At 46.7% G+C, this 120,390-nt stretch overlaps 1 protein-coding gene across 2 annotated transcripts; it reads left to right on the top strand.

Moving 5' to 3' along the window:
- Positions 1-6,211: 6,211 nt before the first annotated feature.
- Positions 6,212-113,393, top strand: DMRT1 (doublesex and mab-3 related transcription factor 1). 2 transcript variants are annotated; one of them, XM_045065114.1, is made up of 5 exons: positions 6,212-6,752; positions 10,353-10,536; positions 48,904-49,187; positions 69,518-69,665; positions 112,194-113,393. In XM_045065114.1, the coding sequence occupies exons 1-5, from the start codon at positions 6,396-6,398 to the stop codon at positions 112,346-112,348; spliced, it is 1,128 nt and encodes a 375-aa protein (XP_044921049.1). In that variant the 5' UTR covers positions 6,212-6,395; the 3' UTR covers positions 112,349-113,393. The 2 variants fall into 2 exon arrangements, with proteins under 2 accessions (XP_044921049.1, XP_004766261.1); XM_004766204.3 differs by having other exon boundaries at positions 6,215-6,752; positions 69,521-69,665.
- The last annotated feature ends 6,997 nt before the right edge of the window (positions 113,394-120,390 follow it).

Below are 120,390 nucleotides of genomic sequence, written 5' to 3'. Positions count from 1 at the left end.
CTCGATCCCAGGACCCTGGGATCATGACCTGAGCTGAAGGCAGAGGCCTTAACCCACTGAGCCACCCAGATGCCCCTACAATAAGTATTCTTAACTGAATTTCTTCTTGAAATTTTAGGCAGTTGATCCTACAAAAAAACTTATGATGGCAAACTATTTCTTTTTCTTTAGGTTAATATAAAAGAGTCAGTATGCTGCTGACAGTCTCAAAACAGCAGTTAATACTGAAGCGTCAACTGCTATTATCTTCAGAATACATTTTTTATTTTCTCTGGAGACCAAGTGCGTTTTCTCCCAATCACTTCATTTGACTTTCAGGTCCAGTGATTTTTCTTTTTTCTAGATAACTTAAGGTTTCCCTTTAAACATCATAATGTTTACATTTTAACAATTCTTCCTGGGAAAAATGACAAAATATTTATATCCTTTTCTTAAAGGGTAAGGAATAGAACCTGATTTAAACTTCTGTTGCTAACTCATGAGGGGCATTACTTGTGAAAGTCAATCATTGCACAACCTTAGAAACAGGGATGACCCCAGGGTCCCCTGCAGGCAATAAGCATCTGCCTCTAGTGACACAGAGCCCCGCCTCCCTGGGTGCTGACTCCTCCCACCCATGGGCTCCCACACGTGCCACTCAGCCTGCTTGGTGCTTTTGACGGGCCACCTTACTGTATCTGTATCCTTCAGTCTCCCTCAGGGCCTGAGACTGGCCCCAAGTGCTCAGATAGTGTGGGGACAGTATGCTTTGTGATTGATGTTTGCTACTCAGAGTTTCTGTCCCTCATCTCCAAGTTCCAGGCTAGGCTCCTAATTACTGACCTTGCCGGGAACAGACTCAAGAAGAATGAGCCAACTGCTCAGATCCTAGAACCTGCCTCAGTTCCCCTCACCTTCCACTGGTGGCTCGATTCCTCCTCTAGGATTCTGAACCCCTCACACTAAGATCATGCTTAATCTCTTGCACACATGGATCGAAGCCCTTTACATATGTTCATAATTGCATTATGACAATTGTCAGGTCCTTTCCAATTTCCAGATAAAGAAAGGGAGGCCTGGAAGGGGTGAGTGACTTGCCCCGAGCAGTACGTCGCTGGTAAGTGGTAAAGCCAGGCCTCTAACACAGGCAGCCTGCGTCCCTATACCCACGCTCTGCCTTCCGCCCTCCTCCATCTGTGTGTGGCAGGCATGGGGCTGGGCATCTTGCAAATAACTTTGATCCCTCTGATATTGTCCTCTCCTCATAAGGACCAGAGAGGTTAAGTGGCTTGTTCAAATCACCCAGCAACTGGCAGACCTACCACTTTCATTCCTCAAACACCTCAAGGATGAAAACCTTTATCCTTCTCCATTTGTCTAAAGGATAGAAGCCAAACTCCTCACTGGCAGGCAAGGTACCACCTTATCTTTCCAACCTTATCTCCTGCTAGGCTCCAGCTTGACTCCTCTGTTCCAAACTGGCAGACCTGGGCCCTCTCCCCCAACCCACAGGATCACTCCCAGTGTCCAGCCTTCCATCAGTCGTTCCCACGACCTAGAAGGTCCCGTTTTCCCCTTCTCGGATCCTGCGAGACTGTGGCCATAGATTCTTCCTCCTACATGCAGGGCCTGAGGCTCTACCGTGCTCCCTCCTCCCTAAATTCCTACTGCTCATACCGCCGGCCATTGCCTCCACACAGCTGTGCACTGAGTCTCTAGTTCAGGCCAGCGAACTCAGGGCTTCACACTTGACCCTAGTATGTAGCTTCATGTAGAGGGTCAGAAGCACCAGAGAATTTTCCCCATGACCTGTGGCACCAAGACTCGGGGCAATGGACAAAATGCAAAGTAGATGAAATTGATCATTGATGTTTTCTAATAAAGCTCCCTACGCCCCTCCAATAAATTATACTAACATGTGGAAGGTTATATGTATATGTACCCTGCTTTCGCCCACTCATTTTTTCTTTACAATATGGAAATAATAATGACAACAACTGACTTGTTGCTGGGTGTCAGATACTTGTCTAATCACTCGATGAGTGTTAACTGATTTTAGTCTTTCTAACAATCCTTTGAGGCAGATATTATTACTACCCTCCTACTACAGATGAACAGACTGAGTCACAGAGAGGTTAAGAAATCATCTAAGCTCACAAAGCTGGGATTCAAACCCAGGCATTTAAATATAGTGCTATATTGACTCACTAATAAATTAGTGTATTTGGTTTTTTACTGATGGTAGAAGTAATGCCTGCCAAATGTTTTTAAAAATCAGATAGTAAGTATAAGCATCACAGAACTATGACAACTGGAAAGCACAACATGTAATAATTTTTTGTACAATGAGCTTGGTTTCCAAATTCTGGTGCTGAGAATGCTGGAAAGCTGAGGCTGACCACAGGGCTGAGGCTGGGTGGACTCGGCCCAACCCGGATGTCAGCTCTTCCCACACAGCCATGGGGAGAGAGAGAGAATGGGAGGGGGGTGCCAGAACTTGGATCCACTTTGCAAAAACATAAAATAAAAACAAAGTATAAGGAGATTATCCCTCATAATCCGGTAACCCAGAGAAGCTAAATAGCCTATCCAGCTATAAACTCACATTAGTTCTTATTTCAGAGATGGAATCGCATTGTAGATCGTGGTGCTTTTTTGTTTATTTACTTGCTTGTTGAGGCAAAATTTTTAAAAATTTTATTCATTTGAGGGAGAGAGAGAAAGAGATGTGTGAACAGAGAGAGGGGCAGAGGCAGAGGGAGAAGCAGAGTCCCTGCTGAGCAGTGAGCCCAAAGCAGGGCTCAGTCCCAGGACCCTGGGATCATGACCTGAGCCGAAGGCAGACACTTAACGGAGTCCCCCAGATGTCCCAAGGCATAATTTATATACCATAAAATTCTCTTACTTTAGTTATACCAATAAGTTTAATAAATTTGCTGAATTTTGCAGCCATAAGCACAATACAATTTTAGACCATGGCATCACCCCCAGGAAGATCCCATATACCCATTTGCATTTCCTCTCCATTCCTAGCCAGGCCCTGGCAATCTTCTCTGTAATGATTTGCCTCTCCTGGACATTTGATATAAATGGGAATGTACAATATTATGAATCTGGCTTCTTTTCCTTAGCGTACCGTTTTCAAGTTTTATTCTGGCTATGAGTGCAGCCCTAGCTCATCCCTTTTGATGACTGGAGAGTCCATGGTATGTATATGCCGTATTTTGTATATACATACGTACCTACCTTCATTCAAGCATTGAAGAATTTGGATTATTTCACGTGGGTGATGCTGCCACGGATATTCGTATTCAAGTGCTTGTGTGGACAGATGTTTTCATTTCTTTGGGGTGGCTATCTAGGAGTGAATTATTTAGTTGTATGGTAAAATTTTCCCAAATGGCTGTGTTATTTTACATTCCCACCAGCAGTAGCTAAGAATTCTAGTGTCTCTATGTCCTAGCCAATACTTTCCACTCATCTCTGTCTTTTTATTTTTTTTAAAATTAATTAATTTATTTATTTGACAGACAGAGATCACTAGTAGGCAGAGAAGCAGGCAGAGAGAGAGGGGGAAGCAGGCTTCCTGCAGAGCAGAGAGCCCGATTTGGGGCTCAATCCCAGGATCCTGGGATCATGACCTGAGCTGAAGGCACAGGCTTAACCCACTGAGCCACCCAGGTGTCCCTGGTCTCTGTCTTTGATCACAGCCATCCTCGTGGGTGTACTGTAATTCTTCACTGTTGTTCAGACATAACATTTCCCTAATGGTTGATGACAGCAAGCATCTTCCCATGTGCTTATTGGCCATTCAAATATTTTCTTCAGTCCAATGTCCATTCAGAATGCTGCCCATTGTTTTGGTTGTTGTCTGTTTTTTATTAAATCACAAGAGTTTTAATATATTCTAGATACAAGTCCTTTATCAGATATATGATTTCCAAATATTTTCTCCCAGTCTGTGGCTTTTCAGATTCTTAATGCTATCCTTAGAAGCATGAACGTTTTTGCATTTTGATAACGCCAGTCTGTCATTTTTTGCTCTTAATGTTTGTGCTTTGGTGTCATATCTGAGAGGTCTTTGCCCAACCCTGCTAAGTTTTGGAACAGACTTCCCTCTGCCCGCACCCCACTCATCAGCATGTCTTGGCCATCTGTCCAACTCAGTGCATACAGAACTGCATCACCAGCCTTCAGAGCTCTGGTTTCTGGAAGGGGGCGGTGAAGAAAGGAGAAAATAGGGCCAGATTGCTCAAAATATCCAGAACCACTCTGCTTGTCCCTGAGGGCTCCTGACTTCTCTTTTGGATCATCTTGTGCCTGATACTTCCTCTGTGGTTTGCAAATAAACTTTATTAGGCTATTAACTTCATCACATTTTATGTTTTTGTACCTTGGTCACACAGCTTCCTAGCCCCAAACTGTCTGTAGCCTTAAGTCTCTCCATCACAGATTCTAGCGATGGGAGGCCCCTAAGAAACATGTGCTCCCCTATAATTTGGGACTCGACAGCTGCTGCTTCCAGCATTGACTTCGTTCTCTTCAACTGGATAGGGCCTTTGGAATAATTCAGCGCTAGCTAATGTATTCAAGTATAAATATATGGGAAAGGATCATTGGTAGGTAACTGCAATTGGTAGGTGTGTTTCAGTAGAAGATTTAGGAGTATTGCTCAACAAAATAGTAGTATCATTTAACAGATTCCAGGATGAGATAAATGGTTGCATCCTGGCTTCCGTCCAGAATAGAGCTTCACTGGGCTTGGTGGTAAGGATACGAGGTATTAGGTCAAGCTAGAAGCTTCTTTAGGAAATGATTTTTGCCCAGAGAATACTAATGGAGAAAATGCAGGCTCAGGGACAAAGCCTGTGAAGGGGGCTTCAGAATAAGAATGCAAAGAGTAGGTTGGAGGATTTCAGAGCTCAGTGAAATGCCAGTAACCACCTTGGTGAGAAGCCAACCAGGGTGACCTCCATCCATTGCGGACCTACCCCCTGGATGGGGGCATGGTATTTGGAACCTGAGAGCTAATACTGGGGAAAAGCAGGGAGAGTCGGGGAGAGATGTTAGGGCAGCCCCCTGGCTGGACAACGGCCATGGCCCATGGCGAGGTTAGGGAAGTGGCACTGAACAAAACTGATAAAGGGCCAACAGTGAGTGCTTCCAAGCTTATTGGAAACTCTGTGAGGCTGACTGAGAAAGGCCGGGTGGGGGGCGGGGGAGGGATCACTGAAGTCCTTTAAAACACAGCCTTGGCTCTTTAACTTTTGCTTTTCACAAGGAGAACAACACCAGGCCATTGCAGGGGCCAGCTGCTATTTTATGTGAAATATACTGAAGATTAAGAAACAGGGAGCCCCTTTGGAAGCTACTGCAGATCCAGACATGGGAAGGGCTGGTGTTGTAGGGACATTGTGGGTGTGTAGGAAAAATGATCTGATCAGCAGGCTTTAGGTTCGGATTTGCCCTGTAAGTGAACAGAAGCTCAGAGGGGTGTTGTCCGGGTGTGGGTGGAAGGCTGTAAGACCACGACGGTGTTTAGAGGTGTAATTACACACAACAAATGCACAGATCTTAAATGCGGGATGAATTTTGGATAGATGTCTACATCTGTTAAGTACGACCCCTCTCCCACCCCAGTGCGGTTTTTTAAAGGCTGAGTGCACAGAAAGACCCAATTTTGGGTGCGCTACAGCCCCACAGTGAGGGTCTTATATGCTGATTTAAGGGCAGAGACTTTTCTTCTCTCAGGGCTCCAATCTCCTCCTTCTCTTAAGAAACCGCTTTTCGAATTGGCTTCTGGCAACCTCTGCCCTACGGAGCTAACGTGGAGAATGGGGGAAGGGAGCTAAAGGATCCCACAGGGTGGTCTGCACCTCCTCCAAGCGGCGTGCACGACGAAGGTGCACAGCAACGTTCCCGGTCCAGGAGCTCAGCTCCCTCCCTGTGCAGCGTGCTCCCGGCAGCGGGGCCGCGGTGCCTGGGGGAGCGCGGAGATCACGCTGTCCCCGGTGGCTCTGCACCTCGAGGTGCGTTGCAGCCACCTGCAGCCACGCCCTCGGTGTTTGCAGCCAGTGCAAGCTGGCTCCCGGCGGGAACGCAGTGGCTGGAGTTGGGGGGCGGTGGGCGTGGCCGCATTCCCTCGCGCCCTCTCCCGCCCAGGCAGTCCCGGGAACGTTCTGAAAAGTATCTAAAAGTTCTGCGCGGCGCGCGCGCCAAAAGAAAGGGCACAACCCCCCACCAGTCTAGGCGTTGCGTGCCCAGACCGCGCCACTCCGGCTGCACCTCGGGCTGCAGCGCACACGGCTTCTGGGCCTTCCCCGCGGGAGCCTCGCCGTTGCCGGTGCTCTCCGCTCGCAGCCGTGTCCAGACCCGAGAGGGGCCCGGCGGGTCCTCGCACTTCTCGCTAGGGCACCATGCCCAACGACGACGCGTTCAGCAAGCCGTCTGCCCCTTCGGAGGCCCCACACGCCGCCGGGGCACCCCCGCAGGGCAAGGCCGGGGGCTTTGGCAAAGCGGCTGGGGCGCTGCTCGGGAGCAGTGGTGGCGCGAGCGCCGGGGGCAGCGGCGGAGGCGGCGGCTCCTCGGGCTCCGGGGCGTCGGGCATGGGCTCCGGGAGCAAGAAGTCCCCGCGGCTGCCCAAGTGCGCGCGATGCAGGAACCACGGCTACGCGTCGCCGCTCAAGGGCCACAAGCGCTTCTGCATGTGGCGGGACTGCCAGTGCAAGAAGTGCAACCTGATCGCCGAGAGACAGCGCGTGATGGCCGCGCAGGTGAGTGCGGGCGGCCGGGAACCGAGCGTCCGCCCCCAGCTTAAAGGCCCACGGGCCGGGCGGGCGCCACGCGGTGCCGGGTTCCGGAGACCGGCGGGGGAGCTCGCCCACGGCCGCGGCTGCCAGCTGGGATCCCAGTCCTCTGGGATCCGGCCCGCGGAGCAGGGAGGTTGCGGGGTTTCGCTCGGCCTCCGAGGGATCCCTGACCCCGACCTTCGACAGAGTGGCGGCGTCGGCCGCTTGAGTTTCCCCAGGACCTCTGATGCCTCTCTCAGAGCAGAGTTGCGGGGCTCGCTCTGTCGGGAGTCCCGGGATCCCTGACCCCGCCCTCCAGCGGAGAGTTGGGGGGGTCACCCCGTCGGAGGCCCCGCGAATCCCTCCCCAGGGTCTCCGCTCCTGCTTCCGGAGCAGTAAGTTGCGGGGTTCGCTCTGTTCGGGAGTCCCTGGTCCCTCCCTCCGGCAGAATCGCGGGGTTCGCACCCTCGGAGGTCCCCACCATTGCTGGGCTCTCCGGTCGCTTTCTCAGAGCGCAGAGTTGCAGGGTTCGCGCCTTCCGAGCGCCCCGGGACCTCAGCTCTCGCTTTCAGAGCGGAGAGTTGCCGGTTCGCCCCGCCGCGCGCGCGGGGAGCTGGGGGGGGGCGGGCCTCTCGTGGACCCCGGACCTCGCTCTCGGAGCGGAGAGTTGGGGCGCCCCCCCTGCCTCGGGAGGCCCTGGGACCCCGGCCCCCGAGCCGAGACCGGCGCTCCCACTGCAGAGGGTGCGGGAGGGCGCCCGCTCCGGCGACTGGCGGGAACGGCGGCCGCCGCTCTTCCGGGTACCGCGCGGAGCAGCGCGTGGTGCTTCTGGAAAAGTCGCGGCAGCGCGCGCGGAGGCCGCGTGGCCCCCGCCGAGCTCCCGGCGCCGGCTCCGAGCTCGCCGCCCGCCGGTCCGCGCCGCGCGCCGCAGCCATTTTGAGCGCGACGGGAACAGCGTTCGCTCTGCGGCTCCCGCTCCTCGGCCCGACGCCTCAGGTACCGGTTACTCGGCGTGAGTTCACACCCGCCGGACGAGCTCAGAAAGGGAAGCGCGAGGGGGAAAATGGCACGGCTTTGAGGGCGTGTCTGTCGTGGTTTTTTTTTAAAAAAAGAAAGAAAGAAAGAAACGTCCTGAGGAAGACAGGCACGTAGCGTCTTAAGCCGAAATTCCCCAAGTCGTCTGGCGTCCTGAAACGATTTTTTTTAAAGTTTTCTTTTTTTTTTTTTTTTTTAACTGAAAGGATTTTTTAGGAGAGAATAATACACATTCTTCCCAGCTAAAACCTGTTTCATCCTTTTCAGGCAGTTTATGTAAGATGAAAAGATACCAGAGAGGGGTTTGCTACGGACGTGCAGCTTTGGACTGGGGACGTGTGCCTTTTCTCCGTGGAAAATAATTCCTAGGAGAGTGTTTTAACAAAGACTGAGTAAATGCTTGACGATTATGCTTTTTCTGTGCGTCTCATTTTTTTTTACCAATGTGTCTGAAATTGGATGTATGTGGGCTTCGCAGATTGCGAGAGCGGCCGGCGCGTACAGCTGCTTTTTCTTGGGTTTGCGGCGTCCTCCGTCGTGGGTGGGAGTTTTCCCCGATGTAGCGTTAAAATGCGTTACAGTGAGTTTAACTGAAAAAGCCTTAGGGACCCCGAAGCTGTATTTGTAGCTAGAAAAATCTTCTGAACACCGAGTTGTTTTAAATATCGAGTGCAGACTAGGTATGCTTGGGAGGGGACTTTTCCTTAAAATGTAATAAAAACAGGGGTTGAAGTAGGGCCATTCATTTTGTATAAGCTTCATTAGTTGGGGCACCAATTTCCCAAAAGCCCGTTTGCTATGTTAAAAACAAAAACGACTCAGGATTACTTCAATAATAGGAAAATTCAGCGTTTTCTACGCTGGACGTCTTGTGTGGCGCTAGAGGAAATCCTGAAAAATTCTGTCTACCGGCTGTTTTTTTCTTTCTAAACTACTGTGAAATTGATCTTCGATATGACCCTAAAATTACCGCATTTTAATCAGTTGCCCCCACCTTCCCTTATTGAATATCTTTCCTTTAAAATCCTTGAGAGACCTTTATAAAAGTGTCCTTAGTTATGGCTCATATAATAAATACCCTGTGCATTTTGTGCATGGAATTTGTGTGAATCAGGACATAAGCATGCATTGATATACTTCAGAGATTTGTGGGGGTTTTTTGTTGGTATTTTTTGATCAAATCCTTAATATTCTGTTTCTAAACTTGGTTAGTAATAAAAAAAAAAAATCCAAGAGCGGTGCTTAATCGTTTAATGTTAATTGATTATTTAATAAGGATGCTCTTTTAAGTTGAAAACTCTTGTTATGAGAAAAATCCAGTTGTAAGTGAATCAGCTTGCTAAGTTTGGACTACAATTTTCCTAAAACAGTAAATAGTCCTTGTGTTTCTAGTTTACCATTTTGATTTCAACTTTTGGCTTCTGTTTTGGCCTCTGAGGTACAGATGTTTTACTTTCTCATTTCAGGATCACTAATAGTCAAGTTTCAATAGAAAGTCTCCTTTTTTGTTACATGTGGTAAACCAAAGTACAATTTCTTTTTTTTTTTTTTTTTTTTTTTTTTTTTTTTTTTCTTTGCAACCTTTAACAATGTTATTTAAAAGCAGATAAGTTGAAGAGCGACCACGAGGAGTCTCTTAGGTGGTTTAAGTCCCTTATACCCTCACTTCTGGCTCCTTCCATCCTGCTGGCATAGAGGAAGGACCTGTCCTCTGACTTTCTTTCTACCTGCAGCCTCTTCCTTCTCCAGGGTCTTCAACACCTTATTCCAAGCTTTCCCCCATGACCGCTCTACATGCTCCCCTCATTCCGGAGAGCCTGGCCCTGCCGGGTTTTCTCAGCAGCCCTTGCTTTGCCTGCCCGCCCTGCTCCCTTGTTCTGGATTGGGTTCCTTCATTCTTGCCTGTGTGCTTGTTACTCAATCTGTTCTTCAAGGCTGAAGAACAGTACCTTTTCTGGCTGATTCTTACCCTTAAAACCATTTTTGCCTCCAGAGTCCTGCTGTGAGACTGCTGTGTCCCTCTCCCATGGTTTTTGCCGCATTTTGTGTTGAGTTGCCTTCGCATGTGTGCCTGCCTCCTCTTCCTGCTTTTAAACAGTGACTACCTTAGGATCTAATCTAATTTTACTCTATCTTGCTGGTCACTGGCCCCAGTACAGTAGCCTTTGACAAATGTGTGGCCAGAAAGAGCGAGACATTCTCCTTCGTTCCTAATCTGTCAATGCTGACTTCCCTTCAGATGGAACTCCTCTGCTTGACCGACTCTACAGCTTTTCTGGATCCTCTGCAGCCAGCCTTATTCCCTGCTCTGCATACTCATTAGTGTAACGGACATTTTTTGATCTACTGTGGGCTTGACGCCATTTCTCAGCTTTGGCTGCACATCCTGGTGACTTGGGTAGCATTCAAAAGGAGTGAGAGAATCCTAGACCTTACTCCTGGAGCTCAGGGATCGTGATATCTTGGGTGACTGGGACTCCACGGGGTTTTGGGAAAGCCGTGCAAGAGATTCTGGTTATGGGGGGCTGACCTGCTGCCCTGTGCTTCCAGGTGGCCCTGAGAAGGCAGCAGGCCCAGGAGGAAGAATTGGGGATCAGCCACCCCATCCCGCTGCCCAGCGCTGCTGAGCTGCTTGTCAAGAGAGAGAGCAATGGCAGCAACCCGTGCCTGATGACCGAGAGCAGCAGCCCCTCGCAGCCTGCGCCGGCCAGCACCCCCACCACTGCAGCGTCAGGTAAGGTGCCTGGGGTTCACCCAGGTGGTCGCCTTGGCCACAAAAAAACGGTCTCAGACTGTCCAGAACCATGCCTCACATTCAGGACTTAAGAGAGTTTTCTTTTTCTTTTCTTCTTTTTTTTAAATAAAGATTTTATTTATTTATTTGAGAGAGAGAGAGATGAGAGTGAGCCTCGGTCCCAGGACTCTAGGATCATGACCTGAGCCGAAGGCAGTAGCTTAACCAGCTGAGCCAACCAGGTGCCTGTTACAGAGTTTTCCTAAAGGGTTCTCCCTCTGCAGGTTTGTTTCTGGGGGCTTCCTGAAGGAGATGGCCAGGAGTTCTAGATTTGGAAGTTTGGTAGCTTCACTTTCTTGTTGGTTATTAGCTAAGTCTGAATCTGGATAGAGTCAGACTCCTTGATGATCAGAGGGCTGAGATTACAGATTTCATATCTGCCCACCCTCCATCTTGGGGTTCTTTTGGTGGGAGCTAACGATCCTTGTTTCTTAGAACTGAAAGTCCATTTCTCTGGAAAGGACTGCAGTCTATTTGGGGAAAGTGTCTGAAAAGGCCAACTCCTAGGTGTCTAGTTTTGGTGGGAACTGGGAAATGAGGAGAGGCATGTCCCATTAGCTTCGATTCTCTCCTGTGTGCTTAGACTGTACCAGGGGCTACATGCATACTGATTCATTTCATTTCATTCTTAGAGCATTCTGGATGTACAACCCCCGTTTTACACATGTAAAGACTGAGGTACGGGATGTGTAAGTGACTGTTAGGTCCACAGAACTAGAAAGTATCTGACTGGTCTGTTGGCATCCAGAGCTCCTTGTGCGTACTGCTCTGGGTGTTGAAATCACCCTAAGAATCAGTGTGGTCTAGAGCTGCACTGTCTAGTATTGCAGCCCCTAGCCATATATGGCCATTTGAGTTTAATCTCATTACAGTGAAATGAAATGAAAACATCAAATCAAAGAAGGTCTATGGTTAGTATTACTGATCACAAGAGAAATGCAGATCAGCACTACAGTGAAATACCACTTCACACTCATTAGGATGGCTGCTATCAAACAAACAAACAAAACCCCAGACATTAGTAGTATTGACAAGGATGGGGAGAAATCAGAACCTTTGCGCATTCTTGGTGGAAACTTAAAATGGCACAGTTGCTTTAGGAAACAACATTGCGCTTCCTCAAAACCTTAAATACAGAATTACCAGACCACTCAGCAATTCCACTTCTGGGTGTTTACCCAAGACAGTTGAAAGCAGGGTCTCAGAGATACTTGTACAGCCGTGTCAATAGTAGCATTCACAATAGCTAAAATGTGGGAGCCACCCAAGGGTCCACTGACCTCCAAATGGATAAGCAAAATGTGGTCTCTACATAGAGTGGAATATTATTCAGCCTTCAAAAGGAAGGAAATCCTGCTACATGCTGCAGCTTGGATCAGCTTGAGAGTATTCTGCTGAGTGAAGTAAGCTGCTCACAGAAAGGCAGATACTGAGACGCCTGGGTGGCTCAGTGGTTAAGCCACTGCCTTCAGCTCAGGTCATGATCCCAGGGTCCTGGGATCGAGTCCCGCATCAGGCTCCTTGCTCAGCAGAGAGCCTGCTTCTCTTTCCACCTCTGCCTGCCACTCTGCCTGCTTGTGTGCTCTTTCTCTCTGACAAATAAATAAATAAATAAAATCTTAAAAAAAAAAAAGAAAAATGCAAATACTATATGGTTGTACCTACTTACTTAAGGTCATCAAGATCATAGGGACAGAAAGTACAATGGTGGTTGCCAGGGTTTGGGGGGCAGGTGGAGGGAAAGGAGAGTTACCTTTTCTTGGGGGTAGAGTCTCAGTTTACAAGATGAAAAGAGCTGTGGAGATGGATGATGTGATGATGGTCGCACTCGAACAACAGTGCGAATGTGCTCATTATCGCCGAAGGGTGTATTTAAAAATGGTAAGTTGGTAAATTTTATGTTCCATGTATTTTGCCACTGTGAAATATGTTGAAAAATTTAAAACCTTCAGCTCCTCAGTTGCACAAGCCACATTTCAAGAGCCCTGTAGGCACAGCTAGCTCAGGTTTTAATTATTTAAATTACTGGAAAGTGTGTGTTTCTGTTTTTCACAGAGTTCCATTTAATGGCACTGGTCTTAGAGCACAGGAGTTCTAAGAAATGCACCAAATATCTGTGAAATCCTGTTGGCAAATAAATATTCACACTGTTTACCCTTGAACAACACCCCCACCCCACACAGTCAGAAATGCACCTGCTAACTTTTGACTCTCCAAAAACTTAACTGCCAATAGCCTACTTTTGACTAGAAGCCTTAGGAATAACAGGAAACAGCCAATTAATGGATATTCTGTATGTTACCTGTATTATACACTGAATTCTTACAACCAGGTAAGCTAGAGAGAAGAAAATGTTATGAAAATCATAAGGGGGAGAAAATACATTAACACTACTGCCATATTTATCGAAAAAATCATCATGGAGTAGACCCTTGCAGTTCAGGTCTGTGTTGTTCAGTAGTCCTCTGTGTGTCATCCTAAAAACACATGCGGAGAGTCGCAGAATATCTTCAGAGTCTGGTGAGGATGAAATACAGCCTTGCCGTGTGCTTCCTCTTAACCAAGCTTTTCACGAGTTACTCCCTTCGAGTTTCTCCCTTCGCTGGGCGCACCAGCTGGGTAGCAGTTAATCCGCTGTCTGCGCCTTACACCCTGTGCAACTTTGAACAAGTCACTTTAGCATTCTGGGCCTTTGGTTTTCTCTTATCAAAAATGAGGGAGGTGGTGTTTGAGGGTTTTGAAGACTGAGTCTTGACCATGACAGTGAATGTAAAGGTTAGCAGGCACCAAAGAAAGCCAGTGAGGGATGGAACCCTGGTCCCTGGACAGCAGGTAGGTGTGTGTGTGTGTGTACCTGTCACTCTGTGTGTTGCTGGGGCGATAGGTTCTGTAGTTATCAAGGACAGTCACATTTTTTGTTTGTTTGTTTCATTGCTTATAACATAGGCTTACAAGGCTTTCCAAACTTCCCTTTTGATAGAAAGGGTGGAGTATATCTATCAGAAATAGGATCTTTACACTCCAAGATTATACACTGTGTTTAAGGTTGATTACCAAATAACACCAGGTCCCAGCTGGTCTGGTGGGTTTAGCTGGAGGGCTGAAATGGGAAAGGGGTGTGTCCAAGGAATAAAGAGGGGAGCGACTCACTGCATTTTTACAAATGAGGTAGGAACTATTCCCATTTGCAGATAAGGAAACCAGTGGTAAGGAAGGTGCCCAGAATAAAGCTGAGTTGAGCTGGGGTTCAGTCCAGGGCTGTGTGGTCCCAAAGCCCCTGGATCTTCCATTTTACCTGCCTGTGGAGAGAGACTAGGAGCAGTTGCCCTGTTTCCTTAGGTAATGGACAATTAAAATCAGAGGCTGTGGTTTAATCCTCAGAAGAGCTTTAGGGCCACCTGGCAAATAAGAACATTAGGGGCAAAAGTCCCTCCCATTCACTGTTGTCCTAGAAGGCTGCAGCCACTGAGCTTGGGGAGGAATACGGGGAATGAACCCCCAGTGATGGATAAACGTCCAGGCTGGGTAGTGTGGGGGGCCTCTTGGGGAAACCTGGTTTAGCCTTCTGTCTTGCGTTCCGCCTCAGGGGAAGGGATGCCACAGTTTCATCATCTCCCCCAAGCTAGGAGCTTTAGAGCAGGATTGGGATCTCAGGCTAGATGGAGTTCAGCCTGACAAAGGCCTCGGGGGGCAGAGTATTTCAGAGCGGCACCAGGGAAAGCAACAGAGAGCAGCAGCAGGGGAGCAAGATAGAAGGTTCAGGGTCAAGGAGGATGTGACCAGATTCCCGTCCTTGCCTCTGGAGCTGGTAGACTGTAGAGTCATTTTGGAATCTTGAATCAGCACTCAAAGGGAGGGGAACGTGGAAGCCAGCTCTGTGCTGGGCTCCCGGGCTCTGGAGGCTTTGCCTGTCTCGGGCAGGGGGCTCTCCCCTTGTCAGCCCACCGCCACGGGGCAGGAGCCCCAGACACATGGTCTCACTCCCAGGACTTGCGCCAAGCCTTTTGAGTTGAGATCAAGAATTCCAGATTGGGCCAATAGAATAAACTACATAAATGGGGGGGGGGGGGAAAAGAAAGGGAAAGGGAGGTGGTGGTAAAGTGGAGAGGTAGAAAAGACAGACAGACTGAAGTGTGTCCTTCAAGTTTCATGCAGCACATGGGGCCCAACTTCTGGAAATAGTTTGCTGCTAACGGGTAAATCTTGTATTTCCAGAGAGTGGGATTATTAAAATAACACATCATGTGAAATGGGATTGTCCTTCCAGTTCCAGCCTGCAAGTCCCTTCTGTCTGGCATTTCGGGATTACTAGCTCCCTGGACAGGCTCATGTGTTTGTCGCTTTTGCAGATATGTATATTATTTATGTATTGAACATAACGGCAGTGTACTGTTCCCACTGGTGTGTAAGTAGGGGTTTTTCGTTCACTTACAAGAGCTTGAAATTTTATAATGGGCTAATACTCCATTATATGGATGTGAAAGGCTAGGCCTTGAGATTATTTAGGAGGGGTGAAAGCTGTGGTGGGACCAGACGATGGGGCCCTACCCACCTGGCAAATACAGGGCAGGCTGCTTCCCTTCTCTTTCTAATCGTTAATGTTAAGTGTCCACAAGGGCAGTAGCTTAGTGAAATTCAGTAGATTTTTATGTCCTTGAAGTTTCTTTGTTATCTCCTTTTGGCTCCCAAAAGTGCCCAAGTAGAGTGGAAAGTGCCCAAGAATTCTTGCTGAGGTTATTGGCTGAATGCGGAGGACACTGTGAAGGAAATTGGGTTTATTACCAGGCTATCATTTCATTTATTGGAGAACGGACTTCCTCAGAGTAGGGTAAAGTACCTAACATCTCTACCATCCTTAACCAGCGATTGACTAAAATCAAAGCACTGACCAAAGATTCGTGGAACAGTGGGTGTGAATGATTCTTATTGTTACTGTCATCTACGACTGTGGGTATCACCGTGGAAGAAATAGTCTTCTGAAGCAGTACCCCGTTCATTGCTATTTCTCACACTAGTAGGATCCAAAAAAAGAAGAAAAAAAGTGAGCTTATTTTATTATAAAATTAAAGCAACATCCACATTATCTCCATGGCTTTACATTTTGAATTTTAGCAAAAGATTGATATATTTTAATTTTCCAAAGTGTCCGCTAACTTTAAAAAGACTCTCACAGACATTCTTCCACTTTGAAACCTAGGTTCCTCTGTTTTGTTTGCTGTTCCCCTTCTTCAACCCCAGCAGCCAGCCGGAGGCGGTTTCACCCGCTGTTCCCACTGAGGTCGGCGTAGCTCCTGGCCTCTCCTGTTCCGCACACCGCTGGCAAAGATGAAGGGTTGCATTGTAGAGCCTTGCTTCTGCCTGTGCGCCCTTTGTAAGTAAGGACCTGAATGTTATCGCCCTTGAGGCCCTCCCTTCTGGAGCACCCTGGACTTCCATACACACTGACATTCACACTCCCTCACATCCAACAGCCTCCTACGGTCTCTGGCCTTCCCCCTGCAGCCAGGCTTCCTGGGGCCAGTGGCCCGGTCTCCCTCGCCTTGCCCCTGTCCGAAGGGTCAGTCAGGTCTGTGTCTGATAGTGACGGGATCTCCCCCTTCGCGTCTCCCCTTTAGCAGTAATTTATCATTTCAGCATACAGACAGCGCACAGGCTGGTCGAGGAATGCACTAGTCTGTGCTTTATGGATATGAAAAGAGGCAGTTTGAAAATTTATGAAGTCCTGTGCCCATACGGTTTTTACTGGTAAGAAAGGTCACTAATGAACAATTAAAAAATACTGAGTTTATAGATTTTTAAAAAGACTTTATTTATTTATTTATTTAAGAGAAAGGGAAAGAGAGAGAGCACAAGCAGGGGGAGAGGCAGAGGGAGAAGGAGAAGCAGACTCCCCGCTGAGCAAAGAGCTTGATGCAGGGCTCGATCCCATGACCCTGAGATCATGCTCTGAGCTGAAGACAGATGTTTAACCCACTAAGCCAGCCAGGTGCTCCAAGTTTATAGATATTTTTTAAAAAGAAAATAAACTTTATTTGGGGCACCTGGGGGGCTCAGTCAGCTAAGTGTCTTGACTCTTGAAATTGGCTCAGGTCATGATCTTGCATCAAGCCCCACATGGGGCTCTGCACTCAGCATGGACTCTGAGGATTCTCTCTCTCTCTCCTCACCCTCTTCCCCGCCCCCATAAAAAATAAATAAATAAATAAATAAATAAATAAATAAATAAATAAATCTTTTTAAAAATAAGCTATTCTTTTTTTTAAAAAAGATTTTACTTATTTTTTTTTTTAAAGATTTTATTTATTTATTTGTCATAGAGAGAGAAGCGAGAGCAAGCACAGGCAGACAGAGTGGCAGGCAGAGGCAGAGGGAGAAGCAGGCTCCCTGCCAAGCAAGGAGCCCGATGTGGGACTGGATCCCAGGACGCTGGGATCATGACCTGAGCCGAAGGCAGCCGCTTAACCGATCCACCCAGGCATCCCTAAGCTATTCTTTTTTTTAAAAATATTTTATTTATTTATTTATTTATTTGACAGAGATCACAAGCAGGCAGAGAGAGGGGGAAGCAGACTCCCTGCTGAGCAGAGAGCCCGACGTGGGGCTCAATCCTAGGACCCTGGGATCATGACCTGAGCCGAAGGCCGAGGTCCCAACCCACTGAGCCACCCAGGCGCCCCAAAAAATAAACTATTCTTTAGAATGGATCTGGATTCACGTCAGAATGTGGAGGGAGCTACAGATATTTCCCATATGCCACCTTCCCCACACAGGCACAGCTTCCCCTGCTATCCACGTCCCCCACCTGAGTGGGATGTCTGGTGCAGATGAACCTGTGTTGACACAGCGTCACCTCTTGACAGCTCTTGTTCACATAAGGATGACGTGTTCTGTGGGTTTGGACAGATCTGTGACAGCTCACATTCACCATCATCGTATTATACAGAGTCATTTCGCTCACCTAAAAATCCTGGGTGGAGTTAGATAAATCTAAAGTAACATTTCAGTTTTTTTCTTCACAGTTTTCCAATATTGTACAAGAGAAGCACTTCATTTAAATGAACGCCCAAAGTATTTTACTAAATCGCTTTGAGAATTCATTTTTGGAGGATTCTGGCCACTAATACATTAGATGACCTCCACTGATTTTTTTTTTTAAGATTTTTTTTAAAGACTTTGTCTATTTATTTGACAGAGATCACAAGTAGGCAGAGAGGCAGGCAGAGAGAGAGAGAGCAAGGGAAACAGGCTCCTTGCTGAGCAGAGAGCCCGATGCGGGCCTGGATTCCAGGACCCTGGGATCATGCCCTGAGCCGAAAGCAGAGGCTTTAACCCACTGAGCCACCCAGGCGCCCTAGGTGTTCGTTTTTAAGAAGACTTTCCATTATTTTCCCAATTTTACTTTCAGAGTCAAGGAGATTTCCAGGTTGTCTAACAAAACAAAACTCCTTACACTGAAGCAACAGTTGGAGACTTGAATAAAAAAACAAACCCTGCAAAACAAACTCCATGCTCAGTGCAGAGTCTACTTGATCATGCTTCTGATCATTTCGTATCTGTTGTTTTAGATAGTATCTCACTCAGTTTTATTGATTTTAAGGGCAGTCTTCACTTCCATGTCAGATAATGGCAATTAATTGGCCTGATGAAAATTCTCTGTAGGTAGTATTTACATACAACAGTTGTAGCAACAGAATACACAGGAAGTAACATTCTGATCTAAATTTGACTAAAAAGAAAATTTGGAAAACATCTAGAGCCACAAAGATAAATATGGGGGACACCTGGGTGGCTCAGTCAGTTAGGCTTCCAACTCTTGATTTAGGCTGAGGTGGTGATCTCAGGGTCCTGGAATCGAGCCCCATGTCGAGCTCTGTGCTCAGCTTGGAGTCTGTCTGAGATTCTCTCTCCCTCTCCTGCCACTCCCCCTGCTCACATTTTCTTTCTCAAAATTATTATTTATTAAATTTCTTTCTTGAATTTATTTATTTCTCAAGTAAATAATAAAATCTTGTTTAAAAAAGATAAATACCAAAAAGTAAGTTAAATTAAGCCAAAAATCAGTTGGGTAACAGCATTTTCAAAAGAAATGAAAATATTTGATAGTTTTACATCTGTATCTCCCTTGTGGACATGCAGTCTTAGGGAGCACATTTTGTTCATCACTGTGTTCACGTGCACAGGACAGTACTCAGCTTTACAGTAAATGGTCAGTATACTTTTGCTGAGTGAGTGGACAGTGATGGTCACATTGGAAGTTGTTTTAAAACATTAGGCCAGTTGTTGTGAGCCCATCTGCAGATAGCCAGAGAGTAAGTTCATCGATGTTCAAGGTCCATTTTTTTAGTTTTGTTTTGTGATTTAAAAAAAAAAAAAAAGTATTCCGGAATTTTCAAGATGCTATAAACTCAAATGTAATTGAACAGTGTAATTTACATAGTATACAATTCATCTATTCAAAATATGCGACTTACTGTTTCTTTGTAAATTCAGAGTTGTGCAACTATCACCAGACTCTAATTGTGGAACATTTTTGTCTCCTAAAAAAAAACCGTGCCCATTAGCAATCACTGTGCACCTCCTCCCCGCACCAACCCCAGGCAGACTCTAATATATTTTCTGTTGCCGTAGATTTGCCCACTCTGGACGTTTCATATATCTGGACCCCTCATATAAATGGAATTGGATATGTGACCTTTTGTATCTGGCTTCTTTGGCTTTTCCTGCTGTTCCATGTTGTAGCATGCATTTATTATTCATTTTTAAAATTAAAACTCAGTAGGGGTATCTGGGTGTCTCAGTCAGCTGTGTCTGAGTCTAGATTTTGGCTCAGGTCATGATCTCAGATTCATAGGATCGAGCCCCCAAATCAGGCTCCATGCTCAGTGCAGAGTCTACGTGAGATTGTCTCTCCCTCTGCCTCCCCCCACCGCTGCTCATGTGCTCTCTCTCTCTCTTTTTTTTCTACCCCCCTCAAATAAATAAAATCTTTAATATTCCATCATATACAGGGGCTCCTGGGTGGCTCAGTCAGTTGAGTGTTCATGAGTTCAGGCCTTGCATTGGGCTCCACACTGGGAATGGAGCCTACTTAAGTTAAGAAAAAAAAAATTCATTATATGCATACCTCCTATTTTTTTTCTTCATCAACTGATGGACGTTTGGGTTGCTTACACTTTTTGGCTATTGAGAGTAATTTTTTTTTTTTTTTCTTTTGAGAGTAATTCTTCTGGGGCACCTGGGTGGCTCAGTCTTTAAGTGTTTGCCTTCAGCTCCGGTCATGATCTCAGGGTACTGGGATCAAGCCCCATACTGGGCTCCCTGCTTAGTGGGAAGCCTGCTTCTCCCTCTCCCACTCCCCCTGCTTGTGTTTCCTTTCTTGCCAACTGTCTGTGTCAAATAAATAAATAAAATATTTTTTAAAAAAGAATAATTCTTTTATCACATTTTTATACCCTTTTTAAAAGATTTTACTTATTAAGTAATTAGTAATAAGTAATAATAATAATAGTTATTATTATTAAGTAGTAATATTTACTTAAGTAAATTACTACTTAATTTAAACTTAAAATTAAGTAAATTACTACTTATTAAGTAATAATAAGGAAGTATAAGTAAATTAATTAAGTAGCAAGTAATACTTATTTACTTATTACTTATTTTACTTACTTACTTATTTAAGGGAGGGGCAGAGGGAGAGGGAGAGTCTTAAGCAGACTCCATGCTGAGCGCACAGCCTCACTTGGGACTCAGTCTCATGACCCTGAGATCACGACCTGAACTAAAACCAAGAGTCAGATGCTCAACCGACTGTGCAGCCCGGGCTCCACTGTATCAGTGTTTGTATGAACCTTCTTTTGGCTATATTATCAAGGAGTCCCAATTGCGGAATCATAGGGTAACTATGTATTTTTAACCTTTGAGGAACTTTTGAGAATGTTTTCCAAAGAGACTGCACTCTTTACATTCCCATAAACAAGGTATAAGGATTCCAGAAAATTCAAACTTCAGTTTTTTTAAAATTAAAAGGTAAGATGCTTTCATCCTAGTAAACATTGCAGATCTAATACCCAGTGAGTCTCTCTGAAGATTAGAAGTTTACATCATGAAGGGTTCTTTAGGTTTGTGTTTTGTTATTCCTGGATATATATCAACATTCAGTCTTTTAAAAAGTTTCCTCTCTTAGGGCACCTGGGGGGCTCAGTGAGTGAAGCATCTGCCTTCAGCTCAAGTCACGATCCCAGGATCCCATGGATTCCCGGCTATCTGCTGATTCAAGGATCCTGTCCATGAACCACCCCCTCACCACTCAGCTGTTCTTCGGGTCTTGTGGATGCCTTTCGGTCCCATCAGCTATTTTATAAACTAACTTTTAAAAGATTTTATTGCATCAGGATGCCAGATTCTTCTGACTCTTAACCTCAGCTCAGGTCTTGATTTCAGGGTTGTGAGTTCAAGTCCCATGCTGGGGTTCACGCTGGGCATGGAGTCTCCTTGAAAAAAAAAAAAAAAAAAATTTTCATCATGTCATAACATCCATAGCATAAACCTGGCCATTTTAACCGCTGGTTGGCATGCCGTTCTGAAGCCGAAGCAGCCGTGCCGTTGTGCAGCCATCAGCACTGTCCTACACCAGGGATTTTCTTCATCTCCCCCAAAGGGAAGCGTGTTCCCCTCCAAGCAGTAACTCGCCATTCTCTCCCTCTCAGGAACTGGCTTTGGACTCAGAACAGCCTGTTTTGCTAGCAGAGCTGTCTCCAAAGCTCTGCAGACTCCCCTGAGATAAGATGATCCCTTTTATCTCCGTCAGCATCCTTCCCTTCCTCTCTTCTTTCCCCAGCTGCTCCAGTTCCGCCTTATTACTGACTTCTCTGTCTGTTTTATATGCGGGTCTAATCTGTAGCGCTAGCGTGATGAGATCTGAAATTTCTCCAAGGATGAGGTTTGTAGAGGGACCCGCAGGGAAGTGCGCCTCCTGCAGGACACTGTAAATTCTGTACCTCTGCCAGGTAGTCTCCCATCAGAGCTTCTTCAAGTGCTGCTCCGTGTGGTGCCCGGATGCAGGGGAAGCAGGGCAGGGATGCCTGTGGCCCCGCAGCTCCAGACACTGTCTTGTGCGGTCTTGACTTGTCACGGTCCCTTCTGTCATTGTCACACTCAATTATTTAAGTACAGATCTGTGTTTCTGTCTCAGCTTCTCTTATTTTTCAACTTACAAAAATATTCAGTGTGACAACCTTTCTGACTCTCCTAAGGAAAATCACATAAATATTGATCCCTGTTGCTGAACCAAGTAACATTTCAAACCCCAGTTTACTCTTATGTCTGCGTGTGGACTTCACCGTCATCACTCTGTTCGTACTGTACGATCCTACTGAACATGCTTTTCAGAAGAAAATGCACAAGAAACTCTAAAGTACAGTAAGTAGCTGGTTAGTTGTCAAAAGAAAATATTGATCCAGTATTATGGCAGATTCTTCTTTCATTTTTTAAAAAGATTTATTTATTTGAGAGAGCGAGTGAATGAGAGAGTGCAAACAGAGGAGTGGCAGAGGGAGAGGGAGAAGCAGGCTCCGCAGAGCTCAGATCCAGAGGATCCCAGAACCCCAGGATCACAACCCAAGCCAAAGGCAGTTGCTTAACTGACTGAGCCACCCAGATGCCACTCAGTATTATAGCAGACTTTTCTGATGTTTCTTGGCAGTAAGAATTCTTATTTTTTTTTAAGATTTTATTTATTTATTTGACAGAGATCACAAGTAGGCAGAGAGGCAGCAGGGAGAGAGAGAGGAGGGACACAGACTCCCTACAGAGCGGAGAGCCCAATGTGGGGCTCGATCCCAGGACCCTGGGATCATGACCTGAGCTGAAGGCAGGGGCCTTAACCCACTGAGCCACCCAGGCGCCCAAGCAGTAAGAATTTTTAAATATTGTTTCAACCATCCAGTGTCAGTTCATTGTATATTAACAAATGACTCTCTGTGGACTTCAACAGTTACAAAACTACTATTTTTGCACCACCCCTTAACTCCAGTCCTGAGTTTTTGGAGTTTATCTAAAACGTAGATTATGAATAAATTCAGGGAAGCAGATTGAATTTATCAAACACCACTGAGTGTTTGTTGAACTGAATTGAATTCATCTTGGTTAGGGAGTCTGCCTTCAGGACAAGATCCACTCCCTCCCTTCTTGCCTTTCTTCCTTCTGCTTTTCTATCTTGTTTTTCGTTCATTCAGCACATGTTCACCATGTGACTTTTGTTTCCGACCCCTTTCCAGGTCTGGGAAATACAGCAGGGCGGGAAACGTGTCTCTTGTGGGTCTTACATCACCAGCAGGGGTGACTGATAAGCAAGTACACCAGCAAATACAAGATATTTTCAGAAAGTGGTCAGAGCTATGAAGAAAGACAAAATGATATGATAGACGTGTCCAAAGGGTCAGCGGCTGTTTGCTAGGGTAGTTAAGGAAAGGGAGCCTCTCAAAGGAGAGTCCTGAGTGACTGTGAGCCCTTGGTGCTCAAGGTCTGGGGCTTCCAGGCTGAATGCACAGTGGAGGGACACCTCACCTGAAAAAGGGAGGAGGCCCGTGTGCTGGGAGCAGGGGCTGACGTCACTGGGGACTGCATCTCGGGGGTCGTTGTAGGATGGGGGAGAGTTTGGGTTTTATTGTAAGTACAATGGGAAGTCAGTGGAGTGTTGAAGCAGTGAATGGCATGATCTGATTACTTTCTCAAAAGGTCTCTCTGCTGAGGCCTGGGGTATAGATTGAAGGGGAGGAGTGGATGAGAGATTAAAGGGAAGACTGTGCGGGTGCCCAGGCAGAGGGAGAGCTGCTTGCCCTGAGCTGGTAGGAGTAGAGGTGGAAAGAAATGGTGGGACGAGAGGCTTCTCTCTGAGGTAAATTTACATGTAACTTCGGGGGATCTCGTCAACAGCACTGCCTGCAGACAGTGGCTGCCCCAGCATTGCCAGGATGAGGCTGCCTTTGGTGCTTCCTGGCCTGAGAGTTGAAGCATTGTATGTTGGGGTGGTCATTAGAATAACGGCCCCCAGAGATGTCTCCACCTCAGTCCCTGGTACCTGCAAAGATGTCCCCATCCATGGCAAATGTGATGAAGTGTCAAGGACCAGGAGATGGGGAGTTGGCCCTGGGTTTTTCAGGTAGGTCTGTCCTCATGGCGTGAATCTATAGAACTGGAAAACCCTTCTCGGCTCTCCCCAGAGATGCCAAGTGGAAGGGGCTGCAGGAGGGTTTTGAAGCAGGAACCTTGACCTATTGCTGCTGGCTTTGAAGGTAGAGGAAGGGGCCCTGAGCCAAAAAGTGCAGGAGGCCTCTAGGAGCTTGGGACAGCCCACAGCTGACAGTCAGCAGGAACGGCTACCTCGGTCCTGTAAGTAACTGCAAGAAACTGAATTCTGCCAGCTCCCTGATTGAGCAAGGACCTGGACCCTCCCCCAGAGCCTCTAGAAGGGAATGCAGCCCTGTTGACGCCACATGTTTTAGAGACTTGTATTAGACTTTAGGCACACAGAATTATATGATAAATTTATATTGTTTTAAGGTGGTGGTAATTGTTGTATAACAATCAAAATAAAGTACGGTTTGTAATCACTCTTTTTTGTTGTTAGTGAAATTGAACATCTCTTTATATGTTTGAGGGCCGTTTCTAATTTTTTTGTGTGTATGTCCTTTACCCATTACTCTTTCGAATCCCCCATACCTAAGAGTTCCTCATGTATTACGGAGATGGGTTTGCTGTGCTATGGGGGGCAGCTCCCACCTCCCGGACTGCCTGGGGTTTCACCCATGGGATTAACTGGGCACAGAGGGCAGAGCAGTGGGGCCTGAGGACTGAGCCCTGGTCACTACACTCTGGAGCTCAGGTGGAGGAGTGGAAGCCTGTGGCTCTTCTGGTTCCCATTAGGAGACCGTTAGCCAAGTGAAAATGGCCATGGCAGAGAGCTAAGTCCGCTGGGTCCTTCCTGTTCTCTCAGCGTCAACTCCTTGTTCTAGTTTAACTTTGGGCAGATCTGAAGCTAAGCTAATAGCCCCAGTGGATTAAACCATTCATGGTTCTGCCCAGTGTTGTGGGCCGGCAGGTTCAGTTTGACTGTTTGGTGGGTGACAGACTGGAATGGCTGTGACTGGGGAGTGGGATTACACCGTCGCGTCAGATATTCTGCTTACTGGAGACTAATCTCGTGATTACCAGAGTTACTTAGTGAAATTACAAAGCACGTTACCCGTTCCATACTTACTGCTTTCTTGGATTGGTGTGGAACGTGCCCAGGGTCCTGCTTCTCCCGGGGGTGAGATGTTAACCACCACATGGCAATGCTGGGTTCCTCCCTGTGAGAAGGGTACGCGGCAGCAGAAGCTTGGTGAGAGGTCTTGGAGATCAAAGACATCTGGAAAGAGTTTTGTTCATATCTCCTAACTTCACACCTGGGGAGGAAGCTCCATGTCATTGAAAGAACCTAAAACCCAGAGTCCAAAGCCTGGCTCGGGTACCTGCCCCTGTTTGAGATTGAGCCGTCCACTTCCCTTTGTTTGCTCATTTGTAAAGTGGAGAAAGTGGCAATGCTTTCCCAGTTTACAGTGCTTGCCTAGAATCCTGCGTGAAAGGTCTTCATCAGCCCTGAGGAAGGCAGAAACATGCTTAGCACTCAAGGCTCAGGTACTGGTTTGGGGGCAGAGGGTGAGCCTCGATACTGTCAGCTCTGGAGCCCTGAGCTGGTTTCTTCTGCACATGAAGCCACGTGGATGGACAGGACAAGGACTATGTCTCTGGGTGAAGATTACGCAGCCCCTCACCTTTCCCTCCACCCCACCTGTACCCCAGGTCCAGGAATCTCAGGAATGCATCTCTACACAAGTTTTTTTTTTTAATTTTTACTCAAGTATAGTTAATGTGGACTGTATATTAGCCTCAGGTATACAGTATAATGACTCAACAGTTCTGTATATTACTCAGTATTCCTCACCGTAAGTGTACTCTTCATCTCCTTCTCCTACTTCCCCCTCCCTTCTGGCAACCACCAGTATGTTCTCTGTAGTTAAGATCTCTTGGTTTGCCTCTCTCTCTCTCTCTTTTTTCCCCTTTACTCATTCGTTTTGTTTCTTAAATTCCATGAGTGAGATTATGTGGTATTTGTCTTTCCTTCTGGTCTGTTGCACTTAGCATTATACTCTCTAGATGCATCCGCGTTGTTACAGATGGCAAGGTTTCATTCTTCTTTATGGTTGAGTAGTACTCTATTGTGTATTTATACCACTTCTTTATGCCTTTATCTATCAAGAGACACTTGGGTTGTCTCTATATCTTGGCTATTATAAATAATGCTGCTGTAAACAAAGGGATTCATATATCCTTTTGAATTACTATATTTGTTTTTGGGGGGTAAATATCCAGGAGCAGAATTATTAGATCATATGGTAATTCTGTTTTTAATTTTTTTTTAAGATTTTATTTATTTATTTGACAGACAGAGACCACAAGTAGGCAGAGAGGCAGGCAGAGAGAGAGAGAGGAGAAAGCAGGCTCCCCACTGAGCGGAGAGCCCAATGCGGGGCTCGATTCCAGGACCCTGGGATCATGACCTGAGCCGAAAGCAGAGGCTTTAACCCACTGAGCCACCCAGGCGCCCCTGTTTTTAATTTTTTGAGGAACCTCCATGCTGTTCTCCAGAGTGGCTGCACCAGTTTGCATTCCCATCGACAGTGCACAGTGGTTCCTGTTTCTGCACATCCTCGCCAATACTTGTTGATTATGTTGTTGATTTTAGCCATTCCAACAGATGTGAGGTGATACCTCGTGTGGGTTTGGTGAGTGAGGTTGAGCATCTTTTCATGTGTGTGTTGTCATCTGGATGTCTTCTTTGGAAAAGTGTCTATTGAAGTCTTCCATCCATTTTAAAATAAGATTATTTGGGTTTTTTTAATGTTAAGCTGTATACATTTTTTTTAAGATTTTATTTATTTATCTGACAGAATGAGATCCCAAGTAGGCAGAGAGGCAAGCAGAGAGAGAGAGAGAGAGAGAGAGGAGGAAGCAGGCTCTCTGCCAAGCAGAGAGCCCAATGCAGGACTCGATCCCAGGACCTTGAGATCATGACCCGAGCTGAAGGCAGAGGCTCAACCCACTGAGCCACCCAGGCGCCCCAAGCTGTATACATTGTTTATGCAATTTGAATATCAACCCCTTATCAGACATATCATTTGCACATACCTTCTCAGGTTGGGTTTTTGTTTTGTTGATGGTTTCCTTTGCTCTGCAGATTCTTTGTTTATTTCAGTGTGTTGCCAGTAGTTGATTTTTGCTTTTGTTTTCCTTGACATCTCCATGAATATATTGCTATAAGTCTGAGATCAGAAAGATTACTGCCTATGTTTTCTTCTAGGATTTTTACGGTTTCAGGTCTTACATTTAGATCTTTAATCCATTTCGAGTTTCTGTGTTTGGTGTAAGGAAGTGGTCCAGTTTTCCCAGCCCCATTTCTGGCTGGAAAGAGGCTCTCTTTTCCCATTGCATGTTCTTTCCTGCTTTGTGGAAGATTGACAGTATAATCATGGGTATATTTCTGGGTTCTTTATTCTGCTCCATTGATCTCCAACCATTTTTGCACCAGTACCATACTGTTTTGAAGTTTGTAGTATAGCTTGAAGTTTGGGGTTGTGATGGATTGTTTTGGCTATTTGGGGTCTTCTGTGGTTCCACAAATTTTAGGGTTATGCTAGTTGCGTGAAAAGTGCTGTTGGTATTCTGAGAGGGCTTACCCTGAATCTGTAGATTTCTTTGGATAGTAGGGACCTCTTGACGATATTGGTTCTTCCAAATAAGGGGTGCACCTTCATGCTTACACACAGTGAATACAAGGTGTCTTCACATTAGAATATGAGTAAGCTTCCCCCTTCTTTTCTTGGCCTTACTTTTCTCTGTTTAATGACTTTTACTGATCTAGGTCTTTCGTGTTAGCCTCTCTTATCCTTCCTAAGGGTGTAGGAATGCTGTGTCGCCACAGAAATACTCAGGAGTCAGAGACAAGGAACTTATCGCCAGCAAAATAGGGAAAGCACCACGGTATCTTATTGCCCTTCACAGTTTGGACAGAAGGCACAACATTTTAGAAACCTTGGGCCATATGTGCTACATGTTAGCGTAAGAAGCAGAGGGCATCAGCACAGACCTGCCGGGGACAAGGGGGAGGAGACACCGGCATCACCACCTTCCAGGTGAAGCGCGAGAAGGCTGAGCTGCGTTGAGTCTATGCGTGTTTAGTTTTAGGAGTTTTTTATTTCATTATTTGAGAGAGAGAGAGCGCGTGCGAGCACATGCATGAGTGAGCAGGTGGGGCGGGGCAGAGGGCGAGGCAGAGAATCCCAAGCAGACTGGGCTCAGCACAGAGCCCGACGCAGGACTGGATCGCAGGACCCTGAGATCTTGACCTGAGCAGAAACCCGAGTCGGATGCTCAACTGACTGAGCCACCAGGCCAAGAAATTTTTATTTTTAAAAACTCCAACAAAACTTGTGTTGAACATAAACAGTTTTCGAAAACAAAATCAACTGTTTGAAAATACAGTGTCAGATGTTTTTGTTAGGGGTAGAACAAAGAAAGCATCAAGGACACTGTTCTGATGTACGAGTGTGGAAGGCAGCGGACGGGGGGGAGCAAGAGCGAATCAAAGCAGGAGCTTACAGCTCCTCATTAGCGAGTGGGAGCCTGACTGAGAGGGCCGCTCAGCATCCCAGCCGGGAGCTGCCACCTCTTAGAGCCCCAGACATCCTCTTGGCGAGGGTGGTGTTCATTTCCCTTATCACACGGTGCCTCAGTGTTTATCTGAGAGATGGAGTTATGAGTTACAGGAGAAAAGGAGTAAGAAGCACATCAAAGAATTTTCTTGTGGCTCTGGAAGAAGGGGCCTTACCGGTGTGGGGTTGTTCACTCTGGCTGTGCTGTTTTCATCATGGAGCACCTGGGGTTTGTTTTTCTCTAAAAGATGTAGATAAACTTGAGAGAATCCAGGGGAAGGACAACAAAAATGATGTATGGCTTGGAGAGGAGGAGAATAACAGTCTATAAATATTTGAAAGGTAATATAAAAGAGGGAGAGAGATTATTTACAGCAGCAGAGAGGAGTTTGACAGGGAACACAAGCTTGCATCTCAGAGCAGAGGGTATTGGGTAGACCCGGAAAGACCACTTGTTATGAGGGTGATTAAGCAGAGAAATGTAATTCTCCCATTAGCCTGTGTTGCCAGGAACCCGAATAGCAGGAATAAGTGAGATTTCTGAAACGGAGGATCCACGCTATTGTGAATAGCGTTTCCTGGATTCTCCCATGAGAAGGGAGGACATTGCTTTTGTTTTTTGCCTTCTGAGTGCGGGGGGTTAACTCCCAGCTTTCTGGCTTTGTGTGCTCAGAGGTGGCAAAGGTGATAATCCTTAAGCTACCACTAGCTTTCAATTACTGAGCTTGGACTCATGCTGGGTGTGGTCTTCGCTGCTTTGTTATTTATATTCTCATTTAATCTCTACAGCAACTCTGTAAAATAGGAACTGTTTCTTCCACTTAGAAGGAAACTGAGGCACAGTAATGTGCTCTGGATCACACGTGTATTCAGTGTTGGGGTCGGGATTCTGACCCAGGTCTAGGACTCAGAGCCCAGGCTCCTGTGCTTGGCTGTGACAGGAGTCGTTTGGGACCCACTGGGGAGACAGGGTGCTCAGCTAGGTAAACAGTTTGTATCCAGGTGTGGGGTGAATAAAGTAATTGATGTCCAGAACTCATTTTTCTTTTCCCTCCCTGTTTTCTTCAGATACATTTTCTCAGTGTCAGTAAGTGCTATGTTATTATTTTACATTTTCTCGTTTTTATAAATTCAGTTACACACAAGCTTTTAATCATCCTTACAGTTCTATGTGACCTGTAGAATTTCACGGTTTTTTTTTTTTTAAGATTTTATTTATTTGACAGATATCCCAAGTAGGCAGAGAAGCAGGCGGAGAAAGAGGGGGGAAGCAGGCTCCCTGCTGAGCAGAGAGCCCATGCAGGACCCTGGGATCATGACCTGAGCCGAAGGCAGAGGCTTTAACCCACTGAGCCACGCAGGCACCCAAGAAAGAGAAACTTTATAAGGCAGGTGTTACTTTTAATCTTGTGTGCTTGTTGTCCTGGGGATCCCTAAGCCATGTTCTGTGCCTCCTTTGGCTTTCCGGCCCTGATGTTTGTAGTATCCAATGTGTTGATGATTGCTAAACAAAACAAAACACACAGAATTAACTACTCAGAACGAGGGCGAAGAACTGGGTGTCAGAATTTTTTCTGTGCTTTTGGGGCAATGGAGGGGTCCACACATGGAATCAGAAGGCTTGGGTTGAATCCCAACTCCAGTGGCTGCTCTATTCCCTGGTGTGCAGGGCCCCTGCTAAGCCGCAGGTGAGTCCTCTTGCCACGGGGCAACCTGGTTCCTGCTCTCTCAGCCCCTCAGGGTCAGTGCAGAGCTCTCGCAGGTAGCAACTGGAAGACTGTATGTAAATTGCTAAATTGGAGGATATTCTAGAAATGAATGCTGATATTGAAGTTAAAAGTTAGCATCATTTGTATTAGCAGCTCTTTTCTTAGTTCTGCTAGTTAAGGGAGAGTTAGTAAGGATTGAGACTTTTCGAGGCAATTGACATTAGTCAGAGAGGGCAGTGTCAGGTTTTCACTGGGGGGCAACACAACAAGTGTCAGATGACTTTCAAGGACGCTGCCCGGCAGATATTACAACATTGCCTCTTCCCTTTGTTCATGCAGACATTGGGTGAAGTTCACGCCCAATTTCCTTGCCAGATGTTGATGCCATAGAAACCCAAAATGTGGCTCACGGTCCTGACATTTTTTACTCATACTTTCCATATTGCCAGTCCTATTCGTTCTATAGAGGAGGTACTTTCCCTTGGAGTCGTGTGTCTTTTTTTAAAGAAAGGGCTTTTTGATTTCTGTCCCCATGCTGTTCACCCAGTAGTGGTCTCCAGTGAATTTCTTTCTCTAAAGTCATTCCTAGATTACTTTTACTGTAAACTGTAATGATTTTACTCTGGTCATATTTCTCCCAAGGTCTCCTATCTCGGTTACTTGTAAGGCTACTCCTCCCTTCTCATGTTCTCTTTGATCTTTTATAATTGGCTTAAAACTCATCATATTTAATCTACAGTGACTTTGTTTCTCCTCCCTACTTTCGGTTTTCCAGTCCCTGAGAATTTAATAATCTGTTGCTTATTACTGCTTTAGTTTTACTTTTACCTAAGGTGTCATATTTTCTGTCGCACTGTTTAATAGTCTTTTCTCCTTGTCTATAGTGTTTGTTTCAGTTGTACAGGCAGGTCAGCATGGTCTGTGTTTTGACTTGCAGTAAAGCAAGCTGCATTGAAGGAAACGAGGAGCGAGTGGGCTTCCTAGTTTCAGGCTGAACCCGAAGGCACCTGCAGGTGCACGTGTAATGTCATGGTAAAGTGACCCTTCCTACCTTGGAGATAAGCAGGTGAGCAGCCAGCTGGTAATGAATGAATGAATGAATGAATGAATGAATGAATTTGAGTTTGGGTGGGGTTTTTGTTTTTCTTTTTAAGAGAGAATGTAGGAGTGGGCAGAGGGCAGGGGCAGAAAGAGAGAGAAAATCCTGCGCAAGCTCCACACCCAGGGCAGAGCCCAACACAGGGCTTGATCTCATGACCCTAAGATCATGACCTGAGCCATAATCAAGAATCGAACACTTAACCAACTCCGCCTTTCAGGCGCCCCGAATGAATCTGAGTTTTGAGAGCTTTTTCTTACAAGTGGACTTACCACTACACTTAAGTGGGACAAATGGCCGGGAGCGCTCAGCTCATACGAAAGAAGAGCTCTCTTTCCTCCTCTCTGGCTGACTCCTTGGCGAATCCTTCCTGTGACAGCATCTGGTCCCAGTGCTGCAGTCTTTTCTCAGGAGAGCAGCCTTCCTGCTGCCTTTCTGGTTGGTGTCTAGTCCAGGATGAAGGAGGATCCCTTTGGGGCTTGAGGCTCTGTCTGTTCTGTCGTTTTTTCCCCTGGGGCTGGAGGACAACTTATTTTTACAACCTGTGTGTTTCTAGGAGTGTGTGCGGTTTTTGTTGCTGTTCAGTTACTTAACCTTGTCTCACTGTTGAATTCAACAACAACATCTTTTCTTGTCAGTCCAGTGATCTCAGAATAAACCTTGAGAGGCCTCGCTGAGGTGGGTGGGTGAGGCAGCCACAGGTGACAGCAGGGGCTGCCCATAGAGTCGGCCGACTCCTTCGCTGCACACAGCCCCTTCTGTGCAGGCCCCCAGGGTTAGAGTGCGTGCGCCCCTCCACTGGACCCCGGGCTATACCCCACTACAGACATGTCCCTAGGGGCTAAGTGTGCTTTCTGTGGCGGCAGCCAGCTCTTGATAGTGGAGACCTTTCTGCGAAGCGGAGTTTCTGAAAGCAAGTTAGATCTCCAGTCCTCCAGACATGAAGGAGTCCTACAACTCGGCCAGGACGGTAAAGATGGATGGGGGCAGATGTGCCTGTAGGTGCGCCGAGCTGGCCAGTTCTGTAGCTCCTGTCCTGCCGTGTCTTAGCTGCCGGATGGCATTCTGGCTAACTCTGCGGAAGGGTTTCCTAGAGTTAAAATTTGCCTTTCTTTGCTGTTAGGATGTTGATTGATACATAGGTACAGATACAGGTGTGCATATGGATCTGTGTGTGTGTACGCATGTGTGTTTATATGTGTGTGCCTGTGTGTCTGAATACACAAGTCCATATCCCACATGGTCTGAGTCTTCAGGGCTTTGCACTTGCTGTCTCTGCTGTTATTACTAAAAGCCAGAAGCCTCTCGCTCCAGCCAGAGAGAAGGAAGGAAGGAAAGGGCACTGTCACAGTGGAAGTCTCATTTGGGCAAGAGGACTGGCAGAGCTTGCTTTCTGTGCATAATGAGGCCTCACTGCACCGAGGCTGGGGGGTGGGGTCCTGGCCCCCATATCGGGGAGGCAGGTGTTGGCCCAAGTACACTGTGCTTTGCCATGACCTTCTGTCCCTATGGTTAGGGACACGTTTGGTGGAGTGCCTAGCTGCGAGGAGGTCACTGCCAGTCTGGGTGACTTGCGTGCACACTTGGAGAACAGCATGGCTGCTGGGTTGGCAGCAGCTGGGAAGTGAGGCTGGTGAGCTGTCTCAGGGAGGAGTCGGAAGAGCCACAAGCTAGGGGCTTCAGACCGGGGTGGTGCCCTCAGACCAGATCCCAGCTCTCAGTCGCTGTCCTGCCCGACCTTCCCAAGTGGGGTGAGATGAGGTTCTGACCAGGTCTCTGTCTTTGGAATCTGAGAACTCTAGACTCTGTGTTTGGTGCATCGCCGTGTCATCACTTAAACCATGAGCAGTCACTTACGTGCTCCCCCAGGAAATTGTCAGGCTTGACTCTTTTTCAGCAGCAACAGATGATTTTTAAACCTGCCACATTCACTGGTGGTGTCTGCATAGCCTCCTTTTCCCCTAACGCTGAGGCCTGTGGCCAAGTGCGGGAGCCTCTGCCTTATCCACCGCTCTTGTGCACACATGCTCAGACTTACCCCTCTTACTTCTCCAGACATCAGAACAAGGGGCAGAATTACAGACATCAGAACAAGGGGCAGAATTACGTCATAGGCTTCCCTGGTGCCCAACTCCGTGAAAACTTGTTCGGCTTCCTTTTCTCAGTTCATCCGACCTGGCTTTGGTAACGAAGAATGTTGAGCAGATGGAGGGGTTTATACTTAGAACTGACTTCTGTTAATTTTAGAGGCGCTTCATTGAAAAGGAAGGAAAGACCGAGGGAGGATAAAGATGGCAAACGCTGAAAGGCCACACATCCAGGAGGTGCTGGTGGACAGCATGGGGGCAGCAGCCGCGAGTGGCCAGGCAGCCGTTGAGTGGTCTCATTTCTAACAGCGTTGCTCTTTCGGGTCTTGGTGTGAACTGGATCCGTGCTTAGAGGCGCGTCTCCCACTGTCAGGCTGGCACTGTGCAGCAGGGCTCCGGAAGGAGGCCGTTGTGGGGAAGCCAAGGAAGTGCCCAGGGATGGCCGCACCCCCAGGCCCCGCGCCACATGCAGCCAGCGTCCTGTCCCTTCCGCCCATTCCCTGCTAACGCTGGAAAGTGGGATGGCTGTAGAGTGACTTGCTGTGGGGGGACCAAATGTCCATTCTAGAAGTAATGTCTTAAGTGCACATGGAATCCCCGAGGTCCGTTGTCATCACTGATTAGAGCACAGCACCTCTTCCTACTCAAAAACCAAACAAACAAAAGCCCCCACTAATTGTGGTAGCATATATATTGAATTTAAGATTTAAAGTTTCGCCCAACCTCACCTCCACCTTCTCCCACTAGCAGTCTTTAAAAAGTGTGATACAACTAAATAGCCAACTTCAAAGAAAAGGGAGTACAAAGGGCTGCAGATGAGTCCCGGTTTGGGTTACCAGCTCCCACACAGTGGAGAGTGGGTTATGCTTCATTTTCCTGTTGTTCGTGGGGAGGTAAGATTCCATGGAGGTGGGAAAGGTGCATCGGGAAGAAATCTGAAACATCGCTGATTCGAGGTAAGCGCGCCTGCGGACGCTTCTGGTGTTGACTTGGAACAGCCCCTTGCAGGTACTACGGGTCAGGAGAGCTGCCTTCACAAATTTGGTGAGATGGAGCATGAGCTGTAACAGCCTGCAGCCCTGGAGGTCACGGACCAGGCTAGGAGAAATAATTATGCATGGTAATGGGCAATTACAGATAATGGGCTTCTGGGGGTGGCAGAAAATACACAGCCCCACAGTCTTGCCTGGAATGAACATTGAATAGCACATTAACTTTATAGCAAGCTAAAAGTTCAGCCTTGGAACAGCAGCGGACCCCCAAATAAATAAAATCCATGACTGACTTAAGGGAAGCGGCACCATCATCGCTGTGCTTCTCAGAAGCAGAACTGAGTACTCCAGGCGGCGGGGATGGGAGACGAGAGTTTGAGGACAGGAAGCAGGGGTCAGCTCTGCCCACCCCTCCATGGCTATATTCACTAAACTGGATCGAGATGGGTTCAGGCCCGTGGCAGGTACACAGGAGGAGTTCGTTTGCTTTCCTGGCTCTAGGTTCGTGTTTGACGTTTAAAATAGCCCTGTCATGATTGCCTTGTGGGAGAAACAGATTGTTCCCGCATTTCCTGATTATGACTTTAGGGAGTGATACCACACTGCCTGTACTCAAGGCTACCGTCTGACCTCAGAAAAGGCCAGGCGCAGAGGATTCTGTTCCTTTCCAAGTTCATTTGCGTTCAGGAAGCCTCTGCCAGGTGCAGCGCAGCCCTTCTGTGGTACCCCAAAGATGAGCATGTGTGGCAGGGATTTTTTTTTTTTTACCCAGAATTATTTGGCGGCTCTCTTGCTTGATGGCAGAGAAGGCCACCACTATGTTGTAACAGCTAACATCTCTGGAGCACTTACCGTGCGTCAGAGCCTTCTGGGCTCTCTTTGGTGTCAGTGGCAGCCTTATCCCCACGGTACCCGGAGACATGGGGCGCAGAGCACAAAGTGCCTGGATCCCGGGTCCTGGGGCAGTAGAGCGTAGATCTGATGGAGCAGTTGGACGTGGGAGCCAGTGCTCTCACCCAGAAGTGCTGCTGCCTGGCCATACGGGGCAGTGCTTAGTGTCCGCTCCACTGAAAAGAGAGTTTCTGGCTTAAGGTCAGAGCCAGTGGTGCCCCCTGGGACTCGTTGCTAACTGCTAACTCTGGCAGCAGTTAGCTTAGGATGGGACCCCGGACTCCATTCGCTCTGAAGTCAGTCCTTCTGGAAGGAGAAGACTCACAAGACCCAGGCCTGCAAACACTTCAGGGGCAAGGATCCCTTCCCGCTCTTAAAAATCATCAAGGACCTCAAGGAGCTCGTAAAGATGTGGATTTTATCTATCAACATTTATGGAATTAAAGCCCAAAACTGAGAAATTAAAAACATATTTGTTAATTCTTTTAATAAATCTGTCACTTGTTAGCAGAAGCAACATATTTTAATGAAAAAAACAAGTATATTTTTCCAAATTAAAACTTAGTAAGGAGATTGCCATTGTTTTGACGTTTTTGCAAACTGTTTTAAGTCTGCCTTAGTGAGACGTGGCTGAGTTCCCATCATCTGCTTCTTCAGCTTGTTGTTTGGATTGAGATACATGAAAATTCGGTTTTACATAGATAAATATTTGGAGAACGGAGAGTAGTGTTTGAATAGCCTCTTGAGACCCTTGTGCCTGTTTTCTGATAGCGGACCAAAACTTGAAACATGATTTATTTGTTTATTTTTAAATATCTTATTTATTTGAGAGAGAAAGAGGGAGAGAGGGTGAGATGGCATAGCGAGAGGAGAGCGAGAACCTGAAGCGGACTCTGCACTGAGCTCAGAGCCTGAGGCCGGGCTGGATCTCACAGCGGCAAGATCATGACCGGAGCGGAAACCAAGAGTCTGAGCCAGCTGAGCCAGCCAGGTGTCCTGGTGATGATTTCTTAAAGATTAGTTGCAGGGTAAAGTCTGAAACCATGCTAACGAGCCTCTTGTTCTTTCCAAATTAAAACCCATCGGTCCATCTTGCACTTTAGTTATTTACTTACTTCAAGATTTACTCATTTTGAGAGTGGTTGTGCACGTGTGTAGGTGAAGGTAGAGGTAGAGGGACAGGAGAGAGACAAAACCCCAAGCAGACTCCCCACTGAGTGCAGAGCCCAACACAGGACTCCTTGTCATGACCCTGAGATCATGACCTGAGCCGAAATTAAGTTTCTGATGCTGAACGGACTGAGCCACCCAGGCACCTGCCATCCTGCACTTTAGATGGACCTTTCACCCATGCATTATTTTATAACATCATTCATTGGTCATTTGGAAAAATACGAGTTCAGATCTTCCAGAGGCCTTATTTCATTGCAAAATATCAGAAAAATCCTATTTGTTAATATCGCTACTGAGCTTGTCAAAACAGTCTTCAAATTTGGGAAGCTGTCAAGTGCATGGTGGCAGACCTAAGTTTCCAAAAATTCTTATTTTTACTTGAAAGCTCGATTTTTGGGCAGTAAATACTGTCAGTTGTTTTCCTTGAAGTGACAGGCTCGCTTTGTTCCTTTTGAAGACCGTGCCAAGCACCCAAGCCCCAGTAGCCAGTTTGTCATCATTCTTTCAAGTATATATGTGTTCCATAAAAAAAGCCGAGCGTCTAGCTCTTCATTCGGACGTTTGGACAAAGTACCTCGTTCAAGGAAACCATCGCCCTCAGGTTGCCGCAGAGAAGTGCTTTATGCATCCCTCCCACCTTGTCACGGGATATTAAAAAGGGACGGGCAAAGGTAGAGATTTCATCGAGGTTTGTTTGTTTTTTTTTTTTTTTTTTTTCCTGCTTCATCAAGGGCATCTTAAGCAAGATGACATAAAATTTTTAAATTCTTTAGTATTTTACAAAATTACAAATGAGGACGGCTGTGAGGGACCCAGTGACCACTGGAGCAGTTTGGTAGGACTGCCTTGATGTCCCCACCACTGCTTCCACATCACCAGCACAACGGTCAACACAGTGGAGAAGGCAGATAACATCTGTATATTACTGTGGAAATTGGTTTGACCTCGTGGACCCCTGACAGGGAGCTGTGGCTGGGAGCCTCTGCATTGGTAGAACTGCTGCGGTCAGACATGAGGTGTGACTTCTTGACACAAACACACCAGCCTGTGCTGGGTTTAGAGCCGGGCTCCGACTCCGACTGCTGGTCCTGGCGTCACCGTGGGTACCCACGGTCGGTCTTCGCAGGAGGCTGCTGTGTACAGGGGCTGTGGTGTGGCCTGGCCCTAAGGCATTCTCCCCTAGACCACCCTTGCCACCAAGGGTGACAGCTGGCTGAGAGGCAGGCTGTGGGGGTTGGGGGCAGGCCTTCTCAGGGATCGGTCCTGAAGACCAGAAGCACAGTGCATGACAGATTCCTCATTGAAGCGACACGGGCACCAGGCAGAACCTCAAGCTGAGCAAAAGCCATGTGAAACAATGTGATGAGAGGAAACTGGTGTTTTATTTCTTCACATTTACTGAGTGTCCACGTCCAAACTCCCCATCACCATCTGAGACCTGAAGGAGCAAAGACAAAAACACCTGTGATCTCCTTGTGTTTATTCTTCAGTAATTTTTTCAAGTTTGAATTCTGGTGAGTTAACAGCACCGTATGGGTTTCTAGAGTAGATTTCAGCGATTCATCACTTCCAGACAACACCCAGTGCTCATTGCAAGTGCCCTCTTTGGGACCCACCATCCATCCTGCCCATCCCTCACCTACCACCCTCTGTGATCTTTTTTTTTAAACAGAGCAGCTCAGGCTCAGGAATACTGGGGGAAGTATTTGTGATTTTAAGATTTTATTTATTTTATTCGACAGAGAGCGAGATCACAAGTAGGCAGAGAGGCAGGCAGAGACAGAGGGGGAAGCAGGCTCCCTGCTGAGCAGAGAGCCCCATGTGGGGCTCGATCCCAGGACCCTGAGATCATGACCTGAGCCGAAGGCAGCGGCTTAATCCACTGAGCCACCCAGGCGCCCCTGTGATCTTATTTTTAAAGAGAAAGTTATGAAGGGATCTAGATCCCAAACCAAAGGATGCTGGCCGGGAGCAAACTTGCAGACACACCCCAGTGCCCGGCATCCTTGTTGGCCAAGCGGGAGAGCCTGACAAAGCCTCTGCATTTGAAGTTGTCTGAACACAGTCCAGAGCAGACACAGATCTGTATTCACAGTCTGTCACAAATGCTCCTAACTTCAAGTTTTCCCAGAGCAAGGGATACAAAAAAGAGGGAGGAAGGGATGCCCTGTAAGGTCTCTTTCAGAAGAGCAGGGGGCATCCCTCCTCTCTTCTCCATCCCCTCCCAAACCCGGGCTGGCTGGGAGACTCTTGGTGGCCCTGCTAGTTGTCAGGCCCACTGGCGATATCAACAGAGACACGTGCTGTCCCTGGCCTCTTGCCAGTGATCCGGAATTCTGTGCTAGCCGAAAAGGGAGAAAACTTTCATGTCATGGGACATTTTCTAGCGAAGTCAGAGAAATGGTATTTTCTCCATATCTCGTTCTCTCTGCCAGCCAGCAGTTTTCCTGGGTGGCCCCCTGAAGTTCTGAGGGACACAGGGAGGGGATGTAGAAGGGGGAACATGCAGGGGGAGGAGGGAAGGGAGAGCGGAAACCCAGGAATGGGAACACAGGTAGATGTGCATGTGTGGGAGGGAACATTGTGCGATGCCATCAGCTGCTCTCTGGGACCACATGGGGAAGCCTGCGCTGTGGGATGCCAGTCTTCTTCAGATCCACTTAGGATTTTCTTCTTGGAGGAGAGCCTGAACTCCATCCTATGCCGGCAGCACCCTCATTCTCCTCCTGCTGGAGGGATATGTGTGTATGAGAGTGTATTTATATATATGTATATGTGTGTGTGTGTGTACATATATGTGTGTTTGTATAGATATGTATTTTTTAAAGACTCTTATGAAAACTGTTTGTGATCCTTTAATTTCTCCTTGGTGCTCTTTCTCACCATAGAGAGAAGCAGCTTGAAGGCAGGGATGGACTGACCAGCACTTGAGCTTGTAGCTGGGGTGTGGAGATGCAGAAGCAGCCAGCTCTGGGGGTCCCACACAGACCAGGATCGACCACTTGGTGCTGTCAAAAATCCTCACTCAGAGAGCCAAGTGGAAGAGAAGCAAGAAGGGCATTTCTTTTAGTGAGGCCAGCACCTGGAAGACAGCAGATGAATGCCTCATAGACTCTCTGAAGTGCCAAAATACTTCCAGGGTTACCAAAGGAAAATGCGGGGCAATAGTAGATGGGTCCCCACAGGTGAGCAGCGAAGGTCAAGTCAAGCATTGTCTTGTGGTCAGTCTCTTGGGGGTCTTGCTCGCTCAGGGCAGCCTGGTTGCTTGAGGGGTTGAGTGTCAGATCCTATTCTGGGGAAGCTTCGCCCACAGGGTCTTTGCCCTGAGTTAAGAGGTCAGCTAGGAAGAAGAACATACTCAAGAGAAAATTTGAGGTCAGGAGGTCCTTGAAGCCCAAGTTCAGGGATTCCCCACACAATGGATGTGTTACTCCCGGGGCTTTTCAATGGCCCCAATGCAGCCTGTTGCAAATTGTGACTAGCTCCCTTGGAAGGCCTTTCTCTCTTTATATTTTCTCCATTTTTCTTGTAGCTGCTGCTTGGTTTCTCTGATGTGGTCATGTTCATCAGTCAGTGTCTTCCTCCTTTTCTCTGTCTCTCCCTCCCTCTGTCTCTCCCTCTCTATGTCTCTTCAGATCCATTTGTATCCCACACTGATACTCTACACACCTTTGAACCAGACCTGCTCCTGGCTTGAAAGACCAACCTCAGATTCGTTTTGTTTTGAAAAGCCTTCACCCTAAGAACACTGAACTTGGCAGTTCCTCCAGGACCAGATTACATTTTTTTAAAAACCCCTTGGGAAAAAAGAGAAATTGGCTCAAGCACATTCCCTGCTTTGTGCACAAGAGTGACGTGAGTGAGCCAGCAGCAGCAGAACACGTACTTGGAAGGCTGGACTTCATCTCTCCCTCCCTTCGCACGCTTTGTGTTTTCCCACAGCCTTGGCCAGTCTGTCCTTCTGTGTGTTTGTCTCACACTGTCCCTGTGAGTCCCGCAGCGCCAGGGACTGCAGCCTTTGTGCCCCGAGGTCCCACACAGGTTGCCTTGTGCACAGTAAGTTTCTTATGTTGAACATGAATTGTGTCTCCATCTGGGGAAGGTGCCAGCAGAGGTGATGGTCCCTTGTTCATCGTCACAGACACCTAGTAGGTACATGGCCCCCCTACATGGTTAGGTCTCCCGCTGTGCCACCCACCCATTCCCTTGTCAGGATGGCAGGCTTGTGTTGGAATTGTGTGTGTGCTTAGAGGTTCCAGCGATCAGCTCACAGGATGTCTGTGACATCCTGTGTCTTTCTCCAGGTTCTCCCCTTGATGGGGAGAGACTGGAAACATCTCTCAGGGTCTGTCCATTATTCCTAGGTCTAGGAAATGCCAGGAGCTGATAATCGACATAGGGGTAGCCCTGCCGACAAGAAAGGTGTTAAAAAAAAAAAAAAAGCCAGTTGCTGAGCAAGTCTTCTTATCCCAGGGAGGTAGCCCCGTTGTCTTCCCAGTTCCCTGACAGGTCATCATTGAACACAGTCTTAAGACCTTAATTTTCCTTTAAAAAAAAAAACAAAAACAAAAACAAAACCCAAGGAAATAGAGAAAATGACTGACACTTTTTCTGTATCCTCCTAATATTCAGCACAACACATTAGATGGGTAATCTTGAGATCTCAGAATTAGCAGTGAACGATTTTGCCTGGTGGGTAACTTAGAACCAGAAGCTAATTAAGTAAGACAGGGACCATGCAAGGCATGGGATCACAAAGAAAAATAAAACCTGCTATATGTAAATGAACAATTCTCAGTAAATTAACTGAGATGACTGAATCATAAATAGTCTTATTATTTGTAAACTGTTAATTCTGGTTTTCTGTGTGATCTTTCATATTGGAAACTGGGGTTTGGTTTTGTCATTGAAAAGGGAGTCTGACTCTTGGTTTGAATGTAAAGGACTCAAAGTGCAACAACTCTGAGAATCTTGACACTAGAGAAGAGTAGGGAAAAAAGCCTTCCACATACCTTAAAATGAATTACTGGTTAACTACTATTAATATGCCATGGGCCCGGAGACCAGCATATAACACTGCAAGATCAATACGGGTATTTATCAAGTGTGGGTATCGATCTTTCATGAAGGAGTGAATCATATTTCACGCTGCATATGTTAGTGCAAAAAAAAAAAAAGTAGCAGAGGCATTGGGAAGCCTTATCAAAGGACTGGCTGGGTGGAAGGTAAATGTACTGAGTTACGAACACGAGCATGGCAATAAAAAGGGATCCAGTCTGCAGGCAATATTTCCGCACACGTCTCTGTTAGACGGATGCCATTGGTCATTTTTCCAGATACATGCTCCTCTAGCTCCTTCTTGCTTTCTGAGTTGTTGAATCCAGTCCTGCTGACCTGTTTTCCTTCTAGCACAAATTAGTACTGTACCAGTAATAAATACCAGCACTGAAAAGGTCTGACTTCATTCTTCCGTTGACATCTTGGCAGAGGACCTAGAGGTTGATAATTTTTAGAAGAGACTGCTGGTTAAGAAAGCTACCACATTGTCTTGGGAAAGCACAAGCTACTGTGTTTTCTCTTATTACTAATCCCATTTTAAATCATCTTGGCCGTGTTTACCCTCGAAAAATAAAGTGAGATCCAGCTTAAGAATTTTCAGCAAACTCAGTAAGATGTTTCCCCTGTCTTTGTGCTTCGTCATCTTGTCCATGCAGTTAAAATGCCCCTATCACAGTGTGTGTCAGGTATGGGGCTGGGCAGGAGGAATTCACAGTGTTTAGATCAAGTCTTTGGAGCCAGCTGCCAATGTTTCCCTTTTTTCCCTCTATGGCTCAGAAAAGTGTTGGGAATAGCCTATTAAGAGTTCGTACGTGGGGAACCACTTTTCTGAGTATATACATACATATACATTTCAAATTGTGCATGGTTAGTTTATATGAGTTTTGTGATTTAGGAGTTAAAATTCTGCCTCTGGGTTTATTGCCAGTCAGTACTGACAATTGGCTCAACCGACCAGCTTTGACGATGACGTCCCAGCGTTCCAGACAAGGTCTCTAGTTACTCTTTTAGGAAGTAGGCTGGAGCGGAGGTAGGAGAGGTGGCATGTTCTGCTTCTGTTCTTACTCTTCCCCAGTCCGGGTGAGAGCTCTGCTCTTCACAGGCTGGAGTGTCACATGATCACCCGGCAGCAGAACAGGGGTCTGACTGCAGAGCTGGGTGGCTTCCCTGGGTGCCAGGGTGGGACTTGGTTGTTTGACGGGAGTGCCCGCAGCACAGACGAGCGGGGATTCTGGGCATTACTGCAGCCTCCCTGTACAAGCTCATCATTACCTCTCCAGGCCCTGACTATTTAAAAAGTGTAGCATAGCCTAACTTCTAGGCCATCTATTCAGAAGAAACGATTCTAGTGTAGTCCATTCTCCTGCCTCCTTATTCTCATAGATCTGTTGTTTGTGCTTGGATCACCTTTCCTAAAACCTTTTTTTTTAAAGCTTTTATTTATTTGATAGAAACGCAGAGGTCTGAGAGGGAACACAAGCAAGGGGAGTGGGAGAGGGAGAAGCAGGCCTCCCGCTGAGCAGGGAGCCTGATGTGGGGCTTCATCCCAGGACCCTGGGATCGTGACCTGAGCTGAAGGCAGAGGCTTAACAACTGAGCCACCCAGGTGCCCCCCTAAAATGTTTTTATGTTGCTCCCTCACTCTGAGAACCTTCATTGACTCGCTATAGCTTGAGAAGAAACCAGAAGTCCTTGGCTGGCCTCCACATCCAAGGCTTTCCATGGTTTTGAGCCAACGCAACTTCCCATTCTCATCACCTGTGGGCCTTTGACATCAACTCTGGACTCCTGCCAGGCTCATCTGAGCACTGTCTCTGCAACATTCCTGTGCTTCTCCTGCTTCATGATCCTGTTGCTGTCATACTCCTTCGAGTGTGTCCGCATGCCATCTTGTCTAAATCCCCATCCTGGCTCCCATCTCCACTACTTTTGCTGATGGTGACATCTGTCTATACTGTTATTGTGGCAATGAGTTGAATGCTTTGTAGATTTCTCAATCTTTGCTTATTTTCCCAAGTAGATGGCGCATTCTTTTTTTTTTTTTTTTAAGATTTTATTTATTTGAGAGAGAGAGAAGGTGAAAGAGAGCACGAGTGGGGGATGGGAAGGGCGGAGGGAGTGGGAGACTCCCGGCTCAGCAGGGAGTCCAACATGGGGCTCCATCCCAGGACCCTGAGATCATGACCTGAGCCGAAGGCAGATGCTTAACTGACTGAACCACCCAAGCATCCCTAGATGGCACATTCTTAAGAAGAAGTGTAACATTTTGAATATTTCTTTTTGCCTTTTACGACTAAAGCAAATCTTTGAACATAGTTCTAGGATAACAAATGAATGAGTCAAATATAAATACAGAAACATAATTTAAGGTCAAGAATAAATGATTTCTAAAAAAAAAAAAAAGAAAGAATAAATGATTTCTATATTAACTGTTCCTCTTGATTTTTCCAGAAGCCCTATGTAGAATATTAAAGTTTTCCAAAGGGGATAGATGCTCAGATCGAGTTAAGCTTTTGTGGTTAGAATACACGAAGAAAGGCTGGGTGTAGGCCAAGAGGATCGGAACCATTTGGCCGCAGCACACACACCACCTGTGATTGGAGCTCTGCAGAGATTTGGTGGGAGTCGTATTGATTTGCTTGCTCTTATTTGGTAGCCAGTAAGGAGTGTCACAATAATGCAGTCAGGGGTCACGTCTTTAGGAATAACTTATGGAGCAGTTGCTTTGAATCTTTAAAATAGATCAGTGATTCTCGATCTTTGAGTGCATTGAAGCCTCCTGAGGGCTTTGTTAAAGCTCAAGATGGCTGGGCCCAACCTTCAGAGTTTCCGATTCAGTGGGTCTCTAGTGGGGTCCGAGAGTTTGCATTTCTGCAAGTGCCCAGGTGGTACGCATGCTGCCAGTGCAAGGAACACACTCTGAGCGCTGCTGGATTAGACACCTGCTATATGATGTTTATTTCAACCTTGGGAAATTTCCATGTACTAGTAGCATGCGCATAAAGGCTGGGAGTCATAAAGCTGTTTTTAACATTGACCGAGAATTTTGATGTGAACTTGAAAATGAAATGTGTGATTTATAAGATATAGCGTTTGGTAATTCCATGTGTCCCTAGAGCTTTTTAAAGTGTCACTTTTTTTTTTGTTTTTTTCTTTAAGAGAGGGGGAGAGAGAGTGGGGGGTGAGGGGCAGAGGGAGAGGGAAAGAGAGAAACCTAAGCAGGCTCCATGCCCATACTCACAACTCTGAGATCATGACCAGAGCCACATCAAGAATTGGATGCTTAACAAACTGAGCCACGAGGCATCCCTGAAATGTCACTTAAGAGTAATTAAACATTTTAGGATTGGAAAATATTAAGGCATCTCTTCTTAAAGAGCTCAAATGATTTTTATTATTTGAATACTGGTATGAAATGAAGCTTTTCCAACATGTATCTTAATTTATTCTATATCTGAAAGAAGAAATAAAATATGGGTGGGTGGGAAGTGATGGCATCAGTAGCTAATGACAGTCTGCTATAGCAAAGCAAATCCTTGCTCTGACCTGACATAGCATGTCATTTGAGGTTCCCTGTGCAGTTTGTTCAGGCCATCCTCTTGTTGCCTTGAGAATTATTACCAGCATCATTTTGTTGCTGGTTAGAGCTGAGACCTGCTGAAAGATCCTGACTGAGTTGTGATGCAGAAATTCATGAACCCGTGTCCGTAGAATGCTAGTGTTCTTGGGGTTCTATTGAACTCTTTATCCACTAAAGTACTTTGTTTTCTGTATTGAGAACCCTTGCTTTTGAAGGGCAGGTCGTAAGGGGTATCCAGGTTTCTCACTGCGGGGACACAGATGAACATCTAAAATGCCTTCCTAAATGTCTGAGACTGTGTATGGATGTCCCATCACTGCTTGTGACAGTGGTTAAGACAATGTCATTCGTGATATATCGGATAAAGGGCTTAGAATCCAAAACCTATAAAGAACTTATCAAACTCAACACCCAAAAAAACAAAAAATCTTGTCAGGAAATGGGCAGAAGACATGAACAGACATTTCTCCAAAGAAGACATACAAATGGCCAACAGACATATGGAAAAACGCTCAGCATCGCTTGGCATTGGGGAAATACAAATCAAAACTGCAACAAGATAATACCTCCCACCAGTCAGAATGGCTAAAATGAACAACTCAGAAACTAACAGATGCAGAGAAAGGGGACTCTCCTCCACTGTTGGTGGGAATGCAAACGGAGGCAGCCATTTTGGAAAAGAGTATGGAAGTTCCTCAGAAAATTAAAAATAAAACTTTCCTCTGTCCCAGTCACTGCACTACTAGGTATTTATTCTTGTATCGCAGAGGATACAAACATAGTGACTCAAAGGGTCATGTGCACCCCAATGTTTATAGAGCAATGTCCATAATAACCAAATTGTGGAAAGAGCCCAGATGTCCCATTAACAGATAAAGAAAATGTGGTATATATACACATATACACACACAAATATGTACGTACGCATGTACGTACATACATACGTACAATGGACTAGTATGCAGCCATCAGAAAGAATGAAATCTTGCCATTTGCAATGACATAGATGGAACTAGAGGGTGTTATGCTAAGCAAAATAAGTCAGAGAAAGACAAATACCATATGATTTCACTCATGTGGAATTTAAGAAACGAAACAGATGAACATGGGGGAAAGGAAGGAAAAATAAGATAAAAATAGAGAGGGAGACTAACCATATGAGACTCTTAACTCTAGGAAACAAACTGAGGATTACTGGAGGGGAGGTATGTGGGGAGGCTGGGGTGACTGGGTGATGGGCATTAAGGAGGGCATGTGATGTAATGGGCTCTGGACGTTATACCCAACTGATAAATCACTAAATTCTGCCCCTGAAACTAATGATAGGCTATATGTTAAGTAAATCTAATTTAAAAAATTTTAAAAAGTATATGTTATTCATTCTCTGATTTAAATACCCATACAACTTGTCATTTTTGTAAAACTTAAATTGCTAATTTAATCAGGAAACCAATGAAGACACAACATTAAACACTTGAATTAGCTACTGAAAACCACCTGTTATGGCATGAGTTTGGTGTTTAAAATAAAAAGTAGGGGAGTTCAGGAGGAGAGAACAGGCATGGGTCTTCTCTCGATGCGGTGTAGAATAACAAAACTGGAATTTCTCATCTCACCATCTGGGAAGAGGAGAGAAGAAAGGGAAGAATTATAATGAAAATTGGATTGACAGAACATTGGCAGGAGCTTAAGGGGATGGATTTGGTGTTCTTTGAGAGAAAAGAGACGTTAGTACTGACTTTGAAATGAGGTTGTAAAACAGAACTTGTACCTTTTTTATATTTTCTTTTTCCCCTTCCACATTTAGCCAGTGGACATCTGAACATCTGCTCTGGGCCATGTGTTGACTCTGGGGAATTTCTGTCTGCTGGCTTCTCCCCACTTATCTATGCTCAACCCTTCTCTGTGGTTTAAAAATGAGATAACAACTTATTAGGAGCTTCTCTGTCTTCCTCACATTTATTTTGATGCCTGGCTACTCGGAAAACCATTACGCCTTGATCCCTTCTGCAAATACTGACCACTGCATGACCTGCAACTGCTAGATACGGGGACGCGCAGGTGAACCCGGAGGCGTGCTGCCTGCTTGCTAGACCAGCACTCTGGTGAAGAGAAGGCTGTCCGTGCTCATGTGGTCTGTCTGTCTCATTGTTTACTTGCTCCTTGATCTCTTGGAAGCTCCTGCTCCTCCCACTGTGCAAAAACCACAAGGCCCTGAAGACTTACCTAGTCCTCGGTTGGTCTTTTCCAGAACTGATTTGCTTGATGTCTTAGCTGCAGTTGACAAGGCATCCTGGCCCCTCCAGGATCCCCATCAACTTTGGCCTGTGTGACATTGTGTTCTTTCTTCCGTTGTCCCAGTTCTACCCCCAGATCCTTTCTCTTCTCCTAGAACACACTGTTTTTTAACAACTCCCTCCTCCTCTCCCCAGAGGCAGCCGGCACCTCCTGGGTGCCTGGATCCCTGCTGTCAGCCTCCTCTCTGCCAGGAGTGCACTTTCTCACCCTCCCCAGTAGCCTGCACGTGCCTCCAGCATCTCCTCTATTCAGCAGAACCCACCATCTCCCTCTCCCTTGCCACACCAGGCTTCTCCCTCTCCCCAGACCGCCCCTCCAGGTCTGCTGAGGTGTCTCCCCATGCATGGCACAGGTCCCTCACTTCAGTTTGCAGACTTCAGGGTTCTCTTTCTGCTTGTCCTAAGACTGCCAGCAGGTAAATCACTCTGCAACACAGATCGGCCATGAGCTCCTGGCTTGGAAATCATCTGAGGACCGGCCGTACCCTGCAGGGTCTGAAGAGGCTTCCCCACCCCTCACTCCAGCTCCACTTTTCCCCATTCCCTGCACCCAGTTCTTCAACCCCACTGCCCTGTCCAGCACTCCCAAGCCCTCCCCCTTTCCTGCTCCTAGTCTTTTGTCCTTGTTGATGCCTCTTTCTGCTCCTCCATTAAAGGGCGGCTGGTGTACAGTTTTCTTCCCCAAGATCTCTGTGATCCTGTCTAGGCTGCAGGTCATCTTCCCAGTCTTTGGGTTTCCATAAAAGTTTCTGGGTCTTCCTGTGTGATCATCCTTGCTGTTATTTGTAATCCCATCACATGTTTCACCCTCGACTGTAGACTCCCTGGGGAGGGGCATCCTGACACCTTGCGGCCATTTCAGGCACGTGGACCCACTCTTTGAACATTCTTTAATGGATGTGCTTTGGAGAGATGACTTAGAAGTCTGCTTGTTTATTGCCATCGACACAATTTAATATCTAGACCCAGGGTTGAGAATCTGTAGCCTTTAGGTTGCTTCGGCCCAATGTCTGTGCTCATGAATAAAGTTTTATTGCAACACAGCCACTCTGCAGCTGAATGGCTCACAAAGCCTGAAATAGTTACGAACTGACCTTTTACAGAAGAAGTTTGTCTACCCCAGTATATACCATTGTCCAGACTCCTGAAGGATACAGTATCCGCTGTGGAAGGAAGTGAAGGAAACAATGTTTGCTTCAACTCTTAGCCTTTCACTTTGGCTCTTTGACATATCAGTGTGACTGCTATAGTTAGGGCAGTGGGATTTTTCTATTTATTTAGAGGGAAGTGCAATTAATTTTGTTGTAGAAATGATACAGACAGCCAAGTTAACTAGAGTTGCTCTCTAATTTCTTGATGTTAGAATAGGGTTCTCTGGGGAGAAGTTAAATCTGGTCAAGCTTTATGTTAGTAAAATGTTTTTGGTATTCTCAGTAAAAAGAACTGACCAGCAAGGGTCGCCCAGCTGTGTTACTCGTTTGGCCAGCCTTAGACACTTATTCTGTATTTCAGCCCTAGGAGGAAGCAGCGTGTTCCAGACCCTTCCCCTACCCCTTTGGAGATGAGGAAGGCCATAGGTGGCCAGGGTTTTGAGTTAAAAGTTTTGTGGACCGCCCCCTCACCCCCGCTCCTGCATTTAATATTGTATGGTCTTTTTGTCTTTCTTTCTAGAGGGACGCATGGTCATCCAGGATATTCCTGCTGTCACCAGCAGAGGGCACGTGGAGAACACACCTGACCTGGTGTCTGACTCCACCTACTACAGCAGCTTCTACCAGCCATCTCTGTTCCCTTACTACAACAATCTGTACAATTACCCGCAGTACTCCATGGCCTTGGCTGCGGATTCCTCTTCTGGGGACGTGGGAAGCCCCCTTGGCGGGTCCCCCGTGAAGAACAGCCTTCGGAGTCTCCCAGCACCTTATGTGCCTGGGCAGACAGGAAACCAGTGGCAGGTAAGGCATTACCCAGAGCGACTGGATGTGTCGAGAGCACACACAGACGTACCCATGACCAGCTCACACATGTGTGTGCACGTTATGCCAATGTTGTGAGGGGTTCACGCTCCCATGATGTCATGTGACCCCAGAGATTGGCTGCAGGAATTGTAAGGGAGTATGCTTGTATTCGTTTGCATTTGAAGTTTTACTTTTTTCATTTTATTTTTCACTATCATTTTACATAAAGACCCCGTTGGGTAGAGTCAGATTCACAAGGGGTTCACTGTGTGAGGTCTCTCCCCCTCCAGGCTCATCATCCTCACTTTCTTTGAGCAGCTTAGAACATGGTGGGTGCAGCCTTCTGGCTGGCAGTAATGTTAGTGATGAATTAGCACCTTGGGAGGGAGAAGGGTTATCATCTGTATGTTTCCGTGGAAGCAAGGTAAGAAAAGGAATTAGATCACTGTCATTCTGGGCCAAATTGTTGGTTTTTGTTTTTGTTTTTGTTTTTTTAAGTTGGAAATGAAGATCATCAGTCATACTCAGTGTACAACCAAGAACTTTTATTTTTTTAAAAATATTTTATTTATTTAATTGATACAGAGAGACAGCTAGAGAGGGAACACAAGCAGGGGAAGTGGGAGAGGGAGAAGCAGGCTTCCCGCTGAGCAGGGAGCCCAATGTGGGGCTTGATCCCAGGACCCTGGGATCATTACCTGAGCCAAAGGCAGACGCTTAACTACTGAGCCACCCAGGTACCCCTAACCAAGAACTTTTAAATTAACATCTCAGGTAAAAGAAAGCGTTTTGCATTGTCAGGAAAGGAGTGTTGTACCAGAAGCTGTCCTGCTTCTTCAGCTTTAACCATTTCAATCCTAGAGTACGTGTGAGGCAGGTGGAGGCAGGGAAAGCATTCCCAGGCTGGGTCCCCCTGCTGCAGGAGTGTGGACACACAGGTGCTGACACTCACCCCCGCCAAGCCCCCTCTGACCTCAGTGTTATGATTGTGGGAGAATGTATTTTGGGTATGTTTACCATGTTCGGGTTTTGTCAGTGGGGCTTCCAGCACAGTGGAGAGACATATTTGGGAGTTCAGGGCAAATCTTTGACCTTCTTATGTGCACCTTAAAAAAATGTGAGTTGAACTTTTCCTCTGAGCAATTCTATTCTATTTTGCATTTTTTAGGTGTGGGGAAGTTCTTAATATTCACGCTTCCCCACTTTGTGGATTCTCTCATTACAGTTCGGGATCAAACCTCTTCAGCCCATCAGTATGACTGCTGTAATCCGCTGGGCTACACATTTTCATGTTTTCAACACATTTTATTTTTTAGAATCCTACTTTTTAAGAAGAGACCTTACAGCCTTGTGAGTGTGAGAACTCAGAGTAACACGTGGTAGAGGAAGTACAGTGATTTATGGATCAGTCAGCCTGGACCCCTGCAAGCTTCTCCACATGCCAGCTGGACTTTATTAGTAGGGGCAGGTTTTAGGTTGATTTCTATCAGAGACTCTCTTCTCTGGAAGGAGAAAGATGTATCTTGTAATTCTGAAAAAAACAAAAAACCAAAAATACAGTGCAGTCTATAGATTCTGGGAAGCAGGGACTACTACTGAAGTGTCCTGGTTTCCTGGCTACTTCCAGGCTTTAAGGATAAAGTAGGAAGGTGAACCTATTGCTTATGAGAAAACGGATGAGCAAAAAACATCTTAAGTGTGTTCTGAGAGAAAGCTGGTGAGCTCATGATCAGCTTTAGAGCGAAGTGTAACATCTGCTTCATCAGATTCGTTCAGCAGGCATAAGATGGGAGCTGGCGTATGATGCTTGACACCCTAATGTCTTCTTACTCCACCTGGAAAACCTGGGAATGGAGTGACAGAGGTCTTGGATTTCCTCGGAGGACTCTTGCCAAGTCCCTCCCTCCCAGGGACAGCCAAGAGGAGACAGGCTCCCTCAGCCATCTTCCTTGCCTGGTCTTGGAGAGATATCTCAGGTGCTATGTGCAAGGAGAGAGTACCCCTAGGGCAAGTTCCTGCACCCTGGCTAGCAAAGCGGGAAGGAAGAACTGTGCCCAAACTTTCTTCGTCCTGTGGGGCCAGGCAGCTTTGAGGCTATTCATGCTTTCTCTTGCACCATCGCCTATGGAGAGAGGTTTCCCTGGTTAGCTGCCCAGGAGAGATGCCAAGACATCGTGTAACATATATGTTTATTTTCTAAGGAGGCTGGGCTTAATTTCTTTCCTAGCCAGTCGCCATTGGTAATCTGTTCTCATAGAACAAATTATTTTTGCAGAACCAGGTCCTTTTCTGCTGCTGTAGTTGATTCCCATTCCTCTTAGTAAGTAATAGCACCAGTGATGACAGCCAGTTTTTGCTGGCCAGTGAGTCCTCCTCATGGCCTCAGGAAGCAGATCATGTTGTCTCCTCTTTAGAGAGAAGGACATTGAGACTCAGGGCTGACTTAGCTAAGGTCACACAGCACCAGACAGGAGAGCTGGAGTTCTGGCTCCACAGTGTTTCTCAGCACTAGTTACTGTTGGGTCTGCCAAAAACTCAGGGCCACGGAAACCACCATCAATTAATATGAACATTAAGTCCACCCTGTTTAGTTCTTTTGGGCTTAGAATTTCTACCCAAGTGCTTTGCTTTTTACTGGGGATCTTCTTGGAACGCTCTTCTGATTTTCTTTCTTCACTCATGGAGGTTGGAATTAGGCAGAAACTTCTAGAGTGGTATGGATGTGTGGTTACTTCAGATGGCTGAGAATGGGACCTCTGAAGCTTTCCTGAAATATGTTATCTTGGCAGTTAAGTGTTTAAAATATGCTGAGTTCCCTGCTGTTTGAAAGTTGTTTTTGGAATCTGCATACAACTTTCCTTTGACTATGATTATCAGTAAAGCATATTTAGGTGCACCTGGCAATGTGTCTGTAACCTAGAAAATGATCCTAATGATTGCGACAAGGGAACTTGACCATAGGGCTTCTCCATTCCTTCTAAGTCTGATGCCGTAGGAGTCTGGATTAACCTTATGACCAGATATAAACACAAGCTTGACTTACAACTTTGGTGTGAGACCCGCAAAAAGTAGTTCTTTTGGAAATAAACTCCTAACATCTAAAATGCAAGAGCTGGGGCGCCTGGGTGGCTCAATGGGTTTAGCCTCTGCCTTCGGCTCAGGTCATGATCTCAGGGTCCTGGGATCGAGCCCTGCATTGGCCTCTCTGCTCAGCGGGGAGCCTGTTTCTCCCTCTCTCTCTGCCTGCCTCTCTGCCTACTTGTAATTTCTCTGTCTGTCAAATAAATAAATAAAAATCTAAAAAAATAAAATAAAATGCAAGAGCCTATAGAGATGCAAGCCATCAGTTTGTAAAGTGTCAGGTGACCATCAAGCCAGTGACGATCAGAGCTGCAGTGGGTCCTGTTCGGTTCCAGTTCAGCCCATCCTGCTGCAGAGAAAATGGAGATCCAGAGCAGAAAGGATTCACTCTGTACCCACAGTCAGTGATGGCAGAGGCTGGACTGACAGCTAGGTCTGTTGGATTAGAGGAACCTGGAGTCTCGTGCTGGAACATCTGTATTTGTTTCTAATGTGTGATTCAACTGTTCTTGAAGCTTTGAGCAAAATACAAAACAGCCTTTGAATCTCTGTGTTTTTGTCTGTGAAGTGGGCATAGTCCTGCCTTCATTGTTGCCTGGATACGCAGTGGTAGTGCACCTGCAGTGAGGAGATTACTGCATGGGGAAGCTTCTATGCACACCAAGGGCCATGCCAGCGTGAACCACAGTGACCTGTTTCCATTAAGCATTATTTTTTTAAAATCTACCCATTTTTAGTCTTCTGTTCATATGTATTTTACTTAGTTATCTCAGATCCCCTCTGTAACAAGATACAGAATACATAAGGCACATTTTAGTTGCTGTTAAAAGACTTACATGTGAGTAGGGGCCAAGTATGAAAGTATTGGGAATAATTTTTATCAGGGTTGGGGGAGAAAGAATGTGTTCCACTTAGCAAAGAGAAAACCAAAAGCCTAGACAATGATTATAATGATGCAACATACGTTTAAGATGTGTAAGTTATAGAGAAGTATTAATTAAATAGTGAACACCTTCAAGCAGTACTTACAAGTAGTAAGTGTTACTGCTATTTATAAGAACTGGATCACTCACTCCTTTTGTTTTTTTAAAAGATTCTATTTATTTATTTATTTATTTATTTGACACAGAGAGAGAGACAACGAGAGAGGGAACACAAGCAGGGAGAGTAGGGGAGGGAGAAGCAGGCTTCCCACTGAGCAGGGACCGATGTGCGACTTGATCCCAGGACCCTGGGATCATGACCTGAGCAGAAGATAGACTCTTAATGATTGAGCCACCCAGGCGCCCTGGACGACTCACTTCCTAAACCAAGTTGTTAGGGCAGGCGTGTATGGAACAGCCATCTGAGCTGTGGCCCCACAGTTTCGGAAAGGTGCCCTGGCTCTGTTCTTTGGGCCATGCCCTGTGCCCTCCTGGTGGAAGCTTCCTAGGGGAGGGCAGCATGTGGGTGCTCCCATGCCTGTCGTCATGTTCTTCATCTCCTTTGTGGCAGGTGTCCCACATGTGCATCTGGAGAGCCCCACGCTAGCTTCTCCTGTCTGCATCTTCTCTTGGTCAGACCCTGGCTCCGCCTCAAGGGCCCAAACCTTTGGCAGCATCTCCTCTATCTACCTTCTTGCCTTGCTGCTAGGAGCTGACTTCCTGCCTCACTCCTCGCCAGAGCAAGCCACGGTTCTGTTTGTTATCCTCCTCCCCTTGTTGTTCGGTGGATCAGTGTGTGTTGAGGGAGCAGGACACGTTTCTCAACAAAGAGCTGCCTTTTTGACTCCTAGAAAGAACTGACAGAACTGCAGATCAGCATCATTTTTTAAAGCTAGTCTTCTAAGAGATCAGTAGGGAGGGCCTTGAGTTACTTGCAGAAAGAAATCATTCACTTTTTATTGTAAAGCTGAGGCTTCCGGTAGGTGTCCCTATAAAATCAAGCAAGCCACAAATATTTATTGAGCACCTACTAAGTGCAAAATCTACTAAAAGAAATAGAGCAGCGTAGTAAGTCAACATCCCAGCATCTCAGGCCTCTTTTGTGTGCATGCCCTGCATGCTGAGAGCTGCTGTAATCACCTCAGGGTCTGCCTCCAGCCTCTGGAGATTTGTGACCCAATCACAGATTCCTGTCCTGCTGTGAAACAGGAATAACATTTGTGACACTGGAACAGACTCACGATGAATGGCTAGTTCCGCTGACCAGCAGCTCAATTTCACTTCTGCATTTAATTGCCTGCAAAAGCTGTTTATTGCCTTGTGCACTCCTCCACAGCAACATTATCTCTTAAATAAACATGTTGTACCAGGTTGACAAGGGAGAGGTACATATCAAGTGAGCAGAAATAAATACGGGAGGACTGGGGTCTCCTTTCTGTCCCTCTGGCAGGCGGCCTCTGGATTGCTTTGCAGAAGCTGGGGCCACCAATGTGTAGACTCCCAGGCAGACTCCCATTTGGAACACAGTTCTGGTGCGGTCACAGTGGCAATGCGGGTGATTTTGTTCATTCAGGTGGTTATTTTGGGCCCAATCTGAAGTGTCTTAGCCCATGTATGCTGATGCCTCTCACTGGGTGTGTTCGCTTATTAGATAAGCAGGCACGGAGAGCCTGCTGTGTGGTAGGTATCTGCCACTGAATCAGACAAACATGCGAAATGCAGGTCTTGGGGGGGAATCGTGCTGTTGTCACCTGGACAAAGTGACAGGCAGGAACTTGAGGGTCATCTAAGTAGCCCTGTGTTTGAAACTGAGCTACAAGCAGGAAGGAAAGCTGATTCCAGCATCTGGAGCTTGGAGCTTGGAGAAGGTGCCCCCTTGTGAGCATTCCTGGGATGGCCCTCTAGCACCTTCCATGGGAGGGGGAGTGCAGCAGGGCCACGCAGGGCCTTACAGAAGCCCCTGCACTTTGATGGTCTAGGTCCTACAACAAGCAGCCCCATGGGGCCCTTTTCACACTGCCTCCTCTTTTCATTCGAGTTGCTCAGCATCAGAACAACATGTTAGCGAAAAGATTAAGAGGAAGTGACTTCTGGAGCTTGCGCTATGTGGGGGCAGCCAGCAGCCCCTCCCCACCTCCTAGAAGTCCCACAGGAGGGCCCAGTGGGGGTGCGGGTGGCTTAAATCTGGCTCTTGTTCCCAGGGAGACAGTTCTCATTAACAGTCAGTATTTTTTTTTTTTTTTTTTTTTTTAAAGATTTTATTTATCCATCTGACAGAGAGAAATCACAAGTAGACAGAGAGGCAGGCAGAGAGAGAGAGAGAGAGGGAAGCAGGCTCCCTCTGAGCAGAGAGCCCGATGTGGGACTCGATCCCAGGACCCCGAGATCATGACCTGAGCCGAAGGCAGCGGCTTAACCCACCGAGCCACCCAGGCGCCCCAACAGTCAGTATTTTAAAATACTCTTAAACCTAAAAAACAGTGTTCAGAGAAAAGGAAGTAGAATGTAAAATCCATGTCAGCTTTTAAGGTTTAACAGACTTGAGATCCATTCTTTGTTTGCCCCGGGCCACCAAGCTGTACCATCAGGGATCCCAGGGTGACACACATCTGGCCACCTCAGATTCCAGGTTAGGTCTGAGCTGAGGAGGCTGAAGGGATCAGTGGAACTCGGCTGGGTACAGGGGAGCCAGGACCCGGCACTGGGCCCTCTACCCTTGCTCAGGGTCTCTCTCCCCAAACAAGTCTTGTGATTGCCGGGGCTGCCTTCTCCAAACTGTCCCATGCCAGCCGGTAAAACTAGCCGACGCCTCTCCTCTTAGAGCAAGCTGGGTATTGGCCCCTGTCTGTTGGTGGGTGGACGCGGACTGCCTGTTTTCTCAAGAAAGAAACACCAGCAAAGTTTGCCAGCACACACACAAGGAGAGTTTGTGAGAGCAGATACCATTTAAAATATTTCAAGCAGTTTCTTTCCTTAGGAAAAGGTAATTTCAATAGATTCAGTATTTGCCTGAGGCTGTTAGGGCTAACAACCTTTATTTGGTTTTTAAAGGAGAATTAGAGAGATTTAAGTTCATGTTGATTGAAAGTGTGACAGGTTCTGGGGAGATGGGGTATATTTATTTCGTATCTGACCACTTCCGTGAAATCTGTAGTTTTGATCATTTTGTTGTTGCTTATTTTGGGGTATCCAGGATAGATGCAGAAAAATGGTGGTACTGCTGTTTCCCCCCGGATGCTCCCAGTTCTCATATATGTTCCTGGTGCATTATTCAGTTCCGATACCTGCAGCGGATATTAGAGTCATCTTATTTTACTGGGAATGTGTCTAGTGCTTCACTGTCCTCCATGAGGGTTGTTGTTACCTGTGCTGGTTTTTACAGAGAAATGAGAAAAGAAGGACAAGGGAATTTTTCATAAAGCTCAATTACTCAATTCAAAAAATTGCTTTTAGGGGCGCCTGGCTGGCTCAGCCGGTAGAGCATGCAACTCTTTATCTCAGGGTCGTGAGTTCAAATCCCACACTGGGCGAAGAGCTTACCTTAACAAAACATTTTTTTAATTGTTTTTATTGAGACTATGCTCTCCAACGTTTTGTGAAAATAAAATGATTCTATGAGGTGGCAGGATTTCTTTTGTGTAAATGCCCTCACTCAGCACCATCCCTGCCCCTCGCCGTCTCTGTCTCTTCTCCATCTTACGAGCCTGCGGTCCATAGAGAGTCTGGAAACCTCTGCGTCAGTCACTGTGTGTCACCATGACAACAGCAGGGTTCCCTGGGTCTTCTGCTGCTGCTTTTAGGGATTGTGTCCACTTTACACGCTGCTTAACTCTTTGCGGACAGAGTGGTTTAGTCTCCTTCTTCCTTTCTGCGGCAGCTCTGTGAACATCCAGCATTTTGTGGGACTCCTTCCCATGAACCCCAGGTAGGCTCTGCTGTCTGGCTCAGTGAGGACTCAGGACTCGGCCAGGTCAGGGGGTCAGTCTCAGAGAATCTTCTCTTTAAGGAAACACAGAAGTCCCCACAGACCTCAGGAAGTTTAAAGCCAGAGAAGGGAAGGCATGCGGCTTCTCCAAGTTTGGGGCTACCTTGCCTTTGCTGTGAACTTCCCCTTCAGAAGCCTGTCAAATCTTCGTCGCATTTATACCTTTCTGAAGCATACCTCCTCCCAAGATTCTTCTCTTGGAAGGAGAGGATAATGGCTCCGGCCCTCAGGGGCCTTCTCAGCACAGTCCTGCTCCTGCAGGCAGCACGAGCCCTGAGGCCTGCATGAGTGCAGCCCCCACTCCCTGCCTCTCAGCAATCATCAGCGATGGGCATGGTGGTCAGCATCTGGGGTTTATTGCTTCCTTCTTGAAGGACTTGCTGATTTGTCTCAAAGATGATGAAGGCTTCGTGGCCTTCATGCTTCTGAGCCTGCAGTGAGGGCACTGTGGGAAGGAATCGGTGCCTCGGGGAGGGGGGGTGTGCTCTGGGCCTGAACAGAGCTGAGTGAGGCAGTGGGCATTTTGGAAGCTGCACCCGGAGAGATGGTGAGAGGTGGGCTGAGGGTTCTCTCCTAAGGGCGGCAGGGCACAGGGCGGGCATTTATGCCAAGTGTTTTGGTGCAGATGACAGAAGAGATAGAAGTGGCCTCTGGAAACCTGGCCCTGGGGGCGGGCAGTGCTGACCAGGGACTGGGCCCTTATCATCCTGAGGTGCTGTTTGATAGCCTGCAGGGAGCAGTCCAGTAGCATCCAGGCAGCCCCCGTGTTTAGGGGGGCTCAGGTGTCTAGGAACCTGGGAAGACTCTGGTACATGCAGGTTCATGTCCGTTCTAACACAAGTTCAGTGTCACCTGGATGGAGCTGGAAAACCCTGCACAGTGCTGGGGTACCCCGGGGACTGCTCTGTATTCAGTTGGGGGCAGAAAGAAATACATTATTGGTCTGTTGCAAGATTTTTACATAACCTGATCTCTGAGACAGTAGCACCAGGTCAGTAAAGAATCCAGTAATTTGGGGATTCTGTAGTCTGCTTGAACATCAGATAATTAGATCACAGTTCTTAAAAGCTTTCAGGTTTGATTTGGTTGGGCTAATGGCCAAAATCTTATCTGTTTATATTTGCCCTTTTAGCTTACATTTTTTCCTAAGTAATGTGAATGTGATGCAAAATCAGCTGCTTTTCAGAGTGTTTAAGTACATGGCTGGGTGAGGCTCAAATTTCTTGCAAGCCCATTTTATATGGCTTGCTAAGTGTCCCTCCTTAATTGAAATAAAGACCGAAATCAAGGGAATGCATGGGAGAGGCTAGTTTGCCCTATTTTTAGAAAACTGTATTAGGAATATGACAGTAGAAAGGTTGAGAGAACAGGGTCACAAAACATCTCTGGGGCACCTGGTTGGCCGGCTGGATTGGTAGAATGTGTTACTCTTGATCTTGAGGTTTTAAGTTTGAGCCGCACATTGTTGGGTATAAAGGTTACTTAATAAAATCTTCCCCCAAAAATCTCCACCATATTACAGAGAGTGTATGAGAAATGCATTCACCCATTCATCATTACCGTTCATGTACTGAGTCCCAGCTCTGCCCCTGGCACTGTGCTAGCCTCGCTTACCACCCCCAGGGATAGGTCGCAGGGAAGTGGATTACAGGAGTACCAGAGGACATACGGAGTTCTCAGGTGCTGCTGTGACTGAACCTGGAGCTCTCCTGAGGAGGGCAGTGGAGATGTCGTCCCTGTGCAGTGGTGTGCGGGGGCGGGGGGAGGCTGGGGTCTCATCACCGCTGTTGTTGAGAACGGCCACTGGATGGTGACAATTCAAAGCAGATTGACTTAAACGAGTTTTACTACCTTTTTTTTTTTTTTTTTTTAAGTCATTTTAGAGTAAGAGAGCGTGGGGGTGGGGGAACAGGGGCAGGGAGAGAGGATCTCAGGCAGACTCCCTGCTGAGCACAAATCCCAACATGGGATCCCACAAGCCTTGAGATCATGACCTGAGCCAAAATCCGGTTGGGTGCTTAACCAACGATCCACCCAGGTGCCCAGTGACTTTTATTAATTTTTAACCGCTCTCTGCAGAGAGGAGACCCCCGGTCTGAGCACCCCCAGGACAGGTTGCTCCCAGGGCCCTGTGGGCATCACCCTGGTCATGCACAGCCTCTGGCGAGGGGGTTCATAAGAAAGAGAAACCGGGGAAAAGGGATTATGTCCTTATTTTGTTTTTTACATCTCTTCATCTCATTCCTTCTCATGAGCATTCTTTTTGGCAGTTAGTCATTCTTATCAACCAGTCCTGGGAGAATGCAGGAGAACAAAATAATCCCGTCTTGAGTAATGGTATGGGCTCTGAAAAATGTGAAGGCACATTCTTTGCTCTTGCTCTTTTTCTCTCACTCTGTATGTAACAGAGGCAGGGTAGCATCTGGAGTGGGGTTTCCAAATTTTTACGATTTGAAAAGTAGAAAAAATTCTGAGAAGGGAGTTTTCTTTCAAATACCAAGCCAAAGATCCATATACTTAAAAAACTTATGTATGTGATAAAAAGGTTTGTCTGTCTCCCTCTTTTTTAGCAGACTCCTGGCATACCTGGGAAGGGGCACCACAAAAGAGGGGTCCTGGAGTGGGAACATTGCCATCCCGCTAGTGCACCCGTTGGGGGAAGGGAGGGAGAAGGTGCAGCAGGACCGGTGTTGAACAGCCTTACAGTCTGAGCACTTCATATCTGCTGTCTGTTCAGCAGGCAACCCTCAGGGATTGCTACCACATCTGTGGGTAAGAAGATGGACACTCAGGGAGAGGAAGTAACTTGCCAGGATCACATATCTGCTGAGCGTGGGGTTGGCTTTGAGCCAAGGTTTACCTGACTGCAGAGGGCACATCTGTTCCCTTATATCTCTGCCTTCCTAGTAGGGCAGCTCACATTCTTGGTTTTCCCTGCAAGAAGCCTTGACAGGTATTATATGATGTTTTCTTATAACTTAGGATAGGTCTTATCAGATCTTAGAGGATGTAACATACCTTAGGTGATGTTTTCCGAGACTGGTTATACTAGAGAAAGTGGAGACTCTTATGTCTTCATAAGATTAACCAAATTTAAATCTCGGAGTTTATTGTCCTTCAGCATGGTTCTGTGGCTCCCCATCCTGTCCCCTCTCCTGCCACTCCCTCTTCTGTACACTTCAGGGAAATAGATTTCTGGTCATTCTTGTGTCATTTTGGTTACTTAGAGGTGGGCTGTCCATCACAGTCTTGGAGTGGCCCTTCCATACCGCTAACCCAGGGGGAGTTGGGCAGACCCATCACCCCTCAGCAGCCTGCCTTTGAATTTTTCATACCAGCTCAGGTGAAGTGTGTGTCTGTGCGTGTGCTCGCGTGTAGAAGCAGGCCCCAGACAGTCTCCCCTTGCCCTCCAAGCAGTCTGTCATGTTCAGTACTCATAAGATACCCTTCACACTGCTGATTTATGCTAAAAGTATCCTAATGTTTCTGACAGCTCATGTGTGACATGAATATAATCCATATTTCTTAGAGCAGCTAATCCAAGTGGCTTATTTCCCGATAATGCTGATAGGGCTATATCTCTTGATGTCACAGCCATTGAGATTCTGATGGTAACATATTGTTTGTGGGTCACTAGTTTTGTCTAAAACAGTAGGTTGGAACAGAGTAGCAAAGGTTAATTAAGTTTGTCCATCAAGATGGGAACAGATATGGATGCCTCTAACACTTTCGGTCCTAAAATCAAAGTTCCCAAATGTGTGATTATAGGCTCATTTTCCTCTCATTTTCAGACGTTCCCCCTCCGCACAGCCCCTACCAAAAAGTTTCTTATTTGATCTTGAAGCAGGGAAAACACAGAAGAACTGGTAAAAGCCAAAGGTAGTGAGGAGGTCTTTATAATCAGACGTCTTAACTTACAGCGGGTAGGGCGGCTAGGGCTAGTGGAGAAGCTTCCAAGGCGGACTTGCTCTGTTTGTATCCTGCTTCTCTGTTTAATCTCTTTATGAGTGGAAGCTGGTCACTTCATCCCCCTGAGCTGTTGGTTCTCCTTATGTTAATGATTATTTCACTGTGAGGACTCCCAGAGAGCAGAGAGGACAGGTCTCTCTAGCATCTCTCAGTGAATTTACTCAATTTTTCTTTCCTTTCCTCCTCTGAAAGTCCATTCGTCCTGTGGTCAAGAACCAACATTTTCTCGGGGTGCCTGGGTGGCTCAGTGGGTTAAAGCCTCTGCCTTTGGCTCAGGTCATGATCCCAGGGTTCTGGGATCGAGTCCCGCATCGGGCTCTCTGCTCAGCAGGGAGCCTGCTTCCTCCTCTCTCCCTCTCTCTCTGCCTGCCTCTCTGCCTACTTGCAATCTCTATCTGTCAAATAAATAAAATCTTAAAAAAAAACCAACCATTTTCTCAAGAAAATTACTTTAAGAAAGTCGCCATGAGGGGTGCCTGGGTGGCTCAGTGGGTTGAGGCTTTTGATTTAGGCTCAGATTGTGGTCTCAGGGTCCTGAGATCAAGCGCCGAGTAGGGTTTTCTGTTTGGCGGGGAGCCTGCTTCCTCCTCCCCCCTCTCTCTCTGCCTGCCTCTCTGCTAACTTGTGATCGCTCTCTGTCAAATAAATAAATAAAATCTTAAAAAAGAAAGAAAGAAAGAAAGTCGCTGTCACAAGCCCCCACCGCCTTGCTGAAGAGGGGTTATAATGATTTCAGAGACTCACCATAATCGCCGAAACGGGGAGTCCTGTGTCGAGAGTTACCAGCCTGGTTCTCAAAATGCAGACTTTCCACGCCCTTTTCCACCAGCTACTTTGCTGAAGCTGTGTTTTCTGTTGGCATTCATGTAGATGCTTTTCTGTCTAGCTCTGGAAAACTTCAAGTGGTTTAGATTTGTGAATCAAAACAGATGGAAATACTGACCCAGGAGTTGGGTAGTCCAGCAGAGATGCGTGGCTTGGGAAGATGAGGGAGGCGCTGGGCTGGCTGTAGCCGAGACTGTGGGCAGGCAGACCAGCACCCCCAGCCCCCTGAAGTGCATCTGAATCTTTCCAGGGTCCAGGAAAGGAACCATTTTATAAAATGGGTTTTTTTCTTGTGGCACCTGTTTTTTGAAAGTCCTTGCTTCCTTTTACCAGATTTATATACCAGTGTCTTTCAAACATTTTAGATAGATCCAGAGTAAGAACTTAATGTTTTATATTGTGATTGAGTTCATGTTTACACATATACACAAACACAAAATGAAACATTTCATACAACAGTTCTCCCTCATACCATAGATAATGAGAGTTCAGATTTTTCTCCTATTTTATTCTATTCAGTTTCATTTGACAGAGACAGAGACAGGGAGAGAGGGAACATAAGCAGGGGGAGTGGAAGAGGGGAAAGCAGACTCCCGACTGAGCAGGGAGCCTGATGCAGGGCTGGATCCCAGGACCCTGGGATCATGACCCGAACTGAAGGCAGCCACTTAAGGACTGAGCCACCCAGGTGCCCCTGTTTTGTTGTTGTTGTTTGTTTTTGTTTTGTTTTGTTTTGATGCTGATCGCAACCTGCTGAATTAGGTCACTTGCAGTCACAGTGCTGCGTTTTGGAAAATACTGTCTAAGGAGTAAACCCTGTTCTCTCAACACCACAGATGCACATGGTGAAACCAAACAACTGAGCAGCACAAGTTAAAAATTAATTTGGGTTTTTTAAAATGTGGAAATAATCCTATTTAATTGTTTTGTATAAGGACAAGCATAACAGACCAGTGACAATGTGCTTGTCCTGATCCCTGTAGAGTGTCCACTTCTTAAACTGTGTGTGGGAGTGGTGTGGCTCTTCATGCCCTCTCTGGGCACGAGGGAGTCGAGGGAGGCTTACTGTATGTTCTCACAGTCTGTGTTGGTTCTGTATCTCTAGACGACTTGCTTATTGTTCGGTGATGCATCTTGTGGTGCATCTTATGACTATTTTTCCTGTGTTTTGTATCTGCTGCTGTGAATCCAGACCTGACATCGAGCTCCTTTCCTTCCATTCTTTCTGAGAAGGCACACTCACACAGGTTTCATGTTGCATTTGCCTGTCTTGTCCCAGACTTCCTGGAGCTTGGGGAATTGTGGGGTTTCAGGTGTCATAGAGGTGTCATTGCTTAACTGATTGTCCTTCCTGCTCTACTGCGTGGCCGTCCTCTTCCTGTTTTTTCTCCCACCTCCTCTCTGAGGAGCCTCCCTTCTGTTTTTGGGCACATAGCTCTTAGCTTCTTCAGCTGACCCTCCGAGCCAGCCCCTTCCCCTATGGCTCACTGGACAGATCTACCCAGGCTTTGGGGGACTCTCCTGCAAGGGCCCGAGGTGGCACAAGGCCAGTCTCGACGTGCTGTCCCCTTGTCTTCCCCGCACTGAGAAGAGACGTGGAGGGCATCCCAGGAACATGAGCCCCAGAGAGAACGCAAGGTGGACATAGCAGAGGAAGTTAAGGCTGGGTTAGAGAAAGCTGACCGCCAGAGGACCCGAGGGACAAGGAGGGAAAAGGGGAAGGACGGGCTGTGTCCCAAGAGTCAGCATTTGCCATGTTGATATTTCAGTCATCTCTGAAATGTGCACATAAGAGCCATCATTTTTAGCTTGTGTATTAAGAAGAATCCTTTCCAGCTGTGATGTGTGGCATCCCAGAGGATGAATGAGGCGTGTGTTTCAGGAGGTGAATGGGCACTTGCCCTTTGGGTAAAGCACATCCGCAGGTGAGGTCTGTGGGCGAGGAAGGCTCACAGGGGGTGGTGAGGGGAGTGTGGGAGCAGGCATCCCATCCAAGGGTTTGAAAAGAAGCTTCTATTAAAGCCGAAGATACCCTTTAATGAGGATGAAAGTCAGCCCCCAGCCTTCACTCCTCACATCACCAGGAGACCTGGAATTCCACAGCGTGTGAAGAGCCCTGCCTTTTTTTCAGAAATACATTTCTGTTCACAAAACCAAAGGTTCATCCCAAATGTGGCTTTTGCGCCTTAAAGAGCTATAAAGCACATGGTACTGCCAAGGTTATCTTCTTACTATTCGTTTTAATATCAGGGTTTGCACTTGGGAATTTTATCCTGTACGGTTCTCCAGAAGGCTGTTTCCTTTCCTGGCCAGCCCTGCTTTGCAGCTGAGCGGGGCTCCGTGAATAGCTGGTCCGCGGTGTGGTCTTAGAGACCCCTCTCAGATGGGGCGGGCTCTTCTCTGCAAGATCACGCTCTTCCCGGCCCAGGTGCCCCCATACAACCAGGGAACAGTATTTAGGATTTTTTTTTTTAAAGGAAGTAGGGTCTTATATTTTTATGTTTTGTTGGGATTTTATTGTAACTATAAAAAAGAGTGACTAAGGTATATAAAAAGAAACCTGTGGTTCAGATTTATTGTGCTATATGTCCTCAACAGTTTAATAAAAGAAAACCCAAAGCTCTTAGGTGTTCCTCTGGGGTTAATACTAACACCACGCACATTCCCCACCAGCCCAGTTTCTATCTGTGGGTCACACTCTGGTTCAGAGACGTAGAGTGGGTAATAAGATTATAAAACATGTCTCTTGCTTGCCAGCTACCACATGCTAATAGTAATGGGATTCATAATTCACTGGATACTGGGTTTTTAGGTTTTACTTGGTTCGTTTGTTTAATTTAAAGGAACAAAAAAAATAAAATCTTGAGAAGAAAACAAGGCTTCCCTGAATAAAGGGGAAAAAATTAGATCCTTTTAGCAGAACTGAACACTGCCTCTAATTTGTGTACAAGTTCTGTCCTCACTTGGCCATTTGAGCCGGAGGTGAGGGGCTGAGCATAAGCAGGGACTAGGGGTGTTTAAAGCAAGTTTTCTCAACCTTGGCACTCTTGAAATGCTGGGTTGGCTAGTTCCTGCTGTGTGGGAGCCATCCTGTGCATCGCATCCCCCTCTGCTCACTAGACGCCCACAGCACACCCTTCCCCGCCCCTCCCCTAGCTGTGACCGGCAGAAGTGTCTCCCCAAGTCACCAGATGTTCCCAGGGGACACACTGCCCCCAGTAAGTACTACTGCTTTCAAGTAAAGCAAGTTTCAAACATTTCCTTGTTTACCCATTTGTCTAATCCCAAAGCAGCCAGGACTGTGGCTTTTGTTTCTTGTTCTTTTTCGGGGGGGGGGGGGCAGTGGTTAGAAGGTAACTAGAAGGGACCTAGCGTTTGAAATCACATTTTGCCATGCCTTTTCCTAAACAAGTCACAATCTGATATTGGCTTCACATTTCAGAGACTTACATACATGCTTAGAAATGCTACGGTTGACCCTTGAAAGGAACAGGTATCAACTGCATGAATCCACTTTTATGCGAATTTATTTCCTGGTCAGTATAACACAGTTCTGTAAATGTGTTTTCTTTTCCTTATGTTTTCTTAATAGTGTTTTATCTCCCTAGCTTAGTTCATTCTAAGGATACTCTTTGTGTGTGTTAATTTTACCATGTTATCAGTAAGACTTCAGTCAACAGCAGATTATTTAATAGTTGAATTTTGGGAGCGTCAGCAGTTACATGTGGATTTTCGACTGCATGGGGAGGTTGATGCCCTCCTCTGTCGTTGAAGAGTCAGCTGTGCGTAGAACCATCCTTCGGTCCAGGTGATCGCATGGATGGTTATTTGTGTTATTCTTCACGTTGAATGTGGCTGATGTGATAAATGGCTTCAGCAAATTCGTATTTAAATAACCTCAGTTGGAATCTGGCCCTTCATATCTTTTTCTTTTCCTCGAAGTCTTTTGTAGCTCAGTGATCTTGGGATTCATTTGGGAAATTCAGTGTTTGAGTTCAAATCCCTCAACTCTTAGTTCTAAATAATCTTTGTTATGTGATGCTTTCTAGAAATAGCAGGAATTAAAGGGAAAAATTAACATGCATGGGTTTGAAATTGTTTCGTTTTTGGTAAGCTTTAGTTTAAGGGAAAAAACTCTATAGTTTATTTGGATCTCTGCAAATACAACACAACTTGAGATTGGCTGCAGTTGACCTGTCTGTCAGACTTAACCTTCTGCATTTTTTAGTTAATACTCGGGGTTTCATACTTCTTGGGGGTGTGGGAAATATGTCAGTACATTGGGGTCACTGGCTGTCAATCTTGACATCACATTAGTATTACCTGGGGAATGGATAAAAAAGATGTGGTCCATATATACAATGGAATATTATGCAGCCATCAGAAAGGATGAATGCCCACCATTGCATCCACATGGATGGAACTGGAGGGGATTCTGCTGAGTGAAATAAGTCAGGCAGAGAAAGACAATTATCATATGGTTTCGTTCATATGTGGAACATAAGAAATGGTGCTGAGGATCATAAGGAAAAGAACGGAAAACTGAATGGGAAGAAATCAGAGAGGAGGACAAACCATGAGAGACTCCAGAAAACAAACTGAGGGTTACAGAAGGGAGGGGCGGGGGGATGGGGTGACCGGGTGGTAGTTATTAGGGAGATCACCTATTGGGATGAGCACGGGGTGTTACATGCAACTAATGAATCGCTGAACTCTACAACAAATACTAATGATGTACTATATGCAGTTACCTGGGGAGCTTTGAAATAGCCCAGGGCCAGGCCACCTCCCAGACCACTGAAATCAGATACTCTAGTGGTGGAGCGCAGACCTGAGTGCTGGGTGATCTCCTCCCTTTCCTCCAGTGAGAGTGAAGGTTGTAAACCTGTGTACCTTTTTTATACATAAAGTTTTATTCGAACATAGCCATGCCCATTCATTTACAGATTGTCAAGAGACCTTCAGGCTTGCAAAGCCTAAAATATTTCCTGTTTGGCCTTTTACCAAAAACATTTGCTGATCCCTGCTCTGGACTCATAGTGAACATTATTCAACATTTTGAAAAGAGGCTTTATACAAATTCAGAGTAAAAGAAAAAAAAAAAATCCAGCATTTTGCAGAGCCTGCAGGTCTCAAAACCTGTCAGTTTACTTGTATACAGAGAACATTGAAAAGCATTTTCCTTGAAGAACTAACTTGCAGATGTCAAACCAGAAGATCTAACCAGCTTAGCACCTGCTGTGGGTGTCGGGGGAAGCCTCACCATTTGTTGTGATGTTGTGTGTGTTAAAGCTGACAGTTGGCTTCTTGCTCAAAGTTCATTACGTAGACTGCAGGGGACTTTAGGGAGGTCTGTAGAGGCAGCAATGGCTCTTTGATTTGAAGAGAGTTGGAGTTTGGTCTTAGATGGTGGCAGACCTCTGAGAAAATTCCTTTAGCTCTGAGGAATCTCCTGTATAAAAGGAAAAATCATGAAAACTTACAGTGATATTTACATGATTTCCATCCTCCCTCCATTCAGGTGGAAAGTTGGCAGTGATAAACAGTGGATCAAAAGAGTTTTTTAGAAGGTCCTTTTTTGGTTGTGGGGCCCTGAAGGTGTGAAGTATGAGAGAAAGGATCATTTACTCTAGTCCCTTGTCACCAGCATGAGGTTTCTGAGCCAGAAGGATCAGCATCTCCTGTGCCAGACTGAGGCCCTACCACACTCTTACTGAATCAGAATCTGCTTAGCCCCAGGCCATTTGCATACATATTAAGAGGGCCCTGGGATGCACTGGTATAACCGATATTGGCTTCTGTGCAGTTAAGTGGTCCCTACCCTCCTCAGTGATTTCATGGCCCTTTAATGGCTCTCCTGACCTGGGGTTCTTCATTATGGGCAGGCAGGTTTTCCCTTTTGGCTACTTCCAAGTATAGCCTGCTCAGCCTCTTACTTAATAAGGATTTATGTGATGATAGGAGATGAAAATGGTGTGATTAAACTGGAAGAGATACCAATTAATATGCTTCAGAGAAACACAGTAGGAAGGATAAAGGGAGCTTGCCAGATAAACTTCAATTGAGAGAAAATAATCAATTGGAATACAGTTGTCTTTGTTTTGCCAAGAAGAAGTAATCAACCCATCAGAGCATTCATTTGTTCTGGGGATCACTTGCGAGGGTTGAAAAAGTACACACAGGCCTGTAGTCATTGGGAAATTGTCCAAAATTTAATATTCGTAGATAATCTTGGGGAAGCCCAGTATGTAAAATTGCCCTGCCAGCCTCTGTCATGTTAGTATGAGTTTCTTAATCAAGTAGCATTATTGGATTGAAAAACACGATTTTGAACTTACTCTTTAATTCACGGACAGAGTTGATTTTTCCTGAACATTCCCTTAAATTGAATTTTTAAACAAAGTTAATACCATTGAAATTTAATTTTTTAAATGTAGTATAAATAGGGGTACCTGAGTGGCTCAGTAGGTTAAAGCCTCTGCCTTCGGCTCAGGTCATGATCCCAAAGTCATGGGATCCAGCCCCGAATCGGACTCTCTGCTCAGCAAGGAGCCTGCTTCCCTTCCTCTCTCTGCCTGCCTCTCTGCCTACTTGTGATATCTGTCTGTCAAATAAATAAATAAAATCTTAAACAAAAATGTAGTATAAATAATTGAAGTCTAGCTGTTCTTGCTGGGAAGACAGGATCACATCTCAGTGTCTGTACCAGGGGTCATGCAAGAAAATAGAACAGCTCCACAACTTTGTGGAAGTGGGTGGGGGAGCTTCTAAGTCTTCGGGTCACATCACCTTACCTTTAAATGAGAGGTCAGGAAGCAATGGAGAGCTGCTCCATACATAAAAGCTTCCCCAGTGTCCCAAAGTCAGAGTCTCATTTGCCAGTCATGTGTCTACATGACTGCAAAGTCAGCCTTCAATGTCTCCCTGCATGTCCTGTTTGCAGAATCCACATCACCTTAGAGGGTCTGGGAAGTGGAGATCCCAGACTTGGGTTTTTTGCTATAGGGAGAGCATGGAAGGGGGTTGGGAAGAGACGTTGAGGACGGTATCGGGCACGTCATTGCACGAATGGCAACAGCTTACCCTTACACAAGCTTTACGTGCTGTCTTTTTTTTTTTTTTAATGTTCTTTTTTATATGAACACAGTGAGGTAACCAAAGTGAGATGCCTGTTTTACACATGAGGGAAAGTGAGGAAGCAAATAACTTGTTTATGGCTAAGTAACTAGACAGAGCTGCAGCAACGTGTTGGCTCCTGGGCCGTGTTGTTCCTCTATTGCTGTGTCCTTTAGTGCTTGTTAACTGAGTATCACGTGACCAAATGGGGCTTCAGGAGTGCTCCAGTAAGGACCCCAAGATAGAAAAGTCACCTAAAGGATGCACAGTTAAGAGTTTCTAGGGTCACTGTGCTAGGGGTGGAGTGCATTTTCATGGTTGAAGATAACTTCCAACAGCAATAGTCTGTTCTCTTAGAGTCAGGCAGTTCTTGTAATCATTGTAAAATGCAACTTTGGGCTCAATGTATTCCTTTCTTTTTTCTCAAGCAGATGAAAAACTCGGAGAACCGCCACGCAGTGAGTTCCCAGTACAGGATGCATTCTTACTACCCGCCTCCCTCCTACCTGGGCCAGAGCGTGTCCCAGATCTTCACTTTCGAGGATGGCCCCTCTTACTCAGAAGCCAAAGCCAGTGGTAGGTGTCTGGATGCACAGCTTGGATTGGGGTGGAGGGAAGATGAGGGGCCAATGCTGGGTCCCTGGACCACTCCGAGGTCTTGCAAGTCAGGAGCTTGTGGGAGCTTACCTTGTGACTCCTCTGTGAGCATCCTTTACAGTATCTCGTTAGGGAATGCTTTTGCTTTAATATCACGTCTTTTTGGACTACCTGGAGTGACAAGAATAAAATGAGAGACTCCCATCAGAACCTAAAAAAATGTATTTTCTGGAGGAGCACTATGAAATACAGGTTCAGAGGAAAATGTGGCTCAAACCCTGATACTTTTGGTGAGGTAATTTCTCTGTATTGAATACTTGTACTGTATTGAAAACTTTCCCATTTCAAAATTGAAGGCATATTCATCTTTTGGGGGAGGAAATGAAATAACTTAATAAAACATTTTTGAATACAATAGATGTCGGAGTTTATGCAGTAGCAATGCAAATAACTCTGATGTAATAGCTTTAAAATAAAAAATGGCTGTTTAATGAACCAAAGCGGTTTGAAATACACAATTCCTCACCTTCAGTTTTAACCTTCTCCCAAGCATTTACACTGTGGTGATGGGCAGGTCTTTTATGACTGCTGTGTTTGTAGGCCCCGTTTTTAAGTTCTTTATATTTAAGCTTTATCTTTTGATCAAGGAAAGTGAGAAGATTACAGTCAAGGCTGTAAGTAAGAATCAGGGTAATAGTGTGTGACCTGCTAGTAAACCAACAGTTGGCCCTTGGCCTGTGCCAAATAAGAAGAGGTTTGTTCTCTGAGTAAGTTGACACTCTACAGAGAACTTGTTTCTTTGTAAAGCAGGCGTTGAGACAACGAGAATCAAAACCATGCTTTGATTTCCAAATTCAGAATAAGAAAGTCTAAAAAAAGCTGGGCAAGTTATGCTTTATATGCCGTACTGAAGTGAAATAGAGGATTTCATTAATGCAGAGCGTAGAGGACAAGAAAACGGATCCGTTGGAACTGAAGAGGGGCTGAAGCACCCGTTACTGACTGCACTTTGACTTTCATTAATGACCATTTATTGTCAGGAATGGACAAGCACAGCTCCGTGTGATAAATATTCATACCACAGAACATATGGCGATGTGGTCCTTCTTTCACACTCTGTTTGATTCTATATATTTATCTGGCTTTTAAGCTCTTTAGGGACAGAGAACACATCTTAGTTACCTTTTTACCTGTTATGATGCCTTTTATTTGTTATTTATTGTTTGAGCGAATGAATGAATGAGTTATTTTTTAAGTGAGCTTGCTACTCTGTAGAGAAACACCAGCCTAGAAGGTCAGGACCCTAACCCATTGTCTGTGGAGTTAGTGCTGATTGTAGCGATGAAGCAGTTAAGGAAACATTTGTTCATACAGAAAATTAGGAGTGAAACTTTCTTTCGGGAAGAAATTGGCTAAGCTTCTTGTTCCAGGAATAGTGGAATATTTCCAGAAGCACTCACATTCTTGAGAGAAAGGTGTAAATTCAGAGCAGGGCAGTAAGATAAAAAGATAAGAGGAAATTTATTAGCGCAGAAAGAAACAGATATAAGAGGAGCAGGAGGCATTTGAATTCACGGCAGGAAAGGCTCAGAAGGAAAGAGGTTACAGTCCAGGACGGAAGGGACCGGCTGCACCAGTGCTCACCAGGAAAGACAGGGCGAAGAGCAGCCAGGATTTCTTACATTCTCGCTGGTGATGCGTGTGTTTGAAAGCATGAGGAGGCCTCAGGCTTACCCTCCTGGTGCCCCTCTCCCTCCCTACTAGCCTCCTACCTGAGGGAGTTAGCTAGGAAGAGCTGTTGGTGGAACTCTATCATGTCTACTTTCGAATTGCCATGGAAAAGGAGAATGTGGATAAATAGAAAATCCAAATAGCAGCTAATTATTTAAAGAAATGTGGCTTTATGACTTCCAAATGCATGGTGGGGCTTCTGTGGTACGGGGAGTGTTCACAGAGCAAGGGGGACGGGAAGAGGAGGTTGTGTTTGCGGTTCAAAGGGACACCTCTGGGGTCCTCTCTTGGAGCATTGGATCCTCTGTTTTATCATTAGCATTGACACAAGTAGGCAGTTGGGGACAGCAGAGGCCCTTGTGTTGAGTAGGGCTGAGGCTGGTGGCAGGGCTCAGTGGGTAGGGAGAGGGACAGCAGTATATTCATCTGTGACAAGGTGACAGGCTGGCCAGTAACCAGTTGCATTTATCACTTCCATCAGGTTTGGGTTGAGCTCCTTGGGTTGGTTGTGTTTTAATAAATAAATTATGATTGGAAGATCTAAGTGGGGACTTACAACTAATGTGAAAAACAGTGCTTTTCCATAGGCTTAATGTTTTCTTTAAAGTGTAAATTTGTCCATTAAATCAGTATTTCACTTTCTTTTAAGAGAAGTTTAACCTGTCTTTACCAAGTAAAGAAAGGAGTCCTGGTTCAAAGTCTACCTCTGCTTTTGCTGAAGATGGCAACATGCAAATAGAATGTCATAGGAATTCCAGGGAAAGTTCCTTTTGCTGTGTCACTACTGCTTAATGTTCTCCTTGGTAAAGAGGCTAGGAGGCATTTCCTCCCCCTTCCATATCCCGAAAAGTATCAGGAGGTAGATTAGAGAGACAAGGAGGCCCAGGCATGTAGCACTCCATAGAACATTGCAAGTACTGTGGCTTTTATTTCAAGTGACATGAGAAGCCATTGCAGGCTTTCCAGCAAAGGGGCAGCCGGGGAGACATGTCTGTCCTGTGCATTTGGAAGCTCACTCTGGCTGCTGTGTGAGACCAGACTGTAGGAATGCAGGGTGGAGGCAGAGAGTCCAGTAGAAGGCACTGAGTAATCGTTGCAAAAGGTGGCAGTGACCTAGGGAGGGTAGGATTGTGGTGGTGCTGACAGGCGGTTTAATTCTAAATCTGCTTTGAAGGTAGAACCAACATGATTTGCTGATGGATTTGGGATGTGCCAGTAAGAGAGAAGTGAGGGGATGTTAAAAACTACAGTTTTTAACCTCACCAAGTAGAAAATTGGAGTTTCTGTTTATTGAGGTAAAGAAGACCATGGTGGGATGGGCCTGGTTTGTGGGAATTAGGAGTAGTTTGCACATGAAGTTTGAGGTGTTCAAGAGTCCTCAAGTGGATCATCAAATAGGAATGGATGTGTAAATTCTGTTTCAAGTTGAGAGGAGACATCCTTGTCAGAAATAAAAACTCAAGGGTCCTGTGCATAGATGTTAGTTAAAGCCAGTCTGGTGAGAGCCCCTGGAGAGTTGAGTGTAGATAGATGGTGGAGAATGAAGGACTGAAGATTGAACCCCAAGGCCCTCTGGGGTCTGGACTTGTGTTGTAGTTGAGGAGGACCAGCAAAGGTTAAAGTGATGAGGAGCGGCTGGCGGGTAGGAGGAGAGCTAATGGGACATGTTGTCTTGCACGCTGAGCAAAGAAAACATTTCAGTGAACATAGCCAAAGAAGCCGATAGGTCAGGTGAGAAGAGGGCTGGAATCAACCACCGACTAGGTATATATGGTAGGAATGATGGAGGAATCTGGACAGGTGGCCATTGGGTGCAGACAGGGGAGTGAAAGCCTGACTATGTTTGGGTGTGCGCGGGAGAGAAGATAGGGACCGGGGCACAGACACTTCTTTACGGAGTTTTGCTGTAAGGGGGCGTCATGAAATGGGGCAGCAGCTGGAGGAGAGCCAAGTTCAAGGAAGATCTTTTCCTCTTTTTCAAAGAAAGGAGATAGCGCAGTAGGTTTGTATGCTGACAGGAGTGGTCCAGTAGAGGGAAGGTTTGCCCCACCGGCTGTGTGGGGTAGGGGCCACCATCGTCAGGGACACTAGTGGGGTGCTGAGTAAGCAAGACTAGTCAGGGTCCAGGCAGCGGGCCCCGGCATGGGGGCGTGTGGGTGCTTCATTAGTGGTCTAAGAGGAAGTGAGTAAAGGAACTAAACATAAAGGAAAACTTACTAACAGTTTGACACCATGATTTAAGGTCTATTGAATCTAATTCGAAAATTGGGGTTTGAATATTTTTTTGTCTTTCATTTTTTTAGGAATTCATTTTTTTATCATGGTAAAATCCGCCTGTCATAAGATGAACCATTAACCATTTTAAGTGTACAGTTAAGCAGCACTCAGACCTTTGCAGTGTTGGGCAACCATGACCTTTACCTAGTTCAAAGGCATTTTCATCACCCCAAAAGGAAACTGTGTACCTAAGCAGTCACTCCCTACTCTCCTTTCCCCCAGCCCCTGACAACCACTGATTTGCTTTCTGTCTTAATGGACTTGCCTATTGTGGATGTTTTATGTGAATGGAGTCCTGTAATATGTGGCCTTTTGTGACTGGCTTCTTTCACTGAGCATAACTCAGGTTTTTGAACGTCCTCCGGGTTGTTGCAAGTATTAGTACCAGACTCCTTTTTATGGCCCACTAAGATTCCATTGTTGTGGATAAACCAAACATCTTGCTTTTTTGTTCTTCAGTCAATAAATATTTGCGTTATTTGAACCTTTTATTAGCTATTGTGAATAGCTATGCTGTGAACTTTCATGTTCTCCATTGGGAGAGCTGTGCTCAATTCTTCTGTGAGCATACCAGCAGCAGAATTGCAGGGTTGTATGGTAATTCTGTGTTTAACTTTTTGAGGAACTACCAGACTATTCTCTGTAGTGGCTGCACCATTATACGTTCCTGCCAGTGTGTGAGGGCCATCTCATCTTACTTACCATTTTTTAAATTATGATTCTAGTAATTGACATTTGTTGTATCTTATGAAAGTATGAGACCTTGGTGGATTGGAAACAAAAAAATTCTAGGAGTGCCTGGCTGACTCATTGGGTAGAGCATTGCAACTCTCGATCTTGGAGTTGTGGGTTCAAGCTCCATGTTGGATGTAGAGATTACTTAAACATAAGTCTTAAAATTTTAAGCAAAACTAAGCAGGTCCCTCCCCATAGATCGCTTGAGAAGCACTGATCCTAGTATACGCGCAGAAGGTTAGCTTACACATGATTCTGGCCTCTTCATAGTAACAGATGCCCGTGGTTCACAAAGTGGTGGTCTGAGCACCCTAGAAATGAGGCTCCTGCACTCGGGATAAAGAGGGGCATCTCCACAGCCATGCCCCTGTGTTAACAGATACACTCACGTTCATAGGTGGGCGGCATTTCATGTCACAAACAAGCATCTTTCTCTGCATATTGAATTCTTGCATAGAAGTTCTTGGAGGGAAAAAAAAAAAAAAAAAAAAAAAAAGAAAGTTCTTGGAGGGAAAAAAAAAAAAAAAAAAAAAAAAAAGAAGTTCTTGGAGGGTACGTGGCTGGCCAGCCCCTGGGGAAAGGTTTCAATTTAAAATGAGAAAGACAAGCATCTTTTGATCTTTTCGTCTCTTTATCCTACAGTCTCAGTTTGAACGTTAGAGCTGCTGCAGCCAGTTTCTTTGCCGTCTTTGGCCCTTTCCAGCACGGATAGAGCGGCAGGCCCCTGTGCAAACTCATCCTCCCTTTCTTGCTAGAAGCCAGAAGCTAGAAGCTAGAAGCCAGCGTCTGAGGTGCTCGTTATGTATTATGAGCTGTTCCTGTATTATTCATTTAGCACACGTAGGATGTCTGCAGCTCCAAGAAGCAGGGTACAGAGCATTTATGCAGAAGCAGGGTACAGAGCGTTTATGTTTTCTCCAAAGGTCAGATGGCCCAAGTTGGGGGAAGGGTCTCTCTGAGTCGAAGGGCCTGTGCTCTTTCTGTGATGTCTGGGCAGCTTGCAGAAGCATTTGTGTTCCCAAACTTGGCTTTCCGAATCCATGCAACATTAGCAATTTTGTAGCCCGGTGAATCTGGAAGTGCCTGATTTCACTGAGGGCCTATGCTAACCCCCTCCTCCGCCCTCCCCGCAATTGCCACGACTAAATGGCTAAGCTTTCCCTCCATGGAATGGATTTGCTTCATGCCGCATATGGGATTCTAGTGAAAGACCATGCAGCTAGTTTTGCAGGTGAGAACAGTAGGCACGCACTCCCTGTTGGAAGCACCCACAGGTCTCCCTCGCTCACAGTCCGGGAGGCCAGAACTGCCCTTTGGTGAGGTGAGGTGACCTTCTGCCAACGCCCATGGCCGGGGTGGTAGAAGCATTCTGTGCTTAGCATTGTAATGGAGCCGCCGCTCGGCGACTGTGTAGCCCTGGGAGTACAAGACCCTTACTTTCATCACCCCTTAACACAGGGTGAGGAGCTAGGTGTTGTGAGGGTGAAATCATGTCCCATACGGAAACAAGCTCTATAAATCACCAAATATGGCAAGAGATGGGAAAATACTGTACATACTTCCACCATTCCTTTCTGTAAGGGGTGTGTTGACATTTCAGGCAGTTCTTCTTGTCAGGGAGAAAGATGTTCTGGAAATGTTTTAGAGTCCTGCTCAGACAGGAAGGAGAGCAGACCAAAGAATCTGAGGGCTCGCTTTTTTGTGTATATTCTCTGAAGCATATGGCAAGCCTACGGGAAGAAAAACACTGACCTTTTTCTTCTGCTGCTTTAAGGAAAGCTGAATATGTTTTATGCAACATTTATAGAATGTTGAGTTTAAACTTCTCTTTAGGCGATGATTTGAGGGAGGTCAGACTCTTCAGGAAATGGGTTGAATTTCAAAGAAAAGCACCTGACTGCTAAACCTGTCTTCCTTAGTGACCTTGTCATTTTCAGGTGCAGCTTTTATTTCTTTATTTTTTTTTAATTTTTAGAGAGAAAGAGTGGGCGCGCTTGCATATGTACAAGTTGGGGGAGGGGCAGAGGGAGAAGCAGGCTCCCCGCTGAGCAGGGAGCCTGATATGGGACTCGATTCCAGGACCCTGGGATCATGACCTGAGCCGAAGGCAGCCACTTAACCGACTGAGCCACCCAGGCGCCCTCAGCTCCAGCTTTGAACAGAGAGGTAAGTGGGGGATTCTTTGGCCATGACCATGGAGGCTAGTGCTCGCAAGGCGATGGGTCCCACCCCAGGAGAGGAGCTCCGGCTCAGATCCCCAGCACTGGGCCTGACTATAACATGCTCGCTTCAGCTCTTCCAGCCTCACTTCCGTTATCTGGAAAGTTGAAAGAAAATAATAGCCTTACCTATTACATTTGGGTCAAAAATTTTTTTACATAAAAGCTATGTAAAAAAGCCATGGCAGAAGTTGTCAACTCCCTTATTTCCATATGAAGACCTGCCACCATGTCTTACACATCTTTCTCTTCCTGCCAGTGCCTGGCAGGGGGGCTGTGCAAATGACACCAAAGTCCTTAAGGATGGCCTGTTTTTAGCCCTCCAGGGGCCCTGTTTGAAACTAATCATATGTGTATTGGGATTTTGAAATTAGCTAGACATTGTGGTCTTCTGAGTGAGGAAGTTGAAGTGTAATCATTTTAAGCATATAATCACAGGCGGCCGTGGAGGTATATTTTTACTATATTACATGCGGTGTGTTTGCTAAGTAAAGCAGAGGGAATGAGGGAAGAGGAGTGTGGAAGGACACCAGCAGGTCCCCTCGTGGCTGAAGAACAGCACTGAAGGAGAGCTGAAATGCTGTTTTGACGAGAACACACAGATTTCCCTGGTTTCTTCAGACCTTTTTCTCCCTCCATGAGAACAGCACCGCACAAGGCAAACCGTGGGAAGACTGAGACTGGTTGGGCCCCTAGCATGCCTTGTATGTAAAACACTGCCCTTCGACAAGGCCACCACCAGTCTGGAAAGAGCGAGCACTGCCCAGGGACCCACGTGAGGGCTGTCAGACTCACATAAGGAAGAGGTTTACGTGTGCGGCCCTTCTGCGAGAGTCATCGAGCTGTGGTCTGACACGCAGGGCGGGAATCATGTTCATTCAGCTTTGTCCCTTGCCAGGTGCCAGGGGCACTCATCCTGCCATGTTCCCAGAGGGCTCCTGGGATGGTCTGTGGTTCTTAGATGAATAAGAAACCTTAGATCCTTCCTGCTGTGCCTCACTGGCCCAGAGTCTAGAGTTCAGTAAAACAGGCATGGAAATAAAGCAGACATGGGCAGACATAGGCTACGACCTCCAGGCTACTGCATATCCTGGATCCATATTGGAATCAGAATATTCCATATATTCCCTTTGGAAAACTCAAATTTTAAAGACTTCCTTCTTTGCATATACTAGTTTTCGACAAATAACACAGCCCTATGAGCAAGGTCAAGAGGGGCTTCCTTACTAAGCACACTAACCAGAGAGGCTGGGGCAGGGTGGGGAGGTTTCAGGCAGAGCACAGTGACATCTCTGAGCCTTATTGCTAGTGCTGGGGAACAGGAGCCAGCATAGGAACTCAGGTCTCCAAACCACTCCCCTGGGCATTCTTTTTGCTGGTGTATCCTTGATTTCTCTTCCCTCCCTTCCTTTTCCTCTCCTCACAAGCAGGTGGCTCTTACAGCATCTGTAGGACAAGGTTCTGTGCACTCAGTGGGGATAACTCATTTAGTTCTTAATAGTAGTATAATTACCCCATTTTATGGATGAGAACACTAAGGCACAGAGACAATGAGAGGAGAAAGGTCCCCATTTCTGAGAGGCAGAGAGAGAAACTGAGGCCCAGTGATGCCTTACTTAGCTTGTCTAAGGCCTTACTGGGCAACAGTCTGGCGTTCCTGTGTGTGAAATATTTTCAAGGAAATGATGGCTGTGATTGGGGTTTGGGTTCTATCTGCTGAGTGCGAAGATATACATGTGATATTAACTCTTCTGTAATGATAAAATTCTAGGAACTACTTCTTTAGCATATGCGTCATGTAGAAATACCCCTTCTAAGGGTTCCTTTCTATAGTGTGTTGGTGTCACAGAAAGAGCAAAAACAAAAAAACCCTGAAAAGCAGCCTTGAAAAAACCCATCTGCTGAGTGCGAAGATATACATGTGATAAAATTCTAGAAACTACTTCTTTAGCATATGCGTCATGTAGAAATACCCCTTCTAAGGGTACCTTTCTATAGTGTGTTGGTGTCACAGAAAGAGCAAAAACAAAAAAACCCTGAAAAGCAGCCTTGAAAAAACCCATCAGCTTATCAGGCATGGTATTTACAGTGCTCTTCCCAAAGATCAATATAAACTTCAGAATATCTTTATGACTTAACACAGAGAAGTCAAGTTTTAATTTTGTGGCTATATGTGCATTTCTTTGTGTTTAACAGGAGAGAGTGTTAATATATGATGAAGGCAGACATTAGAAAATTAAATAACTTAATTTTAGTTAATAAATAATTAAATAAATTAAAGAGTTACCAGCTTGGAAATTATAAGTGTAGATAGAAACACAATCAACTATTTCCCTATAGTTGTTTTTATTTTCTGTGGCTGTTCTGTGTTATTTTAAAATTAAGGTCAGGGGGCCCTGGGTGGCTCAGTCAGTTAAGTGTCTGACTTCGTGATTTCAGCTCAGATCATGATCCCAGGGTCGTGAGATCGGGCCCCGTGTCGGGTTCCATGTTCAGTGGAGAGTCTGCTTGAGGATTCTTTCTCCCTCTGCCCCTCACTGCTCCCCACCCCCCAAATAAATAAATCCTTAAAAAATGAAAAAAAAATTAGGATGAATAAAAGGCCTGTTTGTTTTCTCCAGATAATTTTTAAGGCAGTATTTTACGCTCTGCCTAGTCTGTCATTGGCTTATTATGAGGTTGCTTATACATCTTTAACCTATTCTTGAAAAACTCAAGGCCTTTGCAGCGGTTTTCCTTTGGGCTAAAGAAGACCGTCTAGAGCAGCACACAGAGTGTTAGCTCTGGAAACCACACTTCGGGGAGTTCCTCCATGTCCTGATGTAACGAAGTTGCACACAGTTACAGGGGGTCAGTGCTTCCCCGGGGGCGCCTGTGCTGATCTTATCTCACTGGAGTTCAGGGGTGATGTCTGGTCCCCAGCCTGCCCGATCAGCGCAGGGAACCCGAACTTTTGTGAGCACGTCACACAGTGAGTTTGCCAATTCTGTTACTTATTGAGAGACCACTTCCATTTCTAATTCCTAAAGAGGAATTAGTGTCCACACAGGCATTAACTTGGAGGTGGCAGTGGCCACTCTGGTTGGAGCAATGTATGTCCTCATGCAGGAGGTTTCCTCATCTTGGTTGGGATCCACTGGGCCTCGGCCATGCTCTTCGGGCGCAATAGACTCAACTCAGGAGTTTATTTTCCTTCCTCGGCTCCTCAGAGGCCCGGCCCTGGCCAAGTACAACTTGAATAACCTTCAGGAGAGCTGTGCTGTCCTTCTGTCGGCCGCTGTCTTTGAAAATTGCCTCCAGAGTTAGTGAGCAGGAACAGTTAAGATTTACAAACAATGATGAAGCTTGTCATGCATCTTTCACCATCCATCATCCAGGTGCCGTGCCTGGGCGGTGAAGTGTTCTTCATAAAAACCAGCTCAGTGTGAAATACACCTCGCCGCAATGTTTACTGCTCTGAAGCTCGTCCGCGGCCCTTTATAGTAAATCCAGATTGCGCCGTGACATTACAGTATATCACTGCCCAGCGCGGTGGGGTTTACACTGGGAATGAGTGCAGTGCACACCAGATGAGGTGTCCAAATTGAGTTATGTCAGAATTTGGCTGTTATATGGGGATAGCTTTTGTTTTCTGAACACTGAAAGTTAGCTTTATATGTATTTATATACGGGCATATACTTCCCACCTTGCACATATACATGGGTACACCATATATGCTGAGGTCAGCTTCCAGCCGGGCTTCAGCTGTGAAGAATGGCGACTGGCATTTATGTACCGCCCAACGGTGGTTCATTGAAATCAGTGCAACCGGCCTCTTTGGGGGGAACTAGAGCGGATGGTTATTTCATCGTAGGAGTGGGTTTGCTTCTGCTCCGTGTGTAGTGGTCATTTTTACTGTCCTTTCTTGCAAATCCAGGGAACCCTCTCTCCCGGGATTGTTGTGGTGCATGGGAACAATCCCTGTGATATAGGGCAAGCGAAGAAACCTGGCAGGACCATCCCACCCGCTGTCGAGCGCCTCGCCTGTCAGCCGAGCGGATGCACTTAGGGAGGTCTCTGAAGTCAGTTGCTTATTTATTGTTTTTTCAGTGGGTATCAAAATCCGGGTGCTGCCTCTGTTATCTTGAAAGATGCTGCTTCCAAGAAAAGATTTATGGTGTTTTAACTTAAATCTGCAAAATAAAAGAGCATACTGAATTTATTGCATGATCAGGGTTTATTTACATTCACCCTAAAAGTGCTGATATTAAAAATGAGCTCCATAAAAAATAATATTCAGGCCCTGCAGCCCCACAGTCATCTTAACACTTATTTTTAAATCCTCTCTTCAGTGTAGCAGGGAAGTTAGGAGAACCATTTGGTGGCCTTTTCGTATCTGGTGGTACAATGAACCCGGGGTCTCTCCCCCATTTACACCAAGTCTAGGGCAGGGCATCCCCCACTTGAAACGCAGGGGCACACAGCCCTCCTGTCATTGCCCTCTGCTCTTTTTCTGGCTGTTCCCTCTTAGTTGCAATGTCTTCTTACTGGAGATTGATTAACGGTGCCACTTCCCAGCTTCCTGGAGCAGCACAGGACACAAATGCAGGCTTATGGTGCTGGCCTCTAGAGGTGGGACAGGGGCCAGAAGCCTTCCATTGGCTCCGCTGCCAGGGCAGAGAGTGAAGGGCCCTGAATTGGCCCTATGCGCCCGTTCTGGGAGGGCTGCGCCATCAGACACGAGATGGCCAGCGAGAGTTCGATTTCAGATAAAACCCCAAACAACTATTTCCATATAATTATGTCCACAGTATCTTATTATTATAAAAATTATTTATTTGGTCTGAAATTCAAATTGTAGCGTCCTGTGTTTTTATTTGGAAATATGGCGATTTTATACTCCATTCGAGTCTTCTCTGAACGACAATTTTAAGGCCTTGGGGTAAAAGACAAAAACAAAATGTGGACTGTGGACAGAGGACAGCAATACTTTCTGGAAGCATACCCAGCAGTTTTAAGGAGTTGCTTCATTTGTGTTTCTGTCAAAATCATAATAATAGGGGGGCGCCTGGGTGGCTCAGTGGGTTAAAGCCGCTGCCTTCAGCTCAGGTCATGATCCCAGAGTACTGGGATCAAGCCCCGCATCAGGCTCTCTGCTCAGCAGGGTGCCTGCTTCCTCTTCTCTGCCTGCCTCTCTGCCTACTTGTGATCTTTGTCTGTCAAATAAATAAATAAAATCTTTTAAAAAAAATCATACAATAAGCAGGCTGATGATGCTTAGAGCGGTTTCTTACTTTGGTTAAAGCCTCTCATGGCTTTCTCAGTGTTTCTTCTTCCGTTTGGATAATTCATGGGTCCACACATTTCTTTTTTCATGTTTTATGGGTTAGATCCATTAATACAGCAGCAAATAAAATTTAACCCACTGCTGCTCAGAATCAAAATGGAAATTTATACTCTCTGTGCATTTGGTTCAGTTCTGTCCTCCTACAACTTCTCCAGACAGAACAGTGACTCTGGAAACTCTCAGCAGGACCGGGTCCTCTCAGGCCCCATCCTGAACCCCCACCAGGATGGAAGCTGAGGGCTCGGTCAGTACACAGGTACCAAACTGGAGAGCCAGTGGACCTGGCGTCATGCCTAGGATATGAACACGGCAGGGAGCGTGGGAATGTCAGCAGATCCTGGAGACTCGTGCTTTTCCCTTCGTGTCCACAGACAACAGGCTTCCCTCTCTGTGCTGTGGAAGGCATAGCCATGTGCCCGGCTATCTTGCTCTTACGTAGGTCTTGGTCGTGGTCTTTTTGTAACCCAAGGGAAAGGTAGTCTTCTTCAGTTAGAGAAACCAGGGTTACAGCCAAACTGTGTGGGCGGATACACAGTCCTGTCCGGGCATGTTTTGCCTTTGTTACTTACATGCTTAGAGAGGTGGCCTGGGGCTTGATTTGTTTGTTTGCTTATAACAGCTTTATTGATACAGAGTTCACACACCATAAAATTCATCTCCTTAAAGCATACAGTTCAGTGGTTTTTAGTATATTGACAGAATTGTGCAACCATCACCACAGCCTAATCCCAGAAATGTTTCCATTGTCCCAAAAGGGTTCCCCATATGCAGTCACTCCTCCTCTGCCCCTCCTTCCCAGCCCCTGAACGCTACCTTCTATTTTCTGTCTCTGTGGATTGGCCCCTTCTAGACATTTCATAGACATGGAATCCTATGTGACCGTTCATGTCTGGCTTTTTTTCCCTTAGTAGTACATTTTTGAGGTTCATCCACATTGTCCCATGCAACCGTGCTTCATTCCTTTCTGTGGCAAAATAATACTCCATCATGTGGAAGGGTTGGGTTTATTTTGACTGGAAAATTATTGCAAGGCCCAACAAAAACTGTGGAACCACAGGATTCTCAAGGTGAAATATGTGTGTAATTTTATTTTAGTAAATCTCCAGTCTTCCATCTCGACACATGAATTCCTATAGTGAGTAGCACCTGCTACAGTGTGGAAGGAGAGGAGCTCATGTGCACAGACATTGAACAAGCAGGGCTGTGTGGTTTTCCTGTTCTGTGCTAACATTATTTACATTATTCTGCTAGGGCTGCCATAGCAGAGCACACACTGGGCGGCTTAAGTAGCACATTGATTTTCTCACAGTTCCGGAGGTTAGAAGCCCCAGGTCAAGGTGCGGTTGGGGGTAGAGCCACTGCCTCATTGTGACCTCACACAGCCTTTCTCTGGGGGCAGAGTCAGAAAGAGAAAGAGCTTTCATCTCCTTTGCCTTTCTTCTTCTTTTTTAAGGTTTATTCATTTGAGAGAGAGCGCGAGTGCATGTGTGAATGTGTGAGAGGGTGTGCGTGAGTCGAGGGAAGGGGCAGAGGCACAGAAGCCCAAGCAGACTCCCCAATGAGCACAGAGGCCTTACTGCGGCTCAACTTTTGAGATGGTGACCGGAGCCAGAATCCGGAGTCGGATGCTTAACTGACTGAGCCCCTCCTCAACCCGGGCATCCCCCCATCTTCCTCTTAGAACACTGGTCCTATCCAACCAGGCTCTACCCACATGACCTCATTTGAATTCACTTAATCTCCCTAAGGGTCCAGTTCCCAGTGCAGTTTCCAGTGCAGTCTCTGTGGGGGACTAGGAGGTCAATATAGGACTTTGGGGGGACTGTGACACTGTTGAAGAGTTCACTGTCTCTCAGTGCCTCCTCTGGCCAAGGTTCTTGGGACACAGAAGGATGCTGAGACCTGATGAGCCAGTGTGCTCCTGGTCGTGTGTGGAATGTCTGGAATTACTGACTGCTCACTCACCTTCCAGACCGACATGCCGAGCCCAGCCCATGGCAGGCCCTCGTCTAACAGTGAGATCCCCAGAGCCAGAGGTGTTGTGCAGAGATGGGAGAGCTCCGTGGTCATGCACACCCCACTCACCCAGAGCATTTCTTTTCCGGATTGTTGCTCTTCTTTCCCACGTTTTTCCCCCTAGAATTTGGTTACTTTTTTTTCTTTTTTTTCCTATTTCTGATTTTTGGGAAAATGATTTCTGATTTGTTGTCCTCTTTGCCCTTGTAGAGCTCTGCATGACCTTAAACAACTCATGCCAGGTTGATGCTACAAAATTAGTCTTTGCTTATTTTCCCGGCAAGTGAGATTTGGAGCCTTCACACGCAGGATCATTACGGGTGTAATATAAAGGACGTGACTCCGTAAGGACCAAGTGGAAGACATGCATAGGACAGAGAATGGGGAGTGGGAGGAGAGATTCCATGTTCTTTTCAGGGGCACCCCCCCCCCCAGCACTTTGATGTGTTCACGAACCTAGAAGCTATCTGAATGCTGTCATTATGGAGGCTTCACCATGAGGCATGATTCACTGGCCATTGGTGCCTCTCCCCTCCCTGGATGTTGATGGGGTATGGCTGGAATTTCCTAACTTCTAACTAAGGCTGCTTCTCTCTGGTACTCAGCCCCCATCCCAAAGCTGTCTAGGGGCCCACCAAGCGCCACCTTATCAGAATCAAAGAAGCTTCCGTCACCCTTTATCACTCAGGTTCCAGGGCTTTTAGGAGCCCTGTGTAGGGAACCAGGGACAAAGACCAAGTATCTTTCTGTGAATCCACAGGCAGGTAGAGCAAAAATCTCTGACCTTATCTTACAACACAGTAATCTTCTCAACAGACACTAAGTGACACAGCCTGGCCTGTCTCCTGACTCCATGTCTCTGTCTGTCCAACCTCAGACTGTCAGCATTGCAACTCTTGTCTTCAGCCTGCTCTCTGAGGCCTATTAATATCTAATAGGAGCTTCTAGGTACATAGGGCCATTTTAACTTCAACGAACTAAAATTTAAAGTGGAGTTCTTCTGGCACAGTAACCAGATTCCTAGTGCTCGGCAACCATGTGTGGCTAGTGGCTGCCACATTGGATAATGCAGAAATAAGACCTGTCTGTCATCACAGGTGTTCTCTTGAAGATAGTTCATCTGGGACAAGTGGGGGCTATTTTGTTACAGAAGGGGCAGCGTAGTGTTTAAACCTGAGACAAAGGAATAACACAAGTTCAATAAACAGCATTTCGAAGGTAACTTTTTGGGTGCCTGGATGGCTAGGTCAGAAGAGAGTGTGACTCTTGATCTCAGGGTCCTGAGTTTGAGCCCCACATTGAGTGGAGAGATAATTTCTAAATAAATAAATAAATAAATAAATAAATATTCAGCAAAGGTAGAAGCCTAACTTTTGTGGCAACATCAGCCTTTCTTCAAATAACCTGTGGGGTTGAGGAGGACTAATTAGGGGAAGAATAATCAAATGCTGATTCACCTGTGTTGCACACTTTTAACTTTCAATAGATGAAAGCGAGGGAGTAGACTAGAACTTGGTTGATCTTCGTCCAAGAATGGGTGGAAAAGTTGTTTTCTGGCCCTGGGGTGGGATGTGAGCATGTGAGTCTTTGGGGACTCGCCAAAGATTCTTGCATTAAAAGTAGGAGGGGACAGGTGGCTTGGATCCCCGGTCAGAGGTACCATTTACAAATATGATTTCCCCTTCTGTGAGTTTCACGCTGTGGATTGTGTTGTATCCTTTGATACCAAAAAAACATATATAATCATGATGAAATCCAGTTTGTCTTTTTCTGTTGCATATGCTTTTGGGGTCGTGACCAAGAAGCCATTGCCAAATCTAACATCCTGAAGCTCCCCACCCCCATGTTTTATTCTAAGAGTACTGGGCTTTGAGCTGTAACATTCAGGTCTTTGATTGATCTTGAGTTAATTTTTGTATTAGGTAAGGAAGAGTCCGCCTTCACTTGTTTGCATGTGGATATCCAGTTTTCCCTTATTGAAGACTCCTTTTGCCCTTTGAATGATCTTGGCACCAAGAGGGAAGAGTATCAGAAGGGTTAATGCTCCACACTTGCCTGTGGCCTTTTTCTGTGATCATCAGAGAACATTAGGCCTTGTGTGTTGATGGCACAGAACACGCCTGTCAAGTTGCCAGTTGCCGATTCACCAGGATATCAGTGGTGAATAGATCTTCTTACTTTTTTTACTTTTGTTTACTTTCCCTGCTATTTCAACTATACCTTTTTTCCACCCCTTAGAATTGTGAAACGAGAATAAGGTAAGAGAAAGAATCCTTCCAAAACCAGGATCACAGTAGAGCAGTGAAAATAGTAGTGTGGGGAAGACTGGCTGTTTTTCCATTTTCCTAAAGGGAAGTGCGTAGAACTCTCGTAAAGGATAGTGACAAATACTAAATTTTAAAATGCCCAGTTTTTTAAGGTCATCTGAAGCCTTTCCTATGTAAGAGATGGTAGACCCTCCTTAGCTGAGCCCCTGGGGGGAAAGCCCTGAAACCCTCTGGCATTCCGTGGGAAATCTTCCTAAGGAAACAGTGCAGAGCAGAGAAGCCAGAAGGGCGGGTGCTAACGCCTGGCTGGCGGCAGCCTGAAGTTGTCAATCACCCCTTAATGTTTACAGAAGCAAAAAGTCAATGTGTAGTTGTTTTAATTTGACACACTCTTGGGTTGAGAGAGTGTAATCGCTGGAGGGGACAGTTAAGTGGCTGTCTGGGTCTGACTCCTGTGCTAAGCGCTTTTCTGATGAGCAGTAGATTGTGTTAAATACCGGCGTAATTGCTCGCGTCCTCAGCCCGGCCTCCAGCACCTTGTACTACATTTCTGTCGCCTGAGGCTGTCGGGGTTTATGCTGCAAAGAGACTCCGTATGTTCATTTTCATGAATCAATGTCGGTTTTTGAAAAGCAGTTGTTACAGCGCTAAGTGGACTGAAATAAATGACACCCCCTCCAGACCCGTTGGAGTAAATCAGAACTGTTCATATCCACGCGAGTGGTCTTCTCAGTATAAATGACTTTTTGTTTACTTATCAAACAGAATGTTTGTCTCCAGGAAATGGAGGCAAATGATTTGCTCATTTTTTAATCCTGTGAGTAGCACTTTGCTGCTGTTAAACCAGGGCGGTTTATTGTGCATTGTTCTGGGTATTGATAGGTAGGAAAGGGACCCCGCGCAGCAAGTGAAATTATCCCCAAATTATTCTCAGGGCTGGGAACACTTGATGGTAACTGTACCCGCTGTGGGGGCGTCAGTCTTGCTCAGACCAGTGCCTCTGTGAGCCAGTGGTGCACGGGCCCTGGGAAGAGGGCGTGCTGTCTCACCCCAGACCTTCCTGGGCAAAAGAACCATGCTTTGGAAAACACATTTCTCACCTTGGGTTGCTGGGCATGATTTCCTGTATGAAGGGCGCAGGCTTCAACCTACCTGGTCGAGCTGCAGACTTGGCGGGTGTGCCAGTGCTGGCTCTGGCTCCGTGAGCCCTCCTCTCAGTCGGTCCAGCTGAAAGAACCATCTTATTGTCTCCTTTGCTTGTCTTCCTTCTCTTCTGTTTTCTTTTTGGTTGGGCCACTGTCTTCTTCCATTTACCTCTTCCATAGAACTTGCTGGGCCGTGTCAGCAACGCCTGTCTCAGTGACGCACTAGTTATCATTTATATGTGATTATACTTTTTCTTATGATGCTAAACACATATAGAACATAAAATTGGCCATTTTAAAATATATAATTCAGTGGCATCCAGTACATTCACAGGATTGGGTTCTTGCGGGGCTCATTCAGTCGGGCAGCTGACTCTTGGTTTTGGCTCAGGTTGTGATCTTAGGCTGCACATGCCTTGAGGTATCTGCTTTAGGATTCTCTCTCTCCCTCTGCCCTTTCCCCATTCACACACACGCTTTCTCTCTCTCTCTCTCTAAAAAAAAGATAAATAAATGTTTTTTAAAAATATATATTTATAGGGTCATATAACAGTCTAAGTTTAGGCCAAGGTCAGAGGCAGTCCTTGATCTGGTAGATGAGGGGCAGTGAGGGTTGTCAGCCATGAAGTGGCCTTCTAACTACCCCCCACCCTAGACCCCTCCCTGATTGGGCTGCCCCAGCAGTCTAGGGATGCCCTCAGGACATCAGTGATCCCACAGTCCTCCCTCATGGACCCTTTCCCCTAAAAATCCTTTTTGTTTCTCTAACTGCCAGATCCTGACCTTTCTCTTGCTCGTATGTATGTCCTGGATGGTTCAAGATCTTTCTTTTTGAGGTGACCCTGGTGCTCACCTTCTGCCAGGTGCCAGGAGCCACTCACCAGGCTACTAGGGACTTCCTTTTAATTACTCCTTGCTGTGGAACTACCTCCCATGTTGTCCCATGTCCGGGAGCACCTTCATTGGCTGAATTCTCTTCTTGAAATAGCTGTTCTAGAACTCCTAGGTCACGACGTGCTCCAAAATGAATTACAACAGGGTTAGTTTTCCCTGGTCGCTGGAGAAGGAAACTTCTATACACATGCTGAAAATAGTTATTCCTATTTCTGTTAATAATTCTTTTTTTAAAAAGATTATTTGTGTGTGTGTGTGTCCGAGAGAGAGATGAGAGCATGAGCAGGGGAGGGGCCGAGAGAGAAGCACACTCCCCACTGAGCAGGGAGTCTGATGCATGGCTCCGTCCCACAACCTTGGGATCATGGCCTGAAGGAAAGGCAGACACTTAACTGACTAAACCGGCCAAGCACCCCTTTCTGTTAATATTCTTCTCCTCATCCGTTCTTTCAAGTTTATTATTTCTTTATTGGCACTTAACTACAGACCACAGCTGCCTGAAGGTGGCTTTGGGGTTTTCTTTGCATAACTCCTGGTTCAAGGGGCCATTAGTATTGTTATTTTTACAAAAAGTAGTACAAAATCATTGGGGAAATCAAATAATACAGAAATCAGGAAATACAGGAAAGCAGAAGTTTCAGAGTGAAATTTTTTCATTTCTTTCATATAGATTTACATATTTTCTGTTCCTTCCCTCTGCGGTGTGTGCTGTGGTAATACCCATGAATACCTACAAGAGTGGGCTCTACCTTGCTATCACGTGTCTTTACGGCATCCATCAAAATAACCATGTGATTTTTCTCTTTAGTGTAGTAAGTCACACTAATGGGTTTCCTAATGTAAAATCATCCTTATATTCCTAGAATAAATCTTACTTGGTCATCTTTTTAATGCATTTTATTGGGTTCACTTTTAGGACTTCTGTACTTAAGTGAGTTCAACCTACTTTTCTTTTTTGTGGTATTTTTTTTAAAGATTTTATTTGAGAGAAAGAGAGCATGAGCACAAGCAAGGAGAATGGCAAGCAAGGGGGCACAGCAGGCAGAGGGAGAGGGAGAAGCAGACTCCCTGCTGATCGAGCAGGGGCTCAATCCCAGGACCCCGGGATCATGATCTGAGCTAAAGGAAGATGCCTAACTGACTGAGCCACCCAGGCACCTCTTTTTGTGGTATTTTTATCATGTTCTCATGTTCCTTGCATCATGGTTGTCATAAGTTCATAGGATAAAACAGAATGATATGAAATTAAAATGATTTTTAAAATTTTAAAAACAATACTGTCTGTTCAATGCTTTTCTCTTTATATGTTTCTTGTGTTCATGGTCAGATCTCTCAAAGGTTCACAGGTTTTATTGGTCATTTCCAGCACCATCATACAAGTTTATTTGCTTATGTATAGGTTTCGGTTGACATAACTCAAGTTCTTAAAGAGATTTTTGAAATTATTTCCAGATTTTTCTTTTAATCCCAACCAAAAAATATGTATGGGTATTTGTGGTAATAAAGCCAACAGCCTTCAAGAAGTCATTTTCCCAAAGAATGAAGCCAGTGGGGGCCACCTGGGTGGCTCAGTCAGTTAAATGTCTGCCTTTTTAGCTCAGGGCATGACCGCAGGATCCTAGAATGGAGTCCCGTGTCAGACTCCCTGCTGGTGGGGAGTCTGCTTCTCTCTCTCCCTCTATCCACTCCCTTGGCATCCACTTTTGCTCTCTCTCTCTCTCTCTCTTGCTCTCAAATAAATAAAAATCTTAAAAAAAATTGGGGCCAATGAATGGCAGAGCCGGGATTTGAACTCAGAACTGTCTTCCAGGTTCACACCTGGTGGAATATAAAGTAAATCTGTCTCATCTTGGGTTCTACTGAAGACCAGAGCTCAAAACAACAAGGACTGGTGTGCTGTGGTATATTGTGTCGTAGTTCCGAGGAGGAAGAGTGAAGGAAGGATCAGAAGCCAACATGAAGTTGTGTGGATGTAAGTCAGGCACCAGAGGCGTTTAGTTCTGTTTGTTTATAGGAACCTCATTTCAACTCACACAGGACAACGAGAGGAACCTCATTTCAACTCACACAGGACACGAATTAATTTAGCTCTGTTTTCCATGAAAGTCAACACATAGCTGCCTGACCCTTATTTCTTGGATTTGAGTAGTGTGAATTATTTTTATTTCCTTAAAGTCCAGAAGTCACTGGGATGGTGGGATCCATGGCTCATGGCCAAACGGCCTTCCTTCCCACCTGGGAACTCCAACTAGGGAAAGGGACTGGAAAGACCAGTTGAAATTATGTTGAAGATTTACCAGCAGCTTCCAACTTACTGATGAATTACCCCATTCTAGAGAAGATTTTATTGTGGTAAGAAAGGCAGGAAAGTCACCATGGGAAAGAAGCTCTTTTAATCTTTCTTAACCAAAATATATGTATTCAAAGAAAGATTAAAAGTGTGAGTGACCATTCAGAGAAGTTGGTTGGTTTGGGGGCTTCAACAGGGATTCATGGTCAAATTACTTTCTTTTCCTTTGTAATTTTGGGGGAGGGCGCTGTGAGACACGAGTGAATAATGGAGCATTGAGTTTGGTGTCAGCCAGACCTGGGTTGTCACTTAGTGCCTTATGACCCTGGACAGGTGTCTTCCTTCCTCTGAACTTTCGTTTTTACACCTGTAAGTTGGAGGTGAGAGTATGCATCTCGTTAAGTATTTTTTTAGTATGAATCGAGCACAGTAATGTATGACAAAGGATTACTATCACCTATGGCATATGGCCAGTGCTCAGTAAATTGTAGTTACTATTACTGGTTTCCTAGAAACTCCATGCTCTTAATTCTATGTTCCTGATGGAGTTTGTGCCTGCTGAAATTCTTAGAAAGATTACAGTTGACAGTGTTGTAGGCAGGACCAATTCCAGGACAGAAATGGAGGGATTAGTAGGGTTGGCTTTCAACATCCTATCCAACTTCTTCCCAGAGTCTGGGCACACACACATCTAGGCCTTGTTCTTATTTTGGGGGGCCTGCTCCCCTGTGGCTCTCCTCTTTTGAGAGAAAACAGTCTGATAAATAACATGGTACAATAATATCAGTTTTATGTCTTAGTTCTCCTGATTATTTGCATTTTCAGGGGACATCAGTATTTATTCTGAAGAAGTGAATCTCTAATGGTGGCATTTCAGGTATTTCAGTCTGTGGGTTGCAGGTATATTTTGAGGACAGAATCTTTGCTTCCTGAATCTCAAATCACTTGTTTATAAGTCACTGCATCTTTTGTGTCCATGGAGCCAAGGCTGATTCAGGCATCTGGGTTTTTAGCATGCTTTAAATTTGACTTTATTCCAAACATTTATTTGTGCCTGTATTATAATATCACTCTTGCAATAATAGGGAATGTGTCATAAAGTGTTAGTATTCTGTAATGTCTCAAACATAGACATCATGGTATATTTTTTATTGTAGTCCCTTGTTTGCTTTTGGAAGTGTATAAAATTGTGTTTTAGAAGGTTATTAAGTTAACAAGATTACTTTAGTAGCTCTAGTTGTCTAAAGCGCACATTTCCAAATGACCAGCTTAACCAAAGGAATTACCTGAATTATTGGCTGCTGAATTGTAAAACCTGCTGTTTTACAACAAATTGGTGGTAATGACACACCGCAGATTTTGTCAGCATATTAGACCTTCTGTGAAGTAGCATTTCCAAAAATCAAAATAGGTTCAAGTAGCTCATAAGAACATCATCACTAGACTCTCTAGTTAGATGTTTTTTCTTTCAAAATAGTTTGCAATCAGGTATTTCATTCTTCCATCAAGATGAAACTTGCCTCACAGCTATGTTTCATGCTTTATTCATCTAAAAACTACCTTTTAAAGTCAGATTTAAAAGAAACCAGTTAAAAATAACTTGGAAAATTGTGGTTTCTCAGAACATGTTTCTGAGAGAACAGTTAAAATAAGTTTATTTTTTTCCTAAATGAACAAAACACTGATGTTTTTATTTTGTCTGTGATTGTAAGTTGTCTTTTTTTAAAATACACATACATATTTTTTAGCCAGTTGTAGTCTCAGCATGTGTGCTGTGTTGTGATCTTTTTCCTCATTTATTTTAACAGTTGCCTGAAAAACTAAATTCTTAACTATATGTCCTTCCAGACTTTGAGCTGTGAATTCAGTCAGTGCAGATATAGTCTCTGTAGAAATATGCAGTTTGCTTGGCTTCTTAAGATAAGTGGGTTGTAGCAAACACATTGTTGCTAACATATTTTTTTTTTCAATCATCAGTTGCCCTTAGAGATCTTTCATGTTGGTTCATGTCAATCTGCTGTATTCTTCTTGTTTTAAGATTTTACTTATTTAGAGAGAGCATGTGCATGAACAAGGGCAGGGGTAGAGGAAGAGGGAGAAATCGTAAGCGGGCTCCACGCCTAGTACAGAGCGCAGCATGGGGCTCAGTCTCACAAGCCCTGAGTTCATGACCTGAGCCAAAACCAGGAGTTGGGTGCTGAACTGACTGGGCCACCCCAGCACCCCTGTTGTTTTTTTTTTTTTTTTTAACTGGCACATGCAGTTCTACGGTTTGGATGGACTACAGGTGACTGCTTAATTTCTCTGTTGATTGACAGCCGTGCTGCTTGGTACCAGTGTTGCAGAACCTTAGACACACATGCTGTAGTTTTTCTGGGGAGATACTAAGAAGGGGAGTTTCAAAGAAAATCCTACATCTCAGGTTGTATTAAATGCTGTCCCATTAACTGCCACACTGAGCTATGCTGGTTCACTAGTGGCATTGTATGAAGAGGCTGCTTCCCCCAAACTTTTGCTAGCATGATACTATTAACATTCATATTTTGGTCACTCTGGTGGGTGGAGAATGGAGCTGAGTGGTGGATTTTCATTTCCATCAGAGAACCGGAGCCCCTCTTGAGTGGCCTGGCAGGAAGAGGGTGCTCTTGTCAACTATCTGGTCAACAAGAGCAGGGGACAGATCCCAGGCCAAACCACTCTACATGGTCTGTCTACAGCCAGCTTGCTCCTAATCCCAGTCAGTGTCACGTAAGAACACCAGCTCCGGGACAAGCAAAAGTGCTTGTAAACACCCCAGCAATTCTTGTCTCTGTGGCTGTTTTCTTGTCACTAGAGGTCCCAGTCTAATAGGCAGCCCAAAATACAGGAAGGAGGAAGTGCTCCCACCTGCCTTCTTGCTGACATGGTGTAGAGACCACTGTGTTTTCAGTGCAGCTGAAAATGCACGGTCTCCTTTGTAGGAGAGGCTGAGGATACATCCTCGCTGAGCTAAGGGGTGTGTGTCCAGGCCCAAGAGGTCATGTGGACGACAGCTGAGAGTCCCACAAGAGCAGCGGTTGACAGTCCTCGAGAACTGGAGTCACAGACTGAGTCCATCCATCAGCGTACTGAAGAACCAGTAGTGTTAGGAGACTGGTTGTGAAGAAATTAGCTGATGCAGTTTCCACCGAGTCCTCATAACATGATCAGTGTTGGATTCTGAGGCAGACACTGTCACCTATCACCTGAAGCCACTTTCTTTAGCAGCACAAGGTTGGAGAAATTGAACATCTCTTTTAATGGCCAAATCCCAGTGATTGGAAAGAACTTACTTCATCCATTATTGACAGAAAATGTTTATGTCTTTATTAGGGGAGAAAAGGTCTTAATTCCTTGCTTCAGAAGTAACCACTTGATGTTAAACTCCCCAGCTCTGTTTTGTACTCGGTTAACTGACTTTGGGGCATTTAACCCTTTAGAACTTAAAGGAAACAAAGATTTGAGAAGTGGTAGCACAATGAGAATCATAACACAGAATTTTCATTCTGGGAGAAAAGGCCCAAGTCAGTGAGCCCAACCTCCGAACTTTAAAGATATGGAAACTGAGGCCCCAAAGATGACCTGCTTTTAAGGACAGATGTTGTGTGAATCCAGGAATGATTTATTGTACCATGAACCATTTCCTGACGCTCTGGTCTCTAATCTGAGCAGGACTCTGGGTGAGTTTCATTGATGGATAGGTTTTGCCCGCTGGCCCCGGTCGGGCGCTGTGGCACTTCAGTTAGATGTATCAGGAGCCTTGATACTGCTGACCGTGAGGTGCAGAGCCTGCCGGGGTGACGTGCTTCATTTTTCCCTGTCTCCATCCTGACTTCACAAAAGCTCGTGAGGGTTGGAACTGGAGAATTACTTACCTATCCTGAACACTCACCTCTGTGGATCTGCCCAGAATTCGGCTGTTTTGTGCCTGTCCGTGCTTGGGGACATGCTGGGACCGTGAGGTCTGTGGGGGTGTGTCCCCGCCTTGGTGTCTGCTTGCCCCTGCTTGCTCACCTGTGTACTTTGCTGAGCAGTCGACATGCTCTTAGATTAGAGGCGGGGGAAAGCAAGCGCTTACATTAGGAAGGGTCTGTTGTCTGCCTTTCCTCTCCTCTCCTGAGGCACATGTAATTTGGGAAAAATAAGATCCTTTGAACACTTTTTGGACACATCCGGGTCTGGTAGCTCTCAGATTCCCAGATCCTAGGCTTGTGTCAGACTCTGCTCCCAGGTGCCGGGGATCTTGGTAGAAGTCAGTGCTCACTCCGTGGCTCCTGGTAGCCTCTCTGCTGGCCCAGGGCATACTGTCCCCTCTGGCTCTGCTGCTTGGAGCCCACAAGGCTCTCAGCAGGAGGCAGCCTTGGAAGAGAATGGAGGGTTCTGCCAAGTGATTCCTACTTCATTTTCTGAAACACTCAGCATCTGACAATCAGCTGCAAACAGGTAAATTGTCCCCAACCTTTCACTCCACCAAATCGCCTGATGGATTCCTGAAATCTCTTTTGCTTGGAAAACAGATTTTTAAAATGTGGGAATGGGGTCCCTGGGGTAGCTACCTCTTCCTGGATTCATTTTCAGAAGGCAGACCTCCAGCTCAGGTGATGCTTGGACATCAGAGGTGTCTCTTTGAGCAAAACTGTGGCTTTCTGGGAAGGAACTCAGGCAGCAACTTTGTGACCATGTAGAAGGGGACAGCCGGCAGGCAGCGGGCTCCCCGGGTGCGGTCTACGGTAGGCGGGCAGAGACAGCAAGCCCACAGTCCGCTCGGTAGGGGCTGTGGCCTTGTGGTAGTCAGACCTGGTTCAAGGCCTGAGGACATCTACCTCTGACATTCCACGCTTGTGTGACCTTGGATGTTAATCACCATCTCTGGGCCTCAGTTTGTAAAATGTGCCCAGTGCGGTTATTACTACCCACCTCCCCAGAGGGTGTTCTGTTCAGATGATAAGCAAAGTATAGGAACACAATAGGGCCTCAGTGAATGATAGTGATTATTATTAATAATTATACTAATAAATAATGTGGGCTGAGGCTCATTTCACAGGCCTGCTTACCTAGGTCAGCACTCAGCCCGTGCCTGAGGCTAGGGGTCCAGCCTTCCTCAAAATCCCTGCTTCATCTCCCAGTGTCCACGGCCTGTGCTCCTTAAAGAGCTCCCTCCTATGGTTCACGTGGCGGTGTGGTTGGTTTCCAGCGTGGCCTCTGTCTTCTTTCATTTCTTCTTATCCTTCCTTTCTGCCTTTTTATATCACTTTTTATTACTACAAAAATAATACATGTTTGTTAAACACATTTAACAAACTTAAGTCCTTTGGCATTTGATAGCTTATTTTGACACAGAAGCTTCTAAGTACTTTTACATAAATGGGTGACCTTGATTTAGCTTGATAAATTCCCCCCTTACCTCCCAAGCACGTGGTTAGCTAATGTTAATATTTGTGTCTTTTCCTTTTCTCTCAATTCTACCTGCTTTAGTGTGAAAACTAACACCACTTCCTAACAAAAATAATGAGAAGTTCATTTTATTCAGTGCTCCGACAAGTACTTCATTAGGATTCTGGAGTGTCCGGTGAAGTGCTAGAAACAGTTACTTTTAGTGGAAAGCAATTATCTTCTAACTTCGTTTCTTAAAATACCAATGGTTTTCTGGTTCGCCATAGGACTTCATTCTCGTTAAGCTCCAGGAAGGAGAGTGTCTCACCGTAGACTCTCTAAAGGCTGTGACTCCATTCCTGGAGGGGGCCGCCGGCTGTGCGCGGGCCAGAACCTCGCTCAGCAAGTGCGTCTTTGCTGCACAGTACAAAACCCTGACCTCCTCAAAGAGCACTCAGGATGTACCCAGTTGATAATAGTACGTTCTGGGTATTGAGCCATATAGGCAGCAGTCTAGAGATTTTCCCTGCCCCCAGATGACATCCCTGCAGTGCCAAGAAAATGAAAACACTCACATAGAGGGTCAAAGCGTGAAGCTTGCATTTACCTCATGAATTAGTTTAATTGGGACCTTTTTGTTAAGAGCTCCAAGTGGTTCCTGAATGGCTAGAACTGTTTCTGGAGCGGGTTGAGGTGAAGGGGAGGGGGTGATGTGGCAGAGGGGAGACCGGGGAAGGGGGCAGGGCCCACAGATTCCTAACAACAGAGAAGACGTGCCAGCAGGTGAGAGAGACGCAAAGGATCAGACAAACAGAATGGGGAAGAAAACCCCACCTTCCTCCTGATTCTGCTTCACATGCCTCAGTGTACACTTGAAGCCCGTACTGCTTATCTGCTCTCTTACTACAGAGAGGAGCAAGGGGGGGGGGGGGAGGACACTCATGTCGACCGAGTACTGGTATGTTTTCTTTTTAATTGCAACAGGCTTTAACGTTATTGTTTTTCATTAATGCATGATAAGGAGTCGAGGTTCAGAGCTGTCACATTATTCCCACGGTCACATCCCCAGTAAGTGACCCAGCTGGAATCCGGTCCCAGGTGTCTCTGGTTACAGGTGTGCCTGGCGTTTTCCTTATGAGAACAGAGACTGGTTTTATTCATGGCCCTATTCCCTGTGGCTACTGCCATGCAGGGCACAGAGTAGATGCTTATAAATACTCTTAAGAATTAGGTAACCGGTTTGCACCACACTGCCTTGCCTTCTGCTTAAGAAGAGTTTCAGCAAGTTCTGGAGGTGGCTGAGGAAGTAAAAGGGACCAGAAGTCGTTGCCTTCCTGAGAACACCCAGCTCCCTAACAGAACTCTTCCTACCCCTTGGATGTGAAATAAAATGTGTTCTGAAACTTATGCTTTAACAATGATGGTGTCATCAAAAGGCCAGGCAGCACATAAACTTGACAGTTTTTGCAATTTTAAATAACGTTTCTGATTCCCACGAGGCTGGACAGGTGACTATGGAAAGCACTTCCACGTGTAAATTGGTGACTATTGAGATGAGCTGGTACCTTCTGAAATTAGCAGATCGCTTGAGCTTGAAGGAGCTGAGGTCACCATTCGTTACCTGATCTTTGCTCCAAGCTCCCAGGGCAGCTTATAATGCAGAGTGCTGGACTTTCACTCTTGTTTTCAAATTAAAGATTTAATTACAGTCTTCACTGAAGATGAACCAAGTGTGAAAATACCTGATCTACTTGCAATGGGGGCTCGAGGAGGAGTGTGTGGGCTGAAGTCAGTGCTGGGGCATTTAAAGACTTTCAACAGTAGCATTAAGGGCGAAATCAATTATATTGTGACCGAACGCTGCCCTGTGGGTTACTCGGAGTCAGTGAAATTTATATGCTTCTTGTTGATCTTTTTTTTTTTAAGCTGAAAGGTGGGGGTTTTTTTGTTTTTTTTGTTTTGTTTTGTTTTGTTTTTATCTTAGTTGTTATTCTGATAGACTACAGACTTGAATCTCCAAGACTTCCAGGTTTGGAAGATAGACATCTCTGAGATTAGCCGAGACTGGCTTTGCACACTGACCTCTGGCCTCTGCGGATGTGTGTGTCAGGGCTGCTTGTGAGGCATGTTGAGGCCCAGCTTCTCTGTAGGTCTGCTGAATGAAGCCGATTTATTGTGGTGTTCACATCTTCAGTCAGTCGATAATAAAAGCAGTCTTTCCGAAACCTACCTGATGGCACCACATTATCTACTTCTTGAAGGTAGTAGTTTCATAAGGTTCTTTCACTGCAGAGAAAACAAGTACCCATATGCCTTCCTGCCCTCCAGTTTCATTGTTCTGGTATCTTGGTTATTGTCCAGAGTGAAGTTGCGGTGTCCAGGACTGAGTTTAAGAGTAGATATACGGCGCCTGGGTCGCACAGTGGGTGAGGATCTGACTCTGGATTTCGGCTCAGGTCATGGTCTCAGGATCATGCGATTGAGCCCTGCATTGGGCTGGAAGTGCTTAAGATACTCTCTTCTTCTCCCTCTGTTCCCTCCCACCACCCCGCCCCCCAAAAAAAAAGAAAAAAAGAAAAAGTTGATTTATGATGCCTCATTAAATCTCCATCCTTGAGAAATCAGCTATTTCACAGAAATGAATTTCCCAAATGACTGATCATTTCTCCTGCTGTTGCCAAAGTTCCTGCCTCCCACCATCTGACAACAGGGAGGTTTATAAATGGATTCTCTTCTTTCTTGCCTTCAGGATGCTGAACTTTTCTTGAGAGTTCGGGTTCACTGTCACATCTATAATTGGACTCCCAGCTCTCCTGGCTCCCTTCCCCTTCCTGGATGTGGGGCCGGCGGCCATCCCTTTGCCCTTGTCCTGACAGCTGCCTCTGGGCCATTGTTCTCATGCCAGTCATGACTGCTTGGGGTCCAGGAAACAGCTCAGCTGGCTTTAACCAGTGAATTATTCATTCTCTCATTTCTTCATCAACCACTGCTTGTTGAGTACTTACCAGATGTAAGGCTTTGAACTGGTGGCCACCAAAGGGCCCCAAAGACAAATACGAAGTGGATCCTACCCTGTTCCTGTTTTTGTTTTTGTTTTAAACTAGGCTCCATGCCCAGCACAGAGCCGAACATGGGACTCAGACTCACAACCCCGAGGTCAAGACTTGAGCCAATATCAAGAGTCAGATGCTCAACCCACTGAGCCAGCCAGGCGCCCCCTACCCTATTCTATGGGGAGAGTTGTTGGGTCAATTTTGTGGAAGGGGAAGGGAAAAGGAAGGTGGAAGTGACAGAACCACATGAAAGGCCACAACAAAGTAGCCTGGGCATTGTTTCTGCTGAAAGCGACCAGGGAAGTGGCTTTGAGCTGGGTTTGACCTGTGGAGATTGGGGGACAGTGGGATCAGCACGAGTTCATATCAAATGCTCCTGGGTCTGCAGGGTGGGGAGTGGGAGGAGTCTGGAGCATGGTCCATTGCAGGGGACGTGGGGAATCCGCTTGCTCCTCAGTTGCCAGGCCAGCAGGTTTGGACGTTTCCAGATACCACGAGAGGTGTTGCTTGAGGAAAGGTGATGGGCCACTGGAAGCACAGGGGCCATCCTGGGTGAAGTCCAAGAAAGAGGCCTAAGCAGGACAACCAGACGCTAGCAGATCAGCTACAAGGTGATGAGCGTGGGATCCAGTCTGGGGAGTGGAGGGATGGGGTCACCGAAAGGAGAGCTCTGTGGAAGAGCTCCATGGGGCTCACATAAGCAAGGCTTTGCCAGTGCTTAGAGGCAGGAGGAAGGTGATGGGAGAAGTTTCCTAAAGTAATCCCGAGGCTTGGAGCCTGAGCAGGTAAAGTGGGTGGACTCAGGACCCAAGAAAGATGGTGGGTTTACTTTTAAACATTGTGAATTTACACTGCAGGGAGTTAATCAGGTAGAGATGTCCAGCAGATATTGAAAATACAGAAGTAGTTCTCAGAAATTGGGCAAGAGATACAAATTGAAGTAGTCATTTGCAAGAAGGTAATATTTAAATTTTGTGTGGCAAGGGGGAGACAAATCATGCAGTTTGGAGAAAGCCTGCAGGGTAGAGGCTAGAGAAGAGACGGAAGGCAGAGAAAGCTGGGAGAGCCACAGAGGAACGTGGAGGGGGAAGGGCAAGGTCCAGTGTCTAGTGCCCCTGGGGGGAGGCAGGGGAACTGGAGCATCCCTGGGCTGCGGCGATCAGCACCTCATGGGTGACCTGAAGAAAACTTGCCTGGGAATAAGATGGCCAACAGTTTGCCAGGGTAACCCAGCTGGTGCACAGTGAGGGCAGTTCTTCAGTCACCTTTGGTGGTAATACAGTGGAGACAGGACAGACAGACAGACATTAAGAAGTGTGGGGAGAAATTGAGGGAAGGGGTTAATAGGAAAAAGACCCGGGGTCCCTGAGTGGCACAGTCAGTTAAGTGGCTGGCTCTTAGTTTCAGCTCAGGCTGTGACGTCAGGGTCATGAGATTGAGGCCTGTAGCGGACTCCATGTTCAGCCGGGAGTCTGCTTGAGATTCTCTCTCGCTTTCCCTCTGCCCTCTCACTTGTGTGCTCTCTCTCTCTCACTCTCTCAAATAAATAAATCTTAAAAAAAAAAAAAAAAAAAAAAAAAAAAGACCAAATCTCCCTTAGGATGGCTATTATTCAAATAGAAAATAGTGTTAGCAAGGATGCAGAGAAATTGGAACTCCTGTGCATTGCTGGTGGGAATGTCAGACAGTGTAGCTGCTGTAGAATATAGTCTAGCAATTCCTAAAAAAATCTAAATGTAAAATTACTATATAATCCGGCAATCCCACTTTTGGGGTTGTACCCCAACGATATATGAACAGGGAGTTGAACAGATAATTTGAACACCACCGATCACACCAGCATTATTCACCATGCTGGCGACACACACAACCCTCACATCCACGGATGAATAAACGGGTAAACAAAGCGTGGTATCTGTACACCGTGGAATATTATTCAGCCTTCAAAAGGAAGGGAATCCTGCCCCACACTACAACATGGATGAACCTTGAGGACACGATGTGTACTGAAACAAGGTCAACTGCGAAAGGACAAATACTGCATGACCCCACTGATGGGAGCTTTCTGGACTTGTCACATTCACAGAGACAGACAGAAGGATGGTTCCCGGGGCTGAGGGAGGAGGGAAAAGACCGTTCCTCGTGAGCAGGTATGGAGTTTCCGTTTGGGAAGATGAGAAAGCTCCGGAGATGGCAGGTACATAACAACATGTCTAAACTTAGTACCCCTCAGCTGTACACTTAAAAATGGTTAAAATGATATGTTTTGTGTTATGTGTGTTTCACCACAATAAAAAAAAATTCAAAACCAAAAACTAAATCCTGAAAGGGAAACCAGCCTGTTGACCAGAGGAAGGAAGAGTAAAGTAACAACTTATCTCGTGCTTTGGTAACTCCTTGCCAGGGTTGGTTTCCTTCAGTTCCGAGCTGTCCTCAGTGGACCAGCAGCAGCTGTCCCTGGGCAGGAGCGTCTCACCCCACGAGGCTGGAGAGAGTCATTCTGTGGAGCCCCCAAGTACAGGCTGCTGTCAGCTTTGGCTTCAGATGGGATGCATTTGAGGAGAAAAAGGAAAATGCTGTCTGTCTGTCTGTCTGTCTTTCTTTCTTTCTTTCTTTTAAAAGATTTTATTTATTTATTTGACAGACGGAGATTACAAGGAGGTAGAGAGGCAGGCAGGAGGCGGGAGGTGCTGGGAGCCTGATGCCAGGCCCGATCCCAGGACCCTGGAATCATGACCTGAGCCGAAGGCAGAGGCTTTAACCCACTGAGCCACCCAGGCGCCCCAGGAAACCGTTTTCTTGAAGGGAAACTAAAATCCTTGCCACACAGGAACTCTTCTCTCTTGAAACAGTTAAAACATACCACAGACACCTGGAGGGGAGCGGGTGCCACTGTGCTCCCTGAATGCCTTCTGTCATTCACAGATTAACTGGACCCATGGAAAAGGTGGAAGTCCTTTCCTGGGGGCTAAATGAAAAGATGGTACTTTACATAAAAATTTAATATCAGAGATACATATATTGAGGGGCGCCTGGTTGGCTCAGTGGTTAAGCATCTATCCTCAGCTCAGGTCGTGATCCCTGCATCCTGGGACCGAGCCCCGCATCCAGCCCCACATCGGGCTCCCTGCTCGGCAGAAAACTTTCTTCTCCCTCTCCCACTCTTGCTGCTGTGTTCCCTCTCTTGCTCTATCTCTCTGTGTCAAATAAGTAAATAAAGTCTTAGGAAAAAAAAAAGAAATATGTATATTGAATTTCCTTTTTTTCCTTTAGCTTTTGGGGTCCTAGGGTACGTGTAGAAATTGTCTTTTGGAAAAATGTACAGCTTGTGCTATTATTTTGTTACTTCTCTTCACCCTTAGCATGAACTTTTCCAAAATAGTGTGTTCTTGCTCCTGTAACCTGAACTTACCTTGTCCATCCACGATGGCCGTGTTGTATTCAGGTGGTAAAGTAGCTTGTGTGGCTCTGAGTAGGCATGTATCCTCCTGTCCGGAAATGCCTGGAATTTTCTATCCTGATTGATTTCATCTGGTGTATTTTTTTTAGATGCATCCTGGCATTTGCTTCCTTATTCTGTATCAGAGGAAAATATTAATAATTACTGGTCTTAGATTTCCTGTAATGCTAGTGGGAACGAGGATGAAAAGCTGGCATGGGATGATAGCCAGTACTGGGGCTATCAGGCCTGAGGCTATGTATTTGCCTTTGAAGAAGACTGAGTCCCCGGGTAGTAAGGATGAAATAATTTACCGGACACCACCCTCTGCCCTTCTTCTAACACACCATTTGGGGCACAATATTTACTTTTGAATTATAAGCTGCAAATTTTATACGACTTTTATTTGAGAAATGGTTCACAGACTTTCTCTTATATCCATTTCAATAGCAAAGTGTCAGGATATCTCTAAATGAAGAACTTCTTTAAAACCATGTGGCTAGGGGTTCCTGGGTGGTTCAGTGTTTGCCTTAGGCTCAAGTGGTGATCTCAGGTCCTGGATGGAGCCTGGCCTGTGGCAGGCTCCCTGCTCCGGGTGGGGTCTTCTCTCCGTCTGCCCCCTTTCCTCTGCTGGTGCTGTCTCTCATGCGCTCGCTCTCAAATGAATAAGTACAATAATTTTTTTAAAAATAAGAAAAATTTAAAAATAACAAAAGCATGTGGCTGAAACTAGATTATCTAGACTGTTTTGTGAAAGAGTATGTTTTATGGAAGATGATAGGATTCCAAAGTGAAAGGCAGGCCACAGGCTGGTGGATTAGTTAGAAACTGAGCTCCTTCCGGTGCTAGGTTCTGCCTCCTTGGACCTGCCCTCCTGGCAGAGGTGTTGCCTCCAAAACTCGAGTCCTTTTTCTCAGCCTTCACAAGGTGCATCGTATTACCCTTTAAGGCTGAAACATCTGTGACCCTTCCTCCTTCTCAGTGCACAGAAAACCGCAGGGCTCCGTGAAATGCTTCTGTTGCTACAGAGCATCTGAACAGAGCCAGGCCAGTTTTTTTTAGCATGATCGATGCCACACACAGCCTGCGTCCTGGGTTTGATTCCTGCCATTTTCTCAGGTCCCAGGATCGAATGGGAAATCAACTCCAGAGATGACTTTCGAGCATCCTGCTTGCTGGGTCGGCTTTAGTTTCTGAGATGCCATCATGGGTGTGTTTCAACTGTGTTTGCAGCTGCAGCCGTGTGTTTCACACACACACACACCCCATACACACGGTCAGGCACTACTCGTGGACCCAAGTAATGTTGGCATTACAGAGTCCCTGGGGAGCAGGGTCCCATGTGCTCCCCAGGAGCCATGCTCTTTGGGCCTGGTCCAGGCTGAGATCCCAGATCCACTGCCTGACCCAGGGTGTGTTTGCTGCGGCTTCTTTCTGCAGAAACATGTGTGCCCTGGCTTTGCTTGGAGTCTGTGCAGGACGCACAGACGGAAGCACCTAAAACCCGTGCACGCTCTAGTCCCCCAGACTGGCAGTAGGCCTGCGACTCTCCTGCTGGTGTGTGGGTGAGCCCTGTCCTTTGGTTATGCAACGTCCTGCGAAGACTGACTGCCGTTCATCTGTTATTAAACACCCGCTGTGTGCCCCGCACGGTGCTAGAGCATGGATGGTAGTTGTCTTCAGTCTGTTTCAGTTTCCCGGATGTTTGTCTTCCAGATTGTAGGCTGACTTCCTATTTCTGCCACGAGGAGGCCTGAGGGCTCCGCTGGCTGAGAGTCCGTTTCTGGACCCTGGGCACAACCTTGGGAAATGTTACTTGTGACTCTGGTGCTGAGCTTGGCGCTATAGAAGGCACAGGCTAACAGGCTTGGCTTTCAACTTGGAATTTAACTGTCAGTCTTCAGATGTGTAAAGAAGGGTGACTAAAGAGGGCACCTGGGTGGCTCAGTCGTGAAGCCTCTGCCTTTGGCTCACGTCATGATCCCCATGTCCTGGGATCAAGCCCCATTTTGGGGATCTGGCTTCTCCCTCTGCCACTAGCTCTCTCTCTCTCTCTTGCTCTATCTCAAATAAATAAAATCTTAAAAAAAAAAAAAAAAGATGAACAAAATACAAGTCCCCTTTCCTTTACATCAGAATTGAACCCCATCTGAGAACACTGAGGGATGTTTGACCTGTGATGTCATTTTTTTCCCCTTTCTCAACCAGTGTTACTACAAGCCTTACTAATTTCTTGGTTCTGTGTAGACAGTGGCGTACATAGACTCACTCACTTTTTCTGAAGTTTTCAGACTCAGTGTGGGGGGGATGTATAATGACTGACAAGTGTGTAGAGTCATCAAGTCTACAGGCTGTTTTGTCATATATCATCTCAATCCTCAGAGCAGCTTTGTGAGACACATAATTATTCTTTATAAATCCTCTGACAATTAAAGAAACCCAGACTGTTTATTGAGGTGCTAGTGTCTGATGTCAGATCCCACAGTCTTTCGGAACATTCTCTTAGAGGCCTCTGAGGGCAGCGGAGAGGAGGCGGGAGGCTGGGAAGTGGTGCTAGGGGCAGAGCCCAGATAGTGCCAAGGTGCTGCTGTGGTCAGGCCCCACGTGCGGATCACCAAACCGTGGCACATTATGTGTTTTGAACATGGGCTTTTCAGCTGCATCGGGCTTTATGGGGCCCCACCAGTGTACATAGAACCTCTATCCTAAGTGCTCTATTCTACTCCCATTTTACAGACAGGGACACTGAGGCATGGAGAAAGTGTGAAAATGACCACGCCTGCCCACCTTCTCCTGGCTGTGCCCTGTTGCCTTTGTCTGCAGATCCACTCGGGCTGCCCCAACAAGCCTCCATTCTCAGTGCTCCGGGCACCCAGTGACTGTGGACTAGAAACTGGGGAGACCCTACTTCTGGAGCATGAATGCCTCTGCCCACTACTTCCCAGAGTTCCCACCTCTTAGACAAACTTAGGCTCAAACATAAGAGAGTCTTCCTGCTTCCGGATACTACTGTCTGAAGGGATGGTTTCCTTGATCGTTGGATGATAACATTATTTTTTGTATAGTTTATAAAGCATGCCCACAGACGTTCTGCTATTTGATTTTGATTTGACACCAGCCATCCTGTTACACACACCCCCCCAGGAGCTTATGTCACAAGGGGCCTATTGTCCAAGTGAGGATTAGGTTGGTTGAGACACCCCGGCCAGGCTCTAGGCCCCGTGAAGTACAAGTGTGTTCCTCATTCCCCTCTCTCAGGAAGGGACGTGTATGTGTAAGCAGACCTTGTACCAAATCCCCCGTGACTTCCTACACCCCCAAAAGCAAGAACTTTCTAACTTTAACACACCGAGACTTAGACTGCTGACCAATGAAATAAGGAAACTAATTACTGTTACTCACTAATTAGCACAGTGGCCTGTGGTTAGCCTCATGTCACAATGGGGAAACCAAGGCACAGGATGCTTCTGTCCATCCCCCAGGTAATACAGGGGATTTCTTCAGAGTCAGCCTAGTGTCTGGTTCACTTTAGTAGAGCAGAGTTGGCCAGTGTGAGGATTCATCTCAGGGGGTTGTTACCTAAGTGAAGTGAAAGCCACAGTATATGTAGGTTTTAAGACCCGAGTATATTTTGGTGAAAACCCAGTGAGGCAGTGTGAACGTTTGGATGGTATATCTCCCCAGAGTGATGCCTCAGGGTGAGAGAAGTCTCTGGGCCCGTGATGAGGAGTGAACCCCTCATGTGCACACTTGCTCCCTTGGGAGAGAGTTCAGGAATGAAGGAGTCAGTTCGGGGTCAGGGAGCCACCAGCAGTATCACCACTGCTGATGGGTAGGGGGCTTTGGGAAGGTGAGCAGGAAGGTCCTTGGGGACACTGAGCACCCATCAGGATGGGCTGTTGTCGGGGCGCTTTGCTTATTCATGGGCTTGCTTTGACGCTCCAATTTTCTGACCCCCCCTCTAAGGAATAAACAAGGAATGGGGAGCCCCAGAGGCTGCCATGCCTTAATTCAGGAGTGTCTGTCTTGCGGGGGTGGTGGTGGGGGCCGAGGAGGGCATCTGGTCCCAGAGGGTTCTACCTGGGTCCCAGGTTGGGGGTGAGGGGTAAGAGGCTGAATGGTGTCCCTTCTCGCTCTTCCTTTTTTTTTTTTTTTTTTTTAAGATTTTATTTATTTGACAGAGAGAGATCACAAGTAGGCAGAGAGGCAAGCAGAGAGAGAGAGAGAGGAGGAAGCAGGCTCCCTGCCTAGCAGAGAGCCCGATGTGGGACTCGATCCCAGGACCCTGAGATCATGACCTGAGCCGAAGGCAGAGGCTTAACCCACTGAGCCACCCAGGCATCCCCCCGCCCGTTTTTTTTTTTTTAAGATTTCATTTACTCCAGAGAGAGAGAGAGAGAGAGAGAGTGAGGGAGAGCATGAGATGGGGGAGGGTCAGAGGGAGAAGCAGACTTCCCACTGAGCAGGAAGCCCAGTGTGGGACTGGATTCCGGGACTCTGGGATCAAGACAGACGCCTGACCGACTGAGCTATCCAGGTTCCTTTTTTGTGTGCTATATTAAAACAATCCAGAAAGGATTCTTCCCTTTCTGTTGGACTTTGTAGGTCAGTAAGGGAGTGGCTTTGGTGTGTTGTCCCTGACTTCCTGAAGCAGTAGGAGAGCAAGCTGCAGCCACAGGCAGGCCAGGCTGTGAGCCCGGGGGAGGCTTCTGCACCGCCCTTCTGCAGGCTGCCGGATCAGCTCCTGCTGATTTTGAGAACCAAAGAGTTGTCCCGGTGTTAACTTTGGGATTTGTGGATCCGTGTCATACACGACGTTTAGAGGGACAGAGGTACTGTTACTAGTGCATAAATACGCTCTTTCTCTTGCGAGGTCACTTAGTTTTTAGCAGTGGCCGTCCCGTAATGGCACAGTAATGGTGCGGTTGTGGGGGGAGAAGGACTGCTGTGGGCCTGCTTCCTGCCTCAGCAACCCCCTGTACAGGGCCTGGGCCACTTCGCAGCACACAGAGCGCACAGCTGGCCTCTCTCAAAATGAGGCCTGGATTTTATCGCTGCCCCGAAGATGTGTTTCCAAGAACATAATCCTAACAGCCCCCTCTTTGTCACATTGCCACTGCCCTTTCAGTACACGTAGGTGGAAAAAAACAACACATTTAATTGTTTCAAAGATTATATATATATATTTTTAGCAAATATATAGTAAAGGGGGGGGATTAATAAAGGGCTATTTTTCTCAGCTTGTGGTTTCTAATTACATCAGTTACAGCTTAGCCCTGCCCTTAACTAGAGTGCAGGCATGAACTGGAAAAGAATGAGCTAATCCGTGATAGATCGGGTTGAATAAAGATCTCCATTCATATCTTTACCTTTTATCCCTTGTTCCAAGTGCCAAGAATTAATGCTGTTTGAAAGTACAGACTGAACCTGCCAAGCTTTGGACGGCTCCGATAATCCTAATTATTTTAGACGTGAGTGAGAAGGGCAGCAGTGCCACTGTGGAAAAGAGTCCCTTTGTGAAACATTACATATCTGCTAAGTGGTGTTGATTGGACGTGATTTTATTTCCAAACACGGCAGTTATCACGGAGCGGAAGAATTTGTTGTTTGAGAAATTTTCATTAGCTTTTCATCAGACTCTGAGGCCTGCAAACTCTTGGAGACCAGAGGCCAGCACTTTTGTTTTCTTCCTGTCCACATGGAGGCGTGGAGCTGCTAACAATTGAGGAGTGCCACTCATATTCTTATTTTTAAATGGTTTCTTAGTGGGCGTTTAACAGCATTTAACAGAGAGAGGAAGAAAATTTTTCTCAAGCATGAATATCCTGTTTTCTCACATCACTGGAGGAGAATTATTCGTTCCAGCCCACTGACTTCCAACAGATCATTCAAGTTAAAAGTCAGGGGTCTTTGCAATGTTGAAAGATTTAGCAGTTAGAGTGGTTTTTGTTTTGTTTTTTCTTGAGGTGGGTTTTTTTTTTTTTTTTTTTTTTTTTTTTTTTTTTGAGGAGGGGAGTGCAGTAAGATAGATAGTATCGCTGGAATCATCTTTAAAAAATTTTTTTCCCAGCACTGATTAGAGTGATTACGTGTAAGATTTTTTTGTTTGTTTTTAAATAATTGTAAAAGAAAGCCCCTTTAGCTTTTTAGACAAACAGGCTACTTGAGAGAAAACAGATACTGGGCTTGCTGGTTTAATCGAGGGTCAGCCTGGAAGAGGTTTACCCACTTTTCATTGAAACACATACAAGAAATCAAATGAGCGAGTTTTTCTGTTTCTTACTTTTTAGTCTCTACTTCGGTGTCCAGAAGTCATTTCTTCCATTTCGGGAATGCTGGGAAATGCTGGGAGCCTGTCTGTGATCTATGGAAGGGTAGCAGAATCCTGAATTGTTTATTGCCTGTGAATGCTGGCTGCTTTCCCCCCTCAGCCCCTACCCCAAGCCCAGCTGCCCCCCATCCCCACCCCCACCCCCCAGCACCCAAGCAAAGCACTAACATCTTCAGTGATGCAAATAGTTGTGTGTTGAGCATCTCTGGGCCAATTATTCTTTCTTTGGGCTAATTCCCCAGAGTGGAATTACCAGGTCAGAGGGTATGAACAGTTTTACGGTTCTTATTACATGTCCCTAGATTGCTGTCCAGAAGGACTGAACCGATTTCTAGTGCTACCAACAGTGTACCTTTCTTACAGTCCCACTGACACAAGGCATTAGCATTTCCACAAAATAATTCTGACTTTTGAATTTTTAATTGGTATAGAATAATTTATAGTGGTCAATGATTACTCTTCCCCCAACAACATTTAATGAAGCTGCATTAAAATGGAGAGGGTTCTTTTGAGGGTGGTAGTAAAATAGGGTTTGGACATTTTTCTCCCAAGAGAATGCTTAGGAAATCTTTACTGTAATTACTATTGGGAGGGGCCACACTAACTAAGTTCAGCAAATACTGTCCCGAACCTTAGCAGTCCCCTTTCCAAAGACTCTGCTAAGCCTCGACAAAAGTAAGAACAACATAGACAACATAGAGAGACAGTGAAAAATACTGGCAATTTTCAAAACAGGTTGCGTTCATTTATTTGCATCTTCTCTGGAGTGCAGTCACGCGTGAAGGCGGCTGCAGCCCTGCCCCTGTCTGTGCAGGTGACACCCTGTTGTGTCTCTGGAGCCAGAGGCTCGGCAATACTTCCCAAGAAAACACCCACAAGGCAACTGAGGGCAAAGGGGGCTATCCCCTGATTTCTTCCTTTGGCAGAATTCCTGCCCTTCCCCTTTTTGGTCACAGATCAGTTAACTGTGAGTGGATGGTGTAGGGCTGGGGGGTAATGGGGAGGGGGACCGAAGGCAGGAGGCAGACTGGGGGCCCAGGACATGTCAGGGGAGCACTCACTGACCCCTTCCTAGCTGCTGCCTGAGTCTGACAAGGGTCAGGTATTTTGCCTCCTTAAACTCAGAGACTAGGACCTTTCCGTGGCAGTCACTAAACGTGGTGCCCAAGCGTGGGGGCCGGTGCAGGGAGAGTGAGACCGCGGGTCAAGCTGGCTGGTGCCACACTGCCCTTCAGCTTCCAGAAGGTCCCCTGTGTCACCCCTTGAGAATAATTCTTCCCTTGAATGGTTGGAGCATTACATACTTCAGTAAGGTTTGTGGCATGCAGGAAGTGGGCAGTAAAGTCTCCCTCCTGTCCCCGTTGCTTGTGACAGAGGACCTTCTGTCACTGGTTTGAGGTGGGATGGGGCAGTGGGCTGATCAGCTCATGGACTCTGCAGTTGGCTCTTAGCTGTCCAGATCTGTGTAGGGGACCAAGATGTCAGAGCAAAGTCTGCTGCTTTGTGTATGTGTGTGTATGGGGGTGTGTATATATATATATATATATAGCATTCTGGGCACACAGCGCCATTCATAAATCATCTTGAATTTGCAGGGAACTTTGCATCCATTGAAAATTTGAATTTAGCCTCTATGAACTGCAGTGAGATGAAGGCTTCAGATGTCGTAGGCTCACAGGGCTTTTGGTTGCCGTATGTATTTATATAAGCATGTGTATGCTTTTTGGTGACTGTAAAGTACATTTAACAGCGTTCTACTTTAAAAGTTTTTTTTAAAACGGAGCTTACACACTTTTACTCTTGCTTTTTATTTAAATGACTAAACAAATACTATCAATATCAAAGATAGTTGCTGGTCAGGAAATTGCCTTAATTGTTTCTCAGATGTACTCACTAAGTTCTCAGATCTGTGCCTTTCCTTATTGGAGGTATTTGAGGTAGTCATATAAAATTCTCCGTCCTTCTGTCTGTCCATCTGTATGTCACATGAGAAGAAAGGGGCTTTCTGAAATAAGTTGGTGTAGTGGTATGGTTCAAGGTCTGCCTCTTAAATCCCAGCTCTGTTCTTTTAGTTCTGTGTGGTTCCACTAGCTGCAGCAAACCTTTTCCAAACCCATAACAAGCGTAAATAGTGTTCTCTTGTAAAAAGGTCTCTTTTCAGCATGGTAATATACCTTATTAAATCCCAAACATAATAAGTATTGATGGCAAACACATCAGGACCCGGTACAGCTTCTACTATGATTTAGTTCTCTACAAATGACTCCAGCACTCAGCTCCCAGTGCATTTTGCTAATTACATCATAGATTTCCCTATTGATGAACACAGACTGAATTAACACAGGAGCACTAATGTACCCTTTCACCATTATTGTTGTACAAGAAGCCGTGGCAGATGCTGGCAGTTAGTTACACAAACATTAGTATTAACGATTGGCCATTTGGAATTGGTGACAAACTACTGCCCGGCAGAATCCTGAGGCTGAAACCAATCAGGAAGTTAATGAGGAGAGAAATTACCACTGCAGCTTCCCCTTAATTACATTCACTCTAGGCAGGAAGGGAGTTCTGGGGGTGGGTCTGAACTCGGCTAAGGTTAAGAAGGTCAGAGACCCTTTTGCTTAAATTTTGTATCTACTGTGGCTTGTAAGGTTGCAGAAATTGCTCAGCGCATTACCATCCTTCATATTTAATGTCAGGTCCTAGTAGAGTTTTACATTCGCGGATTTGCTTTTAAAATCTCTACCTGACTCCTCTTTTAGTGAAGGTATTCCTTTAAGTTTTTATATTTAAAAAAAACCCAAAACTCTTTAGTTTTCAAAAGTTACGTAAATAGCAAGTGTTTGGCCCTGTAAGTCCCAAGAGAAATACCAGGTATATTAATCTGTCACCTTCGCTGGCTACATGTTGGAAAACTTAGGGTTACCTGTCAAACGGTAGAACACATGCCGGAGCCTTGCTTGGGGTAATTTGTCAGACAGATCATTTGACAAGACAAGTTCTATTAGCGTCCTTTACATAAAGGGGAGGGGTTCCGTGAAGGGAGGAAATAGTTTCCGCAGAGGGGGAAGGAGGAAAAGACTGGGTTTTTTTATTTTCCTCTTTATGCACGTAAATTCAGAACTCTGGTACCTAACTTTGCCCTTCAACTCAGATAACTGAATAGATGTTGTGCAGAAATACTGTGTGTGTGTGTGTGTGTGTGTGTGTGTGTGTGTGTGTTTTCCTAAAGAAACACTGGGGTTTTTAATGAGTGCCTAGAACAACACTTTCAACTCAGAATAGAAATGCACAATGCCTCTATCTTTGTTGGAACCTAATTGAATACTGAATGCGGAAAGACTAGCCACTTTTAACACTCTTCTCCCTCCCTGTCTCTCCCCATGTCCCAGTATTCTCGCCGCCCAGCAGTCAAGATTCTGGCTTGGTTTCCCTCTCCAGCAGCTCTCCTATTAGTAACGAGAGCACAAAGGGAGTGCTTGAATGTGAGTCTGCCTCCGAGCCCAGCAGCTTCGCCGTCACTCCCGTCATCGAAGAGGACGAGTAAATGATGCCTGGTGCCTTTGGTGGTTTCCTTCACTTGGAATAGCAGGCTTATTCCATTTAGACACGGGGTTTGTTGTTAATATTTTGCCTTGACTCATGTCGACTTAACTGTTGAGAGCGTGTTTGGTTTATACTCCTTAGAGCTTAGCACAGAGGCTAAAATACATTTGGAATAGTTTAGGATCCTTGATACCATCTGCAAGAACTAAGTGCTTTGTTCATGGAGTTAAATAGTAGTATCCCCCCCCATTTTTCATGATTCTGGTTTACATGTAGTTTTCAAAAAATACAATAATTCACTAAAGTCAGGGAGTACATTTGCATCTAAATGTGTCATAATTAGATATTACTTCTGGTTTTAAAATGAAATCTTAGGTGCCTTAGATGTTTCTATTTTAGTATTTTAATAAAACCGCAAAAATATAAATTTAGCCAAGTGCCTGACCAGTGAGAAGAAGAACACGAACTTAGTGATTGTTCTAGAAATCTATAGGTCAGAGTAATTGGAAATACTGTGTGTTTGTGTTGCTGTTGGAAAAGCCAAGCTATCCTCCATCCTCCCAACTCAAAAACATGATTGAAATACAGTTGGAAAAAGACATTAAAGTCCTAAAGAACCACTGCATTTTCTATAAAGGGTGTAATTTCAAAACAAAACATTTTAAAGTAACCTCAGCAATACAAAATTCCTGGGTTTGTTTCTAGAATAATAGGAGAGTTTATCCTACACATTCTTTCTACTACAGGGGGAAAAAAAATGGATGCAATCTAGACTATTTTGTAACCTTAGGTTGTAATCTGATTTGAAAATAAGTACATCTTTAAAAGTTACTACGGATTTCTGAGTTCATTATTTTGTTAAAAATTGCTTGTGGAGTACTTCCTTATGTAACAGAAGCCATCCTGAAATGAAACTAGTCGGAAAAAAATTCATTGTTCTGTGTAGTTGCAGCTGTACCTGAAATAAAAATGTTATTGATGACTGAATTTCCTTGTGTGTATATTTGGTGAGCGGTATTAAACAGGAAAAAAGAAATTACTTGTATTTTCTTCGCTCTGTGCTTTGAAAACATCTATTTGATTTCACCCCCGTCTGTTGTAATCAATAACCTGACCATCTTGTTTTTTATTAAATGCACTTACTCTTAATTTCATCCACCAGTGGTTTTAGAGAGAATAATGTGGAGTTACCTATATAGGTTTGACATTATAAATCACTTCTTGGGGCTGAATCGTATAGTGGTATCGATTGATCCTGATATATCACAGAAATTTACTGTCACTTCTGTTTTCAATTAAAGATACAATCAGTCAGATAATGACTTAATTGGATTTTACAGAAGATTGAGTTTTATTGCCCAGTGCTTTACGAGTTTAGTTAAGGAAGATCATTTTATCACACTTGTCAGGCCGCTGCTACTGCGGGCCAGTGTGCCCTTCGGGGCGGCTGTAGCTTTTGTGAAGGCGTCGCCAGGAGGCTGCGGGGTGCGCGGCACAGTCGCAGCCTCCCAAGGCCTTCATGGTGGCTTTTCCCAAGTTGAAGATACTTGGTGCCCTTGCTGCCCACAGCCCGGGCCCCCTACATTTTTAAAAATAATCCTGGCTTTGCGGATCCAGGACTCTTCCAGCTCAGCCATTCTAGAGAGAACCCCAACACAAGAATTTTGCAGGATGGTTTTGTTGGAGAAGCTGTACACACCCCTTCCGTGGGGTTGGTGGGAGCTGCCCCTTAAGTGCCCCTGCCTTTCTGAAAAGTCAGGGGAGCCTGAGGAAACATGGCCAGCATGCTGTCAAAGACGTGGCCCAGCCTATTCTAGGCCCCGGCGCCCATCCCACTCTACCCTGGGCCGGGCTCCGGTTTCCAAGTCTCGGGATCAGGTCGGGTGGGCAGCTCGTGTCTTTAGAGAGACTCCTCTGGCCTGCAGTGCCCAGTGCTGAATCGGGTTCTGAACCCTGCACTACCCTGCCCCCAGGAGGGCAGTCCTGGCTGGAAGGTCGGGCCCCAGGTCCACTCCTCCCGGCGTGGTGGTGATTACTGACGGCTAGGGAGGGAGTCAGGCTGGCCCAGCAGGTGCTCCGCGTTAGGAACTTGGCAAATTCTGAACACGAGGTAGAGCAAAGAAGGAAGGCTTGTGGCTCGGTTTTAACCCTATCTGAATACATGTATTTAAATCACTTTTCTAAAGCTTTGCCCCCTTTTGTACGGAGACCTGTAACAGCAAGGCGGCTTCCTCGCGCGATATCCATGGAGTGTGCGGTGTACGAGTGTGCCCAACACGCGTGTGCAAGTCTGGGCATGTCGGGCATCCTCTGTGCGTCTGGCGTTGGCTCAGGACAGACCTGAACCTTTCCAGGAGTTTCTGCTGCTGCATCGCGGGGAAACTGAGGCAGGCTCACCGAGCCTTCCCCTCCCGGGAGCTGGGTAAGCTGCCGCCACGCGACGTGGGGCAGTGGACAAACGAAACGCGTGCTTTTCCCCAAGGCCACCTCGGGCTCCTGCAGGGGCTTCGGGCGAGGCGACCGTCCCCCCCACTATCTGCGACGCCCCACTCCGGTGCCCCCTGCACTCATCCTAATGAGCTGCAGGACTCGGGCACCAGAGAAAGCTGCCTTACAGGCCCGGGGCGACCCTGATGACACCGCTTCCTCGCTGTCACAGCCACTGCCACAGTCATAGCGGGGGCGCGCTCCGAAACCCACGCGCGAAACCGCAGTTCGGGGCAGGGGCGTGAGCCAGACCCGCCGAGCCGTCATCACGGTCTCCCTCGCACCTCTGGAACCTAGATGCCTGCGCACGCCTAAAAACCGAGCCCCTCTCGGCTTCCCGGGAACTTCGGAGCCGGACCGGTCTCACACGTACGCGCACACCGCCCGCATTTTGACGCTCTGCATCAAGTTGTATTAAAAGAGCTTTGTGGAAAGGGCCACGCGACTCAAAAAATGCCTGAAGGCAGCGGGTGGAAAGAGGGACTTTTCTCGGCCCTGTCTGCCGGCCGCCCCTTTACAGAAACACGAGCGATCTCGCTCAGCCGCGACTTCGCCCACTCCCCTCCCTTCTCTACCGCTGACTTTCCACGGGTTCGGAGAGGCGGCCCCGCGGGCCGGGGAGCGCCCGGAGCGGGTGGGCGGGGCGAAGAGCGCAGCGGGCGGGGCGCTGGCTGGGTGGGCGGAGCCCCAAGCGCCCCGGAAGTCGCCCCGCCCACGAGGCTCCGGAGCAGGCGGTGAGAGCGCGAGCGCCCCGGCCTAGGCCCGGGCGTGGGGCGCCTTACGAGGCAGCCACCCCGCGTCTCCCAGCGTCACTCTCCCGCCTCTGGCCGGCCTTCCGTGCGTGCAGTTCGCCGCCAGGGCCCCTGGGGCGTGGGTGGCGCCCGCCGTTTCCCACTATCCCCGGGCCCCCGGCGTTGAGCTGGGGCGTCTTTCCCGGAATCCCGCGCCGTCGCGCGCTTCCCCCGCCGCGGGACTTAGTTCTGGGGCCGCGGGGCGAGAGGGGAGGCCGGGGGGCGAAGGGTGTCCTGGCTGAGCGCCTGGTCCCGGGGAAGGAGTGAACCAAGGCCCCGAGAGCGAGCAGCGGTGAAAAGAAACTTTCCATGCCCCTTCGGTGTTGCTCAGAGCACCTAAAAAGATTTCCGTGGCCTTTCTGTTCTGCTTTGAAGGCTGAAGGCTCAGGGGAAACGTCTTTAGGATGTTCTCGGCCCGAGCTGCTCGCATTTTCCTTTGGGGAGGACATGCTATTTTTTCCCCCTTCGCTCAGAAGGCGGACAGGGTTTGCAGGCGGCCCACGGCGAGCCTTCGACAAAGTGCTGTAGGGACAGCACCGGCGCCCCAAGGGCACCCCGGGCCCTGTTGCCCGGCGTGGGGGGGGGGTCCGGACGGGCCCGGGAGCCCCATCCCCCTCACGCCCTCGAGGAGGGAGAGGCCTTGCCCAGGACCTCCTGGGGAAGCGGGCCGGGGTCTGTCCTCCTGGGGAGCGCCTTGAGGATGCGCTTTCCCACTTTCCCCTGCGAAGCTCGGGGCAGAGGTGGGCGCTCCGTGGGCCCCTCCAGCAAAGCTGGAGCGACACCCCCCGGCCCACCCCGAAAGGTTGGCGGCGGGCACGGCCTAGTGTTTGGACGGGGTCTGAGGCACCTGCGCGAGTGGGAGTGCTCGCGCCCAGGCGTGCGCCCCTGATGGTTTCGAAAGTTCGAGAACATGAAGCACCGAGCCAGCAGTAGCACCTGCCGTCTGCACAGGGCCTGAGGGCTGGTCTATGCCCCCTTTACTTAAGAATGCCTTGGCCCTTAACGATCCTCAGGCTGCCCACTGCCCAATGGTGTGGGGACAGGACCGTCCTTAACTCTCCTTGTGCCCAGCCCTGTCTCCAGGCCCGCCAGACGTGTTTATTCAACACCCCCACCCCACCCCGAGTCGGCGCGCGGCGGTGCCCTCGACCCTGCGCCCCAGAGGCTGGCTACGGGGATGCTGTGAGAGGCTGTGAGAGGCGCGCCGGAGTCTCTCCCCCATTTAATTGAGGGAGAACAAGGGCATTATTGTCCCCTCAAGCGATCAATTGCTGGTTGCCCCACCGCCTCACCGGACATTCGTTCCCCACTTTCAGTTTGAAGCTGGCCAGAGAGAGCAATGCCTAGAGGCGCGGACGGGATGAGAGCCGAGAAGTTCACGCGCGGGCAGAGGGGGCTCATTTTGCTGCATGCACCGGGCTTTCTGCACGCCCCCGGCCTCCAGCGTCACCGTGGTCACGATTGAAACGGAAAGAACGAACCCTGACCTCCCCCTCCATGAGAAGCCAGCAAAGCAGAAAATTTCCTGCCGCATTCTACATCCGGGACAATGTGAAACTGTCCTTTTGATTAAGTGGGGTTTTTTCTTTGTTTTGGTTTTTTGTTGTTATTGTTGTTTTGTTTTGTTTCGTTTTGCGGGGAGGAACATCCCCCAGGACTCCTGGACTTGGAGTCAGAACATCCTTGGCTTCTCAGCCAGGGCGTCTGCATTCCCAGCTTTTAAATATACACACCACGAGATTGTGCGCCAAGAGAAAGAGTGACATACGCACATTCTCTTTCACCCTTCCGCTGTTAATAACTGTCACAGTTCTACCTAGTTAATTGTGGTTTGAGCGGATGCACCACCCAGAGCAGCACAGGAGTGGATCCAGTCGAGCGAGGTTACATTTACTTGTAATCCTCCTGCCTCCCTTTCCAATTTCTTTGATGATTTTTCCCATAAGTGCGTAAGTGGCGGGGACTTCAGGAGAACAGGCCGCTCCTCCTAAACGTGATTCAGACCATATGCTTTCTACATTCATTCCCGCTTGGGCTTTTCTTCTCTGCACTAACTGCTAACACGTTATAGTCACCTTGAAATTTCCTCTGCTATTTTCCAATTAAAAGCTTAATAGCCCTGGAAACGGAGTTCATGTGGTGAAGTTTACCATAGCCCCTTGTTCTGAAAGGCTTTCTGCTGGGATCCCATTATGTGCTTGAATAAACCCTTTCTGCAAACAGAAATGGGACTCGGGGTTGTCAGGTGTTGGGTTACAATAGACTTTGAGGCAGGGGACATTTTACCAACATAAATACAAACCTGTTCCTATAGGGAGATGTTGTCAAATACTGGGATATGGAAAACATTCCCATCAAATATGAGAAAAGGATTATTGCGCTATATCAAATGAGTATTTAGGTCTCAGTCCCCGATGTGCACTGGAGTGAAACGGGGCCCCGGACCAAATAATGCCGGACTGTTCGAGAGGCGAAGGGATAGGGTGGCTAGGTGACTGACGGAGGAAAGGACGTCTCCTTAGTAGTGGGAATGCCCCCCCCCAAAAAAAAAGTTTTGAGAACTGTTCATTTCCTTTAAAAAAAAAAAAAAATCCTTTACTCCCAAGTTACTTATACGCCCTAGTTACCCTGACCGTTTGGAGAAAATTGGGAGTCGGGTCTGAAAAGAGGTCCATGGTCTCTTCACTCCCAAGAGACCCGGAGATTTCCGCGCGAAAGTTCCCAGGTTCAGTGTCATTTTAGACCCTCCTTGTCTTTACCTGAAGGGACTGCCAACATCCCACTTCCCAGCCCCTGGCCCCCAGTTGTTCCGGTGACCTCTGCCTCCAATCCCGAGAGCTTATGAAGTTCCCTCCAGCTGTCGTGTTTTAGGGTTTGTTTTCCTAGCGAAGGTTGGAGGCGGAGGGCTCGAGGTGGGGGATGGGGTGAGAGGCGCCCGAGGGGTCTGTGCTGACGCAGCTTTGGGGGGAAGCCTCCCAGGGGTAGTACTCTAGCATCAGGGTTTCCTGCCCACGCCCCACCAGCAAGCTAGCATCCAGCGATCCCCAACTCCAGGACAAGCCTGGGAAGAAGGACGGCTAAGGGCTTCGAGGGAAACGCACCCAACCGAGTTCGCTTTATAATCCTCCGCCCTTCCCGGAATCACCCTGCGGGCGGAGGGCTGGCCGCCAGGACGCCTGGCGACCCTTTACTTGAATTCACAGCAAACACAGAGGGACGTTTTCCTGTTGCTTGTTTGCTTTCAGGGCAGTGCAGAGAAAAACGGCCTCCCCGAGGGGACGAGGGGCGCTGTGCGGCCGAAGGGTTGGCCCTGGCTGAGGACTGGCCTCGAATTCGACTCGCCCGACCTCCAGGAGATGAGCTCCGTGTCCTCTCTGGAGCCTGCGGAAAGAAGGCTCGGGAATGCCGTCTCCCGCCGCTTGGCGCGGAACCTTTGTGCTCCCTGCACCGCCTCACGCTCCTGTTTTTGTTTGTTTCTTTGTTTACTTGCGTGTGTGTGTGTGTGTGTGTGTGTGTGTGTTTGTGTTTGCTTAGGCTTCCCGGTGCACTGCTGGCGTCTGCATTAGGCCAGAGCGGTACTGGTAGATCAGAGACGCGCCGGTGCAGCTTCCACCGAGTGTGATGCGGCCCCCGCGTGCGCCCGCGCTCTTCCAGTCCCCGCCGAAGACGCTGGGGCGGGGGGAGGGGAGAACAGCCCCATCTCGCATCCGTAACTCAGTCGCGGAGTCTGCGGGGGTTTGAGTGAGGGGACTCCAGATCTCGGTTTGGTGGCACGGTGGCTGCTGGGCAGAGCGGAGCCGGGATCCTCACATCCGCTAACTCGCGGGGCGCGAGCGTGGCTCCTCCGTCCGCTCTCGGAAGGGTTAGACCCGGCTCTTAAGCAAACCTTCCACAAGAGCACTTCCGGGCCTTTCAGGACAGAAGCGGTTTCTCACTAACACCTGGGGAGGAGGGTAGAGAAACAGAATCAAACGCCCGAGAGGGAGGACTGTTGTGTTGAAATGGGTGGTCATCCTTGGGCCAGCAGGCTTTCATCAACATTCATTTTATTCCACAGCAGCAAAAGAGAAAAAAAATGTTGCAAAGGGAAATCAAGGAAACCCAAATTTCCCGAACCAATTCCACCGCCCTAACCCGACGCTACTCGCCAGCGGCCGCACGGCCGGACTCGTCCCAATTAAAAACCCTCTCGGCTCTGGCCAAGTCCCGAGCGCACCCGCCACGCTCGGCTAGGCTCCGGTCTCGAGGAGCGCTCCCTGCGGCCAGGCGTGGGCTTGAAAGCGGCCTCGGGCTGGGGGGAGGGGGGGGACGAAGGGGAGCGGCCACCTCACTGGCCTACGGGCACCCCCACCCTCACCGCGGCAGGTCCACCTCTGACCCGCCCCGAGCGCACCGCCGCGTCCGGGAGCGCTGCTGTCCGGCAAAGCGTAAGCAGCTTGGCGCAGGGGGCCGTGAGCGCCCCCGCCAGAGGGGCCTGGCTGCAGGTGGCAAGGAAGGTGAAGTGCAGGGGACTCTGGGGGCGCGAGCGGAAGGGCAGGAGGAAGGCGTGGAGTGGGGTGGAGAGTGGGGAGCGCAGGGAGATCGGGCCCCCGGGGGTGGGGGTGGCAGGGGGAGGGAGGAGCGGTGGGGGGAGGGCGGCGGAGGAGGTGCTGCGGCCGGCCTGCGCGCGCGGGAGCTGCAGACCAGCTGGCTCAGACCGCAGCCAGAGCTCCCGCCGGCTCCCCGCAGCCGCCGCAGCGCCTCGGCGAGGGAGGACGTGCCGGCC

This window comes from Mustela putorius, unplaced genomic scaffold (assembly GCF_011764305.1).
Source record: "Mustela putorius furo isolate JIRA1106 unplaced genomic scaffold, ASM1176430v1.1 tig00003854_pilon_pilon_pilon, whole genome shotgun sequence".
NCBI classification, from domain to species: Eukaryota; Metazoa; Chordata; class Mammalia; order Carnivora; family Mustelidae; genus Mustela; species Mustela putorius.
The sequence above is the reverse complement of the archived record's forward strand: the minus strand, read 5'-3'. Positions and strand labels throughout refer to the sequence as shown.

Coding starts and splice junctions, on each gene's coding strand:
- DMRT1 (XM_045065114.1), top strand. CDS start 6,396: ATGCCCAACGACGACGCGTTCAGCAAGCCGTCTGCCCCTTCGGAGGCC. Junction 6,753..10,352: donor AGCGCGTGATGGCCGCGCAG/GTGAGTGCGGGC, acceptor CTGTGCTTCCAG/GTGGCCCTGAGAAGGCAGCA. Junction 49,188..69,517: donor AGACAGGAAACCAGTGGCAG/GTAAGGCATTAC, acceptor TTTTTTCTCAAG/CAGATGAAAAACTCGGAGAA.